Source organism: Cervus canadensis, chromosome 7 (genome assembly GCF_019320065.1).
Source record: "Cervus canadensis isolate Bull #8, Minnesota chromosome 7, ASM1932006v1, whole genome shotgun sequence".
Taxonomy (NCBI): domain Eukaryota; kingdom Metazoa; phylum Chordata; class Mammalia; order Artiodactyla; family Cervidae; genus Cervus; species Cervus canadensis.
In genome coordinates, this window is record NC_057392.1 from 20644711 (window position 1) to 20785746 (window position 141036).

The 141036-nt window shown below is 49.3% G+C and overlaps 4 protein-coding genes and 1 non-coding gene across 13 annotated transcripts; 3 read left to right on the plus strand and 2 right to left on the minus strand.

Moving 5' to 3' along the window:
• The first annotated feature begins 11098 nt into the window (after positions 1-11098).
• PKNOX1 (PBX/knotted 1 homeobox 1) lies at positions 11099-55593 on the plus strand. Of its 3 annotated transcripts, none has more exons than XM_043474502.1 (12): positions 11099-11241; positions 28935-29003; positions 29938-30044; positions 32225-32352; positions 34344-34515; positions 36217-36387; positions 40990-41089; positions 42073-42170; positions 45712-45840; positions 49496-49572; positions 51658-51830; positions 52512-55593. In XM_043474502.1, exons 3-12 carry the CDS (start codon positions 29994-29996, stop codon positions 52721-52723), a joined length of 1311 nt encoding a protein of 436 aa, XP_043330437.1. In that variant the 5' UTR covers positions 11099-11241; positions 28935-29003; positions 29938-29993; the 3' UTR covers positions 52724-55593. The 3 variants fall into 3 exon arrangements, with proteins under 3 accessions (XP_043330437.1, XP_043330439.1, XP_043330438.1); XM_043474504.1 differs by having other exon boundaries at positions 40993-41089; XM_043474503.1 differs by lacking the exon at positions 11099-11241 and adding an exon at positions 23246-23918.
• Positions 55594-65909: 10316 nt separating this feature from the next.
• On the plus strand, positions 65910-66016 carry LOC122445723. Its single transcript, XR_006270668.1, has one exon. It is a non-coding gene; the product is annotated as a U6 spliceosomal RNA (small nuclear RNA).
• A 4174-nt stretch (positions 66017-70190) lies between these two features.
• Positions 70191-93174, minus strand: CBS (cystathionine beta-synthase). Of its 4 annotated transcripts, none has more exons than XM_043474505.1 (16): positions 93025-93174; positions 89425-89647; positions 85407-85513; positions 83292-83426; positions 82744-82823; positions 82514-82648; positions 81932-82001; positions 80736-80827; positions 79869-79994; positions 79179-79263; positions 78770-78875; positions 76907-76984; positions 76605-76739; positions 75929-76037; positions 72840-72924; positions 70191-71024 (listed from the first exon to the last, which is right to left on the minus strand). In XM_043474505.1, the coding sequence occupies exons 2-16, from the start codon at positions 89637-89639 to the stop codon at positions 70867-70869; spliced, it is 1716 nt and encodes a 571-aa protein (XP_043330440.1). In that variant the 5' UTR covers positions 89640-89647; positions 93025-93174; the 3' UTR covers positions 70191-70866. The 4 variants fall into 4 exon arrangements, with proteins under 4 accessions (XP_043330440.1, XP_043330442.1, XP_043330441.1 ...); XM_043474507.1 differs by lacking the exon at positions 93025-93174 and adding an exon at positions 92700-92909; XM_043474506.1 differs by lacking the exon at positions 93025-93174 and adding an exon at positions 91846-91992.
• Positions 93175-114014: 20840 nt separating this feature from the next.
• U2AF1 (U2 small nuclear RNA auxiliary factor 1) lies at positions 114015-126581 on the minus strand. Of its 2 annotated transcripts, none has more exons than XM_043474510.1 (8): positions 126447-126581; positions 122866-122953; positions 119577-119643; positions 116262-116311; positions 116015-116113; positions 115369-115502; positions 115196-115288; positions 114015-114292 (listed from the first exon to the last, which is right to left on the minus strand). In XM_043474510.1, the coding sequence occupies exons 1-8, from the start codon at positions 126488-126490 to the stop codon at positions 114154-114156; spliced, it is 714 nt and encodes a 237-aa protein (XP_043330445.1). In that variant the 5' UTR covers positions 126491-126581; the 3' UTR covers positions 114015-114153. The 2 variants fall into 2 exon arrangements, with proteins under 2 accessions (XP_043330445.1, XP_043330446.1); XM_043474511.1 differs by lacking the exon at positions 119577-119643 and adding an exon at positions 120462-120528.
• Positions 126419-131643, plus strand: LOC122445389 (wiskott-Aldrich syndrome protein family member 1-like). 3 transcript variants are annotated; one of them, XR_006270524.1, is made up of 3 exons: positions 126791-126927; positions 127487-127619; positions 131156-131643. XR_006270524.1 is itself a non-coding variant. In XM_043474512.1 (2 exons), the coding sequence occupies exon 1, from the start codon at positions 126468-126470 to the stop codon at positions 126891-126893; it is 426 nt and encodes a 141-aa protein (XP_043330447.1). In that variant the 5' UTR covers positions 126419-126467; the 3' UTR covers positions 126894-126927; positions 127672-128222. The 3 variants fall into 3 exon arrangements, 1 of the variants encoding a protein (XP_043330447.1); XM_043474512.1 differs by lacking the exons at positions 127487-127619; positions 131156-131643 and adding an exon at positions 127672-128222 and having other exon boundaries at positions 126419-126927; XR_006270525.1 differs by lacking the exons at positions 126791-126927; positions 127487-127619; positions 131156-131643 and adding exons at positions 126929-127063; positions 127672-128222.
• The last annotated feature ends 9393 nt before the right edge of the window (positions 131644-141036 follow it).

Genomic DNA, 141036 nt, shown 5'->3' on the forward strand with positions numbered 1-141036 from the left:
CTGTTGCTTTTCTTGTTCAATCATTCAGTCGTGTCTGACTCTTTGCAACCCCATGGACTCTCTGTCCCTCACCATCTCCTGAAGTTTGCCCAAGTTCATGTACATGTCCTGTATAAAAGGATGAAAGATACATAGACATATGTACATACACATGGGGCTTTCCTGGTGGCTCAGATGGTAAAGAATCCATCTGCAATGCAGGAGACTGAGTTTTGAACCCTGGGTCAGGAAGATCTGCTGGAGAAGGGAATGACAATCCACTCCAGTATTCTTGTCTGGAGAATCCCGTGGACAGAGGAGCCTGGCAGACTACAGTTCAGGGGGATCACCAAGAGTCAGACACGACTGAGGGACTGACGTGACCACTACACACACGTAGACACAGAGACAGAGACTGTTTTTAAGGAACCGGCTCATGCCGTGTAGGTGCTGGCAAGCCTAAAGTGTGCAAGCAGGTTAGCAGGCTGGAAGTTCAGGTAAGCAGTCTGCTAGGAAAACTCCTTCTTTCCCAGGGAAAGTCAATCTTTCCTCTTAAGTCCTTCAACTGGTTGGGTGAGGCTCACCTGCATTGCAGCGGGTGACCTGCTGTAGTCAAAGTCTGACTCAAAAGTCAGCATCTGGACTGATGTTAGCACCCAGACTGATGTTTGACCACACAACTGGGCACCCCAGCCCAGCTCCACAGATACATGAAACTAACCATCCCAAAGCCCCAGGAATCCCGTCCAGACCCAAGGTGCCTGAGACCATGCCCAGTGACAGCCGCACACCCTGGGTCACCTCACAGCTCTGGCCTCGTATCTCCTCCAGCCTGCCAGAGTGGGCACCTCTCTTAAAACAGGACCTGGGCGCTGGCTCCGGCCCAGTCCCCTGTCCGCCCAGAACCCTGAGCCTTCTCCTTCCTACTGCGCGGCCTGCTCCCCTCCACTGCTGCCTGACTCCACCCTCTGGCTGATTATCATGTTTTGACTGTTCATTGACCTAGTCAAGAAATCCTCTCTCTCTTTCTCTCTTTTAGAATACTGCACGATTATCATTCAGCCTTATAAGGGAAGGAAATTCGGCCCTACACCACCACATGGGTGAACCCCCGAGGACACCGTGCCCCGTGCCATAAACCAAACACCGAAAGACAAACATTGCTCAATTCCCCTCCAATGAGGCAGAGACAGAAGGCAGAACTGTGACCCCCTCACCCCCACCCCCCGCCCCAAGGGCGGGGAGCTACCGTTCCATGGCCCAGAGCCTCAGCTCTGCAAGATGATGGAGCATTGTGGATGGAAGGGGATGGCAGGGCTATCTGTGCTCAAGACCGTGACCTAGATGCCTGCAGATAGTCAGAAGGGTAAACCTTGCGTTCTGTATACTCTGCCCCAAGGGTGTGTGATACAGAGTCCAAATATTGGGGATGGGGATGGGGGTGGGAAGGTTCCTGTCATGTCTGTTACCGATTCGTGGTAAGTTCCATTGCGGTGTGAGAATGTGCTTTGTAGGACTTGAATCCTGTTAAATTCCTGGACACCTGGGCGCACGGGCTGGCTGCTCCGTCCTGCTGCTGTGGTCACATGTCCACTGCTTGGCGACCTCCTCGCAAAGGGTCTCTTATGGGATTACAGAACAGAGTGATTTGTAATGATCGGCACAGACGATATTTGCTCGGTTCCTGTGGGGTGAGAGGGCCAGGGGGACTGTGTGAAATGAGGGTTCTGCTCCAAATAAAAAGAGGAAGGGTCACACGGATCACTGAACACCGGCTTGGGACCTTGCACCGTGCTGACTCCCAGCTACAGGACAACAAGCAGGGGAAAGATGGAAAGGAGAAGACAACTTTGGAGAGGTATGGCAGGTAACTAATTAGAAACCATTCCAAGGACAGCATTCTCCCATGGGACATGCATGCCTAATCAGCTTTTCTCAAAGAGAGGGCCTCCAGACCTGTTCAGGGATCAGCATGGTCAACACTCCTTTTAAAAATTAGGAATCTCGGATTAACAAATACACACTACTGTACATAAAAGAGGTAAACAACAAGGACCTATTGTATAGCACAGGGAATTATAAGTAACCTATAATGGAAAAAAATCTGAAAAAAAATGTACATATATATTTGTAACTGAATCACTTTGTGTACACTTGTAACTAACATAGCATTGTAAATAAACTACACTTCAATTGAAAAATAAATGATATAAAAAAAGTACTTCTCTGATAATACTAAGACATCCCTTGCATTTTTCTGGGCCCCCGGTGAAGACCTACAGCGGCCCCTGCTTGCTTGTCCCTGGGCAGCTCATTGCTACACTCACCATAAAGGAAGGACAGTGTCACTAAGAATGTCCCTTACATAAATCACCTTCTTTATCCATTCATCTGCTGATGGACACCTAGGTTGTTTGCATGTCTTGGCTATTGTAAATAATGCTGCTGTGAATGCTGAATGCATATAGCTTTTGAATTAGTGTTTTTATAGTCTTTGGATAACTACCCAGAAATGGAATAGCTGGATCATATGGTAGTTCTATTTTTATTTTTTGAGGAATCTCTTTTCTGTTATCCACAGTGTCTGCATCAATTTACATTCCCTACAACTCTGATTTTTATATTGTCTAGTGAAAAGGGTCCGGCTTCCCAGGTGGTTCAGTGGTAAAGAATCTGCCTGCTAATGCAGGAACCACAAGAGACGCAGGTTTGATCCCTGGGTAGGGAAGATCCCCTGCAGGTGGAAATGGCAACCCACTCCAATATTCTTGCCTAGAAAATTCCATGGACAGAGAAGCCTGGCAGGCTACAGTCCCTGGGGCTGCAAAGAGTCAGACACGGCTGAGTGACTGAGCGCAGACACACTGGAATGGGCCAGCATTTGGAATCAGTGCATAACTCAGGGAATTAATATTTTCCCAATGACTACATGGCCATGTTATAGAATCATGTCTGAGAAACAGAGCCATCCAACCAGCCAGAGAGACCAGTGGGGTTTGGTCTAACACTAGGAAAGGTTCATTGCTGTGGTGCTGGAGTCCACGTGGCAATGAACCTGAAGGTAATGTCCTCATGTCAGGTGGAGAATCTATGTGAATGCTTCTCCATTATCCTGCTGCACATCTCCACAAGGCCAGATTTTCTTCACAGACATCAACTGAAACCACACATTACAACAGACTGAACACAGAAGCGGACATGAGAATCCAGCTGTCTTCTATTAAGCTAGACGTTAAAAAGATTTGCAGAAATATGAAGCATGCCACTGTTCTCACTAATCATTTTTTTAAAATAATGATTTTTCATAGAATACTATTTATCACTGAATCAGTTTATCAGTTTATCATGGAATCAGTTTCTTATTGTAAGTTTAAATAAATTAATAAAATGAGTTTAAAGCAGTCTCTTAGTTTTAATTTATAATACTGTATGTTTTCATAAGCCCCAAATCCAGCTGTAAAGTGTGACAGGGGAGGCTCTGTCTAGGAGAGTTCAGGGTGGTATAAAGTGATTCATTCCAACCCCTCTGGGAAACTTAACTTTAAACTTCCCAATTCCTCATTTTAGGAATTTCTTTTTCTTTTTTTTTAAGGAATTTCTTTTTATGATATCTATAACCTCTTAAGTATTTCAAAAGGTAGGAGGGGAGGGAGGGAAAGACAGCAAAGGAAATTTGAAAGGAAAGGAATCTTAAAAATCATTGCTACCACTTCTAACGGCCACTATCAGAAACAAGAAAATAATAACTTTGGGCAAAGATGTGGAGAAATTGCAGTCCTTTGGCCTTGCTGATGGGAATGTCAAATTACGTGGCCAGTGTAGAAAATGGCACAGCGAAATCTCAAGCAATTAAAAATAAAATTACTGTATGATCCGGCAATTCCACTTCTGAAACAAGTATCTGTACACCGTGTCCACACCAGCACTGTTCACAGTAAGTAGCCACAGTGTGGACACAGTCCAAGTGTCCATTGGCAGGTGAATGGATAAACAAGATGTGCTCTATTCTGACTATGAACTGTTAGTCCACCTTAAAAAAGAAGGAACTGCTGTCATGAGCTACAACACGGAGGAATGCTGAAGATACGAGCTCACTGAAATAAGCCAGGGACCTTCGAATAATGTTTAAATTGGATCACTCTTCATAGCAAAAACAAAGAGAAGTTGAATTGTGCTTATTGGTTCCGTTTCTCAGACCAGGAAGTGGGTGCACAGCCTGGCTGGGTGCTTTGGGCAGAGGTGGGTTTTGTCCATCCACCTCCCTGGACCCCTGACACCGGTGGCCAAGACTAGAACAAAGTGAGCTCAGCCCTGCAAAAGCTTTTGTTGGTATTACTTCTGTACTTCAAGGAGAAACAGATTTTCACATGCACGACATCACAGACCATGCCTCTTGACTGGGAACCTAATTTAGAAACTGGCCCGATTGCAGAGGAAGCTGAGGGGGCAGCTGGGTTTGGAAAGCCGCTAGTTGCCAACAAGCGGCCAGGTCACTGTGTCACTGGCAGAAGAGTGGCCCGAGGAGATCTGATGGGGTCCTGCTGTAAAGGTCACCACCCAGCTTTCACAGGGAGCAGCCAACTTCCTGAACTCATGGTCGGCCTGAGGGGTGGGCAGTCATCATGGTGTGACCGCGATGAGACCAGGGAGAGATGATGGCCGTGAAATAGGAGCCACAGGCAAAGCTTTGTGCCACGGGCACAGCTGTTCTGGGGCATGGCCGGGGCAAAGCTCTTTCACTGGCAAAGTTGTCAAAGGCTGTGCACACAGGGAAACGCCGGGAACCGCTACTGCTGTCCTCAGGGGGTGCTTCGTGTTCTTTTTTTTTTAAACTGACCTCTACAGTTTATGTAGCAAAAATCTAGGTGAAGATCCAGTATTACAGTTAAGACTCTGGGTGCCTGAAAATGATAAGAAGCAAATCGGTTTCACAGCCTAAAAACATGAGTTTGTATCAGGGAACTTATTTATATAAAGAAGACTTAGTTTAAAAACTTGGTTAATAAAAGGTCAGGATAAAACTGGGAGGAAGTTGGCTTTTTGTAGTAGCAGCTGATATATCTGTGTGTGTGTGTGTGTGTGTATAATATGTATAATACATATATATATATATATATATATATATATATATATATATATATATATGACAGATTTTATTTTCTTAGGCTCCAAAATCACTGTGGACAGTGACTGCAGCCATGAAATTAAAAGACACTTGCTCCATGGAAGGAAAGCAATGACAAACCTAGACAGCATATTAAAAAGCAGAGATATTGCTTTGCTGATAAAAGTTAGTATAGTCAAAGCTATGTTTTCTCCAGTAGTCATGTACAGATGTGAGATTTGACCCATAAAGAAAGCTGAGCACTGAACTGATAATTTTGAATTGTGGTACTGGAGAAGACTCGAGAGTCTCTTAGACAGCAAGGAGATCAAACCAGTCAATCCTAAAGGAAATCAACCCTGAATATTCATTGGAAGGACTGATGCTGAAGCTCCAATACTTTGGCCACCTGACACAAAGAGCTGACACATTGGAAAAGACACTGATGCTGGGAAAGATTGAAGGCAAAAGGAGAAGGGGGTGTCAGAGGATGAAATGGTTAGGTAGCATCACTGACTCAATGTAAACAAATTTGAGCAAACTCTGCGAGATAGTGAAGGACAGGGAAGCCTGGTGTGCTGCAGCTTATGGGGTCACACAGAATCGGCAATGACTTAGCAACTGAACAACAACCAAAAATATTTTGACTCCTGTTTCATAGTCTCAGCTTCATCTCAGTGGAGCATGCCTGGCCAGCATGCAAGCCTGGGAGACAAGGTTCACCACAGTGTTCCCGCCACTCCCCCACCCCCAGAATGCTTCCTCAATAGGCATTTTCCTGATGATCAGATTTTAAGTTATTGACAGAGAGTTATCCAAGTAAGCTGGATCATTACAAAAAGGGGAAGACTGGGCCCATAGAGGTACACAGTGAAAACACCACAAAGGCAGGAATCTGGGTGACATTTCTACAAGCCAAGGAACACTGAAGGTGGCCAGTAAACCACCAAAAACTCAGGGAGAGCCTGGGACATATTTTCCCTTCCAGCCTCAGAAGGAACCAGCTCTGTCCACACCTTGATCTTGGACTCCTGGCCTCCAGACTTGAGAGAATAACTCTGTTGTTTAACCAAGCAGTCTGGAGCTTCCTTGGTGGCTGAGTGGTAAAGAAACCATCTGCCAACGCAGGAGACGCTGGTTCGATCTGGTCCGGGAAGATTCCATATGCTGCGGGGCAACTAAGCCTGTGTGTTGCAACTACTGAAGCCCATGCACCCGTGCTCAGCACAGAGCCCGCTCTCCACAATTAGAGAGTAGTCCCTGCTCACCCCATCTAGAGAAAAGCCCAAGCAGCAACACAGACCCAGCGCAGCCAATAAATACAAACATACATGAAATTATTTAAGCACACGCACTCACACGCAGTCTGTGGCACTTTGTTACAGAGGCCCCAGCAAAGTAACACACTAGTGTATTACAAGTATAAGGAGACTTGGAACAAGCGAAACGTTTGCTGGGCATCTCCAGTGGGAAACTCTGCTCTCTTCAGAGCGCAACCTTCTGGGTTTTTTGATTCCAGTTTTTCATTGTCTTTGAGCTATTCTACAGTCTAAGCTGTCAGGAATGAGTGGCAATGCAGATGTCCCTCCGTTGTGGACTATGTGATGAAGGGACAACCCTCACCCCATGGTTCTCAAATCCTTCCACTCAAAGCCAGTTTTGCACAAACTGCGATTCACACCAATATTCCAGCCTAGTTAGGTGTTTGTTCTTCGCATTTCCCTTTGAACAGGCTGTGACATCTTACTGTTTCCTCAATCAATCAATGAGCTCAGGAAGCTCTTTGCCACCTGTTGATTGCATGTCTGCCTGAGAGTCATGATTCTGTCTTAGGCCAACATCATGCTTTAACACTGCCATAGCTGCCATTTCCCTGCTGCATTGGGCTGGGGTCCTCAAGGAGGCCATGTCACAGGTGAGGGCAGTGTCTCCTACCCTCATCTTTCAGGGACTTCATTGTTGAACTGTCCTCTGGAGAAAATGAGGGCTCAAGCCTGAAGAACCATGGGCATCCGCATGTATGCTGGGGGCCTTCTTACACAGCTTACTGCCTCCTCTGCAGAATACCCTGAGAGATGCACGACCATCCCCATGGAAAGCAGGGAACTGGATCTCAGGGAGGTGAAGTGGCCTCATCCACATTCACATGACAATCGGCAAAGCCACTTGTCCATACCCAGCACTGTAGACCGAAAGCCCAGGGCTCTCCTGACTATACCACAGTGTCTCTTTTACACAGAAGAAGAAATGCCACGTGGGCAGGCTCTAAGATGGTCCTGGGAGATTCTCTCTTCCTGCTGTTTGTTTCTTCCTGGTTCCCCCTCCCCTTGTATTTGGGCAGGACCTGAGACTTGCTTCTAACCAACAGAATAGACAAAGGTGATTGGAAGATGCTTCTGGGATTACTTTATACAACACTGCCACTTCTGTCTTCCATGCTGACTCTGTTCCTTGCTGGCTTTCATGAAGCAAGCTGCTGGCTCCTCTTCTCCTCTCCATCTCCTCTCTGGAGCGCTCCATGTGGCAAAGAAACTGAACAGGCCTCCAGCCAAGAACCAGCAAGGACCTGAGGCCCTCAGTCCATCTGCCCACAAATATGTGAGGTTGGAAATGGATCCTTCCCCAGTCAAGCCATGAAGTGAGACCACAGCCCTGGAGGCCACTCATGACCCGCCCTGAGGCAGAGGACCCAGTCAAGTCATGCCCAGATTCCTGACCCACAGAGACTGTGAGATAATGAATGTTGTTTTCAGACACTGTTTGGGATAATTTGTTACAAAGCAATAGATAGCCAATACACCATGTATTAGAAGCTCTGGTTCATTCATTCAACAAATATTTACTTGCCAGGTACTAGCACGGGTGCTTGGTATACATCAGTGAACAAAACAGAGTAAAATTCTTTGTCTTCAGGAGCTTAGATTCTATTATTTATGTGTGTGTACAGGGGCAGGTATGGGATTGGAGGATAGACACAGTAAATAAGTTACATGGTTATGTGGTTGCATTGTACATTACATGTAAATAAGCTACATGGTTATACAGTTACATCATACCTTACATGTAAATAAGTTACATGGTTATACAGATACATCTTACCTTATATGTAAATAAGCTACATGGTTATATAGTTGTATCATATATCATACATACATACATGTATCATGTACATATATTACATGTAACTAAGTTACGTGGTTAAACAGCTACATTGCAAGCTACGTGTATCTACAGAAGTACCACAGGAGGAGGAAACAGGGTAGGGAATGGGTTGGGAGTTTGCAATTTTAAGCCTCCTTTGAGAAAATGAAGTTGAGAAAGACTTCATGGTGTGAGAGAGAACCACGGAGATACCTTTGAGAAGACTGCTTTAAGCACAGGAAATTAGTAGTGCAAAGGTCCCGAGGCTGAATCACACTTAGAATGAGCTAGGAGCAGCTAAGAGGCTGGCTGGAAAAGAGCAGGTGAAGGGAAGGGTGACAGGAGCTGAGGTCAGACATGTGGAGGGGGGAGGGACGGTAGAGACCTCACAGGCACTGCAAGGACTTCGCTTTTGCTCTAAATTAAATGGGGGACTCTTGGAGGGGTCGAGCATAGCAGTAATGTGGTCTGACTCATTGCTGGTGACTTCCTGCTCACCTGTGCAAACTGAAGTGGCTTCTTCTCCGCCATGCTTGTTGCCTTGACAAGCCAAGAGACTCACCCTTATCTGTAGGTTTTTTTCCCCCCACTCATTTTTCTTACCAAAGCCCCAGATCCCAGCCATCCTCTAAAGATGGCCCCCATCCTGCCTCCCCACACTTCCTCCAGCTTTCACCTTGCAATCTCCCTTGCCAGTGCAGCACCATGCACCCCATCCTGGCTGCCACAGGCTTTGTGCACTGTCTCACATGCCCTGCCAGGAAGGGTTCAAGGCTCACCTTTCCCCTACATTCTCCCCCACCTTCTCCAGCTTGAGACAGAGCTCCATGGAGCGGGGCTCTGTCTGTCCCACTGGCACCTCAGCAGAGTTCTTTCTACCTTTCCCCATGGGTCCTGCAAAGCTCCTTCACCTGCCTGCCTGCTCCCAACCTTCCCTCCTCCCCTCCTGGTTTCACAGCACCTGCTGTCATCCAGGTAGTTCTATGAACAATTATATGTGGCTTTTTACTTCATACACCTAAATGTGGTCCTTGAAGAAATAGTAGCAAGTCTTTAACAAAGAAATTGGGAAGAAAGTAGGCAGAAGCACCTGTTGTGCACAAACCTTTCTTTATTGTTCGTAAACCACCCTCATGCCACCACTGGGGGGAAGCCATGAGTGGAGGCAGAGGAAAGCAAAGTCCCCACTTCTACCTTATTTTCATTTACTTTTCCTAAAGAAAGCCCCCAGATGTGTGAGCCTCCGGGCCACAGTGTCACGGACGGCGCTTCCAGCCCTTTCTCCTCTGGAGACGGCACATGAAGATAAAGAAAGGAATGGCAGGCAGATCATGTGGGGGCCTGGGTAGAGGAGGCCAGGCGCAGAGGCCAGACAGGGGTGCAGGGCCTGGGTCTCAACTGCCTTGGGACTTGTTTCGGGCCATCAGGGGACAGCACACCCCCAGGTTCTCCTGGACAGAGACCTCTGCTGCCTCACACACTTGATGGGAACCGGGTGAAAGCTTCAGTCCCAGGTGGGGAGAGGGTGAGGCCAGCCAGGCCAGGGCTGCTTCAGGGTGCCTGTGAGCAGTGCCATCAGCTGGGGCCCCAGCCGGGTATAATAATCTCCTGTCCCTGCCTTAAAATTCTTAGTGACTCTTGAACAAGGGACCGTTCATTCTGACTTTGCACTGGGCCCCGCAAACACAGGTAGCTGGTCTGCACCACTGAATTGTGGGGGTCCCGTCCCTCCAACTCTCCGCTGGTCAGTGGCTGACTGCACCCCAGCCCAGGCGCTGCTATCACAGCCTTCTCTCTGGAAAACGGAGTATTTCTGCAGGACCACGGAGACTGCCTGCAGCTTCATGGTGCTGGTGGAGTCCTGAAGACTTAGGAGCGAGGTCCTTCCCACTGGCTCCCGACTGAACCACCAGGCACCCTCCACGAGGTCCAGTCCTGGGTCCCGGGGCAGCGCGCGAGCCCTTCTCCAGACAGAGATCCCACCGGGGAAGAACGTTTCTGTAGAAATAGACAGCCGTTCAGGTCCCGTGCCTCTGCAGGAGGAAACGCCTGGCCTTTTCCTTAACGTCCTGGAGGGCAAGGCTACCGGAGGGACCCGCGGGCCCGCTGCAGCACCGTGTTTGAAAGCCCACCTTGAGATACACCATACTTTCCGCGTCGCCCTAAGGGGTGCCACTTCACTGGCAGACGGGGCCTGCGTGGGCCACCGGAGGACAGGTGCCTGACGGCAGAGCGCGGGACCAGAGGCAAGCCTGCAGCGGTGGCTGGAGCCCAGACCGCGGCTGAGGGCGCCGGGGGTCAGGTTGGTGGCTGGGCACTGCCGCCGCTCTCGAGGCGCACGTGCGCAATCTCCGGGAAGAAAGCCGGGGACTGCCTCGGACCTGCACACAAAGGGGGCGCCGCGCAGAGTAGGGGCCTGGGCGCCAGACGCCCTCACGGCCCGGCCTCCGAGGACAGCCCGGGGCTGGCCTGCCCTGCATCGCCGGGGCGCGCGTTCAGGGCTCCTCCCGCGGATGGTACGGCCCGCCCTCCCCTCCTGACCGTCGCAGATGGTTTCGCCTACCCCAGCCCGCTCCACACACCTCCCCGGGTCTCCGAGGAAAGAGCGGCGGGGGCGTGGCTACACCAGGCCACGCCCCCAGCTGCAGAGTAGTGAGGCGGGGCTCGCGGCCGGCGGGGCGGGCCGCTCTTCGCGCCGCGGCGCAGCGGCTGGGGGCGGGTCCCGACTGCTAGGCGGGGGCGGGGCCGGCCGCCGCCCGCCCCCGGCTCACTCTCCGCCCCCCGGCACCCAGGCCCCGCCTCCAGCCGCCGCGGCGCAGGGACGGGGCGGGGCCCTGGGCCCGCAGGCCCCGCCCTCACTGTGAATATTGATGCGGCGCGCGTCGGCGTCGCCCTCCTCCCATTGAGCGAGGCTGTGTCGCGTGGCCCAGCGTCGGCGTGACGGTTGGACGCGGGCGCGGCACTGCGGGTCCCGATTGCTGCAGCCGCTTGTCAGTGTGATGAAGATTGGCACCCAGGTAAGCTGTCACTCAACCGCTCCGCCGCCGCCGCCGCTCCGCCGCCCCGTCCCTATCAATCACGCCGGCCCGCCGGCGCCGCGGCCGCCGCCCCGCCGCCGCCGGCCGGGTCTCCGCGGGCCGCCGCCGCCCGGGAGGGCCGCGCCGGACCTGCCGCCCGGGGCAGGGGGCGGGGAGGGGGCGCGGGTGGGGGAGGGGAGCAGCGGCCGCGGGGAGGGGCGCTGAGGGCCGGGCCGGCGCGGGGGCGCGCCCCGCTTGTTTTTCGGTGTGGGCTTAGGGACGCGGAAATTTCTGGAAGGCTCCGCCGCCGCCGCCGCGCGGGGCCCGCGGCGAAGCGCGCGCTCCTAACCGTCCCTCTCGGAGCGCGACGCGCGCCCCTGCGCGGGCGGGGCAGGGGGCGCGGGGGCGCGCGGCGGGGGCGGGGGCCGGGCTAAGGGGGCGCGCGGGGGCGGGGCGGGGAGCGGGCGCGCGGGGGGGCGGGGCCGGCGTCCGGGGCTCGGGGGCGGGGCCGGGCGGGGGCGCGCGGGGCGGACGTTCGCGAGGCGGCGGCGGGGGTGCTCGGCAGCCGTGAGGCGGGGGCGTCTCGCTCCTCGGGCTTCCGGGGTCCCCGAGGCCGGGCGGCGGCCGGCAGGTCCCGGGTTGTCAGGGAGCCCGGGGTGCTCTGGAACGAGTGACACAGGCGTCGCGGGTGGTAAACGGCCGACTAGAGCTAGAGGACGGCGGTGTGGGGCCCGGCCTGGCCGCCCGCTGGCTCCCACATTCCTTGAGGGAGAGGTCGTGAGTCACCTCAGGAGAGGCAGGGAAAGAGGAGTCTGCTTTATTTCAGCGCAGAGGCTGCTGGGACGCGGCGTCGTTAGTGGTTCAGAGGCTGGGCCCGTTAGGCTCTCCTTTGTGATGCAAGACTCCTGAATCTGTCTTTGCGCGTGCTGCCCGGGTCGGAGTCCCGGGGTGAGGGCGGAAGGCGGATGCTAGGAAGGGGGAGGGGAATACCTGTAGTGACGCGAATGTGCATTTGGTAACTTTGATCTCAGACCTGCACCATCTAGGGTAGATTTGCCGTTTTTAAGGAGGTTGTGATGAACAGTTTTGATCCTAAGACTTAGTTTTCAGTAGAAACTACTGGTAGGGATACTTCCCGCTTTATGCTAAATGAAACCCTCAGCTTTCGTTGGATATACTTGTATGATTTCTCCTGACTTGTTAAGAAAGGGCTTATGTACTTGCATAATATTTTATGCAGTGTTTTCTGAATACTGTGTGGAAAAATCGAAGTGAAATGTGAAAATTCTGCCAGTACGGTTGCTGGTGATGCTCTCAAATCTAGGTGTACGTGGATTTGGAAGGTAGCCCACTGACTTCAATCTGCCTTTCATCGGTTTTTTTCTTCGCTTGCCCAGCGTGGAGAGAGGCGTGCGTTTCGTTTAGCACGGTTGTGGAATAGAGTTGTAGGACACAAGGCTTTCCGAAGGACCCTTCCTACTTCAGAAGATTTACAGGTGGGGATTAGAATTGGTGAAATATGGAATGAAGCAGGACTGGAAAGGTGAACATCCCGTGTTGACGATCTAAGTGCAGACACTAATGATACTGGGTATGAACGCCGTCCTCTAGGGCACAGATATTTACATGTCTGTGTCAGTGTGTTGTAACTTTAGGAAAGTACCACTTAGGATCAGTGAAAGGTACTGGGCGAATAGTAACATTCTAGCGTAACTTTCACTTTTGTTGCAAACTAGTTGAGACTGTTTAGAAGAACACTTTGAAACCTCTAGAGTGAAGCACATCATGCGCCCCAGGGGGCCTTTCCTTCCCTCCCCAGACCTCTGGACTCCTCCTCCTGGCACAAACGTTTTAGAAAAAATAAAAGATCAGGAAGAGAACCTATTATACTGAAATACAGTTATCAAAAATATTGAAGTAAACTTGTGATGAATTTCCTGACCTGGTTTTTAATAGCTCACATAGTAACAGATGGAACACCAGATCTAATTCTTTTTGAGTATTGTTGAGTGTAAGTGACGGTTTGAGATTTTTGTACAGTACTAATGTTTTGTGAAAATATCTGTGGTTTCCGTTGGTGAAGAAGTCACAGGTGCTGTGCAAATTCCAGGATTTTGTGACTACCTGTGGAATTGAATGAGTGCTAAATTTCAGCCAGACGTAGAGATGTGATTTTTTTCTCATTCAGGTTCAGAGACCAAGTTAAGAGCCTCTGCACTAGCAGTCGATTTCTCTCAGCGAATCCGTTACTAGGAGTATATATGTGCCCTCCTTTTTCTTCCTCATAATGCTTGTGCTGAGGGCAAGGGTGATGAGGAAGTAAAAACAGCACAGCTCAGGGAACCCAGCGCTGAACTGTCTGGGGTCATAGCAGGGTGAGTCATTGAAGTAACTGTCTGACACCAGTAGTGATGACTCACACCTGGGATGGGTTACAGTTCTGTCTTGTACAAGTTGTTTAGGAAAGTGGAGTATAGTGTTGAAAGTGTTCAGTTGAGAAATTGTTGGAATCAGCATTCAGGGACTGGGAGGCGGAGGCATTTGGTTGGAAAGACTTGGCTGTAGAGACTGTCAAATAAGGCCCCTGTGGCTGTATTGCCCACCTGGCCAGCGAATGGTCAGGTTACCCGGCTGCGGGGTGCCCTCGGCCGGCAGCTGTCCTCGTCTTGGTGTGTCGGCCTCACTGGTCTACTCACTGTTTCCGGGAGGTTTGCAGACAGTGGGCCAGATGCTGTCCCAGCCAACTTTTTGTCTGACGAGGTGGTTTCAGACTCTGGGTGTGGAAGCTCTATGGCTCTGAGGTCACTTCTGGGGACCTGTGGAGGGGACAGAGTAGCTGCTTCATTCCATCTCAGCTTCCTTGGGGGAAAGTCCTCCAGCTCTTCTAGAATCTTGAAAAGCACTGATGGGTCAGGTTTCAGGACTGAGGGCCTGTGCACTGGTGACTGTTTTCAGTTCCCATTGTCTTGAGCCTTCCCTTCAGTGTTAGGATGCACTCCTCCGGACAGGTCCAGCCAGCAGCCCCCAGCCCGCCCTCCCCCTCAGGGTGGCCTGCCCAGTGTGGGATCATGCATCATGCACTCCTGTCTGGGGACTGTGCTACGCAGGGTGACCTCGCCACCCCACAGGTGTGTGTCATTTGGTGCAGCCTCCGGCCTCGCAGAGCCTTGTCGGGAGAGGCCGCAGGGCATGTGGTGGGAAAGGCCTCTGGTGTTTGTGTCTCTGACACCCGGCTGCCATACTCAGGCCCCAGGGTGGCAGGCAGCAGGCTGACTTTACTGGCAGGTCACACAGGAATAAGGGAGAAAGGAACCTAGTGGAGTCCAACGACCTAGTGCTGGGCCTGGGGGTGGATGGAGTTGTAGCTTGGGGCCTGGTGGGATCTGGCTGCCACCCTGGTCTTGACCTTCCCGGCTTGCTCTTCCCTTGTTGATCTCAACCGTCTGCTGCTCCTACACACTCTGCCGTGTGTTCTCTGCTCCTCAACTCTGCCTGCCTTATCCTCTCCTGTTCTCCTCACACACCCTGCCCACCCCAGAGACAGGGTGACAGTTGTCTCGCCCTGCACCATGTCTCCCAGGTGCCCACCTGGTCCCCAAGCTCTCCCCAAGGAGGGGTGGGCTTTTGCCAGCTCACAGCCATCCCCTTTCCACAGGGCCTGTAGTAGGGTGGGTTACTTGGAAGGGACTGTAGTTGGTAGGAATTGTGATTGCAGTTTCCTCAACAGTCTCATTGGATTTGCAGAAAGAATGCCTTCATGAGAGCTGGGCAAACCCTCAGTATATGCCATCCTATAGCTGAGACATTTTATCAAGGTTTTAAATTTTTTTTTGCTTTAAAAAATCAGAAATTTAATTTTGTGTTATTATAAATTCATTTATGTGTTTATGCAAAGTATCTTTTTAAAAACAAGTTCGCAGTTTATTGCTGCATAAATGAAACACCCCTGTGATCCTCTGGGGCAGGGGTTCAAAGCTGGGCCCCTGTTGACTTTTGGGGCTGGGTACTTCTTGTCCTGTGCATTGTAGGATTTTAGCAGATGCCAGCGGGACCCCCACCAACAGGTGTAACAACCAAAAATGTCTTCAGATAGTGCCAAGCATTTGCTGGGGGACAAAAACTCCCCCTTGTTGAGAAGTAATGCCCTGGAACAGCATTTTCCAGACCACCTTGTGTGGAACCCGAGTTTAATGGGATAGGCATAAGTTTTTACATATTCATGAGTGCAGCTATTTTGAGTTGTATTTTTAGTCAGTGTTATGTGTATTTTCATGTATTTACGTAATTGACATGTTTCTCATTTTCAGCATTTACAATCTTAGTACCCTTCTGTGATTCTGGTTTTGAGTGTGTGTGGCTGTCCCTGCTGGTGTAGATAGAGCGTTTCAAGCATGTGGGTCTTGTTTCCTGTGTTTATTTGATCATCTTCTGGCCTGCCACGCTGAGCGCCAGCCGGATCAGGACAGGGACAGGACTACCAGGCCCATGTCCACAGTGCTCTGTCCCTGAGCTCAGACAGTGCCCTCGGGAGAAAGATGGTACCATGACATACCCTTGCTTTGAAGGATTGGGGTTCCTATTGAACCTAAAACATACTCATTGACCGTTAATAGCAAGTATATCATGTAAGTTTTGAATGTCAGTTTTTAATGATGACAGTGGTAGTCATGGTTTTAAAAACAAAGCTGTGATGTGAGTTTAAATTCTACCAGCTGTGATAGGCCATTCAGCTCAGAATTTACTGAAATGGATTCTGAAACCATTAAACACCTTTGTTGTTGGAATTTTGCTGTGTCCCTTGTGAACATGTGCAGTTGGCTGGGAAATACTTTTTTGGGCTAGATTTTGTTTTGACAGGATTTAACATCTGTAATTTTATTTGAATATTATATTAAACTTCAAGTGGTGCCTCTCAAAACCTTGCTTGAAAAATAAAGTGATCTCTTGACAAACATTCTGCTCAGAATGAGTTCTTGACTGACCATCTCGCTGGGGAGGGACGTGAAGGTGGATGGAAGGCGAGGGAGGAGGGGGCGCCCGACGGGGTTGGAGGGGGGCAGGCGGCTGCTTCTCTAGCCGCAGCCACAGCCCTTCCCATACAGGAATGAAGACGGATGGCGCTGTAGTGACATACAGCTGCTATCCTCCAAGGGTCTTGGAAAAGGTCTCCTTTTTTGAATATAGAATTTTGATCATTTTTGGGGGGTCCTTAACAGCTCTCTCAGCTTTATTAATACACCGGTTCGGTTTAGAGAAGGATCATCAATTCCGCACCCCCACTCCCACCCCCAGTCTAAAGGTGTAGTTTGTAGTGTCTCTCCATCCTCTTCTGGCTTCATTACCAACTCTCAGAGCCACTAAAACTGAAATTACCCCAGAATTTCCTGCATTTCTGTGTGGATGGAATTGATCCTGCTCACAGAGCAGCTTCTGAGAGTGACTGAGGACCCTCCCTGCTGGGAAACCTGAGCCTCTGCTGGTGGGCCTGGCAACTGGGAAGGGAGGGAGCTGCCCGACACCTCAGCATGTGTGTGGATTAAATGAAAAGTGCACCACTGAGGCTGAGTTAGAGCACGTTGTAGCTGGGGTTATAGTATAATGTGTCTCTTGGGACAGCTAAACTCTAGGCCTGGGGTTGGTAAGCGACAGGCCTGTGTGCTGTGTCCCACTGTGGCCCATTTTGTACAGTCCTGGAACCGTCCATGGTATACTGCAGAGGAAAAAGACATGATAGAGGCTGTGTGGCCCGCAAAGCCACACACAGTTAGCAGGGGGCCCTCTTCAAGAAAAGTGCTGGCTGACTCAGTGCTCCCCTGAAACCCGTAGGTCTGGATCTAAATGGATCAAACAGTGTTAACTGTTGGGGAAATATGACTAATAAAAGGGAAAAGGGTGGGTATTTTCTCTCACTGGACTCAACCTTGTGATGACCAGTACATAGTGTGATGGGTGTCAACACAGAGCCTATGTAAATAGCTCTTAACTCTTGATTAGAATCTAAAGGGATCCATGGGAATAAATGCTGGAAGCCTAAATCTAGAAGCCTGTTTTAGTGGGTAGTTCCCAATGCCTTCTTGCTCTTTGATTTTTCTGTTTGTCATCTGAGCACCAAGAATCCCTGCTCTCCGATGGAGTCAGTGTAGAGTGTTGTATTCTCTCTCCTGGGTGCCCCTGCCTTGCCCAGAAGCCCCTGTTCTGAGACCCCAGATGCCAGAGGGCTCTATGTCGCCAGCTCCAGAGCTCCTGGCTGGAAAGCAGGCCAGCCAGGCTCCTGCGTGCCTGGAACCCAGGCTGGGGAAAGGCCCGGAGCCTCATTCGGGCCTGGCCAGGGCCCTTGCTGGTCTTTGGCTCATCGTGGCCTCTTTCTTTCTAGAATCTTTTTTCTTCCCTTGATCTTCACATCTCTTTGGGTGATTCTTTTTTGTTTTTGTTTTTGTTTGTTTGTTTTTTTCTTTGGGTGATTCTTATGTGAAAGGAATGAAACCAGGAGATGGGAGTAATCCTCAACTCTTTTTGAGTACTTTTCTGAGATTTGCTTTCTTATGGACCCTTTTGACTTGACTGGATAATGTTTATTTTTTTATTTTTTGGCCATGCTGTGTGGCATGTGGGATCATAGTTCCCAGACCAGAGATCAAACCCCATGCCCCTGCAGTGGATGTTTGGAGTCTTAACCACTGGACCACCAGGGAGGTCCCCAGATAATGTTTAGTTAACTTGCCTGAGGACATACTTTACCTTTTGTTTATTTAGATGTTTATTTCTCAGTTTCTTCATCTTTTTTTTTTTTTTTCTTTTTAAAGCTTATTCATTTATTTGGCTGCATTGAGTCTTAGTTGTAGCATGGGGGATCTTTGTTGCGCAGACTCCCTAGTTGAGGAACAGGGCTTCTTAAGTTACTCCAGGGCATGTGGGATATTAGTTCCCTGACCAGTGATTGGACCTGCATCCCTTGCATTGCAAGGCGGATTCTTAACCACTGGACCACCTGGGAAGTCCCTATTTCTTAGTTTCAATTTTAATGTTAGTCCAGTATATCCTGGGACTTCCTTGGTGGCTCTGATGGTTAAGAATCTGGTAATGAATCAGTGCAGGAGACCCAGGTTGGATCCCTGGGTTGGGAAGATCCCCTGGAGAAGGGAATGGCTACCCACTCCAGTATTCTTGCTTGGAGAATCCTGTGTACAGAGGAGCCTGCCAGGCTACAGTCCATGGGGTCGCAAAGAGTTAGACACAGCTGAGCGACTAACACTTTCACTTTCCAGTATATCCCAAGACTATAACCTGTAACTATTTTAAACTTTAAAAATCTCTCCATCTTTAGGTATGTTATTTTTCCTGTTCTTTTTTTAAAAAAGATTTTCTATGTAAATTCCAAGTGGAGAATTCAACTGTTGAATTTGATACATGGAGCGAAATACATATTATGAAATATCTCCAGTATTTCTGCCATCAAAACTTAAAGGAATGCTTTTCTAATGTAATTTTCTCATAAATAATATGAAGGTGATGATTATAGTGCAGACAAAACATTTAAATATTTTCTTCTTTTAGATAGAATGTCATTAAAATAATCTGAATTCTTGTCTAGACAAATCAGAATAACCAACTGTTCAAAACTAGTTACTGTAAGGTGCTTTGCTAAGTTTGACTTGGTCCCCCATTAGAAGGAGGCATGGTTGTTAGCTCAGTGTTGCTGAATAAATAGAATATCAAATATACATGTGCATGGGTATAAATGGTATTAGACAGGTTACATACATGTCATTCATGAGAATGAAGCATTATAGTCAGGTAAACCCCAGATTATAAGTGTAACCTTTAAATGCTCTGAAATTCATTTTAAAGGTTTAAAAAAATATCCCGAAATGGTCCTAGACACATTTGCCTTCCCAGACTGCTGTGTGCTCACTGCCAGCGCTGAGTCCCTGCTGCTAAGGAGCACAGATTCAAGTGTGGAATGATAACGCAGGTTGCCGTTTCGCCAATGGAGCGAGGCTTGTTCTAGAAGCAGATTGGGATGTAGGTGTTAGTGTTGAGGTGGTGTGAGGGAACTAGTAGGAGACTGAAGGTAGAATATGTGACTCCCAGGTACCCAAGGGGAGAGTGGAGCAAAGAAGAATTTCGTTATCTCAACAAAAAGGAATTCAGGAGAATGAGGAGGTTTGCTTGGTGTGTTAAAAAGCAAACAATGTAAGATGGCATGAACAAGCCCAGAGACACCAAATAATGTAAAAGGGTTAGCTCTCCCAAGTGATAAAAACTCCAGATTTGGTAGAAAAATGAAATCTAGCTAATGCGGTATGTAAGCGACCTATCTAAAGCTAAAACAAGAAGGTGGGAAACAAGGGATAGAAAATTGTGTCAGTCCTACAGAAAGAAAAGTTTAGCAATACCAGTGTCAACTGAACTCAAGGCAAAAGCATGAGAAGAGCAGTCCTTTCTATGGTAAGCTAATGTATCAATAAATGTATCAGTGTATCAAGAATGTATCAAAATGTACAAAAATGAGAAGGTTGATCCAAGTGGGAGAAGTTGGCAGAGGGGCCCTCAGCAAGCCACAGACCAGATTAGAACAGAGAGAAGAGAAGATGTGGAGGGGCTTCTTAACTCAGTGCCGCCTGGTTCTCTGTGGGCGCTGTCCTGCGCTCTGTAGCAGGGTGAGCCGCGTCCCCAGCCTCTACCCACTGGGACAAGCAGAATGTTAATGGAAGTTGCCAAACGTCCCTTGGGGGCCAGAGTCGCCCCCAGTAGAAGAACCGCTGATAGAAAGGATTTAAATGCTAGAACTGATGGATGTACAGAAATTTGTGCCCAACAAACCTAAAGTATAGATTCTCAGTTACACAGAACATTGAACAAAAACCGGCCACATACTAGGCCACAAAGAAAAATCCCAAGTTTCGAAAAGTTAATTCTATAGACCAGATTCTGAGACCACAGTGCAACCTAGACAGAACCTAAAGAGTGAAAGGAGAGCTAAAAGTATCCACCTGAAAATGCTAGGACTCCCTTCTTTATAATGCTGGTTAAAGAGATCAGTGTTCATCCTGTAAATGAAAGACAAGACTACCGAACACTACACATGGGATGAGGCAAAAACAGCTGTCAGGAGGAAGAAAGTGCATAGACTTAATCATTTATTAGAGAACAAGAAAAATAAATGAATTCAACTTTCAACTCAAGAAACCAGGAAAATAAAGTTAAGGCAAATCTATTTTTCCTTTTTGCAAATCTGATTAAGAGGAAATGAGAACATAGTCTTTAAAAGGGATGTGGCTATGGATATGAAAATTTTACAAATAAGAAATGCACATACAATCTGATGGCGGTAAATTTTGAAGAGCTGTGAGTGGTACATAAAGAAGGCATAAATGACCAGAACTGACCCTGGAGGGAGAAAACTTGCACAGACCAGCAACTTTAGATGAGATGGAGAAGGTAGTCAAGATGTATCTTTTTGGACTTCTCTGGTGGTCCAGGGGTTAAGAATCTGCCTGCCAATGCAGGGGACTCAGGTTCGTCCCTGGTCTGGGAAGGTCCCACATGTGGCAGAACAACAGCCCGTGCACCATAGCTACAAAGCCTGCACCCTAGGCGTGTGCTCCAACAGAGACGCCACTGCAAGAAGAAGCCTGCACACCACAGCGGGAAAGTAGCGCCTGCTCGCCGCAGCTAGAGCAAGCGCACACGTAGCAGCAAAGAGCCAGTGCAGCCATAAGTAAAATTAAAAAATAAAAAAGATTTAGCTTTTAAAAGAGGCACTGGGGTGAATTACAGCAAATGTTCATGAAACAGGTAATTCCTGTGTTAAATGGCGCAACCATTCACTAAACAAAGTTATTGTGCACCTGCTGTGTACCAGACATTGTGATGGTGGTGGGGCGTGTTGTGGTTTAGTCGCTCAGTCGTGTCTGACTCTTCGTGATCCCTATGGACTGTAGCCTGCCAGGCTCCTCTGTCCATGGGGTTTCCCAGGCAAGAATGCTGGAGTGGGTTGCCATTTCCTCCTCCAGGGGATCCTTCCAACTCGGGGATCAAACCCACATCTCTGGCATTGGCAAGCGAATTCTTTACCACCTAGGGGCCATCTGGGAAGCCCCAGGGTCTTTGTTGCCCAGTGTTTTAACTTAGATGCTCAGAGGTAGTGTCAAGAGTCCTTCATGTGCTGTTAACATACTCTGGCTCCAGTATGTATTTCCTATAGGTGTTGATGAGCAGGGAGGAAGAGTCCCTTTCCTCCTCAGGAATGTGTGGTGGGATATTCTGGAGATGTATGACTGCACACCTTGACTGCTGTTGGGAGATGCCACTTGGACGCGTAGCACCAGGTCGGCACTTTCTTTAGACTCACTAGTGTGTGCAGTTACGTTTGTGCAGCATTGAACACTGCATGACTCAAGGTCGTGCTGTGTACCTTCTTCATCCATTCTCTTAGTGTTTCCCATTTTGAATGACACAGTAAGTCATAGATTGAATTGATGAAATTAATATTTGTAGGCATCAAAGTTGTCAGATTGTCAAATACTCTCTTGATTTCCTTGGGAGTTCTATAGTTATCTTAGAAACAGTTGCTCTAACACAGATAGACTGCTAGTTATCTTGCCAGCAAAACTGAGTTTATTCAGGATCAACAAAGAATTGCAATTTCAGGTCTGCAACCACCTGGATCCCAGGCAAGTCCCTGGCTGGCCAGGAGAGGAGAACTGTTTTTAAAAGGGGAAGGGGAGGTTGGGAGAGCTGGAGTTAACAGAGTCCACTGGAGGAATCCAGGGTTCATCTAGTGGCTTCTCGTTGCTGGGTTGGGTCACTGCCTCACTGGCTGAACTCTAGGAAGTGGGGAGAAGAGTCTGTCCATTTCTTGTCCGGCTGTCCCTGCTGTCAGGACATGAGCGTACTACTGCTGGCCTCCTGACTCTGTTTCACTGAGGTTTCTGTTTACTAATTTTCACAAAACAAAGTCTACTGTGTTCTCAGAAATAGCACGTAGAGGGAAAGGCCAGGCCTGGCAGTCAGACTCAGAGGCACTTAGCCTCATGAACAGGAGGAGGCCAGGCAGGGCTGCAGAGACTGGCAAGTGTCCTGGTCCCTACTGGTCCTGGGAATTTGGAAAGGGTGTGGTGGGAGTGACCTGTCTCTGCCCTACAGGTTGGGGCCCTCAGCTGGGAGGTCCAGGAGGCCCCGGAGTGGCTTGGTGTCTGAGGGCTGGAGTCTTGGGGAGGGATTTTCTCAAATCGGAAAGTTGGTGCAGACTGTCAGCAGGGGCGTGAGGTGGGCTGTGGACCACTGCACCTCTGCGTGGACATTCCCTGTGTCCTGGGCTTCCTCATGGCGGGGGAGGTGGGGTTCTGGTTAGTCAGACTTCTTACTTGGCGGGGTTGAGGTGACGCTTGGGGCTCTAGGAATGAGTGACCCAGTGAGGATGGTGAGAGCTGCCGCGGGCCTGGACTCACACAGCCTCACTTTGGAATCACTAGGGTCGGGTTTAAGAGGAGAAGACCAAGACCCTCTTCTAGGGAGGGAGGCGTGTCAGAGTGTGGGGATGTGTTCTAAAGTGCTTGTGTAGGTCTGGACACGGGTAGACCCTGGGAAGATACTGCCTGCCTTGTCTTCCTCCCTCCCTCCCTCCCCAAGCCCGTGGGGACGCTGGCGGTACAGTGAAGACGGGCCCTCCGGGGGACCAGTGCTCTGTGCGTGTTGTGTGGGTTGGAGGCTGACACGGAGCTCTGACCTTGTGGGGCTTCTGCTTGGCCAGCCCAGGTCCCCTAGAATCCACATGCCCGAAGCTGAGTGGGAGCACGTGGTTGACCACCACAGTGCCTGTGGGGAACCGCACCGGCACCCCAGGTTCACTAGCACTTTGCAGGCATTGATTGAGATCAGAGAGATTTTTGTAAACACATCAAGATTCCAAAGCTTTTTGCATCTTTGGTACTTTTCCTTCCAGCCCCGGCAGGTCTGATGTCTCATTCCTGCTGCTCCACTGCCTCTTTACCTGTTCTTGTGCCATTATCACTTCTTTGCTGTTACTGTGGCCTTGCAGGATAGCTTGACATTTTTTTAGTTTCTCAAAAGAAGAAGAAAACAGGAATATTGATTGGGATTTTATCTACATGTGCTGAGAAAAACCAGTAGACTCTTCGTAAACAGATTAGAAATGTTGGTAGGTATGAGGTTAGCCTGCAGACTGGGGGCATTTCTTACCCAGCAGTCCACCAGAAAGAATAGTGACAATGAGATACTTTTGACAGTAGCAAGAAAAACGGTGAAGTGTTTCAGGATTAATTACCCAGGAGGACAGAAGACCTCCACAGAGAAGAACATCAGCTAATAAAGGATGTGGGAGAGAACCACATGCTCACGGTGCTCACAGATGTCTCTTCTTCCCAAATTAGTCCTGGACCCTCTTTCACACGGTTGTGAAGTTGTCTCTTGACAGCAGGGACCGTGTCTGGTTTGCTGCCCCATCCGCAGCGTTGAGAACAGAGCGTGGCTCAGAGGAGACTTGCAGTAGATGTTTGTGGGCTGCACGAAGGCCTAGCCACGTTCCCAGCAGACTCTGTGCCCTGCCTTTCCTCCTGACAGCACCATGAGCCTATTTCTGTGGACTTAACCTTCATGTCCGTGATTGATGGTCGGGACCACTGTGGATTCTACCATTGCCCTGTGGCTGATGTGTAGGTTCTGTTTTCTATTTTTTATTAATGTGGATAAAACACATCATTTCCACCTGGCTTTCTTGCCATGAGTTTTTTATTTTCATTTATTTATTTTTAAGTTGAAGGATAATTGCTTTTACAGAATTTTGCTGTTTCCTGTCAAACCTCAACATGAATGAGCCATAGGTGTACATATGATCCCTTGCTCTTTAACCTTCCTCCCATCTCCCTCCCCTCTAGATAGATACAGAGCCCCAGTTTGAGTTTCCTGAGCCATAGAGCAAATTCCCTTTGGCTATCTATTTTACATATGGTAATACAAGTTTCCATGTTACTCTTTCCATACATCTCACCCTCTCCTCCCCTCTCCCCATGTCCATAAGTCTGTTTGCTATGTCTGTTTCTCCATTGCCCTGTAAATAAATTCTTCAGTACCATTTTTCTAGATTCCGTATACATGTGTTAGAATATGGTATTTATCTTTCTCTTTCTGATTTACTTCACTCTGTATAATAGGCTGTAGGTTCATCCACCTCATTAGAACTGACATTTGTGTTCCTTTTTATGGCTGAGTAATATTCCATTGTGTATGTGTACCACAACTTCTTTATCCATTCATCTGTCAATGGATATCTAGGTTGCTTCCATGTTCTAGCTATTGTAAATAGTGCTGCAATGAACAATGGGATACATATCCATGAGTTTTTAATGCCCTTTGAAATGAAGTTTAGAGCATAGAAGAGTTTATTTGAGGGTATTTTAAAATCAACATTTATGGACTTCCCTGGTGGCTCAGTGGTAAAGAATCCACCTGCCAGTGCAGGAGACACAGATTCAATCCCTGATCTGGGAAGATGCCCACATGCCTGGGAGCAACTAAGCCATGTGCCACAACTGCTGGGCCTGTGCTCTAGAATGGCAGCTACTGAAGCCCAAGCGCCAAAGAGCCCCTGCTCCGCAACAAGAGGCGCCGCCGCAATACGAAGCCTGCACACAACTAGAGAGTAGCCCCCGCTCGCTCCGACTAGAGAAAAACCTGCACAGCAATGAAGACGCATCACAGCCAATAAACAAATAAAATTACTTTTAAAAATAAAAAATAAAATCAGTGTTTATTAAGGCTGCAGGCCTGTTTTTTATGCTTTTATGTACAATTTTTATTATTCTCTTTATAAGTTTAGTCGGTTTTGATCTTTCACCCATAAGACAGCCTTTGATCAATTCAAGATGATCAGACTGCATGTACCATTTTTACATGTACCATGTACCCACATACAACTTTAATCTCTTTATGGAGCTTGAAAACCTAGTTTTTAATAGAGACCTTTTTCATTTTAAGCATCTTAGCTATCTGATTAAATCAAACTTTCTCAAGTATATGTAGTCACTCAAAATCTTACATGTGGTAAGTCTCAAGTTATCACACTTCCCAAGCCTTCTACCAGGAAGTGGCTTCCATGGGATGAGGAACTTGATTTTGTTTACTGCTGTACCCTCGGGACCTAGAATAGTCCCTGGCAGTCAGTAAACTTGCATAAGGGAAGAAATGTTTGCACTCTTAGTAAATTTCTCATACCTTTTCACTAAAAAAGAAATGTGTAAAATCAGTAACTCAGTTACACCTTTTGAATTGGAATCAAAGCTGATGTCTAAGATTAATTTGCCAAGTTTTCTTAAATACTGTAAACAACTTAAGTGCCAAATACAAAGATTATTCTGTGAAGCTAAACACAATAATATCAAAATCTAAATCTCCCTGAGGGCTTAGAGACACCACTAAGGCAATAGGGAAGTCATCTCAGGCGTGTCAATGTTGTCATCTGAGGGTATCGTGTGGGCTGGGATGTGGGGAGCTGGGGTGCTGCCAAGCTGGGGCCTCCTTTGACACACATGCTGCACCTCTTCTTCCGGTTCCTGTGGACTGAGCCAGCTCAGACCTTCCCATCTGCTTTGAGCAGGAAGGTCTTGTCCACCTGGTGGGGCTTGGCCAGTCTGTCTACCTCTGGTTCTTCCCTAATTTGTCAGTTGTCCTGGACTAGAATGCTCAGAAATGTTAAAATGCCTGTTAGATTTGGCTCACATTTCATATTTTTGTCTGCCTTCAAGGTCACGACACTAATGCTGTCTTCTTAGCTGACTTTGAGAAGATTGTAACTTTTTTTAATAGGTGACCATAGCGGGCTGCAGTCTATAGTGTTGCAAAGAGTCGGACATGACTAAAGTGACTTAGTATGTATACATATGGTCGGGGCTTCTCTGGTGGCTCAGTGGTAAAGAATCTGCATGCCAATACAGGAGACATGGGTTTGGTTGCTGGTTTGGGAAGACCCTCTGGAGAAGGAAATGGCAACCCATCCAGTATTCTTACTGGGAAATCTCATGGACAGAAGAGCCTGGTGGGCTACAGTCCATGGGGTCACAAAGAATTGGTCATGAATTAGTGATTGAGCATGCCCTTCAAATACATATGGTCAAATTGCTTTCTGACAGATTGCTTTCACGATTTGTTGGACCTGGGACTCCTTCAGAGTGGCAGGTTTCACTTCATCTTTGCTAGCAAAGTGGCACACTGGTCTTTTAGATTTAATAATTTCCAGCTGAAAAAGGATGTATTGTTTTACATTTTGTACTTTTTAAATTACTTTTAGTTTTAAGATTTCTGTGCATGAAATTTGGAAAGTTGCATTTTCTTCATTTATATTATTCTGGTTGGACTCTTGAAAGGGTATCAAAGTGACAGTTTCCATTAACGTGTTCTCTTTTAACTGGATGAAACTTGTAGAATAAAATAAAGCCCATGTCGTATTGCTCTTGAACACCAGGGTGTTGTGTGTCTGTTGGACTGGTGGTTCTCCAACCTGTATGTTGGAGCCTCACATGACGATAAGTAGTGAGGACACTCGGAGGAAAGGGGACCTGTGTGCACTGTTGGTAGGAATGTGGATTGATGCAGCCACAGTGGAGAACAGTATGGCGGTTCCTTAGGAAACTGAAAATAGAGCTACCATGTGATCCAGCAATCCCACTCCTGGGCATGTATCTGAAGAAAGTGAAAACACTGATTGAGATGTTCATAGCAGCACTATTTACAATAGCAAAGATGTGGAAGCAGCCTAAGCATCCATCAGCAGATGGGTAGGTAGAAGAAGTGGTACATGTATACAATGGAATATTTATCAGCCATAAAAAACGAAAATTTGCCTTTTGAGACAATATGGGTGGACATGGGGGATATTATGCTTAGTGAAATAAGAGGCAAATACTGCATGGTTCCCTTATATGTGGAATCTAAGAAATAAACTAGTGAATATAACAAAAGAAGCAGATTCACAGATACAGAGATCAAACTAGTGGTTACTAGCAGGGAGAGGGGAAAGGCAAATAGAGGTAGGGGATTAAGAGACACAATCTACTAGGTGTAATATGGACAAGATAGGCATGTCCCTATCTTCGCTAAGACTCTGCACTCCCAATGCAGGGGGCCCAAGTTTGATCCCTGGCCTGGGAACAAGATCCCACATGCTGCAACTAAGAGTTCGTGTGCCACTACTAAAGACCCCGAATCCTGCAACTGAGGCCTGGCACAGCCAGATAAGCAATAGATAAATATTTTTAAAAAATAAACTAAGATTCAAGGATATATCGCACAGCACAGGGAATATAGCCAGTATTTTTAAGTAACTATAAATGGAGTATAATCTCTTCCAAAAAAAAGTGAAGATACTGTTGTTTGAGTTTGAACATAATACAAACTTACTTTTCTGTGCGATAGGGGAGGGCCTATCTGTGATCTGGGAGGGCCTCTAACAGCTGAGCAGCTTGGCAGAGGCCTTGACCAGAGCAGACACTTCCTCCCGGGTCCAAGCAGCTCTGCTGGGGTGAACCCCATGAATTCCGCTGCCCGCCCACAGCTGCTAGTCAGTGTTACTGCCCAGGTGGAGGATCTCAGTGTTACTGCCCAGGTGGAGGATCTGCTGCCTGGGATTGATTACCTGTGAACAGTGCTGCGGGCTGGCCTGGGCCTGGACCGCCCTTTCGTGCGGACAGCGCCATCTGCTGGCTGCTTCTTCCTGGCTCCCTGGATGTCCTGGGGCAATGTCGGTCACCTTGGCACTCTTGCCCCCATCTTTACTCAATGAAATGTTAGTCAGATGGAGTTGCTTCCCCACCCCGTCCACTTCTTCCACTTCCTTCCATTGTAGACAGAGCACGTATTTTCAAAACTTTTCACACAAATTTCAAAATTCTCCTTTAGAACAGTTGTACCCAGTTAGGTCCCATATTGAAGGTTTAACCAGATTTGGTAGTGAGAAGACTACACATCTGTATATTCTGTTGATAAAATTTTGACTTGTCCCCAGTATTCATTGTGGGCATTCTGAAAGCCCCCGAAGTTGAAAGAGTGGAAGTGTGACCCCCACGACTTGGATCGGGCAGCAGTGGGCTTGGCTGCAGTGTGTTCCACCTGCTGGTGGGTCCTCGAAAGAGACCTTGGAGAATTGGCTTCCAGCCGAGACCGCCGTGGCTGTGGCCTTGGTCGTCTGCCTGGAACGCTCTAGGGCCTCTGCTGTGTTTCGTCCGGGTCTGCTGTGGGGAACGTGGCAGACCTGCCCAGAAGCTGCTGTCGGGGACACCAGACAGTGAGCGGCCCAGGCCCCTCCTGGCTCGGTCCCCTCAGGACCGGCTGGCTCCAGCAGTCCTTGGCTTATCTCAGTGTCACTCCAGTCTCTGCTTCCAATTCACAGGGGTTCACCTGGCTGCCCCTTAGAGCCTCTCCACTCCGCCCTCTTTTCAGAACACCCCTAACATGATGACATCTGTGAAGACCCTGTGTCTAAGTAAGGCCCCGTGTGCAAGCCTGGGGCAGGACCTGGGCCCTCCTGGAGGACACGTCGGACCTCTGCACGTGCTGGCCACACCATGATGGCTACTGGGCTTGTCCCTGTGGCCCAGCCTCGCTTGTTCAGGTTCCCTTGTGGATATTGAGAAGCATCTCAAGCTTGCAATGTCCCGTCTCTTGCTCTCTCCCCCCAGGTCACAGAACCTGCTCCCCACAGTCGGCTCCACCTCGGGACATGCGGCTCTGCTCAGCCGGTTGCTCAGGTGAGAACCATCAACTCTCCTGACCCTTTCCACACCCAGCCCAGACCCTTTGCATGCTCCTGAGGCCCTTGTCCATATGCCCCTGCCCTCATTGGCTCCACAGTCATTCAGCCCGCCCTGCACACCATCAGAGGGACTGTCCTGAGCTGAAGCCTCAGTGCCCTCCTGCTCACACCTTCCCAGGACTTCCTGTCCCCCCAGGAAGACCACAGTGTTCACCTGGACCGTGAGCAGGTGTGACCTGCTCTGTGTCCCCACAGCGCCCCCACCCTGCTGACCCCCTGCACACCGCACCCCCCCCACTGCCTGTGGGTGGCGGGCAGCTGCCCCTGCACCCGTCATCCTCTGTCCCCACCTATTTCCCCCATCTCATTTACCGAGTGTGCACTGGCAGGCGGATGACAGTGTCCACCTCTGCATTGCATGTGGATGTGAGCCGATGCCTGGCGCAGCCCCTCCAAGCCCTCCGGTGTCCTTCCTGCCTACGACTGGCCTCCCGGCAGGCCCAGCGTCTATGTACCTGCCCTGTCACATGAACCTGGGACCCGCCAGCTGCACGCTCACCCTCTGTCGTGTTACCCTGCCCAAGTCTCCCATGTGCTGCCTGGTGGCCCTCCTGTTTGTGGTCCTGGGAAAGCCCCAGGGCCCAGGACAATGTCCTGCACATGTGGACATTACTAGATGTTGCTCAGTGAGTGAGGAAGAGACCCAAATGCCTGCAAACAAGCTGACACATCCGGCCAGGCAGGTGCTAATGTATGATTACCAGGCAGGTGCGGAGTGCTGCGTAATATTTGTCTTAGACTGTAGTGAAGGGTGGTTTTTACTTTCCATGTGGAAATACGTATTGTAAAAGGTATATGGGCTCTATGGAGTAAGGGGACAGCAATGCTCTGACTTAGCAACTAATGCTTCTCTGCTTTTGTTTTCCCAGACACCATTTGTGTTTGACTCAAGACGGTCTGATGTTTTATAAGGAATTCATTCACCATGATGGCGACACAGACACTGAGCATAGACAGCTATCCAGATGGGCAACAAGTGAGTGCTTGCCCGTGTCCCAGACCCCATGCGGGCCTCCGACCTGGCGCTGGGGCACCAGCAGCGCCTGTGTGTTCACACGCGTCTCCCTGAGGGTGCAGGTTCCATCCCACACCCCACGCGGGCCCCCGACCTGGTGCTGGGGCACCAGCAGTGCCTGTGTGTTCACACGTGTCTCCCTGCGGGTGCAGGTTCAATGTTAAACGCTCGATGCATTTATTATATCTTGGTGCTCCGAAAGATTAGGTGTGGAATTGTTCAAGTTGTTTCCTAAATGACACCAAGATGCAGTAATTTTGAGTCCCCTCACTCAGAGTTTCTTGGGAACTTATCCTTTTAATGTTGGTGTTGGTAACTGTCGGTTTTACGGACGAGCTGGTTGTGCTGATGATCGCAGATTCCCGTGTTGCCCGCTTGCTGGTCTGAGTGGAGCCGGACCATCTCCTCGGTTTCTGTCCCCAGATGTGGGCGGTGGAGGGGACTCGTCTGATGTCACGGGGGGTTCTGTCTGTGCTTTTCCTATCCCTGCAGGCGGCAGTCACGATACCCGGCTCCCTGATTGAGGGTTTCGGGAGCGCCTGAGCCTGGGGCATCTCCCCCACCTGTCCCTCCCCACGTGGTGAGATTTGGAGGCTGCGCCCTCCCTTTCCAAGTTAGGGCTCTCCTTGATGGACAGTTTTGTGCCGTTCCTGGGATGTTTCTCATGGCAGCAATTTTGTTTTTGTTGACTTTTCAAATTAAGTGTTTTTACTTTTCAGAGATAGGGAATTCAGTTTCAGGTTGCTCCCTTCACCAAGTCCTCTGCTATTTCCAAGTGATTTTGTTTCTCAGAGGCACATCTAATGGCGTCCCTGTGGCGGCTTCTTGCGGGTTCTGTGCCCTGGGGACCCTGGACCCTCACATGCTGTCACCTCCGCTGCCCCCGCAGCTGACCCCCGCCCTGAGGCAGTGAGTCCAGGGAGGGCTGGGCCAGTGCTTGTAATATCTGCTCACCTCCCAGGATGTGGAAAACCATTGTGAGCGTTCCTTCCAGTAAGCATTTAATTTTCTACAGTATAGACCGACCACGTCTACTTAGACAGCCCTCTGAGGGCGAACAGTTAGATTTCTCTTTTTTTCACAATCATTTTTTAAAATCCTGAAATAAATCTTAAGCTTTTTTAAAAATAATACTGTCAGACTTCTCTCCAGAGATACTGTGTTTGATTGGGCTTCAGTCAGTTGCTTTCAGTTTTGGTTTATTTTTTAGAGAGAAACTATTCCCAAGTATGCTGTTTCATCCAGAGGCATCATGGAGTGACCTGCTGGCTCTGTTCTGTCGGAGAGACAAGAACAAAGCCTGAGCCAGGCTGCAGGGCTGCGGCCCCGGCCCCCCACCCAGGCTTCCCCAAGAGTCTGCCTCCTTGAGGGGCAAGGGGTAGCAGCCGGGGGCGGGGCAGGTAGACCCCAGACACCCCAGCCCTGAAGAAGCCAGGGCATTGATCTGCTCAGGGATAAGAGAAGTTAATGGAGTGGTTTTGTTTTATTTATAAACTGATTTCTTTTATGTTTAGAGATTTAAATATTCTTCCCCTAAGTTCCGAAAAGCACAGCCAGCCAAACCAAGTTCAATGATAATAGCTTTAAGACTTCCTCTTATGTTTAAAACGGTTTCTTTAAACACAGCTGGTCTTTGCTTTCTAGATGCAGTGACTTTCCTTAAAGTTTTATACCTTGTGTATTCCTGAGTTTAAGGACAGGTAAGGGAGAATTCCAGCCCCATCACACATACAGAGTGTCTTGGGCTTGAGTTGTTTTTGTGACAAGCTGAGAGCATGGACTGTTTGTTTATCCTTCTCCAACCACACAGCCTTACCCACTGTGAGGATGTTATAGCAAAGAGAGACAGACGGGTCAGATCTCATGTGCACCAGTTCCCTTCAGAGGTTTTGAAAATAATAAGTGTCACACATCAGTCCTCAATTTTTAAATGGTTTGGAAATCTGACCTTTTATTTTTTTTAGCCATTTAAAAGCATATTATTAATGCATTCAAAGGAGCTTTGTTGGTAGTATTCCTTACGTACTATTGCCAGTTATATAACCATCTGGCAGTTTGCCATTCCACTGCTTTGAGAATAGAATACTTAGCAGCAACTTACGTTGTTTTTAGTAACAAAAATACTCTTCCTCCTCTCACAGATGCAAGTAGTCACAGAGTTAAAAACGGAGCAAGACCCCAACTGCTCTGAACCAGATGTGGAAGGAGTGAGCCCTCCCCCCGTGGGGTCCCAGACACCAATGGATGCAGACAAGCAGGCCATTTATAGGTAGTGGTGAGATGTGGAGTCTGTGTTCGTTCAGAGGAGTGATGAGGAGGGAAACCTGGTTAAACCGGAAGTGAGCTGTGGGCTGGGCAGAGTAGTTGGGTGGAATGTGATAATGCTGGGGTGAAAGTTTTCTCAGGTTACCATGTTATTTCTAGTATCTTTTTTTAAAAAAGTTTTGGAATATAAGTCTACATTTTAGTCAACCTTACAAAAAGCAGTCTTTAAACCCAGATGGTTGTACTAGAGATTTCTACCCCAAAGAAGGAAAAACAGCAAGTCTACCCAATTTCTCCCAGTAAACAGAAGAAGAGGGGGTGCTTCTGAACTCACCTTATGAATGGAGCATCAACTCTGGTACCAAAGCCAGACAAAGACAATGCAGAAAAAGAAAAGTGAAGACCAGTCATTATGCTTCATGAACTTTGGCATAAAAATCATTAGTAAAATATTAACAAAGTCAAGCAGCATGGAAAGAGAAGAATATTAGTGACCAGGTGGAGTTTATCCCAGGAAGCAAGACTGGTTCATCATTCAGAGATCAACCAGTGAGCCACATGACATGATCCTATCGAGTGATGCCAAGAAGCATTTGACAGAAGTTAACAGCCAGTTATAACTAAAAACCATCAGTGCAGCAGTCATAGAGGGGAACTTTCTTAACCTGATGTAGGGAAACTACAAAAAACCCTATAGCTCACATCATACTTAATGGTGGAAGATGGAATGTTTTCCCCAAGTCTGGGGACAAGGCAGAGGTGTCCACCCTGACTCCTCCTGTTCATCTCTGTGACATAAGTTTAGCCAGTTCAGTGAGGCAAGACAAGGAAAAGACATAGCCAGTTAGAAAGGCAGAAATTAAATTGGCTTTATGCACAAATGACGTGATTGTCTATGTACAAAAAAATCCCTGTTTACCAAAGAACTTCCAGAATGAAACAGTTGAGTTTAATAAGGTCACAGGTTGCAACAGCAACACATAGAAACCAATCCTATTTTTATACCAATAGTGTACAATTGAAAACTGAAATTAAAAAGATGATACCATTACAAGAGCTCCAAAAAATTTTTGGTGTAAATCTGACAAAACACATGCAGAAACTTTATGCTGAAAACTGTAAAACGCCCATGCAAGCAATCAAAGAAATCCTTAATAATGGGCATACCATGTTCATGGATTGGAAGATTCAAGATAGTAAAGATGTCCTAAAATTGATCTTTAGCTCTGCACCAGTTCCAATGAAAATCTTAGCAGGATGTATTTATACATATAGACAAGTTGATTGTAAATTTTATATGGAAGCCAAAGAACTATACCTGCTAAAACAATTTTGAGAAAGAAGAATGAAGTTGGAAGAGTTTGTCTACTTGATTTTCTCAGTGGAGAAGAGGTAGAATGGTGCTGGGACAACTGGACATAAGTGAATAGAGAGAAGGTCCTTGCCCTAGTCTCACATCCTATACAAAAGTCTACTCAAAACGGAATATGGATCTAATGTAAATTCCAGAGTTACCCAACTGGTGTTAACCATACAACGGAATATTACGTGGCCAGAAAAAGGAATGGAGTACTGACTGATACATGTTCCAACACTGACAAGCCTTGAGAACATCGTGCTAAGTGAAAGAAGTCAGACACTGAAGGTCACATAATATATGACTCCATTTTTAAAAAATGTCTAGGACTGGCAAATCTGTAAGACAGCAGATTAGTGGTGACCTGGGGCTGCGGTTTGGGGGAGAATGGAGAGTGACTACCAACAGCTACAGGGTTTCCTTGGTGGGTTGAACATATTATAAAATTGACTATGGTGGTGGTTGCACAACTCTGTGAACATACTAAAATCCACTGAATTATAAACTGTAAGTGGGTGAATTGTGTGGCATGTGAATTATATCTCAGCAAAGCTCTTATATAAAACAGTGTGTATATACATAGTAAAGCATTTTCATGAAAATGTAGAACACATATTTTAACGTTTTTTTCTCCCCAGGCATCCACTATTTCCGTTGTTAGCGTTGTTGTTTGAAAAGTGTGAACAGTCTACACAGGGCTCAGAGGGCACGACTTCTGCCAGCTTCGACGTGGACATCGAGAACTTCGTGAGGAAGCAGGAGAAGGAGGGGAAGCCCTTCTTCTGTGAGGATCCAGAAACCGACAACTTGGTAAGTAAGATTCATGGTTTTCATTTTTGTTTCTTCTAAATTTAATCTGTTCAATAAATTGTACATTTCTAATTAGAACTTTGGATTGTCTTTGGTTTTGCTGAAGAGGGGGATTTTCCAATTCTTGAGATCAGCCAGGTCTCCAGCATTCTCCAGTGACCCCTTCCTGTAGTAATCCAACCAGATGGCTTGAGCCTGTGACCTGAGTGGGCCAGGAGTTCAGTCCCTCCTGAGTGTTTGGGGTGGTCCTCCAGGATCGTCGTGCCCCCTGCCTGGCTTCCCAGGCAGTGTGTCTGAGCCCAGCTTCAGCTCTCAGCTCTTCCCTGACGGTGGACCCTGGCATTGCTCTGGAGGCCAGCACTGGTGGTGGGCGACAGACTGTGTGAAGACCCGGGGTGGAGGGGGCTGGGACCAGCCCTCACGGCCTCCCTTGGCCTTTCTGTCCGAAGCCAGCCCGGCTCATGAGGGCGCTTCCTCCCAGGTGCATTGCTCCAAAGCGCTGGGTTCTCTGTGTTTTCTGAAGGCAGTGGAGTGTTCCTTGGGGTGACGTCGCTGCAGTGTCCCAGGGGAGCCGTGCCCTTCAGCACTGGCAGCTCTGGTAACCTGTGTCTGGGACGCATTCTTCCACCAGATCCCCGCAGGAGTCGGCCAGCTCTCAGACCACAGCCCGAGGCCCCTCATCAGCAGGGAATGGTTTTCGGAAAACTTCCCTGAATAAACTGCCCTGGTCTTAGGTGTTGTTTTTAACTTCTCGGTGTGTATCCACCCTTACAGCTAGATAGACTTTCTAGATGAGGTCTCTGACTTTGAGTCTGTGTGCTCATCTTGGAAATGGAACCAACAGCGCCCGCCCTCTGGGGATGAAGGCCATGTGTGCTCTCTGCCTCTGGCCCTCCGTGTGCTGCCATCAGTGAGCAGGGAGCAGGATTACCAGCGTGGGCCAGGCTGGCAGGGACCGGGGCCCTCCTGCCCGACGCCCCACACAGGGCCAGCGGGGCTGGTGTGTGGTCATTCTCGGCATCAGCTGGCTGGCTGGCTCATTCCACGGAGATGCATGAACCGCTGCCACCAAGGTCACAGGGGTGGAGCTGAGTTTTAGGCTCTGGGTTCACAGGAAGTGGTGTTTGTGGTACTGGTTCATCACTAGTATCCATGTTATGTACTTCCGGGAGGCAAATTACTCCCAAATTTAGTGCCTTTGTATAAAACTGAAGAACTTTTTAGGAAAGCTGTAAGAGAAAATCTTTAGGATCTGGGGCTAATCTAGGGCCAGGCAGAGAGTTCTTAGACTTGACACCAAAAGCAGAATCCATTGCAAGCAGAGTTGGTAAGTTGAACTTCTTCAAAATTAAGAACCACCTGGGATGTAGGTACAGATTCATCCTCGTTTACAGATGAAGGAACAGGAGCAGAGCCAGGGTGAGTCACCCAAGGGGACCGAGGTTGAGCCCGGCAGCTCCCAGACTATGCCTGCCATCTGGGAGGCAGGCCTCCCCCTTTACTCACCAAGTGAGCCTGACACCAAGCCACAGGTCAGCACAGCTGAAGTGCTTGGTGGTTCTGAGACTCTGATGTCTTCCTCCTCCTGGTCCTGGCAGCTCAGGCAGCCGTGTCTGTACAGGAGACTTATGTGGTGATGATGGCTGTTTACCCTCGTGCTCCATGGTTCTTGTCTGAAAGTTTCGATTTTCTTGCTTCTAGATGGTAAAAGCCATCCAGGTTCTGCGTATTCATCTTCTTGAGCTGGAAAAGGTTAATGAACTGTGCAAAGATTTCTGCAGTCGCTATATTGCTTGTCTAAAAACGAAGATGAACAGCGAGACTCTCCTGAGTGGGGAACCTGGCAGCCCATACTCCCCTGTCCAATCCCAGGTATTTACGTCGGGGCTGCATGCCTGCTGGGTCACCACGGTGTCAGCAAGGGTGAAGCATGTGGACATCCAAGGCCACTGGCCCTGTCAAGATGGGGGCGGAGCGGGGGGAGCTGTACTCAGCTGTCCTGCTCTGAGGAGCCTCCTGGTCTCCAAACATGGCCTGTGCTGGGAACACACATGGCCCCTCGGGCCAGAGAAACCGCCCGCCTGGGCTCCATGCTGTGAACCAAGTGGGCCTGAGTCTGCATCCTACCCAGAGCCCAAGGTGGAGCACCAGTCATTTCTTTGTTTCTCATTTTGCAAATTAATGTATTAAATTAATAATTTAATCATTAATAATAATTTAATTTTTAATAAATTTAATAATTTAATTATTTAAATTAAATGTTATGGTAAAGTACACATAACACAAAACTTACCACCTTCACCATTTTAGAGTGCCCATCTCGGGTATTAAGCAGCCTCACATGCTTGTGCAGCCATGCTCACCATCATCTCCAGAACATGTATCTTCCCGGCCTGAAGCCCCGTCCATGAAGCTGGCCCCTCGCCCTCCCCGCCCCCAGCCTGAGGCCCCGTCCCCATGAAGCTGGCCCCTCGCCCTCCCCGCCCCCAGCCCCTGCCCCACCATCCTGCTTTATGTCTCTAGGAACTCAACTGATCTAGGCACCTTGTGTGAGGGTAACCATGACGCATTTTTCCTTTTGTGTATTTTACTTAGCATAATGTCCTCAACTTCATCCTTGTTGAAGCACTGTTGTATTTAGCCATTGAAAGTGTGTGGTAACATTTCATTGTGGTTGTCTTTTGCATTAGCCATTAGGGAAATGGCAGCCATCTTTTTCATATGCTTATTTCCATCTGTGTATCCTCTTTGGTAGAATGTCTACTCATGTCTTCTGCCTATTTTCCAACTGGATTTTTAAAAAATTGTTGACCTTTGAACATTCTAGATCCAAGTCCCTCATTAGATATATTGTTTGCCAATATTTTCTCCAAGTCTATAGCTTATCTTGCATCCTCCTACTAGGGTCTTTTGCAGAGCAAACCTTTTAAATTTTGATAAAGTCCTATTTATCAAATCTCCTTTTATGAGTCACACTTTTCAGTGCCAAGTCTAAAAACTCTTTGTCTAACCCTAGATTCCAAAGATTTTTTTCTCTTACTTTTTTTTTCTAAAATTTTTATATTTTACATTTAAACCTGTGACCCATTTTGAGGTTTGTTTTTTTGCCAATGTTTGTCCATTCACTCCAGTGCTGTTTGTTGAAAAGGCTATACTTACTCCATGGAATTACGTGTGCACTATTGTCAAAAATTAGTCGGGTATATTAGTAGGGCCCATTTCTGTGTTCTATGTTATGTGTATCTAGACTGTCTAGTCTTGATTCCTGCTGCTATTCAGTTCAGTTCAGTCACTCAGTCGTGTCCTACTCTTTGCGACCCCATGAACCGCAGCATGCCAGACCTCCCTGTCCATCACCAACACCTGGAGCCTACCCAAACCCATGTCCACTGAGTTGGTGATGCCATCCAACCATCTCATCCTCTGTCGTCCCCTTCTCCTCTTGCCCCCAATCCCTCCCAGCATCAGTGTCTTTTCAAATGAGTCAGCTCTTCGCATCAGGTGGCCAAAGTATTGGAATTGCAGCTTCAATATCAGTCCTTCTGAACACCCAGGACTGATCTCCTTTAGGATGGACTGGTTGGATCTCCTTGCATCCAAGGGACTCTCAAGAGTCTTCTCCAACACCACAGTTCAAAAGCATCAATTCTTTGGTGCTCATCTTTCTTTATAGTCCAACTCTCACATCCATACATGACCACTGGAAAAACCTTAGCCTTGACTAGATGGACCTTTGTTGACAAAGTAATGTCTCTGCTTTTTAATATGCTGTCTAGGTTGGTCATAACTTTCCTCCCAAGGAGTAAGCGTCTTTTAATTTCATGGCTGCAATCACCATCTGCAGTGATTTTGGAGCCCAGAAAAATAAAGTCAGCCACTGTTTCCACTGTTTCCCCATCTATTTGCCATGAAGTGATGGGACCAGATGCCATGATCTTAGTTTTCTGAATGTTGAGCTTTAAGCCAACTTTTTCACTCTCCTCTTTCACTTTCATCAAGAGGCTCTTTAGTTCTTCTTCACTTTCTGCCATAAGGGTGGTGTCATCTGCATATCTGAGGTTATTGATATTTTTCCCAGCCATCTTGATTCCAGCTTGTGCTTCCTCCAGCCCAGAGTTTCTCATGATGGACTCTGCATATAAGTTAAATAAGCAGGGTGACAGTATACAGCCTTGACATACTCCTTTTCCTATTTGGAACCATCTGTTGTTCCATGTCCAGTTATATGTGTCTCAAAACTGGGTAGGTTGATTTCTCCTAGTTTATTCTTTCTCAGAATTATTTTTGGTATTCTAGTTCCTTTGCCTTTCCTTATAAATTTTATAATTGTTGTTCAGTTGCTAAGTCGTGTCTGACTCTTTTCGACCCCGTGGAAAAGAACCAGCTCTTATCTCTGCTTTGTCTCTTTTTCTATTCCAGGCTTCCCTGTCCTTCACTATCTCTTGGGGTTTGCTAAAACTCATGTCTGTTGAATCGATGATGCCATCCAACCACCTCAGTCGCCCCCTTCTCCTCCTACCCTCAATATTTCCCAACATCAGGGTCTTTTCTAGTTAGTTGACTCTTTGCATCAGGTGGCCAAAGTGTTGGAACTTCAGCTTCAGTGTCAGACCTTCCAGTGAATATTCAGGGTTGATTTCCTTTAAGATTGACTGGTTTGATCTCCTTGCAGTCCAAGGGACTCTCAAGAATCTTCTCCAGCACCACGGTTTGAAAGCATCAATTCTTTGGCACTCAGCTTTCTTTATGGTCCAACACTCACATCCGTATACGACTACAGAAGAAAACATAGCTTTGACTATACAGACCTTTGTCGGCAAAGTGATGTCCCTGCTTTTTAATATGCTGTCTAGGTTTGTCATGGCTTTCCTTTCAAGAAGCAAGTGTCTTTTACTTTTGTGACTGCAGTCACCATCTGCAGTGATTTTGGAGCCCAGGTAAAGTATGTCACTGCTTCTATTTTTCCCCCTTCTATTTGCCATTAAGTGATGGGACAGGAAGCCATGATCTTAATTTTAGTTATCTTTTCTTTGGTACAGTCTTTGGCTAACTTTGGTATTAGGATAATATAAGTTTCATGAAATGAATTGGAGAGTATTCCCTCCTCTTCTGTTTTCTGGAAGAGATATGTAGAACTGGTGTTAATTCTTCTTTAAATGCTTGACAGAATTCTCCAGTGATACTACCTAGGCCTGGAGATTTCTTTTTTGGAAGTTTTAAAATTACTAATTCAGTTTCCTTATTAGTTATAAGGCTATTCAGATTAGCTGTTTCATGCTGCATTTTGCACTTTGCAGATGTCAAATTTATGTGTGTGAGTGTTTACAGTAGTAGTCTTTTTTCATCTTTTGATGTCTTTAGGGTCTGTAATGATCTCCCCTGTTTCATTCCCATTATTGGTAATTTGTTTTTCTCTCTCTTTTTTTCTGTCAGTCTTACTAGGGATTTGTCAGTGTATTGATCTTTGCAAAGAACCAGCTCTTATCTCTGCTTTGTCTCTTTTTCTATTTTCAATTTCATTATTCCTGTTTTCATCTTTATTTTTTCCTTCCTTCTGCTTGCTTTGGTCTAACTTTGCTCCTCTTTTTCTGTGGTCCTGATGTGGGAGCTCAGATGACTGATTTAGGTGGTTTTATATTTATGCAGCAAACCTGATATAGACTGACCGGAGCTTTTATGTTCAAATAGACGTGATGGCACACAGAGGAATTATCTCTGAAGGATATCCACATAGGCTGTTTAACCCCTCAAATGTCTGGGTGCCTGCCCTGTGCAATCCAGTGCTGGAAGCCAGGTGCAGAGAGCCTGTCCTTTGTCAACTCCCAGGGCAGCCGTCACAGAAAATGGATAAATTAGCCCATTTGGATCTGGCTTCAGATGAGTAGATCCTCCAGTGTGGTGTTACAGACATTTGCATGGCTCTCGCAGTCAGCCAGGCGCAGACCCGGCACCCCACACACCTGAACCCTGGGGGCTCTGGTGTGCTCTGCGCAGTGGGAAGGGCAGGTACAGACTCTGCTGCCCAGGGTGCGCCCCCGCCCCGCCACAGCCCCAGCCTGTGGCATCATCTTCTGAATAGTTGATCTTGTCCAGGAGGCTTTGGCTCTTGGAAAACTCTGAGCTGAGTTGAATGGAAAAGGTGTGTCATGAGATCAGGTAATTTTTGTCTTCCTAATTATATCTCCAGGGCTGTAGGGTGTGTTTAGTATGCTGATGAGGTGAAAGATAATCTTTGGAAGCTAAATTGAAAGTCCTATCTCAGTATTGATCATCATATTTAACAGTCAGTTTTGCATCTCTTGGCTTCCAGATGCGGATGTAGCACATGCCTTGTGAAGACTTGTCATCTGATGATGCTCTTTGCTCGAGTGTCTTTCCTTTATTAATGATGCCTGTATGCCACTTGCTGTGAAGTGTTAACCATGGGTTTTCTGTTTTCTGATAACCTCTCCGCTGTGTGTTTCTGACTTGCAGCAGATTCAGAGTGCCATCACAGGCACTCTCAGCCCCCAAGGCATCGTGGTGCCAGCATCTGCTTTGCAGCAGGGGAATGTCACCATGGCAACAGTGGCAGGTATGACGATAGACAGAGAGACACTTTCCTTGAGCTTTTGCAGAAAAAAGTCCTTCATGTTAGAATGAAGCAGCTCATAACCAACGTTTCTAATTAATGCCAGTTCCCAATACAGGACCACCAGCCTCTAGATCTCTTTGAATGTCTGGTTCTTGTTAATTCTCAGTAACAAATATATTATGCAAATTGTGTTTCCCTGTCAAAGAATATGGGAAGGAATGATTTTATATCGAAGTTGAAAATACATAGCAAAAACCACCTGAAATTTTTAAATAGCACAATTTTTAATTGTCCTCCTAGCAGCACCTGTAAAATCTTAAGTTGTTGTTGAGTTTTTCCAAATTTGCTGGCATATTGAGTGCAACACTTTCACGGCATCATCTTTTAGGATTTGAAATATCTCAGCTGGAATTCCTAAGTCTTATTATTAATTGATGACCAGGGATGAAAATGCAGTCTTAATGTTGGGGTTACCTGTTCTTGATGCACCAAGGAACTGTAGACTCTGTCCTCCTTCCTGTGATGGTTTTTAGTAGATGTTGCACATCAGAACCATCATGAAAAGGGCAAGGGCACTGAAGGAGGGGGTGAAATTGATGCTGAAACCCCCATATGATCGCACAAAAGGAAACCTCCCCAGGAAGGTGAAAGCACATTGGATGAAAGAAATAACTAGAGTAAAAAGAACTGTTATCTCATACCTTTGCCTGAGTCCTTTAAGATGTGCCAGGAATAGAGGCGAGCCAAGGAAGGGGCTCACAGACTCCCCACCTACCCCAGCCACCCCCCAGCACTGTCTCATGACGAGCCCTGGCTGCCTTCCGCCCACCCTGGAAGTGATAGGTCAACTAGCAAGGTGCTGGTGACCATCTGAAATGATTTTCAAAGCCCATAAGCCACGACTTTATTCTTCCATAAGTACGCTGAGGCATGGTGTTCACTGTTGAGGCTTGGGGTGATTTAACTTTTCTTATCCTTTCCAGGGGGTACAGTCTATCAGCCTGTCACAGTTGTCACTCCCCAAGGCCAAGTGGTGACACAGGCGTTGTCGCCTGGCACCATTCGGATCCAGAACTCCCAGGTGCGTGCAAGTGGGCGGGGCGGGGCGGGGTGGACGTGTGTTCACAGCGCAGGGGGAGCATGGGGCGTGTGTTCACAGTGTGGGGTACAGGTGGAGCTGGGCTCAAGCTCTCCCCTCTGCGTGAAGGTCATTGTCCCAGACCTGCTTCCTCAGGTACTCCCCAGTTAGTCTGAATGTCCGTGTTGCCTTTCACTTTTGTCTGCCTTATTGTTGCAAAGTTCAGAGAAGCCTAAGGAAGGAGGAAAAGGTCACTCAGGACCCCTCCCCACCACGTGGGGCTGTGCAGCTGTCTCCACTGCTGGAGATTGGAGGCTGCGTAGACGCATCCTTCCCAGACCCCTGGAGGTTCACGGCAGACGGCAGGCCTCTAGCTAAGGGTGTGGGGTTGTGCTTGCAGTAGAGACAGGGCTATAAATGCTGTGGTGTGCCCCTCCTTGAAGTCCTCCTGCCCTCTCTGCCTTTGTGATGAAATGAGGCCAGTCTCCTTTCTATTCTAGACACACATGCAGTTGTTTTTTTTTTTTTTTTTCCCACTTCGCTGGGTTTGCATCAGAAGCAGTGTTTCTGTTATCAGTACTTATTTCAGACCGTTGTTTACATTAGTTCTCTTTGGCCTGCATGGATGTCTTCTACATCCTTGTTGGCCACTTTGAGGCCCAGCCCTAGGCATGTCAACATTTTCCTAACTCAGAAGCAGGTATGAGACGGCCTGGGCAAGGGGCCTGCTGGGCCCACAGGCCCGCAACACGAGGTGGCTTCCCAGGCCCAGCAGCGGGGAGGGTGGGGCTAGGCCCCCTAGCACCCTTCCTCCACCGCCCCGCCCCGAGCCTGCTTTCCCTGAAGTTTTCCGTTTACAACAGCTCTGAACATAGAGCTGGCTTGCAGAGCATTTCCTAGCATAATAGTGAAGAATTAGAGGAAGAGCACTCGTAAATCACATGCTTATGTGTTTTGTAGAGGTTCATTCGTGCTGTCATTTGAGGGAGAATATGACTCAATTTTCCTCTAGTTTACAGAGCAGACGTGCAGAGCGTGGGTTAGGTCAGTGGAGCCCCTTCTTAACATGCAGCATGGCTGACGAGCGAGCCCCCTCTGCCCTGGTCCTGGCCAGCCCCAACCCCCGCCAAGTCCCAGCTGTCTGTCACTTCCAGGGCAGCAGGGCTGGGAGCAGAGAAACAAGCCCCGTGGGATTTTTCACAGAAGAGTAAATAGATTTGATGGGGGCCCTGGTGGGGTGTTCTGGGAGTAATAAAACCTGTAAATTTGTGTATATGGTCCTACCAGAACTATTTGGGCTGCTCTGTGCCGGGCACTGCCAAGGACCTTGCATCCTTGAGTCTGGGACATTTCCCTGAACTCTCTGTGACACCTCCACCCCCATGCACATCCTGTCCTCCCGGAGCCCTTACTAACTGGACACGTGACCTGCTAAGCGGAGTCTACTGATTTTTCTGTTTTGTTGTCTTTGTGTTCCCACTGTCCACTTTTTATCTACATTCTGAGAAGTTTCCTTTTATCTTCCGACCCATCTATTAAGTTTAAAATACTAAGTGTAGTTTTAGTTTCTAAGACTCTTCTTAGCCCTCTGTGATTTTTTTTTTTTTTGAAATCACATCCGTGAAGGTCCCCTGTCCATTCCCTCTGCATCAAACCTTGTTCATTGGCTTTGGTATTTGTGGTTTGTGATAGAGGCTTTCAGGTGTCTGGGGAGAGTTGACTTCTTCACAGTATAAATGTGAATGCTATCTGCTGCTTGTCAGGCTGTGGGCCGTGGCAGCTGGCTCTTCTGTGGCCTGACCTCCAAATTCTGCCCTCCTCCTTGTGTAGTTTTGCTAGAGCAGACTTAGATTTCTTGCTTGGGGAAGGGGCAGGAGTGGGTGGGGGTCTCGCACTTCTGTGCAAAGCTTCCTCAGCCTCTTTCTAGCCTTGGCCCCCCTCCTCCTGCTCTCCAGCTGTGCTCAGGCTGCAGCCTCTGTTTTGTTTCTCTGGGAAGATGCCCCAAGTCCCTGCAGGGCTGGGGCCGATTGGACATGTGCTGAGAATGATGGGGGTGGTGGGGGCCTCACTCCTTAAGTTTTCACCCAGGTTCCTAGGCTTCTAAATCCCCGTGCCACGTGCAGGCCCAGGCAGTGCTGGAGGGCAGCGGGCTGGGCGTGCTGGCCCCCTCGCAGGCCCTCAGCCTAGTTGCCTCCCCAGACCCTCTTGGTGGTGTCCGTGAAGTCGAGACACAGCCAGCTGTCTCTTGCCCTGTTCATGAAGCCACACGTGCTTTCACCCTGAACAAGAAAAGCAACACCAAAATGGAGCCCCACGTCAGATGTCATGAAGAAGGCCGTAAATGAGGCAGGCACACTTCAGGCTCCATTCCAGCCCCAGTGGAACTAGTTTTAAGAGTTTGTTTTCCATGTGCACACACACATGAGTGTACAGGCAATGCTTCATACTACCCAGTCCTTCAGTAAAAACACACATGCATCCCAGAAAGTAGTCATGCTCATGGTGGTAATCTTGAGTTTTCAGAAATTTTAGATACAGTTAATGGTTGTAATGTCTCCTTTAAGTCATAAATTCTGTTTAAATGTTGGCGTTCATTTATCCAAAATGATATAAATCCGGAGGAAGTACAGGTAATATAGTGAAAATTATTTTACTCTCCAAAATGAACCTCCAAATCCTATAAACTATGTTAGTGACTATGTGATACTGAAACTGACCTGCAGAAGCTACTGCACATTTATGTATAAGGTTTGCCTCATCCATAAGTTCTAAGTTAAAGCACAGATCCCAGTGGCACGGCCCTGCTGTGCAAGTGTGGAGGATGCCACGTGGGCCATGGTTTTGTCCCTGGTCGGGGTGGTGAACACCATGGCCCCGTGTCTCTGCAGCAGCTGGGAGTGAGGTGCCGCCCAGGGCGGGCACAGGGCCCCAGGCTCTCTCCCCGTGTTTATGTGGCAGGACCCCTGTCTGAGGGGTGTTAGACATGCATCCTTTTCCTTCCAAGATGGAGTGAACAGGCATCTTGTACTCTGCCTGTAAGGTAAGGGAGGCTGTGTCTCAAGTGGCTGTGGGGCCGTCTGGGCTGAGGTCGCCGGGCCCTCCAGCCCCTCTGCCCACACTTCCTGTTCTCCTGGCCTGGCTCCTCTAGTTAGTGGCACTTCTGGCTTCCCTGTCCTTTCTCATTGGCTGCTTTTAGGCTAGGAAATGAGCTGTTGTCACGTCTGTTGCTAGGGGCAGCGAGATGAGGACAGGTGTGCACAAGAAGGGGCTCACCTGTCTGCAGAGCGGGTGACTCGGCTGACTTCTCAGTGCCCGTCCCACCTGCCTCACTCGCTATAGCTGAGACACGAGTGTAAATGGTTACAATGCAGGGACCAAATCCTCAGAAAGTTAACCCATACAGAATCCAACTGTTTGTGCCTGTACTATAAATAAGTTGTTTACCCAGAAGAGCCTTGGCTGTTCTCACCACCTGCAGTCATAAGCCAGTTGGATATGCCATCACGTTCTGTGCTGTCTAACGTCATTTTCAATTGTTTAAAAGCTTCAGTTACAGTTAAACCAAGATCTCAGCATCTTGCATCAAGATGACGGCTCATCTAAGAACAAGAGAGGGGTCCTGCCGAAGCACGCCACCAACGTGATGCGGTCCTGGCTCTTTCAGCACATCGGGGTGAGAACAGACGTGACTGCCCCGTTAGCACGACTTCGAGATGCTTTCTTTCTGCTTATTGTCTAGGAAGCATTGACTTACATGGGCTGGTAGGCCAGTTTTTAAGAATCGGTGTTTTGTTAACTGTCCGTAGTGCATAGACCGTGAGACAGGAGGGCGGGCTACCCAGAATTGGAGGAAAGGCTTCAGGAAACTGAAATCAACCAGGGATACCACTAGTGAGAGGGAATGAGTTCAGCTGATACTAACAGTGCCTGGGCTTCAGAGAAATTGCCTGTGGGACATACCAGGGGGGAGGTGAGGCTGATTAGAGAAGCGGGCAGAGAAATGGTGCTTTCAGGCAAAACCTTGCAAAATGGTTATGTTTTATATATGTTATGGGCTTCCCTGGTGGCTCAGACTGTAAAGAATCTGCCTGCAATGTGGGAGACCCAGGTTCAATCGCTGGGTTGGGAAGATCCCCTGGAGAAGAGAATGGCAACCTATTCCAGTATTCTTGCTTGGAGAATTCCATGGGCAGAGTTACAGTCCATGGGGTCACAAAGAGTCAGACATGACTGAGCAACTAACACTTTCAACACTTTATGTATGTTGGATTTGAAAGGGAGGTGAGGAGTTGAGCTTGTGGGCAGAGTGGTCGGCAGATGGGCTATTGACTGTGAAGTGGAGCTAGGTCTGTTGATTTCATGGGAAGACTTGTTCATGACCCACCCAAGCTCCAGTCCTCACGCCCCTGACTCAGGAGAGGGGGTGACCCCGAGTAGTTTTCAGGGGTGACAGTGGTATAGCTGCTGGGTTGGGAAGGACAGGCTGACCTTCAGGGGGAGGGGGCGGTGGAAGGGGGTAGAGGTAGGAAAGTGCTCAACCATTGAGTTACAGCCTGTCCAGGTGGAGGAGGGGGGCGGGGGCTTGTTGGCAGATTCAGAGGTTGCCTCTGGCATCCAGAGGGGCGGGAGGCCAGGAAGTCCGGCAGGAAGCCCCTCTCCATCAGGCATGTCCATCCACGAGGTTTTCCTTCCACAGTCCTGCCCGGGGCTGCTCCTGAGCTGAGCCGGTGGGCCCAGACCTGCCCCTTGGCATCACGACCATCATCACCCCCTGCAGCCGCATCCTCTGTGCCCGCCTCCTTGCCTCTGCCCGGTGCACCGTGGCGCCCTCAGGTCTCCACAGTCCTTTCCCCCCAGAGGTGCCCGCCGCCTGGGCTAAGGCCAAGGTTGTTCCTTGGCATCTTCTTTGTCCTCCCTCGACTGGGAGCCCCAAGGCCAGCGCCCGATTGTCGCCTCGTGTCCCCCTGGGGCTTGGCCCTGGTCACTGCTAAGCCTCTTACCTCTGCCTGGAGTCAGGCTCTGCACGCTGGGCCCCGGCGGGAGGTGGCAGCTCACGCACACATGTGGAAGGAGAACACTGTTGTCTGCCGCAGTACAGCCTCATCTGGAGGTTGGTCCTAGAGAGAGTCAGAAGGAAATGGAGATTTCATGGCTAGAATGTCACAGTGATGTTCATTATAATAATGGGGAATGAGGTGGTGTGTGAATCAGGACCCATGGATTTGATGGAAGGTCGTGCAACTAGTTAACACAATGAACGAGGGCCCAAAGCACTAGGAAGCTTAGGTACCTGGTGAGAAAGCAGATCGTACGTGTTTCTAAATGTACTGTGATTATTACAGCTAGTGAATACGTCTATAATATAGTGATTGGACTATTACACACGTAATGGAATTAAGTTTTTTCCTATTGTTTCCTTTAATGTATTAATCATTTCTAAAATAGACCTTGCTCATAGGCTCATTTTAAAATGCCAATTTTTTTCCCGTGTAAACATTTTCTATGTCTTCTTGCCCTGTTTCCTGTAAATATTATCCTCCCTTTGTGGTTTTCCTCACACTCTAGGCAGAAGTTGTTACTTTTGTTTTTTTCCTGGTTTGTGTACTTGCTTCCTGTCACCTTTTTATTTTATGAGCTTTTTAGACGACAAGAACAATATTTCTGTTCCCAGAAGCTCTCATTTGGCTCCGTGTGTGCGCCTCTGTGGAATGAAAGTGAGTTACTGTCAGTGTGAGGCATTGGAGCACAGCTGAGATGAATCTGCTGCTGTTCCATTGTCCCCAAGACACACGGTGACTTTCCCAGCACAGGATGCTCACTTAAGAACTGAAACACACTCCCACCTCCTCCTTTATTGGTGCTGCCCACTCTCTGGGGTCCTGGTCGGTGCAAAATGAGGGACTTGAGTGCATGTAGGTTTCAGAGGAGATGTCTCTTTGGTCCCCCATGCGGAGGATAGTCACCTCTGGACACGTTATTCCTGTAGATAGAAACTACCTTCCTTTGGTGCTTCTGTGAATTTTGACAGAAGCACATCACACTTGTCAGATGTTGCGATTTCTGCGAGTTGAAGGTTTGTGGCAGCTCAGCGTGCATCAGATCTGCCGGCACTGTTCCTGCGGCATGTGCTCACTCTGTGTCTCTGGGTCATGTTTCGGTCATTCTCGCAATATTTATTTCAAACTCTTTCGTCATTACTGTATTTGTTACGATGATCTGTGCTCAGTCATTTTTGATGTGACTATTGTGAAAAGATCATGACTTGCTGACGACTCAGATGATAATTATTTTTAGCAATAAAGTTTCTTTTAATTAAGGTGTGTACTTTTTTTGGACAAAAATGCTTATTACACACTTATTGGACTACAGTATAGTGTAAACACAACTTATATACCTTTTTGGAAGCAGAACAATTTGTGACGCACTTTGTTGCAATATTCAGTTTAATGAGGTAGTGTGGGACTGAACCTGCAGTATTTCCCAGATGTGTCTGCATTTACGTCTGGTTTAATTCTGTTTTTTCTAAGTGACATATCTCAGTCATCCATGAAAGAAAGAAGAAATAGCAGACACACCTTCCCCAGCCCCCAGCTGAGTTCTCTGCCGACAGCACTCGTTAGCCTAGCAGATGCTGTAAGGTGACCACAGTGCATCCCCGTCCAGTTCATGCTCATAGTTCCCATGACAGAACGTGTCACCTGGACGTGATGGCCTGGGGCAGCCTGTCCAGGCCGCTTCCTGCTGCCTCCTGTCCCACCAGCCCAGGATGGGGAGGGTGTGCCCTGCCCTGCTCGGGCTCCTCGTCTGTGAGCGTGCAGAAGCAGTGGATTCCTGTGTAGGATGTGCACGGGTGATCACATTATCTGTCGTGCTGTGCGTCAAAACACAGCCATTTATCTGCTTTAAATGGATACAGTTTATGGTTCTGAAATGACACCTGTGAAGCTGATAGAAAAACCATAAGTTGTATCGGGTGCTTAGAGAGCACCTCTGGGCAGAGCCCCCAGAGTCCCTCCACTTCCAATGCTCTTACCTTCATCTCTTCCCTTCCCCGTGGCCTTTGAGCCAGACTCCCGTCTGGACGACACCTCTGCCTGGGCTTCCACCAGCTGCTGCAACACCTGTGTTCTTGGGCAGCTGGGAGAAAGGCTTCATTCTGTTTCAGGCATTTCTGGGAAAAAATATAAGACTAAAGTTAAGTTTTAGCTAAAAGCACTGTTCACACCAGTTTTTACTAACAATTATTTGTGTGCTTCTGTTTTACCAGGATGGTCTTGAGTTCCGTTTTAAAAACTAAAGTTCACAGTGACACTCCTTTTTATTTTCAGCATCCGTACCCGACGGAAGATGAGAAAAAACAGATTGCTGCTCAGACAAACTTGACACTACTCCAAGTTAACAACTGGTAAGATGCACCCACTTTCTGAAACTGTGCTGTCAACAGCACACCTGCAAATCCTGACACCAGTGAATATTACAGTTTGGGTGAATTACATGAGCATTCCTCTGTTACCAGAGCCTGGAATTGGCGGCAGGACACTTAAGCATAAATCTCACACACTTTCACCTAAGTTTTGTGACCGATGCCCAGGGACTTTTCCCTGTGATCTACTCGCTCAATCAAAAATGCGTTTCTCCAGGGCCTCCCCCCGAACCCCCCTTAAACCATGATGTTTTGTGGACGAGTTTCCCTGGGCCGTGGACAGCTGAGGTGAGTTCACCTGATCACTGGTGGCCCCCACCCCGCTCCCTCCTTTTGAGACCCTGTATCCTTTCAACAGTGATGTGGGGAGGCAGCCCCCCAGCTGGCCGGCCACAGTGGTCCTGCCCCACAGCAGGCCCAAGGGGCCCTGAGAAGGAAACGTGTACTTTAGAGAGGAAGCAGCCTGTTGTGGCTCTGGTGTCACGTGCCACTGTGGACACTTGGACCCTGACCGTGTGTTTCCCTTAAATTAGAGGCAGTGATGTCACCAAGTGGCACTGGGGTCTAAATGTGCACTTGCATCGTGCTTTCTGTTGTTGGCCTCATTTTTTACTTATTATTTTACGTATCATTCAGACGTAGGAAATGATTTCAGCTTAATAACATTGGCATGCATAAAAGGAGACACAGTGTCTACCACTTGTAAGCATTGTTATATTTTCATTTTAACTGTTTAAATTTGAAGGTCAGGTTGATTCCAATATAAACAATAAAAATTTTCCATTTTGTGCAGTTATACATGCCGGAGGTATGCTTTGGCACTGCATTAAGTATTTCTACTATCTTGCCTTTGAGCTATTGTTTTTGACTTAAGTGGCAATTATAAGCCATGGTGTTTGGATTATTTCCTGTTGGATCTTTTAAACAGAGTGTTAACAAGAGTTGAAAGGTTTTGAATGTTTTGTTGCTGTGAGTTTTGTCGCATCTTTTTCTGTCATAGTCTCCATTGTCTTCACGGCGTCCCGTTTAGAAGCTGTGTTTTGGTTCAGTGACTGACGGATGGGTGAGGGACGGAGGACAGAGCGATGTCTCTGGATGTGCTGATGGTGGCTTGTCAGCCTCTTCACCTGTGGGCCCCTGCCATTCCTAACTTGCTCCTCTGTGCTATTAACAGAATTGTCTTTTCTAGAAGGTTTGACCTCAGCTTTTCATTTTAAAATTAGTAACAATTTAATACGTGTCTTTTATAAATTCTAAAATTTCTGAAGTCTTCTTGTGGCTATTTTTAACCTTTTGTGACTTTCTTTCTTTTTACATTTGCAAAAATTGTATTTTGGAGTGAATTTGGGCACACCCATCATTAGCTCATGCCTGTACCTCGTAGCAGCTTTGACAGAGAAGGACAGACAGAGATGGCAGCGGGCTTCCCTCCCAGGTCATGCTGGGGTCTGTGGTGCAGCAAGGGGCTGTTGTGACCCTTCAGTCCGCTCACACTCAGCCGCAGGGACCAGAGATGGTCTCTGAATGAAGCTCTGTGGTGTCAGCCTGTTCATGTCTATCATTAGAATATGTCCTTGGGCAATTGGAGATGTTTTTGAATGTTAGTATTTCACAGTTAGGCAGCCTCAGAGCTGGACATCTGTCCACACTCAGGGCCTGACCGGCTGGGCTCTCCGAGACGCACCGCCTGCGGGCCGCGGACATCGGAGGCTGCAGGGTGCCTGGTTCTGCTGCTCTAACCTGCCGCTTCCTTAGAGAAGGGCATGTCACATCTCCAGTTTGAACAGCGTCATCTGTGTCATCATGAATACCCAATTCACAGACGTGGATAAATCAGAGTGGAGAAAAGACATTGTGGGACAGTCTGTCTTTATGCAAGTGAATTACTTTAAAAACAGCCCTGTTCTCTGGAAGTTTAGATGAGCTGCTTGGTGTTATTCTTAAGCCCTTCTTACAGCAGGGAATACGTGGTCACATTCATGTGGTTTGTGAAGCAAACCTGGCCTGTCGTTGAGGCCACGGGGCCCTTGGAAAGGCCATTTTGACATGAGTATTTCCTTCACGCAGGTTCATCAACGCGAGAAGACGAATCCTACAGCCAATGTTGGATTCTAGTTGCTCAGAAACTCCAAAAACAAAGAAAAAAACTGCTCAGAACAGACCCGTCCAGAGGTTTTGGCCCGACTCCATCGCCTCGGGAGCAGCACAGCCAGCTGCCAGTGAGCTGACTGTGTCTGAAGGTGGGCACCGGGCTGGGCGACCCCGTCTTGCGGGTGCGGGTGAGGCGGTAGGCCGAGGGCACACAACAGTCTTGCTGCATCTGACCGTGAGGACAGTGCTGGTCCAGGTGCCTGGGAGAGCGGGGTGCGCGGCCAGACCCCCAAGGTCACCCCCGCCTCTTTCTGCCCCTCCTGCGTCAGTGCAGGGGGTGTGTGTGTCATGTGCCCACCGCCTGGTATTTCACCCTCTGTGTCCCCTCAGGCTTCATCCTGCTGTGCGGTTTCCTGGCGCAGAGCCTTCACGGCCCAGCGCCTCTCGTCCATGTCCCGCTCGCGGGTACCTGGCAGTCCCCACTCCCCCGCTGTTGGGCTGGAGCACAAGGAGCGTGTGTCCCAGGCATTCACTTTCCCTTGCAGACGGGCCTGCCGTCCTCTGGCCTCCGTCTCCCCACGCTTGCCTGTCCTCTGTGGCCTCTCCCCTGTGTCCTGGGTCCCTTGTCCTCGGTGTGACACTTGCGTTCCACCCCAGGCGTCTGTCCCCTTTACCATCCTGACCCTCAGACCCTCTCTAGACAGAGAGCTGAGCTTTGCAGGGTCTGGGACGATCTTAGAGACAGTCCTTAAATCCCTGTGGATGGTCCCAGAAACACAGTCGGGGGTCTCTGAACCCCGATGGCCTGGTGACGCCGCCTTGTGCCGCAGGAGCCGTCGTGACCATCACCGCGCCCGTGAGCATGAACGTGGACAGCCTGCAGTCCCTGTCGTCGGACGGGGCCACGCTGGCGGTGCAGCAGGTGATGATGGCCGAGCAGAGCGAGGACGACTCAGTGGACAGCACGGGGGATGGCGGGGCGGCGCTGGCGCCCGGCCACCTGGGCGGGCTGGTCCTGGAGAACAGCGACTCCCTGCAGTAGGCCCGCCGCCCGGCCCCACTTTTTATAGTTTGCACAGCAAACATTTTACACAGTTTTATTTCTAATATGTTTTATATGTAGGCATAGAAGAGTGCACTTTTGTATTTCATAGTAAGCTTCCAGGGCGTCTTTGCCGGTGCAGCGACTTCTTCTTTCAAGGTGTGTGTGTGCGTGTGTGTGTGTGTGCGTGTGTGTGTGTGTTTTTAAGGAGATTCTTTAAAGGTTTAACGCTAAAAATGTGATGAATGACAAACACCTCCCCTCTGCCCCATGAGCCCCTAATTAGATTAAGGACTAGTGCTGCCATTTTCTGAACAATTATGCAGTTTTAATTTCGTTCTGTGGTTAAGGCAGGTCTCAGGGGGCTGGTTTACTTGTCAGCCCCGGGATTAGGAAGAAGCCTCTGCACCTGGAGACCGCCCGTGCGAGGCGGACGACAGCACAATAAACCGCGTGTGACCTGTGGTGAATGTTTGGCGACTCAAATGTGGTTCCGTTCTCATGTTCCGTGAGCCTGTGTCCTTTGCTATATATGAAAAGAAACTCCTATTTTTACCTTGCTGGAATTATTGGATAAAAAGCTATTTTTATAAATTCCTTATGAATTGGATTATGACTATGTCAAGGGTAAATTCTAGAGGAGAAACAGTACACGCTTATTGACTAGCTCAATTTGGAATGTTCTGAATTGGCCAAATTTGATGAACCTGCCCCCAGTTAGCTAGCAGTCTGGTTCTCTGCTCTCCCAGGGTAGTAATTCACATTTTCTACTATAAAAGAAACATCTATTTAATGAAATTTTGATATCTTCAAATTTTAGTCAATATATTGCTTAGATTGCAATTTACACTTGATCTAAATGTTCATCTCAAGGTATTTACTCAGTAGGGCTTAGGTAAGTTAAGAAGTGGTAGCCAGTGGTCAGTTTAAAGCTTTTGCTGACTATTTCCGTCTAATTTAAGTTTGACCACGGTTAAGTGGTGATGTGCCATGTTAGCTGGGCGTTGTCTTAGGAGCTTTTGGTCAGCGTATGTTATGCATAGAACGTGTGTTATATACTACTACCAAGCGTCCATCCTGTTGGCTCAGGGCAGGCAAAGAGCAGACCCTCGGCTTTGTTACACGGTTAGTGCGTGTCCACTGCAGGACGGACAGGAACCAGCAGGGCCTGGAGGTGGGGCGGCGGCTCGTCATCACTCGGTCGGTGGTTCTTCCCCTGACTTGATCACATCACGTCTGGATAACGGTGGGACTTTGGCTCCTGGTGACCAGACGGACCACAGAGCAGACTGGGTTTGTTTCCCTGGGTTTGGATTTGCATCCGCCTGTTTCCTTTCAAGTGAGGCTTTTTCTCAGCGAGGAAACAGGACCTGGTTTCACAGAAGATGTCTGCGTCACCATCAGTGGGACACCTGAAGCCCTGAAGGACAGTCTAATGGTCGTCAGTTCCTGAAAAGCAGCAACAGTGATTGGTTGTGGACCAAGGCTACCCAGGGGTGTTTTGAGCAAGTGCAGAATTTTTTTCTGGAACTGACTTTTTCTTCCCAAATTATTAATAATTAAAGTTAGTCATAGGAGAGTACTTCCTGGATAACTTAGAAGGAAGCAAGAAATACAGAGGAATTTCTTTTAAAATATTTCAGGAGATTTAAAAGAAAAACTTGACTCTCTTTTGGGGGAGAAAATAACATTTTAAAGCAGCTATTGTGTTCCTTTTAAACAATTTTATATATTTTAAGTCACATCTTTTAAACTATACCAGTTTGAAAGATTGTTTTAAGTCCAACAAAGTTAGGATTTAAGACGAGACGCTGTGGAAGCTGGCCAGCCACCTCCTCCCTCCCTCACCTCCCTCCGTCCCTCTGACCTCAGGTTCAGGTTGGTGACCACCACCTGTGATCACTCCAGGTCAGTTTCCCCAAGCAGAAATCCTGTTCCCTGGAGCCGGGGACATGGGGCCACATCAGGGCCGTGTTGGGGTCCGGCAGTCGGTGCCTGGGGTCGCAGTCCCTGCTCCCTGCAGCTGAAGTCTGCATCCTGGTCCCTATATTCAGAGGACTAGGATAAAGATCATTCGAGAATGGGCTCTATGCATGCACCTGGGCTCCATGCTGCTCTTCTCATGAGTAACTAATGGGATCTTAACCCAACAGGCAGACTATTTTGGTTCATAAGCCACTGTCTGGGGCATTGGTAGTTAGCTGGCACCTAATAAAGACCCATTTCCCAGCCCCTGGGGTTTTTAGAGCATTTGAGAGAGCACAACCCTGCTGAGCTCTCATCTTAAAGGAATTTGCTCTTGTTAAATTCCTTTCCCTGAAGGATGGTTTTGACTGTGTCTTGCAACCCAGGTTGAGAGTGTCGTGTTACCTGCTGCTCAGCTCTTGAGCGGGTAGCAGATGGCTGGGCCATGTCTAGCCACACTCCAGCTGCCGCAGTAACACAGCTTTCATGTTCTGATTCCAGAAATAAAGCAGTCCAGCGTGCAACCTAAGGTGGGCCACGGCCCCAGCTCGCTCAAAGACCACAGGGCCCTGATGCTGGAGCCACTGTGGCCTGGGTCCCAGGGTCTTCTCCACATAACCTGCCCACGACCTGACCTGACTCTTACCAGGGTGAGAAAGTGGGGGAGCACCTTTTCTTTCAGACAAGCTCAGACATCCTGGGAAGGTGAGAACAGCCCGCCTCTGGTAGTTAGGGACAGGAAAAAACCCCTGCCACCCTCCCCTAATTTAGTTCTGTCTGGTCTGTGAACTGACAATCTTTAAATGTGAATGCTGTAACAATGTTTTCTTGGATTGTTGTCTTTGAAAGGGATTTTTGTGAAGCAACTGATTTATCAAAGCAAAAAAATTAAAAACAGAAACATGCTTCATGGACGTTTTATTTTCTAAAACTCATGTCACCACAGATGCTTTTCCATTTTAAGGACAACATTCAGATGTTGACATGTTTGCTGGTGACACTTGGGGTTTGTCATGACCCCCAGAGATTCTAATAAATTAGGATTGCACCACCCTGGAGCACTCAGGCCCATTTGCATCTTCGAGTGTTTTCTGAGTTTCTTGAGGTAGTCACTGGTCTTCCAGGAAAAAAAAATGGAAAGCTTCAGTTTGTTTTTTATTGTAGTAGTATTCTGATAATAATGAGAAGAAAACAATTCATCAGTAAGGTCTTACCTTTTGTAGTTCCTAATGTGAAATTTCCTGCCAAGAAATTCTTGGTTGCACTGAAGAGTCCATTAAACCACTGTCAGAGAGTTTTAACTGCCAAACTGTTTATACATAGAGGCTAAGGTTTATATGTAGAGGCTAAGGTTTATGCATAGAGGCTTAAGTCTGCAGACTAAAGTATTTTTTTTAAGTGCATGTAAAATTGTGGACCTGGCTGGAGTGAGGAATGACAGCGGTGAAGTATGTTGTTTTAAGACATGGTTCTTATCGATTTGACAGAAGACAGTCACCCTATTCTGTCTCCAACTCCTTTAGGTCAGAGGGGAGAGGGTGGGCGTGAAATTTCACCTGGCGAGACCTTGGTCAAGCCTTCAACCCCTCTAGGCTTCAAGTGCTTCATTCATAACAAGAAGAAGTTGGTTTATAAGATTATAATACTTGACTAATAATATTCTCTCAAGAGAGAAAGGAGTAAATAACAATCTGGGGATTGCCCCAGTGGTTAAGGATCCGCCTGCCAATGCAGGGGACCTGGGATGGATCCCTGGTTCAGGAAGATTGCGCATGGCGAGGAGCAGCTAAGCGCATGTGCCCAGGGCCCATGCTGCAACAGGACGCGCTGTGATGAGAAACCTGCGCACCGCAGCTGTCCATAGAGAAAGCCCGCACAGCGACAAAGACCCAGCACGGCCAAAAATAAACGTTTTTAAAAAGCAATGACCTGGCAAATCCTGAACAGAACTGTATTTGGGCCAGATGTTCAGTGTTTTGCATTCTGTTGTATTATGCAGATGTCCTAAATAATGTATATTACGTTTAGCCCACGTGCTATGCTCTATACACTCTAAGAAGAAATTCTTAGCACAAATTATTTTTGCCATTTTACAGACAGACCCTCTTATTTTCACTAAGACCTAAGATCTCCGTACCATTTTTTTCCCCTTTATTTTTATTAGTTGGAGGCTAATTTACAATATTGTAGTGGTTTTTGCCATACATTGACATGAATCAGCCATGGATTTACATGTGTTCCCCATCCCGATCCCCCCTCCCGCCTCCCTCCCCACCCCATCCCTCTGGGTCTTCCCAGTGCACCAGCCCTGGGCACTTGTCTCATGCATCCAACCCTAGACTGGTGATCTGTTTCACACGTGATAATATACATGTTTCGATGCTGTTCTCTCAGATCATCCCACCCTCGCCTTCTCCCACAGAGTCCAAAAGTCTGTTCTATACATCTGTGTCTCTTTTTCTGTCTTGCATATAGGGTTATCGTTACCATCTTTTTAAATTCTGTATATATGCGTTAGTATACTGTATTGGTGTTTATCTTTCTGGCTTACTTCGGTACCATTTTTAAGCTAAAATTCGTCGAACAGTAGAGCTGTCGCTTATGACAATGAATGCCGGCCTAGGGGGCAGGCGTCTCAGCCTACGGCCAGCTTCCAGTGACCACTCTGCTCATCACACTGACCCCCAGGCCCAGGTCTAGCCTCTGCAAAGCAGGGTCCCGGTCTGTCTCATCTCTAATTGGTCTAAAAATAACTAGTTAGTGTTTCTTAACTAAATGATTTGGTGAGTAATTTACATACAAATGGTACTGAGGCATTGTCTCATACAAGTGCTCCCACTTTTTATATCACTGTTGAAACAACCCAAAACTGGAGCCTGGAGGGAATCCCTGGAGGTCCTTGTGCCTTCACTGGGGCAGTGCCTTCACTGCCCAGGGTCCAGACTCCATCCCTGGTCAGGGAACTAAAATCACACAAGCCACACCAGGTGAAGCCAAAAAATTAAATAAATAGAGGAGAAAAGATACATTTATAAAAAAATGCAATCTGTAAAAGTCAGTGATGGGTTTAATATACAGGGATAAAGCAGGAATTCTTTTATTCTAGTATCTCTGAAAAGGAACATTTTAATGAAATTAGTGGCTTTAGTTGCTTATACATCTTTAGAAAATGGTTGGTAGAAAAAAATCGGATATATTTTAAAAATACTTTGCTTCGTGTTAACTCAGTTTTCTTCCAGTATTAACACCACAATCAGTCCATGTCAGAAATAAGAGGTGAAGCCCTCAGTAGTGTATGCTCTCTGAGTGTAGACCTGAGTTTTCCAGCCAGAGAGTTCTGTTGGCAGGAGGACAGCCATAGAGCTGGAGGAAATGTTGCAGGAAGTGAAGCCAGAGGGGAGAGTTTAGAGGAGGAGCTGAGCGTGGAGGACACTGGATGGGAACCAGGGCGGCTTTGATCAGAGCAGCCTCACGGTAATGTAGTGAGGCCAAGGCCAAGCCAGATGCAGGGGTCCTGGGGTTGGTGTGTGAAGCCAGCAGAAGGTAACGTGGGAGCTGATCATAGTTACTCAGGGTGAAGAAGACCTACGAGACACATGTGAGTCTTCGGTGGAGGCCCTGGGAGATGCAGCCACATCAGGAGGAGAGCCTGGACTGTGAACAGGCGACAATCTGAGAGGAAGCCTTCTCCCCCTGTTTTTTAATGCTAAAGCTGGCAAGGAGTTCACATTTAGGGTTAAGGGAGAATTGTTGGAAATCAGGAGAAAATGGCAGAGGATCTTAATAGTCCCCTGAAAAGAAAAGCCACGCGGCCAACAAGTACATGAAGATGTCTGGGCCTTGGCCTCATCAGAGGCACACACATGGAGACCCTTTATCCAGCCCTAGTGTTAGCAGGGGGCCCTACTGTTGGCTGCTGCTGGTGGGAACATTGCTGGGGCGGTTGTCACGGAACCAAGCGGCCCCCAAGGAGATGAAGATGGGCTCTGTGGTCCTACAGGCTCCACCAGAAGGCTCCTACAGGGTCATGTGGGACCTACAGTGATGCACGGGGGTGCTATCCGTGGCGGCGAGAGTCAAGAAGCCCCCGGGGGTCCCTGCCGAGTGGAGCGGCCGTGCAGTTGATGGACGCAGGAATGGACAATGGGTGGCAGGCGGATACTCTCAGGTCTGGTTCTGAGGATGGGTGGTTTTCTCTTTGCTGATTCTCGTGACTCCTCACCAAATGCCGGATGCTTTCTATAGAACAACAGAGACCAAAGCCGAGAGTCCTGGGCCCCGGAAGTGGACGCACCCTCCAATTGGCCCGCAGTGTGGGGCTGAGTCCGTCTGCTGAGCCGACAAGCTGGGTGTGGGGTTTAGTTTCAGCGTGGCTTTCATGGCCTTCAGATTCCTCCTGCCAGAAGGTCTCCCTCCGTGTTCCTGCCCCGCCTCCAGTTTTCAGTCGGCCCTGTGCACCCATCCCCACCCTGGGGTGGGGGGTGTCTCTGCTCTCGTCCCCCCACCTCGGGTGGAGGCAGATGTTCTGTTCGTGAGCAAGTCCTGTGTCCTGGGCCTCCAGGGTCAGCCTGGCCAGCGGTCTGGTCTCTCCTGCCTCTGTCGCAGACCCTGCCGTGTATCGGGGTGGGGGCCTGGGGCCCTTGTGCCTGGGCCTGAAATGTTACCCACTCCTGCTCAGAAGCAGCACTCTTCACCCAGGTTGCCTGGGGTGGGGGGCCAGTTTCCTCCCCCATTAGATTAAGGTTTTTGCTTCAAAGGAAGGAAGGGTTTGAGTGGTGGGTGGGGTTTCATGCCGGCTCACCCTGGGGGTTGGGGGGCCTCTCCAGTCCCATCCTGCCCCTCCCTGCACGCCTGTGAGATGATGCTCACCCCTGAGTTGGGGGGGGATGGTCCTCAAAGGCCAGGCTGCCCAAGTCTGTGCCCCACCCCCACCTGGCTTGGAGGGGCTTGTCCCTCTTCAGAATTCAGTCACCTGGTCGCCTCGCAGCCTCAGCTCTATGAGCTCAAGAAGAGTTAAAGATCTTGTAGATCCTCCACTTTTCCTCGTTGATAGGCTGTGAGTAGTGTTCTCGTGGCTTCTACATCCGAAATGGAAGTGAGCCACAAAACATGTACTGACAACAAGATTTTAAGGGTCAGTTTGAGTGGAGAAAAAGGAAGTAGAACCAGACCCATTTCACCATCCCATTTAGGTAAATGAGGAATGTAGAAAACGCTATTTTTCAAGGATTGTACCTTTCCAAAGGTGCACACCCCAGGAAGGATGTCCAGGTGGGAGGGCATTAGGAGTGAGTGGGTCCTGAGGACCAGCCAAGTCTCAGATGAGGTGGGGCCTTGTCCAAATTGAGGGGGGTGGGCAGCATGCACAGCGAGCTCTTTGCACCAGAGGCCAGGAATTAAATGTGAGAATCGAGAAGGGGAAAAACGATGCTAGAAATCGTTTTTATTCAGCATTGAAGGGGCTGTCTGATGATCTCCCCCTTACTGTCGCGTGACCTAAAGCCCTTAGATCCTGGCTCTTTGCACTGAGCTGTTACTCTTTGCAGCTGTGGGGTCTCAGCAGGTGAGTTTCCCAGTGGACACAATGGTATTTCCAGGTCCTGATGCTCTTGGGGAACTTCGTCCTCCAAGCAGGTTGCCCTCTCTGGGAACCCGGTGAGGTCTGGTGCCATCTTGACATCAGGATAGGAGGCAACGGTTGTGTCGCTGGGGTCCGAGGTCAGAACAAACGTGGCCTTCATCCTCCTGGAAATCTACCTCTCAGGACATACGCCCTTGGGTCCCAGCCGCCATGTTGTAAGGAAGCCCAGGCCACACACAGTGGTTCCAGGCACCCGCATCTGCCTCCCAACACACATGGGCAGGGGGTGCTGCAGACGCTGGGAGCTGTGCCCTGAGTCGGGCTGGCTGCTGGACTTGGGAAGTGTGAGCAGATGGACATCCCCATTGCCTGACGCCACTGGGGGGTACCCACCTGAGTGGCCTTTGCCCCTGTGCTCTGCCGTGCTGTGCCCTCACGGGGCCTCCTCTCCACCGTGTCGGGCACCATGGACCCAAGAGAAGAGCGAGTCATGTTAGTCTTGATGCTGGCTCTGGATCCAGTCACTAGCCTTCCCCGATGTTGGTGCTGGGCCCCAGAAAGGCACCAAAAGGGCTGGGGTGCCCATGACCCATCTTGCCAGGCACCTCGCTCCTCCAGCAGACACCTGCCTCATCCAGGGTGTGAAGCTTACCTTTGACCCTGCGGTGCCGTCTTGAGCCTGACTAGGCCACGGGGGACATGCCACAAGGTGGCTCTGCCTCCCGCCCCCTCTCCCTCCCGACTTGGTAACTCACCCCTCACCTGTCAAGAGTATACCTGGCCACGCACTGCCTTCACTGAGGCTGCAGGAGGCCCAGCGCTGCCTGAGATGCTGGTGATTTGACAGAGGCGGCTGACGGGCAGGGGACTTCCACACCGGCCACCCGGGCAGCACAGTGATGGAGGCTGGGTGTGCTACGCAGGGCAGGGCAAGTATGCTCCTGCAGGAGACAGTGGGCCGGGTGGGAAGCCACCAGGCCGCCTCCACGGAGGGACCGACCACCCTCTCACTCAGCTCTGAACCTGCTCCCCCGGCCCCTCCCCTGACTTGGAGAGCTTTTCCCACCCCAGGGCCTTTGCACCGGCTGTGCCTTCAGCCTGCTGGGCCCTTACTGGGCAGTCCCGCCCATCTGTTGGGATATGCGGCCGTTCTGCCCCCTGGGGCTCTTCAACCCTTTCTTTGATTTTCCTTTCTTTGTGAAATTGTGGTTAAGTACACATATCATAACATTTACCATGAGTGCACAATTTATTTCATTTCCCGTCACCCTGACTCTGCCCCTGGCCCCCACTATTCTCACTTCCCGTCTCTGGGAAGCTGACTCCTCCAGGGGCCTCTGTGAGTGGGACCTTTCAGTGTTTGTCCTTCGGTGACCAGCTTACTTCACTTGGCATCACGTCCTGCAGGCTCATCCACGTGCTGGGATGTTCAAGTCTGAATTCTCCTCCATGTGTGCACACTGTACTTTTTATCTGTCCTCTGTTGGTCTCTAGCCCTCTCCAGGTGTTTTATTTCTTGCATGACTCCTCCCACGAGCAAGGAAGCCCCAGTACCTGATCCCTGCTGGGAGCTCAGTGCTACCTGGTGCAGGAGGGAGCATTTTAAGGCCCTTGCTGCCAGGCCACCTTCTCCAGGGATTGTCCGAGTTTGATTTCCCCTGCTCTGGAGCTGGCAGAGGCCCGCCCCCGGGAAGGGGGCGTGCATGCCCAGCACCCCTCACCGCTGCTTCTCTCTTGATACTGACTAATTTGGTAGATAAATCATGTTAGTCTGCACACCTCTGCATCCATGTGGAGGCATGTGAGCCACACCAGTTTTCTAAGGAATGAAGCACTGCAGTGGTTCAGTTGCTCAGTTGTGTCCAACTCCTTGCAGCCCTATGGATAGCAGGATGCCAGGCTTCCCTGTCCATCACTGTCTCCCAGAGTCTGCTCAAACTCATGTCCACTGAATTTATGATGCCATCCAACCATCTCATCCTCTGTCGTCCCCTTTTCTTCCTGCCTTCAATCTTTCCCATCAGGGTCTTTTCCAATGAGTTGGCTCTTTGCATCAGGTGGCCCAAGTATTGGTGCTTCAGCATCAGTCCTTCCAGTGAATATTTGGGAAGGTATTTCTGCTGAAGACGGTATTTCCATGTTAATAGGGGCAGGAGTCCTCCCAGTCCCTCCCAGACTGACATGGAGGACAGCTGCTTCCTTCTCCGACTGGCTCGGCTCCGGGAAGTGTGCGTTCTCCTGGAACCCACCCTGCGCTCAGCTGTGACATAGAACGCGGGCAGGATGGAAACCCAGCCATCCCTGGCAGTGGTGGTGGAAGGGACGCGCCACCTCAGGGCTTCTGCCATGACCCCCGCAGCCCGGGGCTTGCTCAGAAGGGGGACCGCCTGGGGGCCTGACTGGCAGGAAGCTGGAGGCAGGCTCAGACTGGCCGCCCACCCACAGCGGGTCACACCGGGGATGGGGAGGCTGTCATGCTGCTGCCACCTGCGGGTGGGGCGGCGCTGCCCTCTGCACGCCAGCCAGACCCTGTGGAGAGGCTCCACATCCCCCCTCCCTCCTGGCGGCCCAGGCCCTGGTCCTGGTCAGGGCGGCGAGTCTCTTCTCCAAGCATGTCGGGGCCTGCACCTAGCTGCCTGGGTTGGTGGGGGAGGGACTGCTGCTCTGGTCCAGAGGTTGGGAGGTGGACTTGGATTCCCCCCAGGATGTGAGTCATGAGATGAGGCAACCACAGCCCAGGGAGACCCCTTCCTACTGGGTACCGCCAAGCGTGACCCATGTCCACCACCCCAGCAGGAAATGCCCATCAGCTGTGTGGAATGACCATGGGTTTGGACCCAAGGTACTACACCAGCTTGCCCTCTGGGCCCCCAGTGTCCTGAGCCAGCTGTCTGTCATTTGGGGTTTCATTTTAAAGGTTTGCTGGGGTGAAGGTGTGGCAGAGACTCAAACCAGCACCCTACTTTTTTCTTCCTTAGGACTTCTTTGGAACAACACCCCTATTTTAAGCTGAACCTTTGGCCACTGAATAGATTCCACTTCCCAGCCTCCCCTGCAGCTGAAATTGGCCATGTTCCCATATTCAGGTCAGGGGGCAGGGCAGCCTCCCGTGCTGACTACTACCAGCTGTGCCCAGTGTGAGAGTTTGGAGCAGAGATGGTGGGCCTAGAGAACATACCCTCTGCTTAACCTAGTGGGTCCCCAGCACAGGGCTGTGTCCCAGGTCTGCCTCGAGAAAGGATAGTGATGGACTAATTCACCATTTTTCCAGTTTGCACAAAGGCACTGTGGCATTGTCAAGCTGTGTGTCCTCGGGCCTGTGTCTGGTAGAGGGATTGCCTTTTTCAAATTCCCCCAAAGTTGCACTTGTTGTGTTGGCAGATGGATCAACCAATAGGCTCCAAGTGGAAGTGTGACAAAGGGAAAAGGGCACCCTTCTTTATCCCCTTCTCCCTGCTCACTGGAACCTACACATAATGGCTGGTGCATTAGCAGCCCTCTGGGATCATGAGGTAGAAGCCTGTGTTGAGATTGCAAGAGTGGCAAGTTAGAAAGGTGTTGGGTTTCTGCTGATGATGGAACTGCTGACCTCTGCACTGTGATTCGGTGAGAGAGAAAGAAACTCCTCTAACTTGAATGGAGCCATTGTCATCTGGGGTTTCTATCACTTGCAGGAGAACTGAATTACAGCTGATACACAAGAGTCTTGAACCAGCTTCCTTGTGGCTCAGACAGAAGAATCTACCCACAGTGTGGGAGACCTGGGTTTGATCCCTGGGTCAGGAAGATCCCCTGGAAAAGAGAATGCAACCCACTCCAGTATTCTTGTCTAGAGAATCCCATGGACTGTAGCCTGCCAGGCTCCTCTGTCCATGGGATCCCAAAGAATTGGACATAAATGAGTGACTAACTTTTTCACTTTCACAGAGAGTCTCGATGCTCATTAGCATATTGAAGGCTCTGAGAAGTCCTGCAGAAAGAAACTTAACTGTTTTCCCAGTGCTAGCAAACAGTCAACCACAGAGCTCTTTCATCAGCCATCTCTTCACCCCTGAGGACTCCCTTTGTTCACAGGAACAGTGATTGGAGGTGACAGCTCCATACAAATTATGCTCTTAGTAATTATGTCAAAGCATGCTTTCTAAAGAACTTAATCCATGCTGATTGGTTGGAGACCCTCTGGGTTCCTGGGATCCCATTTCTCGATAATGGGTGGAAGAGGGAAACAGTCTTAGGAATAGATACAGGGAGGTTCAGGCTCTCAACTGAGTTTTAAAAATCTGTTCTCAAATAACTAGCTTTTGGAACTGCTCCCAGAAGAGTTTAAATCCAGTCCCATTGCACATTGATGGGTTGATATAAGTCTCAAGGGTGTGCAAGTCCTGGGAAACGAGTGCATGTGAGCACAGAGCCATGTCCCACGAGGCAGAGCCTGGAGAAGGAGGGGACAGGGAAGAGGGTCAAGGGAGAGGGGTGGTGCTATTACCATGCTGAGACTTACCGTGACAGTCGGTGCACCTGATCCCGTTTGACTTGATTCCATACCTGTAGTGTTGATCTCATCTCCGTCTTATAGACTGGAAATCAGGGCAACCTGCCCAAGGACCCTGCAGTCAGCATTCCAACCCGGCCTGAACTGGGTCCTGACCCTGCTTTCTGTCAGACCCAATGCGTGTCAGGGTGGAGCTGTCCCAACACTGGGAGGCTGTGTCGGGGGCTGTCAGGGGCTGGCTGAGTCCCCTCCAAATCCACGCTGAAGTCCTAACCCAGCACCTCAGAATGTGACCTTATCTGGAATAAGGTTGTTCTAGATGCAGTTAATTAAGATGAGGTCATTAGATTAGCCCTAACGTAATGACCTGGCTCCTTATAAAAGGGGGTGACATGGAAAGAGATACATACAGAGGGAGGACACTGTGTGAAGATGGAGGTGGAGGTCAAAGCGATGCTTCTACACCCCAAGCAACCTCAAGAATTGCCAGCAGACCTCCAGAAGCTAGGAGAGCCAGAGACAGACCCTCCCCCTAGCCTCCAGAAGGAATCTGCTGCCCACACCCCAGCCTTGGCCCCCTTCCTCCAGAGCTGCCCCCTCCTCCTGCCTAAGCACTCCTGTGAGCAACCCATACCCAGAATATCAGCAGCTTACACAACAGAGGGGTGAGTTTCTTTCTGTCTGGTAGAAGCACAGAGGTTAAGTCATGAGACCTAAACTGAAGGAATATAGATGAAATGCTGAGAACAGTGGCCAGTTCATAATGGTGATCCGTAAGGATCAGCCTCTGTGTTCAGAAATGTTCATGTCTGGGCTTCCCTGGAGGCTCAAGTGGTAAAGAATCCGCCTGCCAATGCAGGAGACACAAATTTGATCCTGATCTGGGAAGATCCTGCATGCCACGGGGCAGCTCAGCCCGTGTGTTGCAACTACTGAGCCTGTGCCCTAGAGCCGCAATTACTGAAGGCTGCACCCAGAGGCCTAGAGGCCACTCTCTGCAACAAGAGAAGCCAGCACAGTGAGAGGCCTGCACACCACAACTAGAGAGGGGCCCTCGCTCTCCACAACTAAAGAAAAGCCCTAATGGCAACGAAGACCCAGCACAGCCAAACATAAATAAAATTGTTTTTTTTAAAAAGTTAGTGGCGGTGCTCGCTTCGGCAGCACATATACTAAAATTGGAACGATACAGAGAAGATTAGCACGGCCCCTGCGCAAGGATGACACGCAAATTCGTGAAGCGTTCCATATTTTTAATACGTGTAAATCCATGGCTGATTCATATCAATGTATGACAAAACCCACTGAAATGTTGTGAAGTAATTAGCCTCCAACTAATTAAAAAAAAAAAAAAAAAGTTAGTGGCGGCACCAAGGGTCACAACAAAGTACTGGAGACAAAAGCCCATCAGTGTGGGTGCGCAAAGCCGCCGGATGGAAAACGACAGGGATGCGGATGAGCCGGAGCAGCACCTGTCAACACCGCCGATCTTGGAAGTGCAGAGCCGAGCGGAGAAGGACGGCTGTACCACGACACGTATGACACTGCAATGCCGTCTAGGGACACACGCGTGTGCCGTGAGAGGACACAGGCAGGGTCCGGCTCCCTCTGTGAGGGTTTCTTTCTTCAGTGGGGTGGTTATTCTTTCCACCTTTTTGTATGTCTGAAATATTTTATTAAAAGCAGCAGAATATTGAGGACCTTCCTGGTGGTCCAGTGGCTAAGACTCCCCGATCCCAGTGCAGGGGGTCCAGATTCAATCCCTGGTCAGGAAACTAGATCCCACATGCTGTGACTAAGACCTGGGGCAGCCAAAAAAAAAAAAATTTTTTTTTTAATTATTTGTTAAAAAACATTCAGAAAAAGAAGATCATGACATCTGGTCCCATCACTTCATGGCAAATAGATGGGGAAACAGTGGAAACAGTGAGAGACTTTATTTTTGGGGGGCTCCAAAATCACTGCATATGGTGACTGCAACCATGAAATTAAAAGACCCTTACTCCTTGGAAGGAAAGTTATGACCAACCTAGACAGCATATTAAAAAGCAGAGACATTACCAACAAAGGTCTGTCTAGTGAAGTCTATGGTTTTTCCAGTAGTCATGTATGGATGTGAGAGTTGGACTGTGAAGAAAGCTGAGCGCTGAAGAAGTGATGCTTTTGAACTGTGGTGCTGGAGAAGACTCTTGAGAGTCCCTTGGACTGCAAGGAGATCCAACCAGTCCATCCTAAAGGAAATCAGTCCTGAATATACATTGGTAAGACTGATGCTGAAGCTGGAACTCCAATACTTTGGCCACCTGATGCGAAGAATTGACTTCTTGGAAACGACCCTGATGCTGGGAAAGATTGAAGGCGGGAGGAGAAGGGGATGACAGAGGATGAGATGGATGGCATCACTGACTCGATGGACATGAGTTTGAGCAAGCTCCAGGAGTTGGTGAAGGACAGAGAAGCCTGGCGTGCTGCAGTGGGGTCGCAAAGAGTCAGACACGAGTGAGCAACTGAACTGAACTGATTTGTTAAAAAAGGGACTTTCTTGGGGGTCCGGTGGTTAAGAATCTGCCTTGCAAAGAAGGGGATGCAGGTTTGATCCCTGGTGGGAAAGCTAACAAGCTCTTCTGCTGAGAAGCAAGCCAGAGCTAGAGAGTCTGAGTGTGGCAATGAATAATCTGCATGATGGAACGTAGATCCTACATGCTGCAACTAAGACTTAACACAGCCAAATAAATAGATAAATTTTTAAAAAGTCAGCAGAATATTGTGTTGAGTGAAAGAAGTGAAACACCCAACTGTATCCTGATGATTCCACTGACAGGAATCTGCGCTCGTCTTGGGATTGCAGAAACGAAGGATCACTGATGGGGACAGAAAGCAACGGACCGTCATCCCCCTGCAGCCAGGGAGTCACAGGGCTGGGCTTCCTGCCTCTCCCGGCTTCCCAGGTCCCTGGCGGCGCTCCTTGGCGTGTGGCCGCGTCCACCTCCTGTCCACGTCTCAGACCTCCCCTTGCTTCTCCTGTAGCTGGGCCCTTGTTTCTCGGTACTGAAGGCATTTAGGCCTGTCTGGGTGACCTGGGATCCCCCGTGCATCTCGAGCCTCAATCTGTTCGCATCTGCAAACACTTCCACCTGGGGATTTGCAAATGCTTCCACCTTGGGATCTGAAAATGCTTCCACCTGGGGATCTGCAAACACTTCCACCTGGGGACTGACAAACACTTCCACCTGGGAACATTCTCGGGTTCCAGGATTAGGACCTTGCATCTCTGGGGCACATTATTTGTCCTACCCATTCTGTTGAAAAACACTTTTAAAAAATGTTTTGCTGTTCTCAGTCAAATCATCCATGAGCCACCCCCAAGGTCGGAGTTCATCTCCCGCCAGCTCTTGGTGGTCCCGGGGCCTGGTTGGGAAAACCTCTGCCTGCCGGCCTGTCTCTGGGCCCGAACAGCCTCGGGGGGGGATGTTGGTGTGACCTTCTTGTGGCTTTGGGAGACCCCAGGCTGCAGGACACATGGTCCTCTAGTCTTGGAGGTGAGTAGTTGATGACTAAGGGACCAGCCGCCCACACAAGGCATACCCCGCTGTACCCGGGATCCTCCCTGAGGAGCGAAGCCATGTCCACAACAGGAAGCCTTTCCCAGAAACCGCGCTGCTCTGAGAGGCAGCCCCCCGGAGATGGACGGAGGGAAAGAGGCAGCTGGGACGGGGCGGGGCAGGGGGCAGCTGTGAGCCCCCGCCGCAAAGCTCCCGAGGGACAATGGCATTGCCCACCAGGCCGTGCCCTCCGTGAGGAAGTGTTTCTTCACCAAAAGAAGAGCCACACAAAAGAAGGAAGCTGGACCCTGGACTCCCTCGAGGTACAACAATTAATTCAAGGTGGACCAATGAACTAAAGGTAAGAGCTACAATGATAAACTCTTAGAAGAAAATATGACCTTGGATTTGGCAGCGGGTTCTTAGATATAATACCAAAGCAAAAAAAATAAATTGGACTTCATCACAAACAAAACACTGCTAGGACTTCCCTGGGGGTCCAGTGGTTAAGACTCCAGGCTTCCAATGCAGGGGTCATGGGTTCAATCCCATGACCAGGGAACTGGTCAGGGAACTGAGATCCCTCATGCCGCAGGGGGAGGCCAAATAAACCAAAAACAAACAGAACAACAAAATACTGTTGTGCACCAAAGGTCACTATCAAGAAAGGGGAAAAGATACATCACAGAATGGGAGACAATGTTTGCAAATCACAGGTCTGATAAGGGCCTGGTATGCAGAACAGGCAAAGAACTTCTACAACCGAACAGAAGACAACCCAACTTGGAAGTGGGCGAGGGACTTGAACAGACACTCCTCCAAAGACGATACACAAATAACCAAAAAAGCACATGAAAAGATGCTCAACATCTGTTAGTCATTAAGGGAACGCAAATCAAAACCAGGGTGAGCTACCACAAGCAGGGAATGGCAACCCACTCCAGTATCCTTGCCTGGAGAATCCCATGGACAGAGGAGCCTGTAGAGTCCTCTGTAGACTATGGCTACAGTCCATAGGGTCGCAAAAAGTCGGACATGACTGAGTGACTGACATACACATCACACCCACTACCTCGGCTGTAAAAAACAAAAGCCAGGGACTTCCCTGGTGGTCCTGTGGCTGGAATTCCATGCTCCCCATACAGGGGGCATGGGTTTGATCCCTGGTTGGGGAACTGGATCCTGCAGGCTAGAGATCGTGCATGCCACAATGAAAAGATCCTGCATGCCTCAACTGAGACCCGGTGCAGCCAAATATACGTATAAAAAGTCAGAAAATAAAAGTGTTGGCAAAGACATGGTGCATCTGGAGCCTTTTTGAGCTGCTGGTGGGGATGTAAAATGGTGTTGCTGTGGAATACAATCTGGTGGTCCCTCACAAAAAGAATTGAAACAGAATGATCACATGGCCCAGCAATTCCAGTCCTGGGCATATAACCAAAAGAATTGAAAAGAGGTGTTCAAACAAATAACCTATCCATGAACGTTCATTGCTCTACTAGTCACAATAGCCCGAGATCAGAAACAACTCAAATATCTACCAACTGTGGTCTACCCATATAAGGAATACCATTCAGCCACAAAAAAGAAATCTTCCCTGGTGGCTCAGATGGTAAAGAGTCTGCCTGCAACGCAGGAGACCCGGGTTCAATCCCCAGGTCAGGAAGATCCTCTGGAGAAAGAAATGGCAACCCACTCCAGTATTCTTGCCTGAAGAATCCCATGGACAGGGGAGGCTGGCAGGTTATAGTCCCTGGGGTTGCAAAGAGTCGGACACTACTGAGCCACCAACGCACAAAAAGAAATGAAGTACTGATTCATGCTACCGTGTGAATAAACCCCAAAAACATAACGTAAGATAAAATAAGCCAGACACGAGAGGTCACAGACTGTATGATTCTCTTTATATGAAATATCCAGAACAGGTAAATCCATGGGGACAGGAAGCAGAGTGGTAACTGCCAGGCGAAGCGGGGAGATGGGAGTGACAGTTTGAGAGGCGGATGAAAGGTTTTGGAATTTGACAGCGTTGGTGGCTGGACAACCTCTAACAAACACTACTGAATTACACATCTAAAAAGCAATCATTTTAGGTTAAGGGAATATCACCTCCATTAAAAAACCCCAAGCACTCCAGCCACTTCAACTGACCCAGCTCCGAGTGGACTGTTGCCCCGACCCACACTTCCTGGGCAACAGGACCCCACTCTGGACTCCTTGGCAAGGCCCTCTCACCTCCACCTTCAGTCTCTCTACCCTGGTCATTCAGGGGTCTATCTGCCTGGCTGGGTTCTCTTTTGATAGATTTGCTTGCTGAAAATTTTTAAAAGAAAGTTAAAGAAAAACACATCTAATGGAATAAACCATAAATAGATTCATTTAGGGGGACAAGTGTTAAAGATGGGGAAACTACAAGATCTCTGCCGGCCCCGGGCTAAGCTGTAAGCAGTCTTGCTACTGGTCTAGACAGAGTGACACCCAGCACCAGGCAGCTAAAAATCACCCATTTGTTCGGTATTTACAAAAGCAAAAGAGAACAACCAAGCAGGCTCGCAGTGAGGAGTCAGAGCTGGGCCTCAGCCCCCGCGCCTCCGAGTTTCAAAGCACCTTCTGGCTTTGTCCTCTGGTTCCGCTCGTGGGCGGCCACGAAGTTCAGCAAGTCGATGGCAGTGACGACCCCGAACACCATCTGTCTCTTACTGGACTCCCCGTGGCAGCGGTCTGAGGAGGGACAAGGCCAAAGGTTCAGAGGGGCCTCTGCCCAGAGCAGAGCTGGGGTCACTGAGCCCATCCCCAGGCATGGGCAGGTGGGCCAGCCCTGAGGCTGCCCCATGTCCATGGGCACCTCTGTGTCTGACCACAAGTGCCCTCTCCTCCCAAGAGTATCCATACAGGTGAGGCTGTAGAGAGCAGGGCCTGACCCCTCTGAGTCACACCCATGGGGGCAAGCCTGAGGGTCAAAGTCAATGGGAGCAGCTGGTGCCCAAGGTCTGAGTCTTGGCCTGAAATCCCAGTCCCACTCACACCCACCACCACTACCAGCTCACATCTCTGGCTTACAATTCTGTGCTCAAACCCACGCCTTTCTCTCAGGCTTAGAATGAACTCGGGCTCCCTGCCCTGCAGCCCAAGGGTAGAAAGGGTGGCTGAGATGGTTAATTCAACATTTCAACCCAACTGGGCAACGGAGTGCCCCCCTATATTGGGTCGAACGTCATTCTGGGTATCTTTGGATGTGAACAACTCTTGACTGGATGGACCCAGTAAAGCAGATTGCCCTGCCCAGTGTGGGTGGGCCTCGTCCAATCAGTTGAAGGCCCAAATAGAACAGAAGAGCTGACCCTCCATGAGTAGGAGGAAAGAGTCATGCCTTTGGGCTTGGGAACATTGGATCTTGGGGTCCCAGGCCTGCCCACTCGCCCTGCAGGTCTTCTTGGGGCATGCCAGCCTGTAAGCTGATTCCTTACAGGGAATCTCTATATGCACATGTCCTGCTGGCTCTCTTTCTCAGGAGAATGCTGACTGACAGCTGTGGAGAAGCCCACAGAGGGTGGGGCAGAGCTGAGCAGTGGGTGGGAAATGACCGGGGTGCATCCCATTCCACCAGCTCCCTCCTCGGTCTGTTCCTGACAACCTTGAGGGCAGAGGTCGACAGGATGGGGGCGGGGAGGCACGGATGTGCCAGCTTGGAGCACCTCAGAAAAAAGCACAGTGGCCCAGAAGAGACCAGGGGCTTTAGGCAAAGGGGCAGCTTTGGAGGAGCACTGAGCCCTCAGCGGAGGGCAGTCGGAGTGGCCTCCAGGCCCCCTGGGGACACCGTCCAACACCAGGTCTTTAAACTTTCTGCAAAGGGCTGTTGGGTGTCTGTTGTGACCACTCAGCTCTGCCGACACAGCACAAACGCATCTGTGGCCGTGATTCCAGGAAGGGCTGCGTCCACGGAAACTACTCACAGACCCTGACATTGGATCCCCGGTCAGGGTGCGCGGGTGTTCAAACACGAGGATACGGTCAACACAGAGGAGGACCCTCCCAGCCGGGCTCAGGGTCCGGGGGACGCCCTCCCCCTGCGCTCGGAGGCTGCGGTACTGACCACAGCACCACTTCCGAGCTCCAGGGGCGGGCGGGGCGTACATACCTGCCGGCCCCCCCACCTCTCCCGACAAGGCCAGGTTCTGCGCTGTGGAGCCAAGGACGGGAGAGGGGTTAGAGCTGGCGCCCAGGCTCCTGGACCAACCCTCAGCGGGAAAGTGGGTGGGCTCCAAGGCCCCCACCCAATTCTTGGGATTTCTACAACCTTGTTGTAGCTTAGAACCTGAAGGACAGCACCAGCCTCTGGAGAGGCAGCGAGGAGGCCTGGGTTATAAAGTCCACTAGCTCATTGGTAGCCAGCACCCAGACCTGGCCCACAGCAGAGTCCCTCTGGGATCTGCATCCAAGGCAGGAAAGCTCATGTGTCGGAGGCTCGGCAGCCAGCGTCTCACAGATCTCCTGCCCCTGCCCCCCCTCCCCCAGCCCCCAGGGGACCCAGCTTACACTGGATCTGCTCATGGACCACCAGGGCGAAGTGGTCCATCTCCAGGATGTGCGAGAGCTTGCCCAGTGGGTCCGTCAGGCGGATCTGGAAGAGAAGCCATGGTCAGTGCTCGCCGGCTGGAGCCCAAGGAAAGGAGCGACAGAGAGGCTGGCGTCCCCACAGGGCTTCTTCTGGAGCCTCCTGCTGACCCAAGAGACTGAACAGGACTCGACACTTGTAAAAGGACACCTGGATGAACTGGAAGAATTGATGCTTTTGAACTGTAGTGCTGGAAGATACTGTTGAGAGTCCCTTGGACAACAAGGAGATCAAACCCATCAATCCAGATCAAACCAGTCAATCCTAGAGAAAATCAAGCCTGAATATTCATTGGAAGGACTGATGCTGAAACTGAAGCTCTAATATTTTGGCCACCTGATGCAAAGAACTGACTCATTGGAAAAGACCTCCGGGAAAGACTGAAGGCAGGAGAAGGGGACGACAGAGGATGAGATGGCTGGATGGCATCAATGGACATGAGTTTGAGCAAGCTTCGGGAGTTGGTAATGGACAGGGAAGCCTGGCGTGCTACAGTCCATGGGGACGCAAAGAGTCGGACATGACTGGGTAACTGAACAACAGAACTGCAGAACCCAACGACTGGACCCTCAGTGAACTAGGGGCTTCAGTTATGAACAACGCAGCATCCACCGTCCATTGGCACGAATCCCACCTCAGGACAAGACGTAGTGCTGCAGGGCACAGGGAGGGGAAGGCAGCATGGGGCCCTCTGCTCTATCTGCTCGACAGACACATGCTGAGAGCCTCCAAGAGAAAGAAGGAAGCACACTTAGGGGCCATTTTCAACCCCCAAGGTGACCTCCAAAGCAGTGAGCCCCCGGAAACCCCACTGGGTACGCTTTCTAGTTTGGCTCCAGTAACAGAGGCAGGTTCCCTGGGAGAAGATGCAAGCTCCAGGGCGGGAGGAAATAGGCCAGCAGAGCTTTCACCTGTGTGAGGAGGGCCGGGCCCACCCGCCCGCTGGGCTTGTGTGCATGCTGAGGGGCACACAACACAGCCATGCTGGGCCGCAGAAGCAACTTCCCCAATGCTTGTCTCCATGAGGTCAGACGCTGGACGGTGTCAGACCACGGGGGTCAGGATTCCTCCTCCCCTCTGGGAGAACCGGGTCATCAGGGGAGCCAGAGCTCCACGGGGACCTCTTCGTATTGCTCAGTGATGGCAGCCAGCCCCCCGAGGTGGCGGTGGTGAGAAGGGGCAGCCCTGGGCAGGGAAGGTGTGCCCAGGAGACGGGACCCGCCCGGGTTTCCACAGTGCTGCATTCTTCTTGGGACACTATCTGGACAGGGACGGGGATGCGTGGGGCCACTGAAGGACCTCCTGAGTCTGCCTGCACCCACCCAGCACCTCAGTGGCAAGGCACCGAGACCCCCCGAGGATCTGAGTGGCCCTGGAGCCCAAGGTACCGGGACTTAGACACCCCCTGGAGGAAGGGTGTGGCTGCAGGCCAGCCTGGGACACTAAGGGAGGGGGACTTCAGAGGCTCAGCTCTTCCCTGAGGGAGGGGAGGGGCATGCACACATCGAAGAATCAACAGGAAAGGCCAGAGACAACGGAACTGGAATCAGGCATGGAAGGGTGGACGGTGTGCAGGCCACACCTCGGAGGGACCTTGAAACACTCTACTGCGTAAAAGCAGCCAGACAAGGGCACACACATTGGAGCTGTGTGCACATGAGCCCAGAAAGGGCACAAATGGGAGGGCTGTGTGCACACACGAACTCAGGGAGGGTACACACGGGGCTGTGTGCACACGAGCCCAGGGATGGCACACATGAGCCCAGGGAGGGCACACATGGGGCTGTGTGCACGCGAGCCCAGGGATGGCACACACGGGGCTGTGTGCACACGAGCCCAGGGATGGCACACATGAGCCCAGGGAGGGCACACATGGGGCTGTGTGCACGCGAGCCCAGGGATGGCACACATGAGCCTGGGGAGGGCACACGGGGCTCTGTGTACACGAGCCCAGGGAGGGCACACATGGGGCTGTGTGCACGTGAGCCCAGGGGTGGCACACATGAGCTCGGGGAGGGCACACACAGGGCTGTGTGCACACGAGCCCAGGGATGGTACACATGAGCTCGGGGAGGGCACACACAGGGCTGTGTGCACATGAGCCCAGGGATGGCACACATGAGCCCAGGGAGGGCACACACAGTGGGTCTGTGTGCACACGAGCCCAGGGATGGCACACATGAGCCTGGGGAGGGCACACATGGGGCTGTGTGCACACAAGCCCGTGGATGGCACACATGAGCCCAGGGAGGCCACACACGGGGCTGTGTGCATGCGAGCCCAGGGATGGCACACATGAACTCGGGGATGGTGCACACGGGGCTGTGTGCACACGAGCCCAGGGATGGCACACACGAGCCCAGGGAGGGCACACACGGGGCTGTGTGCACGCGAGCCCAGGGATGGCACACATGAGCTCAGGGAGGGCACACATGGGGCTGTGTGCACACGAGCCCAGGGATGGCACACATGAGCCTGGGGAGGGCACACATGGGGCTGTGTGCACACAAGCCCGTGGATGGCACACACGAGCCCAGGGAGGGCACACATGGGGCTATGTGCACGCGAGCCCAGGGATGGCACACATGAGCTCGGGGAGGGCACACGGGGCTGTGTGCACACGAGCCCAGGGAGGGCACACATAAGCCCAGGGAGGGCACACGGGGCTGTGTGCACACGAGCCCAGGGATGGCACACATGAGCCCAGGGAGGGCACACACGGGGCTGTGTGCACACATGAGCCTGGGGAGCATGCACTATCTGTGGGACAGGGTGCACACCTGCGGGCCGGGAGGGGAGGGGCGAGGAAGCCTTCGGGTGTGGACGTGAGTGAGACCTCGCTGATGCTGGCCTCTCCCCACCCGGGGCTTCTCACTTTGTGAAGCCAGATTTATGGATCTGATGAGGTGAGCGTCAGGGATCCGGCACCCTCGAGAGGGGACTCCCCGCCCCATCTTCCAGGACAGAGCTGGTCTCCGCACCACTTGCTTGGGTCACGCGGGGCGCGTACCTGTTTGAACTGCTTGTAGATGACTTTGCAGACCTGGTCCGACGGCTGAACCTTCCCTGCGAGCAGGGATGACAGCATGTTCCCCAGGGTCACCATTCCTAGGATCACCCTGGGGAGTGGACACAGGGCAGCAGTCAGCGCTGGCCCCTCCCCTACAATATGGCAGAATTCAGCACAGCCGCCCTCAGGGTCAAACCCGGACTCCTCTTGGAATCAACAACTATCTGCCCTGGTGGCTCAGATGCTAAAGAATCCGCCTGCAATGTGGGAGACCCGGGTTCGATCCTTGGGTTGGGAAGATCCCCTGGAGAAGGAAATGACAACCCACTCCAGTGTCCTTGCCTGGAGAACCCCATGGACAGAGAAGCCTGGCAGGCTGCAGTCCATGGGGTCGCAAAGAGCTGGACACGACTGAGCGACTCACACACTAACATTATCTGCCCAGGGTCTCCGTGTGACACAGCGGTGACCCGACGCCCCGCCCTTGGAGCTGACTGTCCGGTGCGGGCAGACAGCAAACCAGTGGGTGAATCCTTTGGGCATCGCCATTCTGACTAGTGTCAAGGGTCACCAACTGGCCCGCATCCTGGGATATGGGCCTTTTGGTGATAGAATTGGGATAGTCCTGGGAGAGTCAGACGGTAGGGCAGAGCACTGGATGGAGGCTGAGACTGACCCCGACTCATCCACCACGGGCGCCTGGTCGAAGCCCTTCTCCCGGAGGATCTCGATGGTGTGCTCACAGGTGACGGTGGGCAGCACGGTCAGTGGGGCTGAGAGGCTCAGCTCCTGAACCTGGAGATGCCACCACCTGAGGGAAGAGGGCGGGCCAGGGAGTCCGTGAACTGAGGGGCGGGTGAGAACAGGGAGCCTGCGGGGGGTGTCCAGCCAGGTAGGGGGCCACACACGTGCCGCTGGGGACCAGGCACTTGAGTCCTGAGCTCCACCCGGGGGGTCTCTGCCCAGAGCTGTCCTCACCATGGTTTCTTCACCGAGATCTCCTCCTCCTTCATGAAGCCCTTCTGCAGCATCCACTTGTCGCTCAGGAACTTGGACCTACAGCATCAGAAGCCACAGGGCTGGGCGGAGGGTCTCAATACCACCCCCACCCCCAAAGAGGGCAGAGGGGCTCAGAGAAAGCCCAGATCCTATCCTCCCCAGAACCCACAGTCCAGCACAGACCCCAAGGGGCTGGCTGGAGGCTCCATGAAGAGATCTGAGGGCTGGATGCCAGAAAGACTTCCTAGGGAATAGTGGTCAGTGTGAGTATCTGGCCAACCAGACCTGAATAAGCCCAGAGCACAGCAAAAGGTTCTGTGATGGGCTGGGACCTGGGACCCGGGACCCTCCGCTGCAATGCCTGCACCTGGACAAACATCTCTTCCAACAACAGATACAAGGAAACAAGAAGGGACTAGAAGTAACCATGGGCATGTGCGGATGGGACAAATTATGGACAAGATACTAAAAGACCCAAAACCCGACTGCCACTTCCGAGGTGTCAGGAGCAAAGGCAGGGCCTTGCTCATGCCCCCTGCACACACCACCACCCAGCAGTGGACAGACCACCCAGACCACCCTCCGGCCCGACCCCTGGACCCACCCCATGTAAGGACCCAGCTCACCACCCCCCACACTCAGGGAGCAAGTCAGGGGACCCGTTATTAATATTTGCTTTTGCTCCCACTGCTGCAGCACAAGTCCCGGTAAAGCCCTGCCTGAACTTCCTTCTGGCCTCAGATCCATTTCTACTGATCAAAGGGTCTAAGACCCCGGTCAGTAACAGTTCTGTCCCAAACCTCGTGTCATCACAGCCCCTCAGGGCTTCTAGCAGGGGGAGCCTGTCCCACCAGGGGTCAGAGGACACCAGGCCAGACTTCAGGGGCTGCCAGGAACCTGCCCCAAAAGGCAGATGAGGGCCAACAAAGTAGGGGGCAGAGAGGCCCCCCAGGCCAAGCCCAGACGTCTGTGCCCAAGGACACAATCACTCACTCACTCCAGCCATCTCTCTCACACACACACAGGCACACGTGTGTGCCCACACAGCAGGCCAGCCAAGCACATGGGGAGATGGCCATTCTCATGCACTGTGTAGTGTGGGTGGGTAGCCAGGTTCAGGGCAACTCGGCAGTGGACACCCAGAGGTGACTCACCCCCAGCTGGAGTCCTAATTACGGATGCCCCCTGGGGGAAGCTGAGCTCACTTGAGGTGTGTAACCCATCACTCTTGGGTCAGGGAGGACACCAGAGGGTACATGCATCCATGGGGGAGGGCATTAGCCCCCTGTGACCTCCCGCCCACACTCCAACCTTGGCGCTTTCGGCCAGTGACCTGAGGTAGGGCCATGAGCCCAGAGGAGCCGGCGAGCTCCAGGTGCACATGAGGCAGGTGCAGACACTCAGAACCACTGCACTGGAAGGGGCCTAGGGGGGCACTGACCCCAGCCTGGGTTCCCCCAGTTCAGGGCCAGACGGTGAGTGAGCAATGGATCCAGTGGGTGGGGGTGGGGAGCTGCTCTCAGGGCGGCCACATCCTCATCCTCCTTGGCTGAAGGGAGGCCTTGAGAGCTCGAAGGAGTGAGGGGGCACACAGGGTCCCTTCCCTGGGGAGTCCCTCCAGGCCCCCCGGTGCTGCCACGATGAATGCACACAGACTTCCAAAGGCATCTAGGAGACCCAAGCTGGGGACAAGCCAGCCGAGAACGCGTGAATTCCAGGGACGCGGAGAGGGGCTGCAGACCCCAGGCTCCCTGGCCCCCACTGTCAGATCTGGGGGGAATGGCCAGGAGCAGAGACAGCTCAGGCACTGGAGGCTGGGGGGGTGTGGAACGGATGCCTCACATGTAGTTCCGCACCGAGTCCGGCAGGATCACCACGCAGCGCTGGCCTTCCTGCAGCTCCTGGGCGGCCTTCACGGCCACGGACATGGTGCTGCCGGAGCTGCCACCTGCCGAGAGGGGGGGAGGGGTCAGATCCGCTTGGGGGGAGCTGCGTGTGCACCCAAGCTCGGGCACGCCCACACTTGCTCTGGAGAGATAGTTGGTGGAGGAGCTGGGCGTGGGGTGCTGGGGAACCCCACTTTTCACTGTCCATCCACACCTTGCTCCGTCTCCCATCTGCTCCGCATTGCACCACCAGAGCCTTCCATGGAACTCAGAGCCCTGGGGGGCAGGTGGCCGGGCGGCCAGAGCGAGGGCATCCCTCACACGCTGGACGGAAACCAGCAGGGGGGAGCGCGGTGTCCACTCACCACACAGAAGCCCCTCCTGAGCGATCAGCATGCGGGCGAAGGCGAAGGCCTCCTCGTCGTTGCTCTTGAACCACTTGTCCACCACCTGCGGGAAGCCGAGGGCAGCGGTCAGCACTTGGCAGTTGGGTGAGGGGTGGGGGTGGGCATGGGGCCCACGGCCCAGTTTGCAGTCTCACAGACGATGGTGGTCCAGGTGGCCGTGACCTTCAGGGAGGCGGCCCAGCATCTGTCTGGGATCCAACACTCACTCTACAGACCTAGATCGTTCCCCCTGCCCCTGCCCAAGGGTCTGGCACAGTGTGCCCACGGCGTCTAAGCCGCCCGCCAGCCCTGCACCATGGCCTCACTCTAGTCTAGGTCTCTCTGCCTGAAGCTTCCTTGAGGGTCCTTAAAAGGAGCCTTCTCTGTGCTCCTCACATCTCCCTCCTTGGCCGCTCACCTGCCCCAGCCGCTCTGCAGGGAGGTCTGTGCACAGACAGGATGTGCCGTACCCCCACCCACGGCCTCTGTGTCCACGGCAGGAGCTCACTGATCACAGTACCGCGAGTCACCAGGCAAGGACCCCTGGGACGGCACCTCGTCTACCGCCTCTACACAGCTCGGAACTCACTTCTCTGCTCCCGCTGGGCCGGCCACCTGTGCCCAGCCGGACAAGGCTGAGGCTGGCCCCGTCACTGCCGCCCTGCCTACCGTGCGGTCCAGCACCGTGGGGATGAAGTCGTAGCCGATCCCTTCCACCTCGTAGGCCGTCTGCTCCGTCTGGTTCAGCTCCTCGGGCTCTGCGAGGATGGAGCCCTCGGGATCCACGCCAATGATCTGCGGAGTGGGCGTCCTTAGGGCTCCAGTCTCACGCGCCCGGCTGGCATCGGGGTGCAGCCCCGCTCCCAGGCCTCAAGACTCAAAACCCAGAAGCCCAGGCCCAGGTGCTGGGAGATCACATGTTGACTGTCCAGCTCGGGGCACTCAGGGTGGGGGCAGTGGGAGGCCGGGGGAAGTGGATTTCCGGGAAACTCCTCCCATGCAGGGCACCTGGGACAGCCCCGGAGAGACGCCAATGGACAGTGGGAGCCTGGGGTGAGGGGCAGTGCTGGGATGACCTCTCCTGGACATCAGAAACGGGCAGCAAGAGAGGATGCGTGGGCACCACCAGTGGGGTCTTTCTGAGCCCCTCCCCAGGCCCAAGTGCCCCTCCCTGATCTCAGAGCCCAGGACCTGAGCCTGAGCGCTTATGGCTCTGAGACGATCCTGGGAGGCCCCCAACAGGACTCTCCCACCCCAGTCCATCTGGGCACCTGGGTCACGCACTGCTGTCCTTTATCAGCTGGCAGGGACAGGTACACACAATCTACAAGTCAAGGCTATCTAGGCAGAAGTGACAGGAACCAGAACTTTCAGCTCTAAAGCAGAAGGCCACTCTGGGTGCTCAAGGCCAAGCAGACTGATGGCTAAGCCTCTGGCTGCAGTTCAGGCCACAGGTGGGAAACATGCCCACGTCCAGGTCCCCATCTCCATGCAGGGCAGGGCGGGGTGTTGCCCATGCCCCTGGCAGTCCCTCACCTTACACCCAGGGCACTTCTCCTTCAGCTTCCTGGCCACGCCTGTGATGGTCCCACCCGTGCCCGCCGACGCCACCAGCATGTCCAGCCTCCCTGCGGGTGGAGAAGTGTGTCAGGGAGGACATCCCCGGGAAGGAGTGGCCGTGCCCCCCCAACTCTTCATAGGAATCAAGAACGCTCTCGAACATGACAAAGGCACGTCATCCAAAGGGCAAAGGCAGACCTGTTCTCACGTTGAAACCGCTCATCACATCCTCCACCTTATAAGCACTCACCATAATGGGGACCCAGGAAGTCCCATTTAATCTAAACAGCAGCCAGTTGCTAAAACCCCCAGGAGTTGTGAATCTGTGAGCAGGGGACCTTCCTGCAGGAGCTGGGGCACAGGGGGCTGTCTGGTCTCAGATGACGTGGGTAAGTGAACTGAATTATCAACGGAACTAGAATTAAACGCTCAGCTCAGCTCTGACGTTGTCTGGGCTCTCTCGGCACCTGGTGGCCAGCTCAGGCACCCAGCAGGCAAGTCAGCACGGGAATCCATGCTGAGGCAGACTCACTGTTTTTGCCAAATGAGAGGATTCTCACATGTAAAACCTGGGTGAGCAAATGCCTGGACCATGCTGCCTGGCTCCTGGGCACAGCATGAGGGCCCTTAAGCCAACACCAGGCTCCAAACAGGAAGCCAAAGGTGCCAAGCCCCTGGCAGCCGCTCCCAGGACTCTCAGGAAACAGCCCTTAGAGAACATTGCAGCCCCCATGGGGCTTGGCACCAAGTGTGCAGAGAGCTTTCAAGAAGCCAAGCCACAAGGCGCCACCCCAGGTCTGCACACGAGAAAACCCAAATGCTGAATTCAGTGCCCACACTGGTGTTTGGGGTTAGTGCTGTTCAGCAATGTGAAGCCCCCACTGTGAGCCCAGCACTTGTTCCCTGCACTCAGGAGCTCCTACAGGTCTGGAGGAAAGACTACTAGGTAAACAGATATGACTGCATGATAAGTTGGGTGTTGTAGGCGAGGCACGGGCAGAGTCCAAGAGGGCAGAATGGAGGGTGGAAACTGCTCCTGGGAAATATTCCGGATGGCATTTCACAGAGAAGGGATATTTGAACTGGGTTTTGAAGGATGAATAGGAGTTTACCAAGGAGCGGGTAAGTGTACACTCCCACTCAAGATGGACAGCAGAATTAGAGGTACCCACCGTCACACTGCTGCAGGATCTCCTCGGCCGTGATGTCATAGTGAGCGAGGGGGTTGCTGGCGTTGCGGTACTGCCAGGAAAGAGCAAAGGAGCCATGATGAGGTCAATGCACAGAACTGGCAGCAGCCACAGGGTACGAGGCAAACAACTCAGTGCCAGCCAGAGAGGATCCTGTGGCTCAACAGACACCAAGCATCAAAACCAGCTCTCCGGAAGGTGAGATTTCTGAACTAACCCAAAAGTGGAAGAATGACAAAGAAGAGCGTCCAGTTAAAAGCTCTGCATGCATTTCATGTCTTAGAGAGCTCCCAGGGTCCTTTGCAAGGGGTAGCCCAACCCAGCACGCTGAGCTGAGCCCTTGAAGCCGGCACATGGGCAGCAGAGTCAAAGGCTCGCCGACCCCATCAGCCACACACTGGGCCGGGAGAGGGCAGGCATTGCATGCCAGCACATCGGTCACTCTGCACCCCGCCCCTCCTCCTGCAGAGGCGACACCACCCGCAAGCCCCAGAGATTCCCCAGGGAAGGCCCCACTCGGTCCAAACCTCTGGGAGCATGCTCACCCCCCGGGCCTGACCTCACCTGGTCCAGGATGTGAGAATTGGGGATCTCATTCCTTAGCCTCCAGGCCACCCCTACGTGCGACTCGGGGGAGTCGAATCTGGCATTGGTGGGCGTCCTCACGATCTCAGCTCCCAGGGCCCGCAGGACATCCACCTGCAGAGGCACGTGGCAGCCTTCACTTCCCCGCCAGGCCTGCAGCGCGGGGACAGAGGCCCGGGAGCCGCCCCAACCCCCGCCCACCTGCCTACCTTCTCTGTGCTCATCTTCTCCGGCATCACGATGATGCAGCGATAGCCCTTCACAGCAGCGGCCAGGGCCAGCCCGATCCCTGGGGACAGGACATGGGGTGAGAGGGGCCATGGCACCCTCCAGGCCCCACCGCCAGCCCCAATGGCCCAGGGGAGAGGGCGCTGGAAAAAGGCCCTCCATCACCTGCTTCTGCCCTCGAATGATGGGGTGCATGTCAAGAACCCCAATTCCTCCAGCTCTTACTGGGAGCCGGGGAGGTGATAATAACAGTGGCTAAGACTCCAAGCTCCCAATGAAGGGCGCCTGGGTTTGATTCCTGGTCAGGAAACTAGATCCCACATGCCGCAAGTAAGATCCACATGCCACAATTAAGGCCCAGCACAGCCAAATGAGTAAGTAAATATTTCAAAAAGCAACAGCAGCAGACACTGTAGGGCTCACTGAGGACCCAGGGGCTGCTGCGCCGGGAGAGTGACCCTGAATGCAGCCAGAGGGGGGCACTGCCACTCCCACCCCCACCGCGGGCCAGGAGGAGGCAGCACCCCACCTGTGTTCCCCGACGTTGGCTCAATGATCGTGTCCCCAGGCTTTAGGGTCCCCTCACGCTCAGCGTCCTCAATCATCCGCAGGCTGATACGGTCCTTCACGCTCCCGCCCGCGTTGAAGAACTCACACTTGGCCACTGGGAGCCAGAGACACATCAGGAGAGGAAGAGGCCCTGAGCCCTAACTGATGCTTGCCATCCCCTTCCCATCACCCGATACGCCCGGGATGCAGCAGCAGGCTTCAGGGGTTCTGAAAATCGTCACCTTCCACTGCGCCTCCCACACCTGACCTGGACGAAGGTGCTCACCCACTGTGGCTTCTCTTAGCTGTCCATCCCACCCACCATGGACGATGTGGTGACTCCAGGTGAATGAGACAGAGGCGCCAAGGGGGCGCCCCACTGGATGGACAGAGCAGAGCCACCCCCATGGGCCAGCACCGTCCCAAAGAGACATGCTGGGCATGCGCAGGGGCGGGTGACTGGAGCTCAGGAATGCTGGGGGTGGTGACTGGAGCCTCAGGCTTAAATCGGGCCCAGTGGCCCTGCCAAATGACCTCATATCCTGAAGTAACAGCCCCCCATCTGGTTGTGGCCAGACCACAACCGGCAGACCTTCCGCACCCGAGTCCCCTGGGCCTCCTGGCCCAGCGGAGCTCTCTGCCATCCTCAGCATCCTGCAGACAGGACCACCCTTGCTGTGCCCAAGCCTCTGCTTGTCTTTCCGAAGGGGCACTCCCTCCCACCTCTGAAAACTACACCGTGTCAGTAAAAGGGGCGATGTGGCTCCAAATGTGACTGGCAGGGCCTAGGCCGGCCTGGAAGGCCCATAGATCGTGCTCTGCCCTGGTCTGCGCTGGCTTCTGAAATCCCACAACCAGAGACAGGTTTTCTCCCCGGGGACTGAGAGAGGCCCTGCTGGGACAGTGAAGCGGGGGCTCTCAAGTGTCTGACCGCTGAGGAGGCCTGCACCCTGGACTCTTTGTGGCCACACACTTGAATTAGTTAGAAAATTCTAACGAGCCCATGGAAAGGCTGGCAGGAAGGCAGGGATTCCAGCTGATCGGCCATGGGCAAGCCACGTAACCAATCTGAGCCTCGGTTTTTCCACCTGTAAAATGGACACACTAAAGTCTGTTTCAAGGGCTCCTGCCGAGCTGAGGGGCAGCAGGCCCATGCCTCCAGGGTACTAGGTGATGGCTTCTATTATCTGACATGAGAGCACAGATTCCACTGTGGCACAGCCCCAGCAGCGACCCCCCGAAACCCGGTGGTGTGTTCTGTTCACTGCTCTGGAGGAAACTCTTCACTGCCCGGGGAGGGGATGCAGTGGTGGGTGGAAGCAGGAAGGCTCTAATGATAATGCTTCTGGGGTGAATCGACCACAGGGCCTCGGTCCCTCTAGGGGGCACCAAGCCCCTAGACCCCTACACTCTCCCCTCTCCAGCTCTCTGCTCCAGCACTGGGCCTGGTCCCCTTTCCCCCCAACCAGGACCTCTGCACCTGCCACTTTCTCTGGGTCAAGGCTGATGTCTACCTGGGCTCCGGGCACCCTCCCGTGTTCCTGGTGATAGCCTCCTGCAAAGATGCCCCCTCCCCACAGGACTTGGAGGAGACTCAAGGGTGATCCCCTTGTGTACAGGGCCCAGGCAAACACAGCCCCCAAATTCCCACTGCGTCTCATGAGTGACAAGTGTCTGTCTAAGCCCCAAGGAAGCCACTTCCTGCCGGGCTGATGGCTGAGACTCTCCTCACTGTCATGTCAGCCCGTCCAAGCCACGGCGTGTCTGCTCCTCCCTGGGACTGTCCAGGACAGAAGGGTCCCACTCTGCTCCTGGGGTCAGGCCTCCTCCTCCTGCAGCTGCCGGGTTACATCACCCGCATTCCCCGCTCGGTTACCACCCCGACATCTGCCTGGACACGCTGCTCTCCACACTCAGGTCTCGGCTCTCTGACACTGACGACTCCAGAGCGGCTTCGGTCACCCCGCAGCTCCCCTCCCTGTTGTGTATGCTTCTGACCTTACTGGATGTGGAGGGACATCCGCCCAGGGTCCGAGGGGCCCACCCACCCCCCAGGCCCACAAGCCTCACACAGGGCAAGGAAGCCGGCACTCACAGAGCTCACACTTGAGGCCAAAGTTCCTCCCGATCTTGTTGATCCTCACCATCGGGGTATCCCCGATTTTCTTCAGGATATCCGGCAAGATTTTTGGAGATTTTGCCCTTAGACAGAGGAGGAGTCCGTGATTATTCAGATAAAAACAAAACCGGCTTTGGCAGCCCAGCACATTCTTTTAAATAAATCAACGAATTGGCTTTCACAAGCATCAGGATGGCGATCACACAAATCCACACTTGGTAAAAGGTGTGCACGTGCACACACAGACACACAGACACACAGACACACACACACACACACACACACGGGCAAGTGCACCTCAAAACCCATGAAAGCAAATGTGACTTAGTAACAGCTGCACCGGTGTCTCCAGGGTTTGAAAATGCTCTGCGGTAACAGACAGTATCAGTGGGGATCTGGGTGAATGTCCCCCCGATCTCTCTGTGCTACTTCTGCAACTTGTTTTGAGTGTTAAATTATTTCCAAATAAAACAGTTAATAAACACTGGCTTCAAAACAACAGCGGCTCGGACTGTAAAGAAATTGCCTGCCATGCCAGAGACCTGGGTTCAATCTCTGGGTCAGGAAGATCCCCTGGAGAAGGGAATGGCAACCCACTCCAGTATCCTTGCCTGGAGAATTCTCTGGACAGAGGAGCCTGGCAGGCTCCAGTCCATGGGGTCGCAGAGCGTCAGACATGACCGAATGACCAACGCTTTCGCTTTTCAAAACAACAGCATGTCCTGGTCTATCTTTTTCAGGGTTCTGTTTGTTCATTTCTGGCTGCACCACATGGAATGTGGGATCTTAGTGCCCCAACCAGGGATGGAACCTGTGCCCCTGTACTGGGAGTGTGGGGTCTCAGACACTGGACCACCAGGGAAGCCCCAGGCTTTTTAGGGTTTTTGATATTCGTCTCCTCTCACAGCTCCTGCCTCCTGGAATACCTCCTTTCCTTCTCTTTGATGGAAAAACTGGTGGGGACCTGAGGGCAGGGACCCCTCAGAGGGCCTGGCCACCAGACAGGATCAGTGACTGCAGAGCCCACCCAGGCATCACTCAGGCATCTGGCACAGGTGGTGGGAAGCCCAACTTGCAGGTCAAAGAACAAAGGCTGGTGACCCCTGTGCTTGGGGCCAGGGTCAGATGACTCCCGGGTGGGTCTCCAGGCTCAGAGTGGGATTCGCTTCTCATGGGTCAACGGTCCCCCTTCAATTTGAGTGACCACCCCCTGCAGCAGTTCTTCCAGCTGAGAAGCTGGTGACAGGTGACAGGGAATGTGGAACAGCCCAGCAGCTGCTCAGCTGTGTACACAGCTTGAACCTGCGTCTCTCAAGTGGCCCCCGTGATGCACCCTCCATCTTCACCCTGGAGGAGAGATTCAGGTCCCACATTCTTGCCCCGTCTGCGCCAAGGAGGTGCCACCAGATATTCTTCCCGGAATATGCAAAACTGAGCTGAGTTCCAAGAAACACAAAGGCTTCCTATGCCCTGGATCTCTCCTGCACCATCCCCATGGCTCCCACAGCTGAAGGTGCCCCGGCCCCCACGGCAGGAACCCGTTATCCGTGTGGATTCCTCACCCGCCCCCAAGGTGGTGAGCCAGCTCCCCAGGAATGCTGCCGTCCGCCCCCAGCCGAGACAGGCGGCAACATGGCCCGGCTGGAACCCTTGCATCTTCCAAGGTGGCAAGGAGCTAAAACAGACGCCCTGGGCTGCCTGGGAGGCAGGCTCAGCCAACAGAGGTGAGGGCATCCGGGTGAGGGGAGAGAGCCTTGGCAGGACAAAGGGCTCCTGACCCCAGCCTTGGAGGGAGACCAAGTCCTAGGTGCAACCCTGGGGTTGACTAATTAACTAGTTAAAGCCAAGGCAGGAGAAGTAAACACCTGGGGAGGGAAGGAGGGGTGGCTGAGTCATCCACCCCCAGCAGAGGCTGATGGACTAGAAGGAGCGGGAGGCCTGGCCTGTCTGTAACCCCCCCACAACCCTACCCCTGCCCCAAGTAGGGGCTGATGGGCAAGTGGAGAACTTAGGGTTCCCGACTCAGCACCAGGCCCTGGGGGCCAGAAAGTCACAGGAGAAGTTGGCCTGAGGTGACCAGGGCAGGAGCCTGGGGGGAGGCTTTTAACACCTCATCTCAGTTGCTTTCCCTTCTTCCTGGAGGAGAGCCCACAGCACCCTGGAACAAACCTGACACCCCTCACCAAGGAGGGGCCTGCTTTCCCCTTCCCCTCTGCAGCTTTTCCCCTGGCCCAGTGCTCCCACTCTGTTCCTCTTTCTAAGTCCACCTGACCTGGGAACCATCTGGAATCCCCTCCCCCAGATACCCACATGGCTAGCATCTCCTGCCCATCCAGGTACCAGCTCCGAAGTCTCCCCAAGTCGCCCAGCCACGCCACCCAGTGGCCACATCACCGTCGCATCACCCTTGTGCTCTCCCCACCAGGACCCCCAGGCTGTCTCCTCTAGGGACCCAGGTAGGAGTCCCACAGTAGGTAAGCCCTAGTGCCTCGGGCCCGAGCCCAGCTCCTCATAACAGTGAACCTGAGCTGTGTCAAGCGGTTTGGGGGGGACAGCAACCCTGCCAGGGCGCTGGAGGAGGGCCAGGCCACCACGTGGAGTGCAGGTGTGGTGCCAGGTTACAGCCTGGCTACAATGGTGTCCAGGCCCGGGAGAGATGCTCACGGAGCCGTCGGGAATCCGGGCCTCCCCAACCCCAGCCTCACATGGGCCCTTCACCTCCTGCCCTGGTTTGCTTTGGCAGCGAGGGCTCGTGATGTATGGCCAGTAGCCATCTTGGCCTCCTGAGCTCCCAGCATCGAGACATGTTTAATGTTGGGAGTTTCTGGGTTTGTACATGTCATTTCTGTCCATTGATCCCACTTCAGAGCACACCCCCTGCACATCCCCAGTTCTGAATCTAAAATCAATAATCATTGGCGTTGGCATAGCAGTGTATAAGTAGGAACCAAGCACCTAAAAGGTACTTTCTTATGACATTTGTACTGTTGGGAGGTTACACCAGGGAAATAAAGATAATCCTAAGATGTAGTGGACTTGATTTGAGTTTCACAATAGGTCAGGGATTTTTGCCTTTTTGTCTTTCCCACTGATTGATCTCCTGCACCTAGAACAGGACACAGATATAGGAGGTGCCTAATTAAGATGCATGCACTAAATGAACTCTATTTTACACTGCAGTTCTTCAAACCGAGATCACTGCAGACAGTGAATGCCTGAGAGCGCTTAAAATCATGGTTTATTCATCCAACAGTCTCAGTCCAACCACAAAAACCCCACTATAGAAAAATATTTCATGACCTGGAGTTAAGTAGAGAAGGCAGACATGGTCCTAATTATAGGAATGTGCAGTCAGATGGATCTGGATTAGAAACCTCACTCCCTCCTGTCACTCAGAGTGTGTGACTTGGGCTCATCCCTTAATTTATTGAGGATCTGCTCTGGGGGGGGGGGGGTGGGGGGGAGGGCACCCACCTAGGTGCTAGCATGTGGGCATACTCAGCCACTCAGCCGTGTCCGTCTCTTTGCAACCCCATGGACTGCAGCCTGCCAGGCTCCTCTGCTCATGGAATTTCCCAGACAAGAATACTGGAATGGGTTGCCATTTCCTCCTCCAAGGGATCTTCCTGACCCAGGGGTTGAACTCAAGTCTCCTGCATTGGCAGGCAGTTTTTGTTTTTTTTCATCACTGAGCCATCAGGGAAGCCCACAGACATCCTTAGCATTGCAAGTGGATTCTTTATCACCCTACAAGCCCCACCTAGGTGCTGGGCTATAGCACAAACAAGCCTTGGCCTCTCTGAGCCTTGGGGGACTCAGCTATGAAATACCTCCCACCTCAACTCCCCATCCAGCTAGAGTGACAGCAAAGGATGGAGCGGGGTGGGGGCGGGGGGTCATACCCCAGGTCCACATGACCATCTGGCTTCCAGGAAACAGACCCTCCCCCCCAGGGTAACAGATGGACCATCTTATGATCATTAGCAGGACTCACAAGGCAGCGTGGCAATGTGGGGAGTCGGTGACCGGCCTGCCCAGTTGCCAGGAACACCTGCTTGGGGCATCAGGACGGATCCACAGCAGCTCCTTGGCTTCCTTGTCCTCCGGAGGCTCCTTCTCCAGGCTTCCTCTCCCCAAGTGTGCCCCTGAGAGGTGGTGGCACCCTGCAGACCTGCGGAGGGTGTCTGCGGGGGGTGTCTCAGAAGGCATGGTGGGACCTGCCAAAGGGAAGGGGAGGAGAAGCTGTCAGTTCAGCCTGTTCCCAGAGTCCTGCAGAAGAGGTTGCTTTACAGCTCTCATCTGGGGACTCCTGCTCACCCGGCCTCCTCTGGGTGTGGGGCTCCTCTCACTCAAGAAGCTGGACAAGGAGAGGATTAACTATGCAGGCAGCAGCTGCTGTGGAAAACAACTAGGCACTTTCCCAAAAGGTTAAACATACAGCTACTGTGTGCCCCAGCTATTCCATTCCTACACATCTACCCAAAAACGTGGAAACAGATATTTGTCCACCACATTCATAACAGCACTATTCCCAATAGCAAAAACATGCAAACAAACCAAATGTCCCTCAGTGGATGAACGGATAAACAAAAGATGGCTTATCCACACAGTGGAATTGTATTTGATCACAAGAATGGAATGAAGGTTTAACTCTCAACATATGAACACACACACACAGCAGCTATGTAGAGGTAACGAATGTTATTTATCTTATAGGTTGATTGTGGTGTCTTTTCACAATGTATATGTAAATCAAAACATCAAGTTGTATACCTTAAATATACACACAACTCTTATACATCAAAGATATCTCAACAATGTTGTGTTAAAAAGACTACATTTAATGATGGAAATAATTGGAGGAAGATGAAGATAATAATAAATATATTTTTACCCTAAAAAAAGGAAACATTCTGCTGAGTCCAGTAAATCAGACAAAGAAGAAACACTGCATGACTCCACCTGTATGAGGTGCTCGGAACAGACAGAATCAGAGACAGTGAGAACAGAGCTTTCCAGGAGCTGGGGAAAGGAGTCACTGTTTAACGGGCAGAGTTACCATGAAAAAGTTTGGGGTACAGATAATAGTGATGGCCGCACAACACTGAGAATGTAGGTATTGTTACCAAATTGTACAGTTATGAACGGTTAAAATAAACAACATATTACATGTATTTTATCAAATTTTTATAATCTCATGGAACCTTAAAACAGATGACCAAAAAAAAAAAAAAAGGAAAGAAAGAAAGGGGAATGGACAGCCATCACTCTTCAGGCTGACGACTGAAAACTTATCACGGCTCCAACTCTGTTAAGGCACAGTGAAGACTAAATGGAATGAGGTCTCCAGAAGGGAATCCCAGAACAGAAAAGGGTACTAGGGGAAACTAAGGAACTCTGAGTAAGTATGGACTTTAATTAACAGTAATGTTCACTGACTGCAAAAAAAACCCTAAGATGATAATAAGAGGAGGAACTGTGCCTATGTGTGTGAGGTGGTGAGGGCGGCGGGGAGGGGGTGTTGGGTTGTGAGAACTCTGTTCCATTCCCAACTTTTTTATAAATCTAAAGTTCCCCTTCCAATGTACCTGGAGCCCTGGGGGTTTGGAAGGCCCCTGAGAGGAGCTCAAGGTAGGGATGTGGCTCCAGGTGATTTCTGAGTGAAGCCCCACACCCGCCCTCCTCCTAGAAGCTAGAGGGACCCCAGCCCCCGGCCCTGTGCCTCTGCTCCCCAGGAGGCTTAGGAAGGCAGTTATGCTGTGAAGAGGTCCGGTAGTCCAGGAAGAACTGGGCCCCATGCTTGGAAGTATACATGGAGGGTAACAGACCGGCTGGCTCTCTCCTCCGGAGCAGGTCCTGTGGGTGCCACTGCCTTCAGCAAGGTTAGAGGCAGCCCCAGCTGGTTCCCTGTCTCCCAGGGCAGGGTCAGGTGCAGACCAGCGCCCAGCAAACAGGTCGCCCCAGATGCTCAGGCCGAAGCCTAGGGAGGCGGAGACCCCAACCCTTTGCAATCACATCCATTTCAAATACCCGAGGCCCTTTCAAAATTTCCCCCGGCTTTCCGGGGCAGAAATCAGTCTTCCAGCTCCTCTGCGCGAAACGTGCCTGAAGCAGTGGTTCCTTCAAACCCTGGGATCAGCAAGTATTTTTTCAGGGGTTTAGGCCCCCTCATGAAACCCTGCAAGTATATCCTACGTCATTCTTGCTCCTTATCAAAAAACCCCTGCGGTAAGCGGGACACTGCCTTGGCTCCACGGGGCGCCCGCCGAGCGGGGGTAGGTGGTTCTTCCATCACGCAGAAGCGCCCCTCTCGTAGACCTCTCTCCCCATCAGAGGCCCACAGGCCGGCAGTCCCAGGCTGTGGCCAGTCCCCCGCAGACGCAGGCAGCCCCGCGCCTCCTAGGTGGCGACCTGCCTCGCCTCGAGCAACCTCCGGAAAGGTAAGGAGCTACTGGGAACTCAGACCGGAGCCGACAGTCTCTACAGAACCCACAGGCACTCGGCGCGACGCTCGCTGGGCGACTCGGTCCCGAACCCGCGAACTCCGTCCCGCCCAGCCTGGCTTGGCTCCAGGTGGGCCCAGTTCCACGTAGGCACAGCGCCCAGCGCGCCGACGCACGTGCGTCCGGGGCAGGCGGGCTCACTTAGCGCCGCCCTGCGGGCTCCTGCGGCACCTCAAACCGCAAGACCCTCCTGGGGTCACGACCCCCGACAGCACCCGCACCCCGCCCCCCCGCACCGTGCACACGCGCCCCAGTCGGTCCAGGAGTCCAGTCAGGACCAAGGGCGCGGGAAGTAGTAAACTCCTGTTTCCTAGTGAGACTTTCCAGGCGGGAAATCGAGCCTCTCCGTGGACCTGGAGACAGCGGGTCACCCGGCCTATCGGAGGGGCATTTGGGGACACCGTGTGGGATAAACACCCCCAAGTAACCCTTGGGAGGCTACGTTTTGCGCTCCTGCCCCTCCTCCTCCTTCACTTCCCCTCCCTACTGTCACTCAGCCACCCACCCCGCCTAGGGCTCAAAGTATGGGGTCGAATGGCACCCTCCCCCTTTCCCTTGGTTTGTGCCGGGGGCGGGGCCCTGCGTGCCCTGCACTCCCTCGCCACCCTACCCCCGCCCGCGGGCAGCCAGCGCTCTTGAGGCGCGCGCAACCACATCAATATTTTACACACACACCCCCCAGTTCATAGAATAGATGGAAAAGAGCAATTTACGAAACGACCATTTTTCATCCAAAAAGCAGCAAAAAATCAATGATGGCACGCACCATTAGAGGGCACCTTCCGAAAGTCCCCTCCCCAGGTCTCGGCCCCACGCTCCCCGGCTCGCGCCCCCCGCCGTCCCCTGCTCAGCCTCGGGAGCTAGAGCGGAGGCCCTACGCCACGTGGGCGCGGAAACCCCTGCTTCAGGAGCGTCTGGACTCGCGCTAGGAGTGGGTCTGGGACGCCCCAGGCGCAGCCCCGGCTCCGCGGCGAGCAGATGAAGATGATGCAACACTGGCCCGGGGTTGGGCGGCGGGGACCCTCTTCCGAGAACCCAGCCAGATCCCTCCGCCTATGCGTGAGGCGAGTCTCGGTCCTACAGGTGCTCACCTGGACCGAGACCCGGAGAGAAAGGAGGGCTGGGCGCGTCCGGGAGCGGCGAGCGGCGGCCGGGAAAGCTGCGACTCAGAGACGCGACCCTACCGCAGGCTGGCTACCCAGCACCAGGCGGCCAGAGTGAGAGGAAGGCGATTGGCCGAGAGAAGGGGGGCGGGGGACGGCACCCGGCCAATCCCGAGTTGCAGATCGAGGCCCCTCCCTCACCTCGCTCGTACCCGCCCCGTCGCCACGCCCCCGGCGCACCGCCCCCCTCCCTCCCCCACGGCCTCACCCCCACTGCCCCACCCCGAACTCTGGTTAGACGCCACGAGGGGCCGGTGGCCCGTGTCTTCTCTCCCCTCGCTCCCGGGACCCCCGCCCGCCCCGCCACCCCTTCCCTTCCCGCGCTTCTCTACCCCGAGACCCCAACCTGAGCGAAGGCTCTGTACCCAGTGTCCCGATTCTGTTTTACTTGGGTAACTCCTTGCTCTGCGGGAATTTAATATTTTTTGTTGAGTTACAGGCCTGCTGTCTGGAGAGAGGAAGGACTTGAGGATGAGCCTCAGCACGTATCACGCGGGCCCCAGTCCGCGACCACCCAAGGTTCTTTCTGGTCCCGGGACCCCAAGGGGCCGAAAGCTGGGGGCCCAGCGTGCGGACAGTAGGCGCTCTGCACCCGGGCTTCGGATCCATCACCGCTGGTTTGTCCTGCCCCTCATGGTCCAAGGGTCCGGCACAAACAGCGCTTCGCCGGCCGAGCCCCGCTGTGTGCCGAGCCCGGTGACCAATCCCATCAGGGAGGAACCTGAGCGCTCGTGGACATGGCATAAGCCACAAAGCGTTGTGAGCCGGGCTGCTGGCAGGCTGTCCCCAGCCCCGGGAGCCAGTGGCTGACCGCCAGGATGGCCCTGGCCGTTGGGAAGGCCGCCGCTAACAATAGTGTTCCAAACTGGTTGCTCTCGATTTTTAAAGAGCCTGCCTTTCTCTTAAGGTTCCTGAGCTGAACGGAGGAACACTGACCCTTGAATTTCTCCTGCACGGTAGTGAGTAAGTCAGGGGCGGAGCCGCCAGGCTTGGGCAGAGGATGGAGTTACTGCGCTCAGTACCCAACTGTTTACTGTCCGGCCACGTGCCCGCACTGCACCCGGGCCTGCGCGGGGAAACCGAGGGAGTGCAGATGGGGCCTCTGCGCCTGCGCGGTTGCTGTTCTAGGGGAGCAGGCTCCACAGACATCATTTTGTAAGAAACGTCCACTGAGACTGATACGAAGAATGACAAAGTGAGAGAGAGAAATGGAGAGAGACAGGAATGGGAGTCCCAGATCAGGTGGTCAGCAGGCTCTCTGGACAGGTGACCCTTGAGCAGGGAGCTTAAGAACCACACCTTGTTCCGGGGAAGGATGTCCCTGGCTCAAGTCGGTCAGGGCAAAGGCCGGAAGCAGGGGATCCAGAGAAGGTCAGTGCCGCCAGAGAAGGAAAAGGAGCGCCCAGAGAGTGAGAGGGGTGGCTGGGTCCACACCTGGGTTCTGACTTCAGCCTCGATGACCTGGGGCACTTGAGAGGGTTTCCCGTGGGGAGTTTTTGATTATGCTCAAATTATTTTCTCTGGGCATAATTTCAGATCGCCACAAAAGTGGCAAGAATAGTGTGAGAATTCCCAGATTTTCACAGATTCCCAGATGTTAAACTTTTACTAAGAGAGTGTGAGGTATCTGGAAATGGGGTCTTTGAGGATGTGATCAACTCAAGATGAGGTCATACTGGACAAAGAAGGGAGTTCTAAATCCACTATGACTGATATCCTCATAAGAGGGAAATGTGGCCACAGACTCACCAAGGGGAGACAGCCACATGCAGACAGAGGCACAGGCTGGAGTCATCTGGGCAAAAGACAAGAACATGGGCAACTGGCAGGAGCTGAAAGAGACCCCTGTCTCTTTCTGCCAGAGCCCTCAGAGGGAGTGAGTCCTCCAGGATTGTGAGAGGCAGTAAGTTTGTGTTGTTTTAAAATGCAAGCGTTAAAATTTAAAAAAATTTTTGGATATAATTTTATTTGGTCACACTGCACAGCTTGTAGGATCTTAGTTCCCAACCCAGAGATTGAACCTGAGCCCTCGATAGGGTAAGTGCCGAGTCCGAACAACTGGACCATCAGGGAAGTCCTCAACATAATTTTAGACTCTCAGAAAAGTGGCAAAATAGTACAAAGAATTTCCAGATGCCCTTCATCCAGATTTTCCAAATGTTAAATTTGTATTACATTTGCTTTACACTTCTCTCTGTATGTATATCTCTCTCTTAGAGTCTTACACATTTTCAAATGGTATTCATTGCCATTATGTAGACAACATCCTGTATTTCTTGATTTATGAACTTTAGACCATATCTATTTTAATGATAAAAATAAATGCTCTTTCCCACCACAATGAGAAGCCTGCACATTGCAACTAGAGAAAGCCCGCAAGCAGCAATGAAGACCCAGCACAGCTAAAAAAAAAAAAAAAGCTCTTTCTTATGCCGACAGCTTTTTATATTTGCAACAGTTTGATTTTTAAAATTTATTGATTTGGCTGTGCCAGATCTTAGTTGCTGCATGTGGGATCTAATTCCCTGACCAGGGTTGAACCCAGGGTCCCTGCATTGGGAGCCTGGAGTCTTAACCACTGGACCACCAGGAAATCCCAACAGTTTTATTGAAACAATTCACATAGTCTACAACTCACCTGTTTAAAGTGTACAATTCAATGACTTTTAGTATATTCACAGAAAAGTGCAGCCATCACCACAGTCAATTTAAGATGTTCTCATCACCATAGAAACCCTAGTCCCTTAGCTATCACTCCTACACCAAACTTTCCAGACCCTTTCCATACCCTCCAGCCCCTGGCAAACTCTAATCTACTTTCTGTCTCTCTAGATTTGCCTGTTCTGGACATTTCATATAAATGGAATCATATAGCATGTGGTCTCTTGTGACTGGCTTCCTTCACTTAGCGTTTTTTCAAGGTACATCCATGTTGTTGTACGTATCAGTACTTTTCTTTTTATTGTCCAATAAAATGCTGTTGTATGGCTATCTCATATTTTGTTTACTCCTTTGTCAGTTGATGGACATTTATATTGTTTCCACCTTTTGGTTAGTATGATTAATGTTGCTATGAATACTCATGGACACGTTTTCGTGTGGACATATGTTTTCATTTCTCTTGGATAGACAGCTAAAAATAGAGTTGCTTGGTCATATGGTAATTTTACGTTTAACCTTTGAGAAACTGCCTGTTTTCCACACGACTGCACCATGTTACACTCCCATCAGCAATGTAGGAGGGTTCCAATTTGTTCACGTACTCACCAACACCTGTCATCATTCCTTGTTTTGATCACAGCCATCCTAGGGCGTGTGAAGTGGTATCTGGTTGTGGTTTTGATTTGCAATCGCCTGATGACAAATGACATGAAGCATGTTTCATGTGCTTGTTGGTCATTTGTATATCTTCTTTGGGAAAATGTCTATTCAGATCGTTTGCCCATTTTTAATTGGGTTGCTTGACATTTTGTGGTTGAGTTGTAATAGCTCTTTTTATATTCTGGATACTGGACCCTTTATCAGATATGTAATTTGCAAATATTTTATCCCATTCTGTGAGGAGTCTTTTCATTTTATTGATAGTGTTTTTTGATGCACAAAAGTGTTCAGTTTTGATGAACTCCAGTTTACCTACTTTTTATTCTTTTGTGCGTTACGTTTTTGTTGTCATATCTAAGAAACCACTGCCTAAATCCAAGGTCATGAAGATCTACTGTGCTGTCTTTGATGAATTTTATGGGTTTAATTATAATGTTCAGATTTTTATCTACTTTGAGTTCAATTTCAAATTATTAGTTAATTTATTTATAAATGTTCTGGCTCTTCGTTGCTGCGCAGACTTTTCTCTAGTTGCCACAAGCAGGGGCTACTCTCTAGTGGCGCTGTGCGGGATTCTCACTGAGGTGCTTCTCTTGTTGTGGAGCTCCGGCTCTAGAGCACAGTCAACCGTTATGACCCACGGACTTGGTCGCTCTGCGGCATGTGGGATCTTACTGATCAGTGATCAAACCCATGTCTCCTGCATTGGCAGGCAGAATTTGTACCACTGAGCCACCAGGGAAGTCCTCAGTTCAGTTCAGTTCAGTTCAGTCGCTCAGTCGTGTCCAACACTTTGTGACCCCATGAATCACAGCACACCAGGCCTCCCTGTCCATCACCAACTCCCGGAGTTGACTCAAACTCATGCCCATCGAGTCAGTGATGCCATCCAGCCATCTCATCCTCTGTCGTCCCCTTCTCCTCCTGCCCCAATCCCTCCTAGCATCAGGGTCTTTTCCAATGAGTCAACTCTTCGCATCAGGGGGCCAAAGTACTGGAGTTTCAGCTTCAGCATCAGTCCTTCCAATGAACACCCAGGACTGATCTCCTTTAGGATGGACTGGTTGGATCTCCTTACAGTCCAAGGGACTCTCAAGAGTTTTCTCCAACACCACAGTTCAAAAGCATCAATTTTTCGGCGCTCAGCTTTCTTCATAGTCCAGCTCTCACATCCATATATGACCACTGGAAAAACCATATCCTTGACTAGATGGACCTTTGTTGGCAAAGTAATCTCTCTGCTTTTTAATATGCTGTCTAGGTTGGTCATAACTTTCCTTCCAAGGATTAAGCGTCTTTTAATTTCACGGCTGCAATCACCATCTGCAGTGATTTTGGAGCCCCCAAAAATAAAGTCTCTCACTGTTTCCACTGTTTCCCCATCTATTTGCCATGAAGTGATGGGACCAGATGCCATGATCTTAGTTTTCTGAATGTTGAGCTTTAAGCCAACTTTTTCACTCTCCTCTTTCACTTTCATCAAGAGGCTTTTTAGTTCGCCTTCACTTTCTGCCATAAGGGTGGTGTCATCTGCATATCTGAGGTTATTGCTATTTCTCATGGCAATCTTGATTCCAGTTGGTGCTTCTTCCAGCCCAGTGTTTCTCATGATGTACTCTGCATAGAATCAGGGTGACAATATACAGCCTTGACGTACTCCTTTTCCTATTTGGAACCAGTCTGTTGGTCCATGTCCAGTTCTAACTGTTGCTTCCTGACCTGCATATAGGTTTCTCAAGAGATGGGTCAGGTGGTCTGGTATTCCCATCTCTTTCAGAATTTTCCACAGTTTATTGTGATCCACACAGTCAAAGGCTTTGGCATAGTCAATAAAGCAGAAATAGATGTTTTTCTGAAACTCTCTTGCTTTTTCGATGATCCAGTGGATGTTGGCAATTTGATCTATGGTTTCTCTGCCTTTTCTAAAACCGGCTTTAACATCTGGAAGTTCGCGGTTCACGAAGGAAAGTCCTACTTTGGGTTAATTTTTGTTTATGGTATGAGGTGAGGATCCAGCTTCATTCTTTTACATGTGTATAACCAGTTGTCCCGGGGAAGGCAATGGCAGTACTCTTGCCTGGAAAATCCCATGGACGGGGGAGCCTGGTGGGCTGCAGTCCATGGGGTCACTAAGAGTTGGACACGACTGAGCGACTTCACTTTCACTTTTCACTTTCATGCATTGGAGAAGGAAATGGCAACCCACTCCAATGTTCTTGCCTGGAAAATCCCAGGGACAGGGGAGCCTGGTGGGCTGCCATCTATGGGGTCACATAGAGTCAGACACGACTGAAGTGATTTAGCAGCAGCAGCAGCAACCAGTTGTCCCAGCACCATTTGTTAGAGACCATTTTATCCCCATTGACTGGTCTTGACACTCTTGTCAAAAGCAATTGACCATAGATGTTAGGGTTTACTTATGGACCAGTAAGCAATTCTGTTTTGAAGAACTGACTCACTGGAAAAGACCCTGATGCTGGGAAAGATGGAAGACAGGGAGAGAAGGGGACGACAGAGGACAAAATGGTTGGATGGCATCACCAACTCTATGGACATGAGTTTGAGCAAGCTCTGGGAGTTGATGATGGACAGGAAAGCCTGACGTGCTCAGTCCATGGGCTTGCAAAGAGTCAGACACGACTGAGAGACTGAACTGAACTGAATTCTATTTCATTGATCTGTACATCTATCCTGGTGAGGATATGGTGAGGAACAGGGAGGCCTGGTGTGCTTCAGTCCATGTGGTTGCAAAGAGTTGTACACAACTTAGTGACTGAACAACAACAGCATACATCTGTCCTTATGCCAAAACCACACCACTTTTATTACTGCAACTTTGTACTAAATTTTGAAATCTGGAAGTGCAGGTCTTCCAACTTTGTTATTCTTTGAGATTGTCTTGGCTATTTGGAGTTTCTTTTGTGTGCTTAGTCTCTCAGTCATGTCCAACTCTTTTTGACCCCATGGACTGTAGTCCTCCAGGCTCCTCTGTCCATGGGGATTCTCCGGGCAAGAATACTAGAGTGGGTTGCCATGCCCTTCTCCAGGGGATCTTCCCAACTCAGGGATCCAACCCAGATCTCCGGCATTGCAGGTGGATTCTTTACCATCTGAGCCACCAGGAAAGCCCAGGGTTCCTTGCGATTCCATAGAATTTTAGAATCAGCTTTTCCATTCATGTAAAGAGGTTATTAGGATGATGAGAGGGACTGATTGTACCTGTGGATTGGTTTGGGGGAGTACTGCTATCTTAACAATGTTAAACCTTCTAGATCTGTGAACAAAGGATACCGTTCCACTTATTTAGTTTTTGTTGTTTTTTTTTTTTTTTTTGGTTTCTTTGCAATTTTTTGGTAATTTTCAGTGTACAAGTCTTACATTTCCTTGATTAAGTTTCTTCCTAATTCTTTTATTCTTGTGGATTTAGGGAGTGCACATCAAGTCTTCTGAAACATGCTGCCATGGAGAAGAGGAGAAGGAGTGGCAGAGTGTGGGTTTAACTGCTGATATTAATCGCTGCATGTGGGCTTGGGGGCAGATGTCTCCCTCTTCTGTCACGTGTGCACGTGCAGGAGTTTCCCCAGCCCGTCTCCACTGCTTCCTCTGTCCTAGCTAAGGAGGAGCGATGTATCGGATTGGTCAGTTTGGAAGAATACGTGGGAATGTTCGGCCCAGCCAGGGGAAGAGTTAAGTCTTCTGGTCCATGAACATGGGATGTCTATTTATTTAAGTCTACTTTACTTTTTCCCCACAATGTTTTGTTAATTTCAGAGTGTAAGTTTTATACTTAGTAAGTTCTTTTAAAAAATTTTTACTTAAAAAAATTTTTATTGGATTACAGTTGGTCTACAATGTTGTGTTAATTTCAGGGGTACAGCAAAGTGAATCAGTTATGCATATACATATGTCCACTCTTTTAGATTCTTTGCCCACATAGGCCTGTACTCAGTAACTTCTTACAGCACCTGTCAAGTCCTCACTTTGTAAAGGAAGCCTATTAGGGTTCCTGGTCATTCCTCTGCTCACCCTTCCCCACACCACCATGTCCCACCTTCAATTACTAATACCGTTACCACTAATAACAACAGCTTAACCCTGCTTAAGCACATACCTGGCACTGTTCTAGGAACTTGGCCTACAGTAACTAATGGAATCTTCATAACTATCCTAGGAGGGGAGGCCAGTGACTTGCCCAACGTCTGCAACTAATGGGGAGCAGAGCCAGAATTTCACCCAGGCTGTCAGACGCCTGCATCTCTGCTTTTCTTCATTGACTTCCTTGCCTGTTTTGCAATGGCAGTTGGGATATGTGAGGTTGGCCCCATGAAGCAGCTGATGTTTGACCACTTTTTAAAATTAATTTATTGGGATTTCCCTGGTGGTCCACTGGCTAAGACTCCATGCTCCCACGGCAGGGGGCCCTGGGTTTAAACCGTGGTCAGGGAACTGGATCCCACATGCTGTAACTAAGAGTTCATATGCTGCAAGTAGAGATCTGGTGTGCCCCAGTGAAGCCAAATAAGTATATAAATAAATGCTTACCAATAATTAATTTATCTATTTTTGGCTGCGCTGGTCTTCGTTGCTGTACTTGGGTTTTCTCTAAATGCAGTGATCGGGGTTACTCTTCATTGTGGCTTGCCAGCTTCTCATTGCGGTGGCTTCTCTTGTTTCAGAGCATGGGCTCTAGAGCACAGGCTCAGTAGTTGTGGCTCATGGGCTTAGTTGCTCCGAAGCCTTTGAAATCTTCCCCTACCCAGGGATCGAACCTGTGTAGTGTCCCCTACATTGGCAGGTAGATTCTTAAACCACTGGACCACCAGGGAAGTCCACCATTTTTAGCCTAAGAAACACAGCAATTTCATTTGATTCAACTTCTTTTAAAAAAAAGAAGACCTGGGGTTTGAGGCAGGTGCTGGAATGTTTGCTCACCAGTACAGGTGGGGATTTTCTGAGCTTAGGGCTCTGCTGTGAAAGGTTTGAACATGCTCCCCAGAGGAAGCAGCAGCTTTGAGGAAGCCAGGCTTACCTGGAGGAACCTTCTGAACAAAGGACTGAAGTCTGCCTTGAGATGGGGGTGCCGTTTTGGGGGTGAGCTCACTCCAAGTCCAAAGGTGTGTTGAGGTAGGAAGGTCCCCCCGAGAGCCAGGCTCTACATCTGCATGAGTCACCCAGCTTCCGGGAACCTGCCACCAGGGCCAGGCGCAGCTCCGACATTCCTGGGCAGGGCTTGCCACGTCGACTGGCAGGGTTGTGTTTCCAGGCCTGTCCTGCGGCTCCCAGGACCAGTGACAGGAGCAGGGAGGGCAGCCACCTGGTGGCCTCGGGACTGTTTGGTTGAGGAGCCTCCAGTATGTAAGAGGCCGTGGGAGGAAGAGACCTTGAGCTTCAATGTCTTTGAACTTTAAAGGAGAAGGAGAATTCAGCTTTGGACGTGCCCTGACTTAGGGATTTGACATGGGAGGAGCGTTACATTTCCCTGTTCCAGCAGTTTCAGACTGCTGAAACTCGTTTGATCTCCTGCCCAGCTGCTGGGGAGCCTCTCTGGATGGTAGGACTGAGCCACAGGGGAGACCGATGGACGGGGAGTGAGGTTTCAGCCTTGACCTCAGGGCAGCCCTTGAGTTGATTACCACACAGTTCTTACCTGTTCAGACTTTCTTGGGACAGAGTCAGCCATCCAACAGGAAGGTTGGGGAGGGGGTACTGGGGACATGGCCTGTGTGTGAGGGCAGGTAGTCTTGAGGGACGTTCCCCCTCCAGCCCCCTCTGGGCTCCCCTGGCCTCTGTGCATTGGGCTGGGAGAGAGCACTGGGAATCCTGGGGTGGGGAGTGGCAACCCTTCAGCTCAGCAGCAGCACCCACCGCCTCTCCCCTCTCCTCCCAAATCCCCTCTTTCTCCGGAAAGGAGAGAGGCGTGTCTGCTCGGAGGAGGACCGTAACTTGTCTGTATCTCCTGACTGCAGGACACTGGTCAGTGTAAGAGGGGCAAACCCTGGGGACTGGCTCTCCTGTCTCCCTCCCCTGGCTGGACAGGAGACCCTGGAAACACACCCGTCTATGTGTGTGGTCACCTCATCTACAGAGGCCCCCTCAGTGTGGCAGGGGAAGGTTGTGGTTATTTTCACTTTGAAAGATGCTGGAGCCATGGGCTCTCCATGTAGAAAAACAACCAACCTTACACCCTACACACAAAGTGATCAGAAAAGAATTCTAGCCCTAAATGTGCAGGGAAGATAATAAGCTTATGGCAAAGCCAGTGTATCAGTGGGGGCTCAGGAGCACAGATGTCCTAAACTGAACCCAGAAAGCATTGTCCTTAGAAGAAATACTGCTGAATAGGACTAGTTACGTTTGAAGACGTGTGTTCATCAAAATATGCCATTGGGAGGGAAAAGGAAGCCTTAGACTGGGATAGATGTTTGCAACGCACGTCAACAAAGGACTCAGACTGGGTAAAGATCTCCTAGAAATACACAGGAAAGAGATAAATTACTGGATTTTAAGATGGGCAGAGACTTGGGCAGGTGCTTCACAGAGATATGCAAATGGCTGGTGGTGTGAAAGGTACCAGCCTCATCCATCCTTCGGGGACATGCTGGGTAAAGCCAGGGACCTGCCACTGCAGTCCCAGTGGAAGAGCTGGAAACAAAGGGGACTGAGACTGTCTTCCAGCCTCCCCCCATCCCCATGCCTGGTCCCACAGCCCCACCTGCCCTCCCCACTTGCCTGGACCACAGCAGCAGCGTCCCTTTTGGTCCCCACCGTCCACTCTTTAGTCTCTTCTCCAGCCTGCAGTGAGACGTCACTTTAAAAATATAAGTCAGAACGCTTTGTCCTCCCCACGACTCAGAGGAGCTCCAGTCCTACCTGCCCAAGCTCACAAGGCCCTGTGTGATGTCCCTCCTTCCCACCTGCTGGGCCTTGAATGCCCCCTGGAGGGCGCTGACCCGGCATCCCAGGACCCCTTGCCCTCCCTCTGGCGCCCCGACCGACTCCTGAGAAGCCATGTGACTTGCTTTGACCCATGAAATGTGGAAGATCATCCACTGACCTGATTAGAGTTGAAGAACCAGCAAGGGCTTCCCCTCCCTCTGCACTGGCGACTGGCAGGGCTCCATGCAGGCAAGGCCTGCCCCGCCAGCTGTCCCGAGGGAAGACGACAGCGGTGGGGGTCACGGCGGCTGGCTCTCAGTGGACACATGGGGTGAGAGGGGAATGGGCCACGTGTTTCCAAGTATGGGCTGGTGCTAGCCTGTCCTGATCCATGCATGTCCAAGCTCATACCTGCTTCGGGGAACTTGCCCCCACTGACCTCTCCTCCTCCTCCTCCTGTTCCTCCAGGTGGTCAGCTGTGCCAGAAACACATGTGAACTACTCGATTCCTTTCTTACCACATTCTTCTTTTTTAAATTAATTAATTAATTTATTTTAATTGGAGGCTAATTACTTTACAATACTGTATACAATTACTGTACAATATTGTGATGGTTTTTGCCATACATTGACGTGAATCAGCCATGGGTATACATGGGTTCCCCATCCTGAACCCCCCTCCCACCTCCCTCCCCGCCCCATCCCTCAGGGTCATCCTAGTGCACCAGCCCTGAGCACTCTGTCTCATGCATCAAACCTGGACTGGTGATCTGTTTCACATATGATAATATACATGTTTCAATGCTATTCACTTAATCCTCAAGGTGCAAATTCCAAGTTCACTGAGTCCAAAAACATATCGAATGCCTCAGACAAGCTGAGCCAAAGCGAGACAAGGGGATACAGAATGATTCCATTTATATAGCATTTAAGAACAGGCAAAACTGTAATGTTCGGTGAAGCCTATGTAGATTGTTTCTTAGTTTTGTTTTCATCATTATTTTAAAATGTTGTTTATTTTTGGCTGCACTGGGGCTTCGTTGCTGCTGCGTGGGCTTTCTCTGAGTGTGACAAGCGAGGGCTACTCTCTGGTTGCAGTATGTGGGCTTCTCATTTCGGTGGCTTCTCTTGCTGAGGCTCTTCAGCTCGAAGAGTCTGAGCTCAGTAGTTGTGGCACACAGGCTAAGTTGCTCTGCCATGTGCGGGATCTTCCAGGACCAGGGATCAAATCCATGTTCCCTGCATTGGCAGGAGGATTCTTAACCACTGGACCACCAGGAACGTTCCTAGTTATACAACAAAGTATTTCAGTTATACAGATAGATACATGTATATATATATTGTTGTTCTTTGCCACTCCATGGACTGCAGCACGCCAGGCCTCCTTGGCCCTCACTGTCTCCCGAAGTTTGCCCAAGTTCATGTCCATTGCATCACTAATGCCATCCAGCAATCTCATCCTCTGGCGCCCTCTTCTCCTTCTGCCATCAATCTTTCTCAGCACTGGGGACTTTACCAATGAGTTCGCATCAGGTGACCAGAATACCGGAGCTGTGGCTTCAGCATCAGTCCTTCCAATGCGTATTCAGGGTTGATTTCCTTGCTGTCCAAGGGACTCTCAGGAGTCTTCTCCAGCACCCCAGTTCAAAGGCATCAATTCTTTGGCGTTCTGCCTTCTTAATAATCCAGATCTCACAAGTGTACATGACCACTGGGAAGACTATCGGTTCAGTTCAGTTCAGTTCAGTTGCTCAGTCGTGTCCGAGACTCTTTGTGACCCCATGGACTGCATCATGCCAGGCTTCCCTATCCATCACCAATCTGGGAGACGGCTCAAACTCATGTCCATTGAGTCACTGGTGCCATCCAACAATTTCATCCTCTGTTGACCCCTTCTCCTCCTGCCTTCAATCTTTCTCAGCCTCAGGGTCTTTTCCATTGAGTCAGTTCTTTCCATCAGGTGGCCAAAGAATTGGAGTTTCAGCTTCAGCATCAGTCCTTCCAATGAGTATTCAGGACTGATGACCTTTAGGATAGACTGGTTTGATCTCTTTGCAGGCCAAGGGACTCTCAAGAGACTCTCAAGAGACTCTCCAACACCACAGTCCAAAAGCATCAATTCTTCGGTGCTCAGCTTTCTTTATAGTCCCAACTCTTACATGCATACGTGACTACTGGAAAAACCATAGCTTTGGCTAGATGGACCTTTGTTGGCAAAGTAATCTCTCTGCTTTTTAATATGCTGTCTAGGTTTGTCATAGCTTTTCTTCCAAGGAGCAAGCGTCTTTTAATTTCATGGCTGCAGTCACCATCTGCAGTGATTTTTGAGCCCAAGAAAAAAAAGTCTCTCACTGTTTCCATTGTTTCCCCTATTTCCATGAAGTGATGGGACCAGATGCCATGATCTTCATTGTTTGAATGCTGAGTTTTAAGCCAACTTTTTCACTCTCCTCTTCCACTTTCATCAAGAGGCTCTTTATTTCCTCTTTGCTTTCTGCCATAAGGTTGGTATCATCTGCCTATATGAGGTTTTTGCTATTTCTCCCGGCAGTCTTGATTTCAGCTTGTGCTTCATCCAGCCCAGCATTTCGCATGATGTCCTCTGCATAGAAGTTAAATAAGGAGGTGATAACATACAGCCTTGACGTACTCCTTTCTCACTTTGGAACCACTCTGTTTTTCCATTTCTGGTTCTAACTGTTGCTTCTTGACCTGCACACAGATTTCTCAGGAGGCAGGTAAGGCAGTCCGGTATTTCCATCTCTTGAAGAATTTTCCACAGTTTATTGTGATCCACACAGTCAAGGACTTTGGCATAGTCAATGAAGCAGAAGTAGATGTTTTTCTGGAATTCTTTTGCTTTTTCTATGATCCAATGGATGCTGGCAATTTGATCTATGGTTCCTCTGCCTTTTCTAAATCCAGCTTGAACATCTGGAAGTTCTTAGTTCATGTACTGTTGAAGCCTTGCTTGGAGAATTTTGAGCATTACTTTGCTAGCATGTGAGATGAGTGAAATTGTGTGGTAGTTTGAAACATTCTTTGGATTGCCTTTCCTGGGATTGAAATGAAAACTGACTTTTTCTAGTCCTTTGGCCACTGCTGAGTTTTCCAAATTTGCAGGCATATTGAGTGCAGCACTTTAACAGCATCATCTTTTAGTATTTGAAATAACTCAGCTGAAATTCTGCCACCTCCACTAGTTTTGTTCATAGTGATGCTTCCTAAGGCCCCCTTGACTTCGCATTCCAGGATGTCTGGCTCTAGGTGAGTGATCACACCATCATGGTTATCTGGGTCATGAAGATCTTTTTTGTATAGCTCTGTGTATTCTTGCCACCCTTTCTTAATATCTTCTGCTTCTGTTAGGTCCATACCGTTTCTGTCCTTTATTGTGCCCATCTTTGCATGAAATATTCTCTTGGTATCTCTAATTTTCTTAAAGAGATTTCTAGTCTTTTCCATTCTATTGTTTTCTTCTATCTGTGCATTGATCACTGAGGAAGGCTTTCTTACCTGTCCTTGCTATTCTTTGGAACTCTGCATTCAGATGGGTATACCTTTTCTTTTCTCCTTTGCCTTTAGCTTCTCTTCTTTTCTCAGCTGTTTGTAAAGCCTCCTCAGACAACCATTTTGCCTTTTTGCATTTCTTTTTCTTGGGGATGTTCTTGATCACTGCCTCTTGTACAGTGTCAAGAACCTCCATCTATAGATCTTCAGGCACTCTGTTTATCAGATCTAATCCCTTGAATCTATTTGTCACTTCCACTGTATAATCATAAAGGATTTGATTTAGGTCATACCTGAATCATCTAGTGGTTTTCCCTACTTTCTTCAATTTAAGTCTGAATTTTGCAATAAAGTGTTCATGATCTGAACCACAGTCAGCTCCAGGTCTTGTTTTTGCTGACTGTATAGAGCTTCTTCATCATCGACTGCAAAGAATATAATCAATCTGATTTTGGTATTGACCATCTGGTGATGTCAATGTGTAGAATCGTCTCTTGTGTTGTTGGGAGAGGGTGTTTGCTATGACCAGTGTGTTCTCTTGGCAAAACTCTGTTAGCCTTTGCCCTGCTTCATTTTGTCTTCAAAGGCCAAATTTGCCTGTTACTCGAGCTATCTCTTGACTTCCTTCTTTTGCATTCCAGTACCCTATGATGAAAAGGACATCTTTTTTGGATGTTAATTCTAGAAGTTCTTACAGGTCCTCATAGAACCATTTAACTTCAACTTCTTTGACATTAGTGGTTGGGGCATAGACTCAGATTTCTGTGATATCGAATGCTTTGCCTTGGAAATGAACAGACATCATTCTGTTGTTAAGATTGCAACCAAGTACTGAATTTCAGACTCTTTTGTTGACTTCGAGGGCTACTCCATTTCTTCTAAGGGATTCTTGCCCACAGTAGTAGATATAATGGTCATCTGAATTAAATTCGCCCATTCCAGTCCAGTTTAGTTCTCTGATTCCTAAAATGTTGATGTTCACTCTTGCCATCTCCTGTTTGACCACTTCCAATATACCTTGATTCATGGACCAGGTTCCTATGGAATATTGTTCTTTACAGCACTGGACTTTACTTCCATCATCAGTCACATCTATACCTGGGTGTTTTTTTTTGCTTTGGCTCCATCTCCTCATTCTTTCTGGAGTTATTTCTTCACTCTTCTCCAGTAGCATATTGGGTACTGACCTGGGGAGTTCATCTTTCAGTGTCCTATGGGAAGACCACAACCTCGACTATATGGACCTTTGCTGTCAGAGTAATGTCTGACGACAGTGTCTTTTCAACACACTGTCTAGGTTTGTCATAGCTTTCCTGCCAAAAGCATTCGTCTTCTGATTTCATGGCTGCAAGCACTGTCCACAGTGGTTTTACAGCCCAAGAAGAGGAATCTGTCACTACTTCCGCCTATATGTGTGTGTATATGCATATACTTTTCCAGATTCTTTTCCATTATAGGTTATTACTGGTATTGAATATAGTTCCCTGTGCTGTAGAGTAGGTCCTTGGTGGTTATCTTTTTTTCATGCTTGTTCTTAGCAGCATTAAAAAATTTTTAATATATTTTAATTGGAAGTTAATTGCTGTACAATACTGTTTTGGTTTCTGCCATATGGTTATCTATTTTATGTGTAGTATTTTATATCTAAACTCCAAACTCTCAATTTATCCCTCCCTCAACCTTTTTCCATTTTGGTAACTGGAAGTTTGTTTTCTAAATACATTCATTTGTACTATTTTTTTAGACTCCACATATAAGTGATGTCATATATTTGTGTTTCTCTGTCTGAATTACTTCATATCGATGTAGAGTTTTTAAGATAATAAAGCAAGACCATGACCATATGTTGAGATGCCCATTTCCTCCACGAGGGAGGAGGAACTCTGTGGCCAGGAGGCTGGGCTGGGCGTTGGCCCACACAGCTTCTTCTTGACTGGGCAGGACCTACTCGGGGGCTCATAACCTTGTAACTGTTTCCAAAATATTGTGCTGTAGTCATCATGCAGCTCATGAAAAATACAATGCTTGAGCTGGCTAAGGGATACAACACAAATGTGAATGGGAGTCTCCTAAGAAAACTTAGAACCAATTAAATATTTGTTATCATTCATCCTTAATTCCTAGACTAAATCCCACTTAATTTAGCATGGTTAATGTGCTGCTAGATTGTTTGCCAGTATTTTATTTAGGACTTTTACATCTCTATTTAGAACTGAGACTCCCCTATAGTTTTCTGTGTGTGTTCCATCTGTGAGGTTTTATCAGTATCATACTCATTTCATGTGAAGAATTAGGAAGCTGTTCATTTTCTGACAGAAAAATAAGCAGCACCAGTTTGGGTCAATGAGCTTTGAAATGCTGGGGGTCCTGGGGAAAGGTGTCCTTCCTCTGTCAGCGTGAAGCCTGGAGAAGCTGCAGCCCGCTTGTTATTGGCTTGAAGCAACACAAACCCCTAAGCACTGGGACAGGAGCTGGTGGAGAAATACAGCTGGAGCCCGGCTTTTTCATATTGTTGGCCATGTGGGGACTCGCAGGTGCTCCTCAAGGCTGCCTTCTCTGCAGAACCCGAATAAGCCCATCTTTGCTGGAGAAATAACCAGCAGCCTGTCTGTTGTGGGTCAGCGCAGCCATTGCATCATCCTTTATCGTTGTGGCTGGAAGGCCGTATCTGCTGCTACTTGTCCTGGGAGCGAGCACCTTATCAATTTACTTACGTTTCCGAGCAGTTTCATCTTATTTCTTAAAAGGTTATGTGGATTACCTGGGATAAGAAGCTTGCTCCAACAAGATGCTTTCTCTTCCCAGCGTGCTCTGTGTTGCCTGTGTCTGGCTCGGCAGGGACAGGAATCCAGCCCCCAGGGCTAGTTCATGCTGCCCTGTCCAAAGCCCTCAGAGAGTCTAAATCCTCGTGCACCTGGGCAGAGCCTAGCCTCTTCCCAACTTGCTGGTCAGGACCTACCAGTTCTCAGAGTGCCTGGTCTTCTGAACCACCTCTTCTGGTTGACCATACTTTTCTCCAGGGTAGAGCCTATTTCTACCCTGAAATGCCAGGTGCCAACAACGCACTTATTCCATCTTGCTCATGCATGTACACACAAACACAGCGAGATACCCTGATGGATGCAGCCGCCACACCCTGACCCAAGGAGATGAAAGGCAAGGCAGGCAGGGCACCTTTGGGGGTGGAGCCAAGCTTACTGGAGGGCTGTGCTTTGCGGAGAAGGTAACATGGAAAAGTCAGGGATGAGGACATTACGTACACAAGGTTTAAGTATATCAGGCTTCGCCACAACTTCTCTACTTTTGAGTATGTTTAAAAATCTTTATGATAAAAACTTGAAATGTTCTTTCATGAAATGATGGGTGGACTTTAACGAGAGCAATCTAAAAAGTCCCACGTAGAAAATCAGAAGTTGATAATCCTATGTTGATCACAATCCTGTTTTCTTTAGGGAAATCTACGTGGTCTGTGAAAAACCCCAAGTCTGGGAACTGTTGGACACAAAGCTAACCTCACCAGGGTCAGCCACACTGAGTCCCACGTGACAAGTGCCAAGACCCCGCTGACTTTGCATCACGAAGGCTTTAGAAGCACATTTCTAACACCAGTTTTCAGCGTTTTGCATAGACGTTTTTTAAAAAAGAAATCATTTGCTGTTTCACCCTCTTTGGTAAGAACTCCTGAACTAAGAAAGGAGGAAGTGGCACTGCAGGGACCCCACCAGCAATCCTTTCTCCAGTGTTGTCTCGCTCAAAAGGAGTGCGGTTTTGCTAATCAACAGAGCAGTTCAGTTCAGTCGCTCAGTCACGTCTGACTCTGTGACCCCAGGGACTGCAGCACGCCAGGCTTCCCTGTCCATCACCAACTCCCGGAGCTTGCTCAAACTCACGTCCATCGAGTCGGTGATGCCATCCAACCATCTCATCCTCTGTCGTCCCCTTCTCTTCCTGCCTTCAATCTTTCCCAGCATCAGGGGCTTTTCCAATGAGTCAGTTCTTCCCATTAGGTGGCCAAAGTATTCAAGCTTCAGCTTCAGCATCTGTCCTTCCAACGAATATTCAGGACTGATTTCCTTATCAGTTTCATCTCCTTGCAGTCCAAGGGACTCTCAAGAGTCTGCTTCAACACCACAGTTCAAAAGCATCAGTTCTTCAGTGCTCAGCTTTCTTTATAGTCCAACTCTCACATTCATACATGACCACTGGAAAAACCATAGCCTTGACTAGATGGACCTTTGTCGGCAAAGTAATGTCTCTGCTTTTTAATATGCTGTCTAGGTTGGCATAGCTTTTCTTCCAAGGAGCGTCTTTTAATTTCATGGCTGCAGTCACCATCTGCAGTGATTTTCAAGCCCAAGAAAACAAAGTCTCTCACTGTTTCCATTGTTTCCCCATCTATTTGCCATGAAGTGATGGGACCAGATGCCATGATCTTAGTTTTCTGAATGTTGAGTTTTAAGCAAATTTTTTCACTCTCCTCTTTCACTTTCATCAAGAGGCTCTTCAGTTCCTCTTCACTTTCTGCCATAAGGGTGGTATCATCTGCCTATCTGAGGTTATTGCTATTTCTCCTGGCAATCTTGATTCCAGCTTGTGCTTCTTCCAGCCCGGCATTTCACATGATGTACTATGCATAGAAGTTAAATAAGCAGAGTGACAATATACAGCCTTGTACTCCTTTCCCAATCTGGAACCAGTCTGTTGTTCCATGCCCCGTTCTAACTGCTGCTTCTTGACCTGCATACAGATGTCCCAGGAGGCAGGTAAGGTGATCTGGTATTCCCATCTCTTGAAGAATTTTCCACAATTTGTTGTGATCCACAGTCAAAGGCTTTGGCCGAGTCAATAAAGCAGATGTTTTTCTGGAACTCTCTTGCTTTTTCTATGATCCAGCGGATCATATGATCCAACGGATGTTGGCAATTTGATCTCTGGTTCTTCTGCCTTTTCTAAATCCAGCTTGAACATCTGGAAGTTCATGGTTCACATACTATTGAAGCCTAGCTTGGAGAATTTTGAGCATTACTTTACTAGCGTTGAGATAAGTGCAACTGTGCGGTAGTTTGAACATTCTTTGGGATTGCCTTTCTTTAGGATTGGAATGAAAACTGACCTTTTCCAGTCCTGTGGCCACTGCTGAGTTTTCCAAATTTGTAGGCATATTGAATGCAGCACTTTAACAGCATCATCTTTTAGGATTGAAATAACTCAACTGGAATTCCATCTCCTCCACTAGCTTTTTTTTTTGACTTCGCATTCCAGGATGTCTGGCTCTAGGTGAGTGATCATACCACCGTGGTTATCTGGGTCATAAAGATCTTTTTTGTACAGTTCTGTGTATTCTTGCCACCTCTTCTTGGTATCTTCTGCTTCTGTTAGGTCCATACCACTTCTGTCTTTTATTGTGCCCATCTTTGCATGAAATGTTTCCTTGGTATCTCTAATTTTCTTGAAGAGATCTCCAGTCATTTCCATTCTGTTTTCCTCTATTTCTTTGCATTGATCACTGAGGAAGGCTTTCTTATCTCTCCTTGCTATTCTTTGGAACTCTGCATTTAGATGGGTGTATCTTTCCTTTTCTCCTTTGCCTTTAGCTTCTCTTCTTTTCTCACCTATTTGTAAAGCCTCTTCAGACAACCATTGTGCCTTTTTGCATTTTTTCTTCTTGGGGATGGTCTTCATCACTGCCTTCTATACAATGTCACAAACCTCCGTCCATTCCTCAGGTACTCTATCAGATCTAATGCACTATTAATACATCAGTTATTTCAAATGGCCGTTTTCTTTAAATTTAAATGAAAATCCCCTTGGACCTGGGACCCATCCTGCTTTCAGGCTTCTCTACTGAGCGTCTCTTTCGACTGGGTCCTGAACATGCCAAAACCAGCAGCAACATGTGGGGGCAGCTTCGGGCCCAAACTGCCCCTCATGTGACTTGCACTAGGGTGTGGAGGGCGGGCAGCAGGCCTCTTTTTCCTTTACTTAGTAAGTTCTTCTCACTTCAGTGACATTTTCAAGACACTGTGGGTGGAATTTTCGCTTACATTTACTTCCTTTCACAACAAACGGGGACTCAAAGTTAACACAAGTTAAACTCTACCACATTCCCTCTTTCAGATGGAGTGGCAGTGGCAGTATTTCTGCAACTCTGACCAAACTCAGTAAGAAGATCTGCAGTACTGGTGTTTACTTTTTTAGAAGAAAAATTAAGATGACTTAAAACTTCCTAGACTACCTAGTCAAAGTGCCACTAATTTATCCAAAATCCTCTACTATTATGAAAAAAATAGTCATTTCAAGACAGCAAACTTGAACAAAACTATCTGCCACTAGAATCGCTTTACAATCAAATAAAAATTGATGAAGCAAACTGATTGAAGTAGCGTATTTCCTGGCAGACCTCCCATGAACAGGATCTGAGGGGATCAGACGGGACACCCCTGAACTCCTGTCACCGAGCTGCATGCGGGCGAGTGCCTGGAGGACTGCCATGGACAAGCACAGGGACGCGGTGTGCTGCCCTGAGATGACCACCCAGAGCCATGTTTTGGTCGGTCTTTGGGTTAAGACTTTCTCTTACAAACTCTGTGCCCCTAGCAGAGGTGTGGCCATGGCAGGAACCTGGAACAAGTCCATGGCTGCAGCGAGTTACACTGCCCTCATCGTCAATGACCAAGGTCTGGGAAGGGGACAGCAGACACAAAGGCTCTGCAGAGGCGGATGGGACGGCAGGGCTGTGCTCCTGTTACCCTGGTGGTCTTGCTCCTGACAGGGTGAAACGGGAATGCGAGGGCCTGGGCACGCCCCGTGTTACATGCCCCCAAGTCTCAGGGACACAAGGTGGCTCTGGGAGCAGCACTAAAGCTCACGATGTGAGAGCCGACCCCTGCAGGGGCCACAGACCGCATCTTCTCCAAGGGCTGGCCCTGTTCTAAGAGCCGGCACCACTGGCAGCTTCTACCCCAGCCTACTAACAGCTTCAGAAGAGAAGACCATTTGTTAACATGAAGGTAACGAGAAACAAGTCTGACTTTTTCTCCCAAGACTTTCCCCTTAACTGGGAGGTGTTTTATTTCATTCCCTAAGTTTAAAAATCTGTCATTTATACCAAGAGTGACTGGTGGAATACCGTCACCTCAAGGTATGTCACCTCATGATGTGAAGGCAAAGATTTAAAACGGACTGTGCACAAGGAATAAGTCACACAAGAACACTGTATCACTACAAATTTTATTCAGAAACCCATCTTTGTTTTTTTTTGTTGTTTTTTAAAAAAAATTCCCATTATGAACTGGTTTGGTCAATCAACTACAACACTTTCTAGCAGACATACGGTAAAAATGGCATGGCTCAGAATCGCCCAGACCGTTCCCGGTCTCTCGACCGCCTCCTGTCGCGCTCCCGTCCTCCGCCACCGCCACCTCCGCCGCCGCGACCGCGGTCTCGGGACCGAGAGCGACGCTCCCGGGAGCGGGACCGCGATCTATGCCTGCAACAGAGGACAAGAAACAAACCGTGGCACCCAAACCACAGCACGCAGCCTAGCACGGCCGCTCGTCGCACTGGAGACACTTGACAAAGGGAGAAACGCTGCCGCCTGAGCCACAGGTGACACTGTGCCACGTGCCCTGATTTCAGACATTCAAGTGCCTGGGCTAAAAACGGGCAGCTGGGGACCGAAGAGGAACGACACCTTCTCCCCCTTCTCCTGTGGAGCCAACTCAAGTGGCCAGGGGAGCCAATACCCAGAATGGAAGGGGCACGCATACCATCCCACCTGAGCCAAGCCTCTCAGATGTTCTCGGCTCAGCAACGGGCCCATCAGCCCACTGTGGGGAAGGGAGAATGGGGTTCTTTCTCTCCTACACTTTTCTGCTGACAATAAAATGATCACCAATGGTGAATTTGCAAACCTATGTTTAACAGGAGAGGGATAAGAACCCCTCTGGGGCCAGAACACAATCTGAGAGGGAAGACTGACTGTTACACTGCCACTCTGGCCTTCTCTCTGCTTCTGAGAATAGCACCCACCTGCAGCTGAGCACTGGGACTGGCCATGAGACTGTGCCTGACTGTCTCTGGTTCACAGGACAGTGCCCCCCCCCCCCCCGCTACAGACCTGCCCAAACCAAGAAAATCCAAGAAACCCCAACGGAAAAAGAAGTTCGGACATGTAGCAGACAGAATAAGTTCCTGTGCAAACAAATCTACTTTTAAATGGTCACCCGCCTGATGGGTCCCTGTTACTAAGGTCTGACCTCTACCTGACAAGCCGGAAGACATGTGTGGAATGTCCCTCAGAGTGCCTTTTATATCCCACAGTGTACACTACATTCCCAGCAGAGCCTTCTGAAGAGAAGGCCCAGGGCTGAGCCTGCCCACAAGTACTCACTTCTTGCGCCGGCGCCCATACAGCTCCCGTCGCAGCTCCCGGGAGATGGGCTTCAGGTGCATGAAGTTGCAGAAGCCACCCCGCGTGCACTCCCTGCAGGAGAAGAGAACGGTCACGCTGGGTACACAACCCCGCCTCTCCTGCCCGCTCCCCCTGGGCCGGCCCGCACCTACCCCATCTCGTACTGGCGGCAGCAGGCTTCTCTGAAGTCGGTCACGGGGGAGAGCTCGGCGTGGATCGGCTGGCCGTTAAACCAGCGGTTGTTCAAGTCAATCACAGCCTTTTCTGCATCTTCTTCACGGCGAAACTGAAGAGACAAAGCAGAACCGCTCACCACCCACGCTTCAGTAACAAGTATCTTCAGTGACTGATTCAAATACTTATCACGTGCTCACACGGGTGGCATGATGCGAGAGAGCAATTTAAAAACTGGACCATCCTTTATTAACGATGACTTACTTTTACAACTGTCCAAGATCATGCCATGCATGCTGCCTTGGTTTTCAAATTCAATTGGTTAAAAGGACAAATGTCATGATTTATGCAGGCAAGAAAAGTTTAAAAAAAAAAAAGGAAAAAGAAATGAAACATATAATTCAGTTTCTCCTCCACAGTCCCACAACCACTAACCAACAGTCTAAGACACCCATCCTCCCAGAACCCACATGCCAGCTGCCAGACTGGAGCCATGGCCAACGAGGGCTGGTCAGGGCGTTAAGGCTCCAGCCTGGTCTGAGCAGGGCTGTTCTCTCAGGGTTGTGAGCTAAGGTGAGGCAGGCACTCCTCACTCCTCGGCCCTAACTGCCGCCTCAGTCCTACCTTGACATACACGTTCCCCACAAGGTGGTCTCCGAGGTTGTCACAGACGTTCATCTCCTCCACCTCCCCATACTTCTCCTCCATTTCTGTGAAAACCTCCTAAGGGGGGAACAGGGGTTAGAGGATCACAATATAGATGAAAAAGGAACAGAACAGAACTCATGAGTATGTATTCTTATTAATGGAGTAAAGTCCCAAACCCCATACAGTGGGTAAACAGGTCTACAGGGTTCAGTCACTAGCTCACCTCAAAGAACTCATCATAATGTTCTTGCATCTCGACATCGCTCACAGCGCCTGTGAACAAAGAGAGCTTGCTGGTTAGAGCCGGGAACTGTGACCGCCAGAGCTCTGTGCTTAAACTCAAACTGCTACGTAACACACATCAGCTCATCTAGAGAGAAAACAGAGCTGCACTCTACTGGAGACTGAAGACAGTGCATCACACAGCCACTTGTTAAAGTTTTAAAGTGTGGTGAGATTTTAAAAGCCCCTTATGACCACCTCAGTTCTGGCTATTAAAATATTAAAATCATGACAAGTTTTCATCAGCATCAAAGGGCCAAAATTTTCAGAAAGCATGAGGAAAAGGTTGACTCTCAAAAGAAATTTTTAAATTGAAAATTCTCTTCCTTTTTAGATTTAAGATACAGGCCAAGTAATCACTGACTTTTTCCCTTCCCATTCTTAGGTTAAAATGAAAGGTGGCAATCAGGCAGGGGAGATGATTAAAATCTACGCTCCCTACTCGTTTCTTTTACCAATTATCAGCTACACGGAATGTTATTCTTTCTGATGCGATTAAAACCCAAATGATGGAAAGTGAAGACTGAGAAGGACAATGACAAAGTTCAATCGCAGTAATCTGATTGCCCTCTTTTGCATAAAGGGAAAGTTACAGGTTTTTGTTGAAGAAAGCATTATTTTAAATGTCAAACTGTTTTCATCAAGTTTATCCTTCATAATTCACATGTACTAAGTGAACTCTTGTCCATTCTGTGGACAGATTTAGCAAATCCACATCCCATCCTCATTATATTCTACCATTCAAACTCTGACACTCTCTGAACCTAAATCTGAGGAAGCAGAAAGCTGGAGAGTCAGTAAGCTGATATTCCCAACACAGCCAGACTGGCAGTAGCTTCAAGGCACGGACAGCCTGTTGTTAATAGCCACCTTTCAAAGGAATCCTCTGGGACTGGCGGCCTCCCCTGGGCCCCCACCAAGGGCTCTAGGCTGTGGCCATGGGCTCTGTCCACAATGCCCTAGCTCTCTGAAAACTGTTTCCCTCTAAGGGTAAAAACTAACTTCAATCTTTTGGTTCTGGCAATGATTTAAGTTCCCTTTCTAGCCACTGGGGGTGGTGGTGGGTAGGTGTGTGTGTCCCTGCTTCTTAGTTGTTTTTGAACTTCCAGGAACCCAGCTCACTTTACAGAAGAGAGCTCAGTGAACACGTGCGGTGACGCCACTCCAGACAGCTCGTCTTGATTTAAAAGTTACAATGAGTGTATCTCCTTCCCTGAGTAGAAACCAAAGTCTAAACAACAGAAAAGCCAGTCAAGAGAAGCCCATTCCAAAGGGCAAATTTTAATGTTTAAAATTAATTTCCTTCTCCATATTAGGAAAATGAGAAGACAGAAATCAATCACACACTCAAAGTCTTAGCAATACCGAGAATCACGTTTTGGTGGCCATTAAACTATTGGCTGTATTCATGGGACTGGTATTTCTATTCTGTTACCACATAAACAGAATACTGTATTTTAATAACTTATATAAAGTTCATGTTTTAAAATGCTTCCTAGTGGGCATATTTTATCTCCTATACTGTGGTTAAAATTTTCTGAGTCAATCAAAATGACCTGAAAGGCAGAGGTAGGTGAGTGATTAAAAAAGCTATTCAACTAAAGTATTAACACAACTCAGTATATTTTAAATACAACTTGCAAGTACCCAGTTTTCTTAAAGAAACATTCTTAAACTGGGATTCATATTTAAGCTTAATCCAAGCATAGAAAGTTTATTTTTCTGCAGATACAAAGTTATATTAAAAAGAGCCAGTAGTGATGAACTTAGTAGCTAAATTGTATAATCAGAATTGCATTTAATTTGTATTGATACAATCTGGACTCCAGAACTGTAGCATTTAGTACAGCTAAACTTTTATTTTGTAGCATATGCAAAACAAGAGTCCTGTGAATCACAAATACACACACAGAGAACTAATACAACATCCTTCTGTCAATAAAGCATGCGAACCCCCCAGAAAACAAACAGGGCAAAGAACGATCCACTGTCGTTCCTCAGTCCCCTACTTCTCATTCACTTCTACCCCAGGGTAGAGCTGTTACAAAATGACTTAACCATCCAAACAGCAACAGTTTCTTTCACCCATTGATCTTGTTTCTTTAAAAAAACAATACACCAAGGGCTACCAAGTCCTGCTACCATCAGATTCAAGGAAAGAAATTCTCTTATCAGGTCAGTATTAGCATCGAAAAACATTTAGTGTCTTGGCAGGAAAAGCGCACCAGTCCGGTCCCCCTGGACGTGGGTGCCACGCACCACAGCACGGAACCGGGAGGCCTCCCAGTCTGGACCAGCTCAGGGAGGTGGCGGCTGCCAGGACCGTTTCACCCACTGCAGGTCACCCTACAAACTGAGGGGCTCTGGGCCAAGGGTGTATCTGATCCAGGCATGTGGCCACCAAAGGTACTTCGTGGTGTTATTCTGTGATCTATTTTTTTTTAAAAACAGCTTTAAAACAAACTGGTGAATGAAAGCACCTACCCTTTGGTCTGGACCCTCAGATTTTAACACGAGTCCAGGATGTTTGTTTCAGCTTATCCTCAAATGACTACATTTACTCTGGAGTTCAACAGTTATTATTTCTACTGTTCCCTAAAAACTACCCATCAATACCACATCCATGACTTGACTTTAGCATTCCCCGGTACATAAAGGAGTAATGTCCACTGAATGCCCACTCCAGAGCTATTCTCTGCCAAGTATCCTTTATTTCCCCAATGCAGGAGACACCTACGTAAAATATCTGATGAAATCAGAGTCCACACAGGACTGGTGTTGAAGGTCAGTGCAACCAGGAGGGCCCTACTGGGGTCACACTCAGGACAACGCTCTCACAGTGAAAAGCATGATCTCCATTCAAGTGGAGTTTAAGGGAAAAAAACTCTAGTAAGAAATAACATCTGAAAAAAAAATTCAGAACTATTTATTTTAAAGTTAGAGCGACTTTCACTTTAAGCGGGTAAAACGTGAGCCCACATTTAAGCGGACACACATTCTCCCGGGTGACGGCCAAGGTCCCAGGAGAGCAGCAGCTCCGTGCTCTTGGGAAGGGCACCCTCTCTAGGCACTCGCTCCTTCCTAAGTGGGCACAGTTAAACCTCCAGCAGAGGCTCCCACGGGCTCAGGGGGACACAAGCTCTGACCCCTCCGTGGAAGGCGGTCCTCGACACTACAGCGGCAGACCAGGTGCAGCCGGCACTGAGCTCTGACGCGCAAGCCCAGGGAACCAGGGAAGGAACTTGTATGAACTTACAGCGCAAACCGTCAGCAGACTGGGAAGAGTTTTGAGGGTTACGGTAAATGTTCAAGAGGGCAATGGTCTGAAATACAAAACGCAACAACTTTATATTATGGAAAATTAAATGTAAACACTTAACCGGTTTCCTGTGGCGATCGCTTCAGTCAAGACTCAGTGCTGAAAAAAGAGCAAGTTATTTTCTTTTGAAGCAGTGATGTTTTCTCTCAGCTGATGGCTGTCCTGGAGCGCCCTAACACTTCAGTGTAACAGAGATCCCATGATATGCTAGTATTGTATTTCTGTCACAGACTAGAAGAATTCACCACTTCAAAGTTCCAATCCAGTTAAGAATGCAGACAAGTCGGCAGGCTACCACCAAAACCATTCTTGTAATAGGAAACTTAATGAACAACTGAGAAAGAAGTGTGCCTGTATAAACTGACTAGAGAAATACAATAATTACATATCATGAAATCTCCACTCCCTAGAGGAAAAATCGTAATGGTGAAATAAAACCCACACTTACTGGGCAACTTACCTTATTGATTCCTACATATTCCTAAGGTTTTTGATTTCACAGAAAGAACTTAATAATTGCCAGGGGTTCAGCCACTGTTAAGACCAATAACTGGCTGGTGACGTTCGGCTGTTACAGGGCCGGACCCCTCTCGCTAACAAACATCCAGGGCGGGAGAGGCCTGGCCAGCGACCTCCCCGGCCAGCCTGCTGACCTCAGCCAAGTATCAAGTTCTTACTGTGAATGCCAAGGACCTCCGGCACCGTGTCCTGTTTGCAACAGCTCTATGTCAGCAGCTCAGAAGCCAACATGGTTTGTCTCAATTAAGAGTGGGCTCTTTAACACCATTGTCTTAAAAAAACTTCTCCAACTGTGGGACTTACAGTGTGAGCCGTCAGCCGTCTGTGCACTGTTTTGGGGATTACGATAGATGTTTTGAATCAAGATGGTCTGCGGGGAAAAAAAAATAAAAAGGGGAATTCTACTGGCTGCTGTGCATATATCAGACAATTGCAAAGAGACAACTTGTTTGCAAAAGGCTCGACGCCTGCTGTTTGTTTGCTTCCTGCAAGTCAGACACTTGTCTTCTGAAGAGTACACCCAAACCATCATATTATGAAAACAGAGTTTGAGCGGTGACTTCGGTCAAGTGACTTAGGTCAAGTCAGCCAGCAACCAAGAAGAAATTGTTATTCTGAGTAGGCCCATGTTATTGAAGTGTTTTAATGCAATAGAACACTAACATTTTTTATGCTTCAAGCTAGCAGACACTATGATGTCAAAAAATTCATGTTATAATCATATTCCCCATATGAAATTGTTTTTAAAACCAAATGTGTAACTCAAGCATATGCAGTCCATCAAGCTCTCTTGATCTCGTAGGAAACAGGCACACGAATGGGTTTCCTAACTCTCAGAGGCATCTATCACATTTACATTTTCTTGGTGGGATCTCTGTTTACATAATACAATAGCTTAAAACATTTGCTCTTTTCCGATCCTTCTTTTAAGGGAAAAAAATCCTTTTAGCCCTTGTGCTTTAAACTGGATCAGGTAGACTTGAAACCTTACATTGTACCGTTCTTCTTAAAATCAAGTTGTCTGAAAAAACAAACCATGTTTAAGTTAGTAGGCTAGCACATTACATGAATCTTAATGTCCACATCACTGTAAGAAGCTTAAAAAGAAACCCACACTGACATTATGTTAGAGATTTACAAGCTGAACCAATAAACAGCATAATTTAAGAAAATAAATATTCAGTCTCAACATGTATCCAAAGCAGTTTTGTAACTGGTTTTATAAAACTGGCCTGTTCCACTTGTAGCTGAGTGTTCAAGGGGAGTGGTCATAAGAGAGCCCCCCAGTCAAACATCTGCTCTGGGAAACCTACTTGGGAGGATGACCACCAGCCACACAGCACAGCCTCGTCCTCTGGCCTGGCCTCTCCCTCAAGTCACTGATGGCCTATCTCAGGCCTTGGCTGTTCCCCAAAGCCAACCACACTAGGTTTTTAACTAAAACCACCTGAGCATGACAAGTCTGATGGACAGCTACACGAAGCCCAGGAAATTCCTGTTAGATCTCACCCAGGTCACGCGGCAGTGACCGTTTAATAAAACGACACTTAAAGGGAGTAATGCAGTTCCATTAAAACCAGAGGAGGTCAGGATTACCTGAAACCAACCAAATGAATCAAAACAAGATGTTCAAGTTAACACATACAGCTGACTCCCACCAAACTTTATGGAATCATGGCCACTGGCCTAGTGGGGGAGGCTTAGTTCACAAATGGAAGCACTTAAAGAAAAAAAGAAAATGTAAAGCAAATCTCCAATATTCTGAATTTCAAAAGAGACATGCTCAAAGCAATTAAATTAGAAAACACTGTCTTTCTCTTACACCACCAGGCTGGCTTTCGTAAACATTATATCCACTGGTGCAGAGGCTGCACATTTGGACTTCACGGGCCATGTGAAGGAGCTCAAGAGCCCTCAAGTCTAGAAAGACTGAAGTCTAGATCTTTTTCAAATTCCAAATGTTCAGGTGAACATGGGCAGAAGGTTTCTGTTCCTCTCGGAGGTGCCTTCTCCCTTAAATTCACCGGATCACTCGAAGGGTGTCAACCCCTGCCTTTTCTTCAATTGGCCGAAAAGAAACGATCAAAAATCACAATTTTTGACTAAACTTCCAATAGAGCTAAGCCCAATCTTTCAATTAACTGGCTTCTCCCAATTAACTTTAGAGACTGGCTATTAACCTGAAGGGAAGCGCCCACCTTCCAAGGTTAACTTTCATTTTTCATGTTTTTATAACATGATACAGCTGGCTGTGTCCTTGGCTGGGGTCTTAAGGGGACATGCCCAGTAGTACTGGAAAGCCCCTCTGTGCAGAGCATGGCAGTCTCCTCCAAGGGGGCCCTGCCCACCTCTACATCTGTCAGCCTGGAGAAGAGGCAAGGTCAGCGCTGGCCTGGCTGCCCCTCCCGACCCACGTCTATTAGAGGCAGGGAGGGTGGGAAGGCAGTGAAAACCAGTCACAGCCAACAAGTTTCTCTACTGATAAAAACAGGGAATGGTGCTCTCACACCTTCTGCTGGGGCGGTTCACCTGCCTCATTCTCATTTAAACAAAACACATTTATGAACACAAATAGAAAAATAAAACTAGAGGAAAAAAAAAAATCCTGCTTATTATTAACACATGGAAATTACTAACTGCCTCTGTAAAGTACATGAAGTCTTGACAATTTACATGAAAACAGAAAAAAAAGGAAAAACAAACAAACCTGGCTAAAGGTCGGTTTATTGTGCAACCGAGAGCATCTGTCTCCATGACGACATGCTCCAATTTTGAAATAAAATGAACAGTTGACTCTGTAAGGGAAAACGAGAACTGATTATTTTGCTGGAAAGACATCAAATAGATGGAAATATGTCATCAACACGACAAATGCCACCACACTAATTTTCTTTTACTTCACAAAGACCTAGGCACGTTGTTTTTCTTGGTAATAGGTACTTTCTCATATTTTAGGTCTGCCTGCCCACCTGATCAGTTGTGTCCACCTCTCTGCAATCCCATGGACAGCAGCCCGCCACACTCCTGTCCATGGAATTCTCCAGGCAAGAATGCTGGAGGGGGCTGCCATGCCCTCCTCCAGAAGAGCTTCCTGACCCAGGGAACAAACCTTGCGTCTCCTGCATGCAGGCAGATTCTTTACCACTGCCGTACCCTGGCAAGCTCTGGTTTACTTAGCTTCAATTTGCCCCTCTTCAAACATGGCACTCTATTCTAACCTGATTTCCTCCTCATTCAAATCCCCTTCACTTTCAAGTACGGTTGATCCTTAAACAACTTCTATTCAGATTTTTCAGGTATTAAATCCTGCAGTACTACAGGACCCGTGGTTGGATGAATTGCAGGATTCAGAACAGCAGACACGAAGGGCTGACTGGAGGTTAAATAAACTGGGATTGGATTACTGACTGTGCAGAGGGCTGGCACCCCAACCTCCATGTGGTTCAAAGGTTCAATTATATTCAATACTTCTCTGCTCCACTGTTTTCTCTTAAACTGAATGTAAGTTAGTCTAAAACTATATTTAACTCAAAACCTATCTGCTTCTTTTCCTTCCATGATGAACTCCTCTCTTGAGGACACCAGCAGTCTGGTGAGGGGTCAGGACCTTGACTCTGCTTGGGTTTGGGCCAGTCACCCCCACCTGTCCGGGTCTCTGTAAACTGAGGAAAATGCCAACCCTGGCACTGTTCCAAGAGCCAGAATTGAGTATACTGTGTGCTCATCACATGCAGTCACTATCATCTCAATAAATACAGAGTCCAGGTTCCCCCACCCAAGACACCAGACCAACAGAAGATTTCCAAAAAGAGGTCTGAAGTAAACAATCCCCCCCAGTTTCAATACACTGAGAACAAGCTACTGGGGCACCCACTCTGCCTGTAAAAACTACACGAGGTTGTCTCTCAATATGCTCCAATACTTGGATGATGCAGATAAAATCAAAACTAGCAATCCAGCCACCATGACAGCAACGCATGGTGGCTGAGCAGATCTGCGGTGAGTTACGCAACCTTACTAGATGTGTCCCATTAAAATTCAGACTTGCAGAGGTGGGAAAGTTACCCTGTACATTCAATTATTTTAGCAAGGGCCATTCACAGCTGCCAGCGCGGGAGACCTGGGTTCAATCCCTAGGTTGGGAAGATCACCTGGAGAAGGGAAGGGCTACCCACGGTTGGGCACGACTGAGCAACTTTCACATTCAGTTAAGATTAAAGGGCCTCAGTGAAATTTGATGGCCCATGAAATCAACTAGCCATTTATTTATTTTCAGGTAGCAATAAAAATGGAAAAGTCTTAAATTTATGAGGAGAGAAAAATGATTACTACATACACTTGAGTACGTCATGTTACATCTTGAGAAAGTCACTTGAAAATAGTTTAAGACTATCTCAGAATTGACAAAAACCCCTGTCTCAACCATTAACACCCAACTATTCCATATAATTAAAACAATCCTTGTTGCTGTACTATCAGAAATGACTCTCATTTCACAATGGACAGTTAATCACTGAATTTAATCTGTTAGTCAAAACTTTTCCAGTAGGCTCATTGGACTACTGCAATACAATGAAAAGATATTAAAATAAAGACGTGGCGTACTATTTGAGAGAAGATATTAGAAAGGTTAATCCATTCTTAGATTTAGAAAATGTCTAAAACCTCAAATGTGTAATTGGTTAAATATTTTTAATTGCTAGATGTACATTTTACTTTCAGTTCAAATTAAATTAAAAAAAAAAGTTAGCAGGAATCATTTTTCAGCTGAAAATTTTGAGCTGTTTCCCAGAAATTAAAACTCCACAAAATCTCCCTGAAATGAGAAGCCTAGATTAAATAATCAAGTTTCCTAAATTACAGCTGTGACTTTTATAATACAACTCTAACAGATGAAATGGAGTTATTTATGGCAGGAATAAACCTCTGTCCTCACAGAATAACAATGAGGACATCACCTTATACAGCTTTTTACAAGAAGGAGGGAAATAAAAACTTTGCGAGACATAAGTCATGGCCCACACTGATATAAGCTCATGAGTAAAATCGACACTGCATGCTCTTCAGCAAACCTGAGAAGCCTCTTTGTCCAGCAGAGCTGGCTGATCTGTTCAAGATCCTGTTTCCCAAGCTGCTGCCTCTGGGGCCACAGCACTCAGGGCATGGCTCTCTTCCACAGCACTTAATGCATTTCAATTCATTTTAACTCAGTTATCCTTTGCATGACAAGCACCCCTTGCTCCTTGAGAACAAGATCCAAATTTTACGCATTTCTGAGTCCCCAGACACTGGCCTTGAGCACCCAGTAAGTGTTTCTGGGGTGAATATGACTGATGACTGTCTTGTGAGTTTTGCTAGGAAAAAACATAACCCCCTCTTCCAAACAACACAGGAGTCTACAATGTGTAAAAGAAGACATTTTACAAGATACACTGCATCCTGGAAAACAGAAACAATTTAAAGTTTTTTACAAAGTTGTATCAAAACATTAGCTATTGCAAATTTATGAGTTTAATTGTTAAAAAAATATTCACATAGACCCTGTACAGCCCTGAAGAACACCAAGATGCTAACCATTTATTGGAAGAATACATCCAGCTCAATCTTAAGGTTTTCAAGTATTATCCTCCAAAGTTAACACCTGGCAAAACCCAAATTATATTTTTTACTCTCAACCTAACAACTCACTACGGAAGGTATGCAACCTAAAAACTCACCCATCTTATTCTTATATTGGAATTGCACCTGAAAGTATTTTAAAAGCAGACTGTCTTTCACGGTTAGTTAACAAGTCATCTCCAAAATACTGTTTCACAACAAATGTCCTTATGATCTATACGATGATCGCTTAACTCACACAAGAGGTTTGTTAAGCACCTAAAACCCTAACAGGAACCTCAATTATCTAACGATTTAACGCGGGCGAGTCTATACTACAGCTTGCCCGACTCGACATTAAAAGATCAAACTTGGGAGAATCGTTAACGTTGACAACTTCAGCACAACTCGAGTCGGCTTCCGAGAGCCGGGGGCACGGGTCGCCTGTAGGTGGGCAGCCAAGGAGCCCCGGCGGGAGAAGCCGCTCTGCCCGAGCGGAAGCCCGGCGCCCGCCCGGCCCATCGCCCGCCTGCCAGGGCGCACGCGGCGGCGCGCAGCTCCCGAGGCCGGAAGGGCAGCCCGCCCCTCCCCCCGCCGGGCCTCCCGCTGCCGCCCGGGCCCCGCCGCCGAGCTCCTCCGCGCGCCACCCGCCTCCCCAGCCCGGAACCCCTGCGGCCGGATCTCACTTACTTGTCTTTCTCGGTGCCGAAGATGGAGGCCAAGTACTCCGCCATTTCCCACCCGCCGCCGCCACCGCCGACACCACTGCCGACGCCGACGACCCCGCCCGACGCCCGCCGGATACGTCACCCGGACGCGACGACGCTCGTTCCGCCCCACCAGCGTGGCGGCGCTGCCCAATCAGGAGAGGCGCTGTCTGCGCATGGGCGGGGCTTGGCGCGCGCGGGAGGTGCTCCCCTGGCGGTAGTGGAGCCGGCGCGCCGCCCGCCAGCGCCACCTCCCGGCTCTCGTTACGTTCTCCGGGCCCGCGCCAACGCTCCTAGCGCCCTCGGCTGGGGCCCCGCGACCTCCACCGGCGTTCCGCAGTGGCCAGAGAAGCCAAGCGCTCAAAGTGCGGCTTCGGAGGAGGCAGCGGCCGAGGGGCTTTTCCACGCAGTCCCTGGGCCCGGACCCTGAGCGCGCCTGTCCCGCGTGGGGGTTTCCGCGGGCTGTAAGCGGGGCGAGACCCCCCTCCCCGCACTTTCCCTGGGGGATCCCCACCGAACCCTTCCTCCGGGAAGACGCGTTCTTCAGCTTCCTCTTGTTCGGGGAGCTGAGTCGGAGCTCCCCGGCTCCCCGGTCCGGAGGTGCGCCGCCTGGACCCGGCCCTGGGAAAGCCCGGCGGGTTTGGAGAGGCTCCGATGCCGGGAAGGCAGAGCGCACGTCTTCGGGCCGGGCTCACTGGCCCTCAAGACGGAGCGGTGCGGGGGGTGGGGGTGGGGGGGTGAGGGGTGTCGGGCTTAGGACCGGTTTAGGGACGTCCAGCAATGCCAGGCATAGAAACCCTGAAGACCACGGAGAAGCCAAATGCAGGGGCCTCTGCGGGGAGGGGCCCGGCTGGGGGCCGAGGAGAGTTAGAGATCTGCGTGGACGCTGGGTCCTTTCACCCAGAGCTACCCACCTCCGGTGCTCCTAGTTCATCCTGTTTTTTTTTTTTTTTTGGAGGCACCTCCTTTTAACCCACTGTTTCCTCCTCGTTCTCTTTTTTCACCTAACGGTCCATCCCACAGATGGCTCCATAGGACTGTGGTCGCAGTCCTGACTACTTTGATGGCTCCCCAGAGCTCCGCTGTGTGGCTAACCAGTCCCCTGTTGATGGGCCCATAGGATGAGCCGGTCTCGCCTCTACTGACAGTTCTGCAGGTATCGTTTTGCATTTGGGGCAAACGCACATCTGGTTTATTTGTCCACCCAGGTCTGCAGTCTCAAGTTCATAAACAGAGAATGCCACAAAAAGTTTTATCCTGGGAAGAAGCCTGCACAAAAATGAGTTTTATCCTGGCAGAAATGCTTTGGCAGTGTCTACTGTGTTAAAATGTGGTATGGAGCACATTTGAGAGTGAAGGTAACAATGATAATCAGGTGCTTGTATAGCCCTCAAAGCAGGTGTGAGGAGGACTCGGTTCCCTCTGAACACAGTTTGAGAACTGCTTTTTTGGTTGGTGGGTGTCATAGCGGGGGCTCTGATGCTATTTGTACTTTAGGGGAGGTGAAATAACCCCTCAACCCTCTTGGGTTCTGGTGGCTGGACTAATAGTAAAACTGACTCAAGGTAGATTACCAGGAAAAGAAGAAACTTAACTAATTCATGCACATGGAGGCCCCATAGAAATGGGACCTAAGAAGTGGGCAAGGGCTTCCCTGGTGGCTCAGAGGGTAAAGAATCTGCTTGCAATGCAGGAGACTGGAGTTTGATCCCTGGGATGGGAAGATCCCCTGGAGAAAGGAATGGCAACCTACTCCGGTATTCTTGCCTGAAGAATTCCATGGACAGAGGAGCCTGGCAGGCTGCAGCTCACGGGGTCGCAAAAGAGTCAGACACAGCTGAGCAAGTAAGCACAGCAAGAAGTGGGCAAAGCAGGCAGCTTTTATTTTTTGAGACAAGCTGTGATTTTGTAAGGAATTGATAGACTTAAGTTTGGGGTGCCCAGTTAAAGAAGTAGAAAGGTTTGCTTATATAAGCTTCATGTCCCCAAATTCCCTGTCTTTGGTGATAAGAATCCTTCTGCCTCCAGGTGCAGGGTTGCCCCTTTTACAGGGGAGACTTATTTCCTACTCTCAGGGAGACAGTGTGTGTCTCTTGTATTGATTGTTTCTTAAGTAAACTTGAGTGAGTGAAAGTGTTAGTTGTTTAGTCCTGTCTGATTCTGCAACCACATCGACTGTAGCCTACCAGGCTTCTCTCTCCGTGGAATTCTCCAGACAAGAATACTGGAGTGGGTTGCCATTCCTTTCCCCAACCCAGGGGTCAAACCCGGGTCGCCTGCATTGCAGGCAGATTCTTTACCAGCTGAGCTATGAGGGAAGCCCGTAAGATCCAGGGAAGAGCAGTAATTAACTTCTGTTCTATATGTTGGAGGGAAAAATAAGGTGGTGATCAATAATCTTAAGTCCATACATCTGGTCCATTGTAAAATGGCCAGGGGACAAGAAAAAGGGTGTAGACTTAATCTGAGGATCAAGAGAAGCCATAAAGATGTTAAGCATCTTGACCTTTAAACTGATGGTTTAAAAATGATGTATTTTAAGGACAGGAGCCAGAGCCAACCCAAAATGTACAAATTAATACTGGTAAAAGTAAAAAACTACTGTAATCCCCACCTTCTAAGGGGCCCTTTACCCCCTCTCAGTGTCTATGCTGAGAGCTTTGTACTGTCCTCCTCTTTAATAAATCCTATTCACTTGCTACTGTGAGTGTTTGCAGGTTCGTGGATTCCATTCTTTGGCTCCACGAACAAGAACTTGGGTTCCCCTTTCATTGTGAAGGTTCTGAACCCCATGTCAGGCTTTCCAGCCTGGGGATCTGACAGAGAGACTGGGAATCCCCTGGGAATCTGGCCTTGAAGTCTAGTGGAAATTGATTATAGGAATTCCACAGGACTGGGGGAAACAGAGACTCCAGTCTTGGAGGGCACAAACAAAATCTTGTGCACACCAAGATACAGAAAGATTGAAGGCAGGAGGAGAAGGGGAGGACAGAGGATGAGATGATTGAATGGCATCACCAACTCGATGGGCATGAGTTTGAGCAAGCTCTGGGAGTTGGTGAAGGACAGGGAAGCCTGGAGTGCTGCAGTCCATGGGATCTCAAAGAGTCGGACATGACTGAGAGACTGAACTGAACTGAAGACCCAGAGAAAATGAGCAGTCACCCCACAGGCAACTGAACCAGAACTACCTGCTAGTGTTGGAGGGTCTCCTGTGGCGGTGTGGGTTGGCAGAGGCTCACCACAGGGACAGGAACACTGGCAGCAGCAGGCCAGGAAGGTCCCCCTTTGTATAAACCCTCTTGGAGGTTACCATTAACTCTATCATAGACCCCAGCAAGAAGGGAGTGCAACCCCACCCATCAGCAGATAATTGGATTAAAGTTTTACTGAGCAAGGCCCTGTTCACCAGAGCAAAACCCAGTTTTACCCCCAGCCAGCCCTTGGGAAGCTTGCATAAGCCTCTTATCTTCATCCATCAGAGGGCAGGCAGAAGAAGCAAGAAGCACAGTCCCACAGTGGCTAAGACAAAAACCCTATTACAGAAAATCCATCATGATGTAAAAGCAGAAAGTTATGTCACAGAAGAAGGGACAAGATAAAACCTCAGAAAAACAACTAAATGAAGTGGAGATAGTTAACCTTCCAGAAAAAGAATTCAGAATAATGATAGTGAGGATGATCCAGGATCTTGGGAAAACAATGGAGAAGATGCAAGATACGTTTACCAAAGACCTGCAAGAACGAAAGAACAGATGAATAATACACTAGAAGGAATCAATAGCAGAATAATAGAGACAGAAGAACAGATGAATGACCTGGAGGACAGACTGGTGGAAATCACTGCTGCAGAACAGAATATGTAAAAAAGAATGAAGAGAAATGAAGACAGCATAAGAGACCTCTGGGACAACATTAAATGCACCAACATTCACATTGTATGGGTCCCAGAAGAAGGAGAAAAGAGAGAAAGGACCTGAGAAAATATGTGAAGAGATAATAGCTGAAAGCTTCCCTGACATGGGAAAGAAAATAGTCAACCAAGTCCAGGAAGCACAGAGAGTCCCAAGCAGGATAAACCCAAGGAGGAACACACCAAGACACATAGTAATCAAACATAAAAATTAAAGACAAAGATAAAATATTAAAATCAACAAGAGAGAAATAACAACATATAAGGGAACACCCATCAGGCTATCAGCTGATTTCTCAACAGAAACTCTACAAGCCAGAAGGGAATGGCATGATATATTTAAAGTGATGAAAGGGAGGAATATACAACTAAGAACACTCTACCCAGGAAGATTCTCCTTCACATTTGATGGAGAAATCAGAAGCTTTGCAGACAAGCAAAAATTAAAAGGATTCAGCACCACCAAACCAGCTTTACAACAAATGCTAAAGAAACTTCTCTAGGTAGGAAACACAAGAGAAGGAAAAGACCTACAGAAAATAAACCCAAACCAATTAAAATGGTAATAGAATCCTACATATCAATAATTACCTTAATTGTTCAGTTCAGTCGCTCAGTTGTGTCCGACTCTTTGCGACCTCATGAACAGCAGCACGCCAGGCCTCCCTGTCCATCACCAACTCCCCGAGTCCACCCAAACCCATGGCCATTGAGTCGGTGATGCCATCCAACCATCTCATCCTCTGTCGTCCCCTTCTCCTGCCCTCAATCTTTCCCAGCATCAAGGTCTTTTCAAATGAGTCGGCTCTTTGCATCAGGTGGCCAAAGTATTGGAGTTGCAGCTTCAAAATCAGTCCTACCAATGAACACCCAGGACTGATCTCCTTTAGGATGGACTGTAAATGGATCAAATGCATCAACCAAAAGACAGGCTGGCTGGGTGGATTTATGTATGCACGTCACTTGCCACATAACTTTGCTTGATCCTCCAAATTGTATGTAATTATCTTCTTAGGTTGACCATGTTCCCATTATGGCTTGCAATTGTAATTATCTTTTGTTTTTTGTCTGGTTATTGATTGTGAAAACTGATAAACATTTTTTACTATTGTGATTATGTGACTATTACTCAGCTAATATCATTGTATTAACTGATCAACAGAAAAATAATGGAGCTCTATATCACCAAAACTATGATTTAATAGAAACACCTGTAATCACTTTTAAAAATCCAGATGTGTATCAGAATTATCTTGGAATTTTTTGGAAAATACAAATGCTTGGGTGTTGCTTTTTTTTCTCCAGAGCTCCAGATATGTTTCTAATGAGCAGTCATGTTTAAAAACAACTGGACTATATGAGGACATTTTACTTTTATCTAGTTTGTTCCACTTTTAAAATTTCATACTCAGTGCTCCCACTTGATTTAGTTTATGTTTTCCAATTCCTCCATCTTGGTTTTTTTTTTTTGATGTTCTTTTTCAAGCCTTTATCAAGTGTAGTAGAAAATCTTTTGTATACATATATATAAATAATAATGTGTAATGTAAATGTTTTAGAAAAGCTATGAATTTTTGCCTAACTAAAAAATTTATGACATTTTGATTCAGCTTGTTTGACTTAGTATAATGCTGTATTTCCAACTGAAAAATAGATATGCAACAAAGGTTTACTGTATTCACAGGGAACTATAGTCAATATCTTGTAATAACCTATAATGGAAAATAATTAAATAATATATGTGTATAATATAACTGAATCACCTTGCTGTGCACCTGAAACATTGTAAGTCAACTATACTTCAATAAAATATGTATATTAAGAAGAAAGTAATATGTCATTAAGGTATATTTTGAGATGGCCTATACTATTTGAGTAAACTCCAGGAGTTGGTGATGGACAAGGAGGCCTGGCATGCTGCAATTCATGGGATCGCAAAGAGTCGGACACGACTGAGCGACTGAACTGAACTGAACTGATACTGGTTCCCCACAGTCCTCATGTGGGGGAAAGGAGAGCTCTCTGGGGTCCCTTTTATTAGGGCATTAATTCCATACATCAGAACTCTACTATCATGGCCTGATCATGAGCCAAAAGTCTCACGCCTTGGGGGTTAGAATTTAAATGTGTTGGGTGGGGAGACATGAGTATTTAGCCTAAAGCACTTGATTATGAACTTATTTGGACTCGAGTTTCTGTTTGTTCATGGGATCAGTAGTGCCTACCTTGGAGCATAGTGTCAAGCTTGACAGTTCATGCTCACTGGGACAGGTAAAATGTGCCACCCAAAAATGTGTTTCTGGCCTGAGGATTAATTTAGACTGATAGTTTTTTAAGAAAGAAGACTTGGGAAGTCTTTTTACCTCTCCCTCAGCTGCCTAAAGAATTTAGATAAGGAGCCTGTTCCTGGAATAGAACCACCACCAGAGATATCTACAAAGAACATGGGCCAGAGTGGTAGGGAAATCTACAGATCAGAGTCCACTCTGTGTCCCTCTGTCACTGCAGGGCCCACAAACATTTGTTTACCAAACATCTGCTTTTCCATCTTGGTGAATTGCCTTCTGCCCCTTTGAAGCCCCAAACCACTACCCCTGAAATCCTCTTTTGTCTTTAGCTGAAGATGGTGTTGAAGGCAAGGGCTTCAACCTTTATGGGGTTGTTGTTCAGTCACTAAATCCTGTCCAACTCTTTGTGACCGCATGAACTAACTGCAGCACACCAGATTTCCCTTTCCTTCACTATCTCCTGGAGTTTGCTCAAACTCATGTCTATTGAGTCAGTGATGCTATTTATGATTGTGGATTTCATTCTGTCTGCCCTCTGACAGATAAAGATAACAGGTGATGGGTCATGGTGGAATTTCTGTCAAAATGTGGTCCACTGGAGAAGGGAATGGCAAACTACTTCAGTATTCTTGTTTGAGAACCCCATGAACAGTATGAAAAGGCAAAAAGATAATGACACTGAAAGATGAATGCCCCAGGTCAGTAGGTCATATTGGGCATATGCTACTGGAGAAGAGTGGAGGAATAACTCCAGAAAGAATGAAGACATGGAGCCAAAGCACAAGCAATGCCCAGTTGTGAACGTAACTGGTGATGGAAGTAAGTCTGATGCTATAAAGAGCAATATTGCATAGGAAACTGGAGTGTTAGGTCCGTGAATCAAGGTAAATTGGAAGTGTTCAAATAGGAGATGGCAAGAGTCAACATCAACATTTTAGGAATCAGTGAACTAAAATGAATTGGAATGGTTCAAATTTAATTCAGATAACCATTATATCTACTACTGTGGGCAAGAATCCCTTAGAAGAAATAGAGTAACCCTCATAGTCAACAGGAGTCCAAAATGCAGTACTTGGGTGCAATCTCAAAAATGGCAGAATGATCTCTGTTCATTTCCAAGGCCAACCATTCAATATCACAGTAATCCAAGTCTATGCCCCCAACCAATAATGCTGAAGAAGCTGAAGTTGAAAGGTTCTATGAGGACCTACAAGACCTTACAGAACTAATACCCAAAACAATGTCCTTTTCATCAGAGGGGACTGGAATGCAAAAGCAGGAAGTCAAGAGATACCTGGAGTAACTCCAAGGCAAATTTGGCCTTGGAGTACAAAGTGAAGCAGGGCAAAGGCTAACAGAGTTTTGCCAAGAGAACACACTGGTCATAGCAAACACCCTCTTCCAACAACACAAGAGACAACTCTACACATGGATATCACCAGATGGTCAATACCGAAATCAGATTGATTATATTTTTGCAGCTGAAGATGGAGAAGCTCTAGACAGTCAGCAAAAATAAGACTGGGTGCTGACAGTGGCTCAGATCATGAACTCCTTATTGCAAAATTCAGACTTAAACTGAAGAAAGTAGGGAAAACTACTAGACCATTCAGATAGGACCTAAATCAAATCCCTTATGATTATAGGGTGGAAATGATAAATAGATTCAAGGGATTAGATCTGATAGAGTGCCTGAAGAACTATGGATTAAGGTTTGTGACATTGTACAGGAGGCAGTGATCAAGACCATCCCCAGAAAAAGGTATGCAAAAAGGCAAAATGGTTATGTGAGGAGGCCCTATAAATAGCTGAGAAAAGAAGAAAAGGGAAAGGCAAAGGAGAAAAGGAAAGCTATTCCCATTTGAATGCAGAGTTCCAAAGAATAGCAAGGAGAGATGAGAAAACCTTCCTCAGTGATCAATGCAAAGAAATAGAGGAAAACAATGGAATGGAAAAGACTAGAGATCTCTTCAAGAAAATTAGAGATCCCAAGGGAACATTTCATGCAAAGATGGGCACAATAAAGGACAGAGATGGTATGGACCTAACAGAAGCAGAAGATATGAAGAGGTGGCAAGAATACACAGAAGAACTATACAAAAAAGATCTTCATGACCCAGATAACCACCCAGATCACTCACCTAGAGCCAGACATCTTAGAATGCGAAGTCAAGTGGGCCTTAGAAAGCATCACTGCAAACAAAGCTAGTGGACATGATGGAATTCCAGTTGAGCTTTTTCAAATCCTAAATGATGATGCTGTGAAAGTGCTGCACTCAGTATGCCAGCAAATTTGGAGAACTCAGCAGTGGCCACAGGACTAGAAAAGTTCAGTTTTCATTCAAATTCCAAAGAAAGGAAATGCCAAAGAATGTTCAAAGTACCGCACAATTGCATTCATCTCACATGCTAGCAAAGTAGTGCTCAAAATTCTCCAAGCCAGGCTTCAACAGTGTGAACCGTGAACTTCCAGATGTTTAAGCTGGATTTGGAAAAGTCAGAGGAACCAGAGATCAAATTGCCAACATCCATTGGATCATAGAAAAAACATGAGAGTTTCAGAAAAACATCTGCTTCTGCTTTATTGACTGTGCCAAAGTCTTGGACTATATGGATCACAACAAACTGAGGAAAATTCTTCAAGAGATGGGAATACCAGACCACGTTACCTGCCTCCTGAGAGATATGTATGCAGGTCAAGAAGCAATAGTTAGAAGTGGACATGGAACAACAGACTGGTTCCAAAGAGGGAAAGGAGTATGTCAAGGCTGTATATTGTCACCCTGCTTATTTAACTTCTGTGCAGAGTATGTCATGCGAAATGCTGGGCTGGATGAAGCACAAACTGGAACCAAGATTGCTGGTAGAAATAGCAATAATTTCAGATATGCAGATGACACCATCCTCATGGCAGAAAGCGAAGAAGAACTAAAGAGCCTCTTGATGAAAGTGGAAGAGGAGAGTGAAAAAGTTGGCTTAAAACTCAACATTAAAAAAATTAAGATCATGGCATTTACTATCACAGCAAATAGATGGGGAAACAATGGAAACAGTGAGAGATTTTGTTTTCTTGGGCACGAAAATCACTGCAGATGGTGACTGCAGCCATGAAATTAAAAGACGCTTGCTCCTTGGAAGAAAAGCTATGACCAACCTAGACAGCATGTTAAAAAGCAGTGACAAAAGTCCGTCTAGTCAGAACTATGGTTTTTCCAGTAGCTGTGTATAGATGTGAGAGTTGGACCATAAAGAAAGCTGAGCACCGAAGAATTGATGCTTTTGAACTGTGGTGTTGGAGAAGACTCTTGAGAGTCCCTTGGACTGCAAGGAGATGAAATTGATTTCCTAAAGGAAATCAGACCTGAATATTCATTGGAAGGACTGATGCTGAAGCTGAAGCTTGAATCCTTTGGCCACCTGATGGAAAGAACTGACTCATTAGAAAAGACCCTGATGCTGGGAAACATTGAAGGCAGGAGAAGAAGGGGACGACAGAAGATGGGATGGTTGGATGGCATCACCGACTCGATGGCCATGAGTTTGAGTCAACTCCGGGAGTTGGTGATGGACAGGGAAGGCTGGTGTGCTGCAGTCCATGGGGTTGCAGATTTAGACATGACTGAGCGATGGAACTGAACTGAGCCTGGCTTTGCCACCAGCCATTCCCCCCATCAGAAAGCAAGAACTGTAAATCCCACACCCTTCAGGAGGAGAACCACAATCACAGAAAGCTAACCCAAATGATCACATGGATCACAGCTTTGTGTAACTCAAGGAAGCTAGGAGCCTTGCCACGCAGGACCACCCAAGACGGATGGGTCATCTTGGAGAGTTCTAACAGTATATGGGCCACTGGAGAAGGGAATGTAAACCACTTTAGTATTCTTGCTTCAAGAACCCCATGAACAGTGTGAAAAGGCCATTTTGGTGAGATGCTCACTTTGCCAGGCCTCCTCCATGTTATTGAACTTTTGTTTGACGTTCTCCTGTTAATCTGGCCCAGGACAATTTAATTTTCAGAGCTGCTGGAAGAACCTGGAGGGGTAGAGGGAGCGGTATTCCTCCCCGATGTCGTGGAGCAGTACTGCTTTCTCCACTGAGCCGTGCTCTGATGGCTGATAGCTCTCTCTTGCTGGACTGGGAGCTCACTGAAGATCCTGGTTCTATCTTTTCCTTGATTCCCTGGTAGAACCCACAGTCCCTGCAATTCCAAAATGAAAAAAGTTAAGACTGAGACTTTTTTTCCCCATTAAGCTTGGTGCCAAGACTCATTTTGCTGCAGAATCTGACCTGATTTGACTGTAGTATTCCAGCCCTCCCAAGGATATAGGCACCTCTGTTGGTCGCTGAGGCTTCTTTTCCATTTTGTGACTTTGGGCTCAATTGCACTGTTCATGCAGAAAAAGAGAAAGACACCCCATTGCTTGCTGTGGGAGAAACTCTCCTTGCTGATATAAAGAAGCTAGAGATGTTGGGACCCACCATGAGATGACTTTCAAGATCACAGGACAGGCTGTCAAAGCTTTGCAGTATTGGTGATGACCAACACCTACTGAAACATGGAGTGGAAACCACTGTGGGCGGGGAGGTGGTGGTGGGGCGGGGTGGGGGGAGTGGGGTGGGTAGTGATGAGGTGGGTGGGTGAGTGGGGATGATAACAGGAATGAGCGGTGTGTTTGGCAGTGAGGACGCCAGCATATGCCAAATGGCGGTTTGCTGCTCATGAAATAGCTTGGATGTCGCAGGAAGAAATGATCTTTAAAGGTGAGCATGAATATTCAGAAGGTTGGCTGTGGAAATTTAGGAGGTGTCTCCATGAAAAACAATCTGAATGTCTGTGGTAGAAAACCTTCCCTTTAGGAACCACTTGAAAATCACATGGATGAATTTGCTAAGATCGTTTCAGGTTAAAACCTGTCTGCACCGGTCTTCAGATCTGACGAGGCAGCTGGGCCCCGTGCTCCATTTCTAGAAGAGCGTTAGAATGGTTGAGGAGGATGCAAGCAGGGTTTCAGGATGAAAGCACTGGTTGTGGATGGAAAAAGCCACAGGTGTGCATGACGAATGTGTGCCCATGCCCTCTTATACAAACAAATACGTACTGGTAACCCAGTGAGTGTTTTTCCATCTGCCTGATAATCCTTTTCAATCAGCAGCATGAATTCACTGAGAGAAGCCAGGCTGGGCGAAAACAAATATTGTCTTATTCCTGCATACCATACCTTCTTGAAAGTCTTTTGAGAAGTAATATTTCTGACATTCACTTTCCCCCAAATTTATGAAAGGAGTTTTGCACTCCATGGAGAATGAATATAGGGACTTCCCTGGGGGTCCAGTGGATAAGACACAGGCTGCTGTGGACCTGGGTTCAATCCCTGGTCGGGAAGCTATTGATAAGATCCCACAAGTTGAGCGCTATGGCAAAAAAAAAAAAAAAAAAAGAGAGTGAATATAGATGTGTTTTTGAGGTAGGGGGTGTGAGTGCTTCCTAAAGTGGACATAAACCAGGCTTCTGGAATTGTCCCCTCCCAAGACTGCCATTTCCACAGCGACTGGTGCTTGGACGGTAGGCTGAGCTCCTTGACATGGATGGACCAGACTGTTCTAATGCAATGCTTGGAACCGACCTGGAGAGGAAGCCTGCCCAGAGGAGGCAAAGGTGATCCGACCTTTATTGTTTACCCCAAAAGGTGATCCACCAGAAGTATAAGTCAGGGACAGGGCCACGGAAGAAAAGCTGGACAGGGAAATGGAGCAGGTCTTATGCCTTCCTTGAGGGATGGAGAAATTGCTGGACTGAATTAAATATAGATGGGGACAAGGAGGGGAGAAGGTGGTGAAGGCTCTGTTGGACACTGGGGAGGCTGCCAGGGACTGTGCGGTCATGAGATGTGACTTGCCAAACACTGATTTTGAGGACATTGATCAGCAAGCAGGTGATTACTAAGACAGAGAGATGGCTTAGTTCTGAGTGGGTTTCTCGAGATATGCTGAGAGGCCCCATCTTTACAGGGCTGCATCGTGGCCTGAGATGACCATCCACCAGTGCCCACCTCCAGCCCAGTGACCGGAGCCATGCAGAGGGTCTGGGCCTCCTCTAGAGCTGTGGCAGCTGGGCCTGGAGATGACCGACTACACATTCATGTCCAGGCCTAGAGCTTCGCTTGAACTGGTGTAAACTTGAAACTGTATCACATTTTCCTTAGGAGTGAGAAGTCCTAGAGAATTTACTGTCTCAAGTTATCTTGGCATCTCAGGAGCCAGTCTATTACTGTATAAATCAGCTGTAAGCAAGCTGCAATACTGTTTATGGGGTATTCATCCCCTTAGAGGGATGGATTTGGCTGCAGAAGTGTTCATGTATTGATGTCGGGGTCCCGCCCCCAGCCCTGATGGAGGTTATATAGTGTATAGTATGTCCTATTGTCATTATTTTTAGCTCCAAATGCTTTGAACTCCAAAGCACAGCTGGCCCAGAGGACTCAGCCTGGAGCTCAGCAGAAGGGTCCCAGGAAATGCTTGTGAGCAAAGGAGGGATTGTTACAGACACTCTGATGGAAGAAACCCAGGCTAGCCCCTGGGGAAGAGAGGGGAGGGGAACAGGGATTAAGCCACTTCAGCCAGCCCTGTATTTGACTGATGCTCTTGTGAATAGAAGATGCTGGAGTAAATGCCTCAAGGAAACTTTTCTCTGTCTATCAAGCTCTGTCCCTGAGGGAAGTGCTGGGGTTGAGGTGTCAGATAAAACAGAGATGCCCATATATCCGGGAAAGATGAAAACTCTAATTCAAAAAGACACATGCACCCCAATGTTCATAGCAGCACTATCTACAACAGCCAAGGCAGGGAAGCAACCTGTGTCCATCAACAGATGATTAGCTTAAGAAGATGCAGAATATATATAGCATATATATGTTTATATATTAATACAATGGGGTACTGCTCAACCATAAAAAAGAATGAAATACTCTCATTTGCAGCATCATGGATGGACCTAGAGATGATCGTACTAAGTGATGTATGTAGACAAAGACAAATATATGCCATCACTTTTGTGGAATCTAGAGACCAGTACAAATGAACTTATTTACAAAACAGAAATAGTCTTGGCCTTCCCTGGCGGTCCAGTGGTTAAGATCTGCCTGCTGATGCAGGGAACACAGGTTTGATCCCTGGTCTGGGAGGATGCCACAAGCCACTGAGCGACTAAGCCTCTGTGCTACAACTACTGAACCTGCATGCTGTAACTGCTGAAGCCTGCACGTCCTAGAGCCCGTGCTCCACAACTAGAGAAGCCACTGCAAGGCCACAACAAAAGGCCACGTATTGCAACCCTAGAGTAACTCCCGCTCACTGTGACTAGAGAAAGCCCACGAGCAGCAACGAAGACCAAGCATAGCCATTAAAAAAAAAAAAAAGAAATAGTTTCACAGGCAGAGAAAACAAACTTGTGGTTACCAAAGGGAAGATGTGGGGTAAATTGGGAATATGGGATTAACAAACTACTATAAATAAAATAGATAAGCAACAAGGATTTACTGTACAGCACAGGGAATTATATTCAATATCTTGTAATACCCTATAATGGAAAAGAATCTGAAGGAAAAAATGGTAACTGAATCACTCTGTTGCATACTTGAAATGATAATGTGATATCGCAAATCAACCATGCTTCAATGAAAAGAACACAGGATGCCCGGCTACATCTGAGTTTCAGATAAAGGATGAATCATTTCTTAGTATAAGTATGTCCCAAGTGTTGCATGGGATTTATACTAACAAAGTGTCTGTCGTGCATCTGAACATCGTCCTGCACTTGTATGTACTAAGTCTGGCGGCTTGTAGACGCCCCTTAGCCCAGCTGGCCGCGGGACTCGTGTGGCGGCCATTTGTGGAACAGCTGATTGTAGGGTCAGGCTCCGCCGGGGTCTGGGCCATGCCAGCTCATGGCCTGTTGCCTCTCAGCTTCAGACACTCCCTTTTCTGCCTGCTCTGGGCTTTGCGGCCAGAGCCGTATGGAGCCTGTTCAATACAGGGCCCCCAAGGGACATGAGAGAAGGGTTTCTCTTCTGGTTTCAGTGTTCAGGCCCCGCAGTGCCCCCGCAGAGGCCATTCTCCTAGGGCCTCATCACGGGGCTGACCTGTCACGTCCCCTGAGCAACTTCTCCCGCTTCCCCCCTTTGTGGCTTGGCAGAGAGTTCTGGGGGAGGGCCCCTCCAGACACCCCAGAGGGCAGGCCTCCACAGCCCCACTAGGGAGGCCTTCGAGACTTCTCTGCCATGCCTGCCCCAGGCTGCCGGCCACACGGGGCCACGCCTTGCCTGCTCCAGCAAGACCAGGGGTGGGGGTCTCCCTTGGGAGCCCCATGTCAG

What these genes read in the sequence shown, in the direction of transcription:
- PKNOX1 (XM_043474502.1), top strand. Translation starts at nt 29,994, where the DNA reads ATGATGGCGACACAGACACTGAGCATAGACAGCTATCCAGATGGGCAA. An exon ending in CACCATGGCAACAGTGGCAG is followed by an intron (nt 41,090 to 42,072) that starts GTATGACGATAG and finishes TATCCTTTCCAG; the next exon opens with GGGGTACAGTCTATCAGCCT. An exon ending in TGAGCTGACTGTGTCTGAAG is followed by an intron (nt 51,831 to 52,511) that starts GTGGGCACCGGG and finishes CTTGTGCCGCAG; the next exon opens with GAGCCGTCGTGACCATCACC.
- U2AF1 (XM_043474510.1), bottom strand. Translation starts at nt 126,490, where the DNA reads ATGGCGGAGTACTTGGCCTCCATCTTCGGCACCGAGAAAGACAA. An exon ending in TGCCGCCAGTACGAGATGGG is followed by an intron (nt 115,289 to 115,368) that starts GTAGGTGCGGGC and finishes CTTCTCCTGCAG; the next exon opens with GGAGTGCACGCGGGGTGGCT. An exon ending in TATGGGCGCCGGCGCAAGAA is followed by an intron (nt 114,293 to 115,195) that starts GTGAGTACTTGT and finishes CCTCTGTTGCAG; the next exon opens with GCATAGATCGCGGTCCCGCT.
- LOC122445389 (XM_043474512.1), top strand. Translation starts at nt 126,468, where the DNA reads ATGGAGGCCAAGTACTCCGCCATTTCCCACCCGCCGCCGCCACCGCCG.
- CBS (XM_043474505.1), bottom strand. Translation starts at nt 89,639, where the DNA reads ATGCCTTCTGAGACACCCCCCGCAGACACCCTCCGCAGGTCTGCAGGG. An exon ending in CCACATTGCCACGCTGCCTT is followed by an intron (nt 85,514 to 89,424) that starts GTGAGTCCTGCT and finishes CCTCTGTCTAAG; the next exon opens with GGCAAAATCTCCAAAAATCT. An exon ending in CCCGTGGTGGATGAGTCGGG is followed by an intron (nt 76,038 to 76,604) that starts GTCAGTCTCAGC and finishes TCCACTCCCCAG; the next exon opens with GGTGATCCTAGGAATGGTGA.